Source organism: Setaria viridis, chromosome 5 (assembly GCF_005286985.2).
Source record: "Setaria viridis chromosome 5, Setaria_viridis_v4.0, whole genome shotgun sequence".
NCBI lineage: Eukaryota > Viridiplantae > Streptophyta > Magnoliopsida > Poales > Poaceae > Setaria > Setaria viridis.
Window position 1 is genome coordinate 46,113,389 of NC_048267.2, and position 131,634 is coordinate 46,245,022.

The following is a 131,634-nucleotide window of genomic DNA, read 5'->3' on the forward strand; positions in this document are numbered from 1 at the left end:
TACGATGTTTACAAACTGAAGCATCTCAGAAAAAGAATCGTAGCGTTGAGAAGGATTCAGTAAGATTTGGAGTCAAAGTGACGGTCGAATTAGGGTTTGAATTCAAATTTTTTTGTACAGGCAATAGAGAACATAGATTATTTCATGTGAAATTTTGGTGATTTTTTGGATCTATTTGATAATTTTAATTTATTAAGTGCTATTATAGAATTTGAATTAATATAAATTAAATTTGAGCTGTAACTGCATAAAATAATAGAGTAATATTCGCAGAAAAATCATATATATATATATATATATATATATATATTGTTGAGTCAATTTGATAGGGTATTTTCAAAGGACATCAAGAAAAAGAAGGAAAACACGGTATGGAAAAGAAGAAAATGGGAACCGAGTGCAGACACTCGGTAAAAATAACTTAATCGAGTGCTGTGATTTGACACTCGGTAAAGTAGCTTTGCCAAGTGTCCTAGATTCGACACTCGGCACCTTATAAAAGTCACCCGGCCACCGCCCCCTTCCTTTCACCCTCCCCTCCCTCTCCTGGCGCCACCCCCTCCCCTCCCTCCGTCTCCCGCCGGCGCCCCCTCCCTCTCCCACTAGCACCGCCCCCTCCCCTCCCTCCGTCTCCCGCCAGCATCCCCTCCCTCCCCTCCCTCTCCTAGCGCCGCCCCCTCCCTCCCTCTCCCCCATCTCCCTCCTTCTCCCTCTTTTTTTTTGCACAGGCGGTGGCGGCGGCGTTATGGTGGCGGTGGTGTTGTGGTGGCAACGACGGCGTCATGGTGGTTGCGGCGGGCGTGTTTTTATATTTTTTGAAATATTTTTTGCCAAGTGTCGGTTTAGCACTCGGCAATGTCTTTGCCGTTTGCTCGAAAAAAATACTCGGCAAAGGCAGCTTTGCCGAGTCTCTGTTTACTGAGTGCCGTTTACTGAGTGTTTTTTTTACTGAGTGCCGTTTACTGAGTGTTTTTTTTTACCTTCGCCGTGTGCCGTGGGTACAAGACAAACCTGAGCATTCCGGTAGTGAATGTTGGCCATGCATGCATCGTCCTAGCTAGGCTTAATGACACCTGCCCATTGAGATAAATGGTGTTGAATTTATTTTCTGCTATTGGACTCGCTATTGGACTCTAAACAGAAAAGATTAACACCTCTAATTTTGATGACCCAGGTATATAATAAGGATTAATTTGCGAGCATGATTGAGCTAATTTGTACTCTCTCAGTCCCAAAATAAGTGTTCGTTTAGAAAATTTTGGACACATTAGTAGTTGTGAGAAGTGACCATGCTATTCCTAATTACTCATATTAGTTGTGGTTGAAAGCTGTCCAATCTGTTTGATTTTTTAGATCTGAATACATGCACGTGCATTGGAACCAGAGAAAAAATATCAATTGATCATTTCATTGGATCTATGCACTTCTCAACACACTTGTTTTTATTGGTGCAAGTGTTGCTTTAATTAGATGAGTCTCACTCGAAGCTAAATGAACTTTCTTTGTGTGACAAAATTTGAAAGATAAACGAACACTTATTTTTGAATAGATTGGGACAGAGGGAGTAAGCCGATACTTAAAAAAAGGAAGATGGTTGGTGGCATGTCACGTTCCTCTGTCCTTTTACCATCAAACAAAGCATTATATTATTACATGGATCGATGAACTCTCACACCGGCTGCGGCAGCTCCTCGTCGGCTTGCAGTTTCCCCTCTATACTTCCGTAGACACAACCTTCGACGACGACCACAACCTTCGACGACGACGAAAACGCAGCAGCAGCCAGCAAGGAGGAATCCCGGCAGATAAAAATGTTGAATCCGGTTTTTCAAAATGTTGAAGTAGGCAGATAAAAATGTTGAATATAGTTTTTTTTCCTTATGAAATGTTGATCTAGAATGAAAATGTTGAATCTGTTCATTTTAGATGTTGATTAAACTGTTGAAAAATGTTGAAACTAGTTTGTTAGAATGTTGACTTAAACTTTTAAACGGGTCTAATGGGCTTTACAACTATGCTGCTTATCTAGCTTCCACTAGCTACATAGGAGGCCCCGCGGCACTACTAGCAGAAATTTCGCTCAATCAAAAAGAAAGCAGCAAGTAGAAGTTCCATTAAAGAATCATGACTTGCGCAATGGATGACTTTGTTTATTTATTCAAACAATCGAAACATGACGTTAAAACATACAACAACATATAAGAAAAGTAAACCACATGAACACAAAGAACCAGGAAGGCCAAATCCCTTCAGTTTCTTCCATTTCTTCACTCATGTGATTCAACCGGGTCTAGCTTCTCCTATCTTCAGTGATTGTCGGCAATCATGACATGTTTAAGAGAAAAGTACAACATGCAAATGTGACATGTTTATTCTTGCAAACATGCAAATATGATGGCAAATATAAAGCATACAAAGAAAATAAAAGTAAAAGGAGATGCACATTAAAGCACAAGGCTTCAGTTTCTCCTCCACAATGCAATCTAGCTTTCTCCCCATCTCTTGGCTCATGTGATTCACCCAATCCCCTACCTTCCCTTTCCTGAAGAACACTGACTTCTCAACAATTATGTTGCCAGGCCGGACCAGTTGACCTGTCTGGTTGGTGTCCAAGCTGCTAAGCTTATCAAAGCTGCACAACCTCACCACCTCCTCAGGTATCCCGTCTTCTTCTTCCTTGATACTGAAGGGGACACTGAGGAAGGTTGCAAGTTTGATGACATGCTTTACTGGTTCTGACATCATATCTTCGTACTTGAGAAAAAAAAATCCTGTTAGGGCATGCGATGCTCTCCTTCCAGTACTCGAGGCAATGCTCCCAAAAAGGTCCGTAGGGTGAGAAACCTTCGGAAAACATGTTGACAGCAGCCTCAAAGTCAATGCTACGTTCCCTATGAACCTTATTCTCGAAGTGCCACCGGGACACAAGGGCGTCCTTTGGATCTCGACAAACGTACACAATACGACAACCACAAGTAGCTAAGGAGTCTGGGAAAAACGAGAGGGGCATATGGGTGGCAAGAAGCCTTGGAGATGGGAGTGTCTCTACATAGGTCATGCCACCATCTTGAGGGATCTCGATTAATGGCACCACCTCCTGGGGATGACGGAAGAGAAGAGGGTGATTGCCAAACTCATACCGGGAGTGATTGGTGATTGCGAAGGCGAGGGCCTTGATCCACGTGGTGCCACACTTGGGGTTCGTTGTGAGAACGATGTCGTTGTGGAGAGGTTCGAAGGTGTTCTGGAGGCGCATGATGGTTGCAGCGAAACGTGGACGGAGCCAGTAGTTCTTGTAGAGCACCAATGGCTGCGCCCACCCCTCCCTCGTCGGAAGTTTGGATAGAGGATCATCAGTAGCGTGGCTATTTGTGGCGCTTCCCTCCATGGCTTGTGCCATAGCTCAGCTGCTTTGGAGTTCTTGCGCGCTCTACAGCTGGGACGATGGATTGGGCGGGTTGAGCAGCTCTGCTGGTGGCTAGCACATAATGCTTAAATACAGAGAGCTGAGTGGAGGCATCAGTCTGCCAATGGGCAATGGTGCGTAGGTTAGGCATCAGTCTGCCAATGGTGCGTAGGTTTGGCACGTCACATTCCACTGTCCTTTTGCCATAAAAAAGGCAGCCCCATGCGCGTGGTCTGCTCTGCTCCTCCATGCACGATGTCCGCATGGTCTGCTACGAGCACACGCAGGTTCTTCGCAGGCAGATCGATCAGGTCGATGCGCCGACGCAGCTCATCAGCTCCTCCACGTACGGTCGCCGCCGGCTTTGGTCCCGTTTGTTACATTTGCTTATTTTTAGCACCCGTTTGGTTACATTTGCTTATTTTTAGCACCCGTCACATCAAATGTTTAGATACTAATTAGTAGTATTAAACGTAGACTATTTACAAAACCCATTACATAAGTGGAGGCTAAACGGCGAGACGAATCTATTAAGCCTAATTAGTCAATGATTTGACAATGTGTTGCTACAGTAAATATTTGGTAATGATGGATTAATTAGGCTCAATAGATTTATCTTACCGTTTAGCCTCCACTTATGTGGTTTTGTAAATAGTCTACGTTTAATATTCCTTATTAGTATCTAAACATTCGATGTGACATGTGCTAAAAATAAGCAAAGGGAACCAAACGCCCCTTGTTCTTGCATCCTCTGGCAAACTTCCTTCCTAACCTGACATGGGGCGAAACGAAACACATCAAGCAAAAATGTTGCTCAAGCCGGCCTTACTGGTTGTGTTTCTCTAAAGCTCAAGGACAAGTAGGATCATATCATATCACCTTCCTTGCCTCTCCTGAAGCCTGATTTCTCGTAGACCACATTGAGTCATGGATGGGGTTCTCAATCACTACCGTAAACCGGGTGTTTGCCGAGTGCATTCTATTGGGCAGTCGACAAAGAAGCTCTTTGCTGAGTACTGTTATAAAAATCTCGGCAAAATAATTGCACTTGGCAAAAGAGCCAAAAAATACTTGGCAAAGCCCGGCACTCGACAACCTAGAAAAAAACACTCGGCAAAGATAGGCACTCGGCAAAGAAATATGTTCGCTGAGTGTAATTATTTGGCACTCGGCAAAGAATATGTTTGCCGAGTGTAATTATTTAGCAGTCGATAAATAATTTCACTTTATTTCTCTTCTAACCTTGAAACTTTTCTACTCTCCATATAGAACGTGTGGTATTCCATGTTAAAATTTGGTATATTTCTGGATCTGTTTTCTATATTTAATTAATTTATTGCATTTCTAGAATGTTTTTAGTATAAGTCAAATTTGAACTACAAGTGATTCAAATAATAGAATAAAATGAGTAGAAAAATGATATTCATGTTATTGAGTCCAGTGTGAGGCCTTACCCAGGAAATGAGGTTTTTAAATTCTAAAAAAAGCAAACAAAGTCTGAAAATCATGAGATTTGTCATGATGTGATGATATCATACGTGGAGGCTGTTGTCGGGCATGCACCCCAGGCCACGAGTAGACCTTGGACGACCCACTGAGGGACGTACTTGGATGTGATCAGGACAAAGGGATAGGCTTATCCCGCTCGGACTAGTCAAGTATGCATATGGAAAACTACTCGGGCCATACCGAGTAGAACTCTGTAATTGTACTCGACTAGGACTCGGACTTGTAACCCTGCCCTCCCGTGTATATAAGGGCGGGCAGGGACCCCCCTCAAACAGAACAACTCCAAGTGCATCTAAGATCAATACAAACAAACACACAGGACGTAGGGTATTACGCAATCTAGCGGTCCGAACCTGTCTAAATCGTGTTCCTTGCGTCACCATTGATTCCTTGATTCTCGACGGCCCTTACCGCATAAAAGACCACCTAGGGTACCCCTAGGTGGGTTGCCGGTCTAAAACACCGACAGCTAGCACGCCAGGTAGGGGAGCTCGTCGAGTTTCTCAGCGTGAACTCAATGGCAACGATCATCATCAAGCCTACCTTCGCCATCGAAGTGGGCGCAACCTTCATTTTTGGATCCCGGCTCTGCATCGCCGACGGCGCTGGATCGTTCCGGCGCCAGATCATCAACGCCCGGGAGAAGAAATTGGAGTATTTGGTCAGAAAAAACCAAGATTTCAAAGTCAACAACCTCGAATTCGACTATGCGTCGGACTCGACTTCAGTTCGGACTACTCGGTCCCAGCCACTTTCCAACCCGACTTCGACTCCAAAGAGGTTTCCACACGGACTCCACAACGCAGCCAAAGTATACCAAAGTTTTCTCACCCGAATTCAACTCGAACACGGGAAAGACGAAGACGATGATTTCGACTTGGACTATCTCCCAGATATTCTGTTGTCAGGTCCAACCAAAGGTCTGGTGATCACTTCAACATCTCAAGGCAGATTCGTTCACTTGCCAGGATTAAGACCATCCCTTGCCCGTGACTACGAGTCACGTCTTATCGCTCACATAGACAACCTCTCATACCAGAAAGGCGTCCCACTCACCTCAAGCCGTGAGGAAAGCTCCACCGAAATTGCAACATCAAGCTTCGGAAGCTACTACCCAGACAGGGAAGTCTTTGTTATTACTCAAAACAACAACCCGGGTACTAGCCAAAACAGAACCCCTAGGCGATTAGCACAACTCGACAACATCTCAGAAGACGAGTCAACAGCTAACGCCCCACATGACGAAACTTTCAATCAAAGGAACCAAAGAAGGATGCGCAATGCTACTCGGGTTGAGCGACGGCAGACGCTGGCTACAAACATTCCCATCATAAACCTCAAAAGAGCATTCGATGCAGTTCAGGCTCAAGAACATACCACTCCACTTGCGGCAATCGCCTCGATCAACCTTATATCAACACTCATCCCCCAAGACAGAGACAATGAAGCCACAGCTCAACTCGTACAGCGTGGCAACGGACTAATCTCTCAACTCGCAGAACAGGCTTACAAACTACTCGACAAAGAATCACCAATTCCATCTGTTCCTCGCATCACAGCTCATCAAGAAGGCAGTAGAGGTGCTACAGCCAACAACAACGATGCTCAGAGAAATAACAACGAAGTCGTGAATCAGCCAAGGCAACACAGCCAAGGTTCGAGTAAACAAAATGCCCCAATACGCCAGAAGGATGTCGGGGAAGTCAGCTGCACTAACTCCGTAAAAAGTATTCGACCTACTCGGAAGAACCACGAAGTGTCAAACTTCAGTGTTCTACGAGAAATATTCAACAGTCGGCGTGAGCGAGAAGTCGACAACTACAACCACTTTCCTGCTTTCACAAATAGGGTAATGAAGACAAGACTACCCGAGAAGTTCAAGCCAACAGGAATCACCAAGTATGATGGCAAGCAAGACCCAATTCAATGGCTACGATTCTACTTGCTAGCTGTCCAAGCAGCCGGGGGCAATAACGACACCAAAGTCATCCACTTTCCCATATGCATGGAACTCGCACCGCTGACATGGCTCGAGTCCCTCAAACCTAAATCAATCGACTCTTGGGCAGATCTGACAAAAGCTTTCACCAACAACTATGCCGGCTCCATGACTAGACCAGACAACAAGATCGACTTGAGTCAAATAAAGCGGAAAGAAGGTGAAAGCTTACGCGACTACTTGAGACGATTCTTCGAAAAAAAGGCAACTATAGTTGACATTTCAGAAACAGACATCATCGAGTGTTTCCAGAACGGACTCTACGATAGACGGACATACCAAGACTTCGGTCGACGGCGACCAGCTAATGTCAAAGACCTTAAAGTCATGGTACAACAGTGGGCAGATGAAGAAGACAAAGAGCGAGAATGGTTTGGCTCCCATCGCAACCGTGGACGCGACAACAACAACAATGACCAGGATAGAACTCGACACAATGATACTCGAAATAACTTTTCGAGTAATCAGAATCGCAAAAGGAAGCCCGACAACACCGTTGCTGCCATGACCAACTCCGAGAAAAAGGGATTCTGTAAAAATGATGAAGGGCCAACCTTCACCGAACTACTCAAAAAGCAGTGCCCATGGCACCCGACTAGCAAACACTCGGGGATAGACTGCTACAGCATGCGCCGAGTCATGCAAGACTTACCCACACCACCACCCCCTGAAGAATACAGCAAGAAAAAGGATAAGAGCAAGAACAAAGTCCACAACGGCGAAGAAGAAGAAGGCGACATTCAGAACGCCTCCAAGAAGGTTTCGCACAATTTATCACGTACGATGTTTACAAACCGAAGCATCTCAAAAAAAGAATCCTAGCGTTGAGAAGGATTCTGCAAGATGTGGAGTCAAAGTGACGGTCAAATTGGGGTTTGACTTCAAAACTTTTTGTATCAGTAATAGAGAACATAGATTATTTCATGTGAAATTTTGGTAATTTTTTGGATCCGTTTGATAATTTTAATTTATTAAGTGCAGTTATAGAATTTTAATTGATATAAATTAAATTTGAGCTGCATAAAATAATGGAGTAATATATTGTTGAGTCAATGTGATAAGGTATTTTCAAAGTACATCGGGAAAAAGAAGGAAAACACGATATGGAAAAGAAGGAAATGGGAAAAAAAAAGTTTGCCGAGTGACGTGATCGAACTCGGCAAACTTAGCTTTGCCAAGTGTCCTAGATTCTACACTCGGCACCTTATAAAAGTCACCCGGCCGCTGCCCCCTCCCTCCCATCCTCCCCTGCGTCTCCCGGCATCACCACCCCCTTCACTCCCTCCCTCTCCTGTCGGTGCCGCCCCTTCCCCTCCCTCCATATCCCGCCGGTGCCCCCTTCCTCTCCGGCCGGCGCCGCCTCCTCCCCTCCCTCCATCTCTTGCCGGTGCCCCCTCCCTCTCCCGCTGTCCCACCCCCTCCCCTCCCTACGTCTCCCGCTGGTGCCCCCTCCCTCTCCCGCCGGCACCGCTCCCTACCCTCCCTCTCCACCCATCTCCCTCCCTCTCCGTCTTTTTTTTTTGCACAGGTGGGGGTGGCATCGTGGTGGTGGCAGCAAGCGTGGTGGTGGCGGCGGCGGCGGCGTGGTGTTGGCGGTTAGGTTTTTTATTATATTTTTTGAAACTTTTTTTGCCAAGTGTCGATTTAGCACTCAGCAACGTCTTTGCCGAGTGCTCGACAAAAAACACTCGGCAAAGACAGCTTTGCCAAGTGGAACAGTCGGCAAAAATCTTTGCCAAGTGTTTTTTTTCCTTCGCCATGTGCCGTGGGCACACGACAAACCTGGGCATTCCGGTAGTGAATGTTGGCCATGCATGCATCGTCCTAGCTAGGCTTAATGACACCTACCCATCGAGATATAAATGGTGTCGAATTTATTTTCTGCTGATTAGAATCTAAATAGAAAAGATTAACACCTCTAATTTTGATGATCCAGGTATATAATAAGGATTAATTTGCGAGCACGATTGAGCTAATCTGTACTCCCTCCGTCCCAAAATAAGTGTTCGTTTAGAAAATTTTGGACACATTAGTAGTTGTAAGAAGTGATCATGCTATTTCTAATTACTCATATTAATCGTGGTTGAAAGCTGTGCAGTCTGTTTGATTTTCTGGATCCTGAATACATGTACGTGCATTAGAACCAGAGAAAAAACATCAATTGATCATTTTATTGGATCTATGCACTTCTCAGTACACTTGTTTTTATTGGTGCGAGTATTGCTTTAATTAGATGAGTCTCGTTAGGAGCTAAATGAACTTTCTTTGTGACCAAATTTGAAAGATAAACGAACACTTATTTTGGGACAGAGGGTGTAAGCCGATACTACTTAAAAAAGGAAGATGGTTGGTGGCATGTCACGTTCCTCTGTCCTTTTACCATCGCATGTTTGGCTCCCCCAACTTAACTTGTCACATCGGATGTTTAGATACTAATTAGGAGTATTAAACATAGTCTAATTACAAAACTCATTGCACATATGAAGCCTAATTCGCGAGACGAATCTATTAAGCCTAATTAGTTCATGACTTGACAATGTGGTGCTACAGTAACCATTTGCTAATGATGGAATAATTAGCCTTAATAGATTCATCTCACAAATTAGACTCCATCTGTGCAATTAGTTTTGTAATTAGCTTATATTTAATCCTCCTAATTAGCATCCGAACATCTGATGTATCCGAACATCTGATGTGACCCTGCTAAACTTTAGCACCTCGTATCGAAACGCTCATAAATCGACGAACTCTCGCACCGGCAGCGGCGGCTCCTCGTCGGCTTGCAGTTTCCCCTCTATATTCCGAAGGCACAACGTACCTTCGACGACGACGAAAACGCAGCAGCAAGCCAGCGAGGAGGAATCCCATGGGCCATGGCCCCCAGGATGAGCAGGACCACAGCCACCGCCCAGGCCGGCCGCCCGATGAGCGCGGTAGAAGAGCATCGAGAGGACGCAGAAGGCGATGAGCGCGCCAAGCATGCACAGCAGCGGCGCGCATCGACGGTCAGGATCCGGCCTCGCGTCAACGACGACGCCGCCACCGCCGCCGCCAGGGTTCTCGATGTCGGCCATAGCAGCTATCCTTTTGGTGTTCAGTACGACAACCACAAGTAGCTAAGGAATCTGGGAACAACAAGAGGGGCATATGGGTGGCAAGAAGCCTTGGAGATGGGAGTGTCTCTACGTAGGTCATGCCACCATCTAGAGGGATCTCGATTAATGGCACCACCTCCTGGGGATGACGGAAGAGAAGAGGGTGATTGCCAAACTCATACCGGGAGCGATTGGTGATTGCGAAGGCGAGGGCCTTGATCCACGTGGTGCCACACTTGGGGTTCGTTGCGAGAACGATGTCGTCGTGGTGAGGTTCGAAGGTGTTCTGGAGGCGCATGATGGTTGCAGCGAAACGTGGACGGAGCCCGTAGTTCTTGTAGAGCACCAATGGCGGCGCCCACCCCTCCCTCGTTGGAAGTTTGGATAGAGGATCATCAGTACCTTGGCTATTTGTGGCGCTTCCCTCCATGGCTTGTGCCATAGCTCTCAGCTGCTTTGGAGTTCTTGCGCGCTCTACAGCTGGGACCTGCGGATAGAGCGTGTAGAGCTGCGGATTGGGTGGGTGCGTGTAGACCTGCGGATTGAGCAGCTCTGCTGGTGGCTACCATATAGTAATTAAATATAGAGAGCAGCTCTGATGCTGGTGGCTACCAATGGTGTGCAAGTTACCATATACTGTATAGGATTAAAGTATAATCTCGTGATCAGCGAGTATGTTTTTATATTCCTAAAGAAAAGGGACAGATAAGATCATGTGGCGGGGACATAGCTCAAGTTCTTTAATTTGGATCCTGATAAGGGGTTGCGTGGATGAGAAAAGTATACGACAACATGCTTAGTGGGTGTTTGGACTTTTAGTCCGAACTAAAATTCATATCACATCGAATATTCGGAGGTTAATTAGGAGGTTCAAATATGAGCTAATTATAAAACTAATTACACAGATGGAGGGTAATTCCCGAGACGAATCTATTAAGCCTAATTAATCCATCATTAGCACATGTTTACTGTAGCACCACATTCTCAAATCATGGACTAATTATGCTTAATAGATTCGTCTCGCAAATTAGCCTCCATCTGTGCAATTGATTTTATAATTAGTCTATATTTAATACTCCTAATTAGTATCTAAATATCCGATGCGATATGAAAAAACTTCCTAGGTCGGGGTTCCTCTGCTCGGTTCCGCGTCCGCGAGCCACCCCGCGCCGTCTGCTTCGCCTCCCTCCAACCCGCACTTCCCGGTTTGCCCTCCGATCGATTCGGCGTCCGCGAGCCTCCCCCGCGTCATCCGCTTTGCCTCCCTCCATCCCGCGCTTCCCGGTTTGCCCTCCGATCTCCAGTGCCACCCGCCCTACTCCTCCGCGGTCTCCCTGCGCCGCCGCCGCCGCCCGCCCTACTCTCCGTAGTCTCCCTGCGCCACCGCTCGCCCTCCTCCTCTCCGCGGTCTCCCTGCGCCGCCGCCGCGGCCCTACTCCTCTCCTCGGTCTCCCTGCACCTCCTCCGCCGCTCGCCCTTCGCCGCCGTCACATGCCCTCCTCCTCTCCTCGCTCACCCCGCCCCGCGCTGCAGTCGCCTGCCCTCCTCGTTCTCCCTGCGCCGAAGTCGCCCGCCCTCCTCCACGCTCTCCCTACGCCGCAGTTGCCCGCCACTACTCCCAGTCGTCGCGCCGTTGTCGGGGACACGCTGCCAACGAGCCATGTTAGCTTCATACCTCTTCTCAGACGATCTACAACACCGGAGTTCGATTACATCCTGTATTGTTCAAACAGAAGTTTTCACCATAGTCTCTGTGATTGAAAGCATCTTTTTTGTGTGTGTTCTATACAATGTTAGTCACTCCTCTTTGAGAACAACAGAAGAGGGTGTTTTGTCATAGGGCAACATGCTATATGTCGTGCCCCAGATACATGCTGAATTGAAAATGTAATTTGTGTGCAGTTGCTTGGCTACCTATGTTTTGAGCAATATGAGGCGCAAAGGAAAAGTTCCTCATTTATCGTTTCTTTAGCTATTATTAGTAGTGTGGTAGAAGATCCCAATTTGTACTTATTAGCAGGAGAGTAGAATTACCTTGATCACCTCATAGAACTTCGGATCCAAGTGAACTGGCGTCCTACTATACAACCATGGCAGCTCTAATGTCCAAGTTGAGAAACAATGCTAATAGCACAAATACTGTTGGAGAGGCACGCCATTTCTGCAAAGAAAGAAATCAGATCAAGCTAAAACAACACTATTTGAATGAAAAATGAAATGTGCTGCATGCCTGAATCAATTTGAACTGCACCAGCCTACAAAGTGGTCGGCCAGTCGATTTAACTGTAATTTTCATTTCTGGACCAACAACAACTGATCTCGAACAATACAGGTTCCAGTTTCTAACAAAAACTGCATTTATCCAATCACTGTTACAAACTATTATTTGATGGGCCTAAAATATAAAATAAACAAGGATGGCGAATTTCATCCATTAGAAAGTGACAGCCCACTATCTATGCTTGAATTGCTCCTAGAACCTGTGGACTGTCACATATAATCTGCTACTGCCCTTCAGGTGATACAGTTGAATCATTTGCACTCAGCCAAACTGCATATTTCAGGACAGTTCACTGACAACTGATGGCCAAGATATCTGATAATTTGGCATAGATAGCGAGCATCCCCATCTGTAGCCGTCAACAGCAGAACGAAATTACCTTGAACATCTGACAGAGCTTCGTATCCCAAGTGAATTGGTGCCCAGCTTGTAGGGCGAGCGAGGAGGAGGGCGGGCGGCGGCGGCGCAGGGCAACACCGGAGTTCGATTCTGTCGTCTAGGGGGTGTTTGGATCCTTGAGCTAAAGTTTAGTCCGTGTCACATCGAATATTCGGAGGCTAATTAGGAGGACTAAATATGAGTTAATTATAAAACTAATTGCACAGATGGAGACTAAACGGCAAGACGAATCTATTAAGCCTAATTAATCCATCGTTATGAAATGATTACTGTAGCAGCACGTTGTCAAATCATGAACTAATTAGGTTTAATAGATTCATCTCGCCATTTAACCTCCATCTGTGCAATAAGTTTTGTAAATATTCGATGTGATAGGGGCTAAAGTTTAACCCTGGGAACCAAACGACCCCTTAGTTGGCTTCTCTGAATTTTGAATACTGAATAGCAATTGGTATGCTAACGTGCTTTGAAGCATTGTTCATCCAGTGCATGTCAAAGTCAAACTAAAGATCATTCTTTGGCTAGAGATATTTTGTGTTTGGCTAGATCATTCCTTGGATGGACTTTGAATAAATAAATTCATGATTAGCCTGTTTAGAAATTGCACAGATCCATTATGTCTGAGTGTTTTCTAAATGAAACTTCTGATCTAGGCCACACCACATTGATATAATCATATTCAGTATTCAGTACTCAATTAGGCATTAATCACGCAACAAGTTGTTGCCAGGGCAAATTACAGTGCTCATTTTAGCGATTCTTGTTGGTCTCTCTTTGTTGGGTATGGTCAGGTCTTGCTTAGTTCAATGTTTCATGATACTATGATGTGCAACAATTCAGTTTATTTTACATATTTCATTTAAATTATGTTCAGCTATCTTTCTAAATCCCCTGCAAGACTGGATAGGCATTCAGGCTGCAGAACTGTTGGATGCTTACTATAAATTAGGCTTTTACCATCTACTGACTGTCCTAGGCTGCTGTGAATCTCAGCAAATAAGAATTGTTGGATGCTTACTATAAATTAGGCATCAATCACGCAACAAGTTGTTGCCAGGGCAAATTACAATGCTCATTTCAGCAATTCTTGTTGATCTCTCTCTGTTTGGTATGGTCAGATCTTGCTTAGTTCAATGCTTTGATCTAGCATATTTTTGTAATTAACTGTGTTATTACTAATGTACAAATGTACAGGAGCGTATGGTAAAATTTAGAACTAAAATGCCAGCTACATTACCATCAACTATATTTAATGAATGGTTAGGGAAACCATTACTACGTAACGAGGATGAAAATATCGGAAGCCCGAGTGACGTTAGAGAAATAATGGAACCTAACGAGATTCAGCACATCAAACAAAAGAGGAAATCCACAAACGGCCATGAAAATGCCCTTAAACTGAAGAAAATCGATACAGAGATAGATTCAGATAAGCAAGATATTCTTCTATACTACGAGGGCTGGCCCTCGAAGAGAGATGAGTTAGCTGAGATTTTTTATGATTATGTTTTGACAATTGAGGATCCTGCAGAATTGAAGTAAGCTCAGTAGTTCATACTTCATCACTTTCGTTTACCACTAATAGTATTGCGGTTTATTATGATTTTTTATGCATCGTCCCTATCTATTGTTTTGCAGTATAGTTTGCGTAAGCAGTGATTTGCCCTATAAGAGTGTGTATAAACTCGGTGATCTCAAGGTGTTGTTGAAACGAGGTTCACCCATACCTGAACCATTTTTCAACTTAGATGTCCGGTTTCTTGCAAATCGAGAGGTTAAAGGGATGATAAGGTACAACAACAAGGTTGCAAAGCATCACGTAGGTCTGCGGTTTTGTGTAAGTTAGCTTGTTTATAATTACAATCATACTATGGAATATATTGCATTCATTGTCTGTCTATTTATATTTATTATACATAAAATTGATAAGTGGTATTGATCATGGCTATATATCATTCCGCTTCAGAAAATGTTGGAGTTAACACGTTATGAAAAATATCGTACACATCGCAATGGTAAAGAGTTGGGTGATGTGATTGGTGGATGGGAAATAGTAAAATATGACATACCAGGTTGTAGATATGTAAGTTCTTTTCATGTTGTTATTTGTTCATTACATATCCTTTGTGGTCTTAATACTGAGTGCTTTGCAGTTTCTCTTGCCATGGAAGCACGTCAATACCTACCTGCTTTATGTACTCGACATTAAGCGGAAGAAACTTATTGTGATTGACACTAAACTCATTCCAAAATATGCCACCAATGTGCCATATAAACATTATGCGATATAGATTGTAGGGTTTCGCCTAAAATTTTTGGTCGCATTTAGACAGCTTAAACCTGATTCATGGGAGGATGTTCACAAATAGGAATTTAAACGCGCGAAAGGGATTGCGGAAGACACTGATGGGTAAGACCAGCTCTGACACACCGGCATTTTAGAGTGTCAATATCCTTTATTTCTTAAAATATATGTTTCTATATTTATATAGCTGACGATTCATCGTACCATAGATTTTCAGATGGATGGCTTATTCTACAGTACATGGCATGGTGGGATAGTCCTCGAAACGTGCACATCGATACAGTGAGTAAATATACTTTATTGTACGTTCCTTTGTGATTTTACAATATACCATAAATCTAATCACACGAGAGCTAAACTTGAAGTAAGCACTCAACTTACGTACATGATGCTATTACGATGCGGCGCAACTTCTTCATCGATCTTTTGGTGCACAAAGCGAATGCCTGGAGGACACTACTACCAGGCATTGTGAAACATTATCTTTAGCGCATCACAGGCAAAGAAATAGGATAGATGGGGGTGGCCTTTGGATGACCTGTATTCGTATTTGTTCCACATGATTATTATCCTGCTGAATCCAATGTTGAAGGTTGTTTAAGTCGCCGTTAGAGCTTGCTAGAAATGAATACGATGTAAAGGTGATTAACTGCCATATATTATTTGGGAATTGGTCACATAATTATTCTTTTGCAAGTTGACATAAAGAGCATCCAAGCGTACTTATGCTTATGTTATTACTCATTACAAAGTCATTTTTTGTTTCACATTGGAGGCATTTGGAAGTAAATATTTCACACGATAATGTTGATGTTTATAGACGAAATTTATTTTGCCCGTAGCAACGCATGAACACGATCCTGTACTTAAAAACCAAAGCCGTAGCGGTGACGGTGGTCCAGCTCTTCTCTCCTCACCACTGACACATGCACCCACATGTTTTTCATAACACAAGGCCGGATCCCTTGAGCTTCTCTTCCATGATGTAATCCAACTTTCTCCCCATCTCTTCACTCATATAATTTACCCAATCACCTACCTTGCCTCTCCTGAAGAAGGCTGATTTCTCGTAGACCACATTGGGTCTTGGACGGAGCTTCAAGTTTCCGGCCCTATTAGCCTCCAAGCCACTAAGCATCTCAAAGCTGCACAACCTTACCACCTGCTCATGAACACCATCCTCTTCTTCCTCGCCGGTGAATGGGACACCGAGGAACAATGCAAGTTTCTTGGCATACCTCACAGGATCTGACATCATGTCTTCATATTTCAGGAAAAGAATCCTATCAGGGCTCGCGATGCTTTCTTTCCAGTACTCGAGACAATGGTTCCAAAAGGGCCCACTGGGCAAAGAACCCTCGCAAAACCTATTGAACATGGAGTCCAAGTCAGGAGCATGTCCTCCATGTATCCTTTTCAAGAAATGCCACAATGACACAAAGGCATCCTTGGGCTCTCGGCAAATATAAACAATACGACAACCATGGCTAGCTATGGATCCAGGAAGAAGTGACATGGGCATGTGGGTAGACACAAGCCTCGGGGAGGGAAGCGTCTCAACATAGCTTAGGTCCTCATTTGTAGGAATTTCCAGGAAAGGCACTACCTCCTGTGGATGATGGGTGAGGAGCGGGTGGTCATGGAAGTTGTAACGGTGGCGGGTGGTGATAGTGAAGGCAAGTGCCTTGAGCCATGTGGTGCCACACTTGGGGTTTGTGGCGAGGATGATATCGTCGTGGCGAGGCTTGAAGATGTCTTGGAGGAGCATGATGTTTTTGGCGGTCTGTGGCCACAGCCAATAGTTCTTGTAGAGCACCAAGCCTTCTTTTGGTGGAAGTTTGGACACAAGATCATCAATGTGGCTCTCGGCTGAGCTTCCCTCGTTGTTGGGATGAGCCATGGCTGGTTTTATATTTTGGGCCTTTTGGCAGGTGATGGATCCAACAAACAGGCAGCTAGCTAGCTAAAAGCTTCTGCTTCAACCCGCGGATTGAGCTAGCTGCTCTGCCTGGTGGAGCTGATACTATTATATAGTTGAATTGAATGTCGCTGATATTATTATTGAATTAGTTCACTAGTCACTATTGTATAGTGAGGTATGGGCATGGATGGTAACATCATATCTTCCTATCTGTGGTATGGGCATGGATGGTAACATCATATCTTCCTATTTGTGGTATGGGCATGCATGGTATGGGCATGGATGGTGTTTTTTTTTTGGAAGTTTGGATAGAGGATCATCAGTACCTTGGCTATTTGTGGCGCTTCCCTCCATGGCTTGTGCCATAGCTCTCAGCTGCTTTGGAGTTCTTGCGCGCTCTACAGCTGGGACGATGGATTGGGTGGGTGCGTGTAGACCTGCGGATTGAGCAGCTCTGCTGATTGGCTTGCGCATGCATCTCCGGCTGGTGGGATAATACTCCCTTCGTTCTAAATTGTAGGTTGTTTTGACTCTTTTAGGTTCATAGATATTATTGTACATCTATATATGTGTAGAAAAATTTTAAAACGGAGGAAGGAAGTATATAAGATGAACGTATGCTCTTGCAATTGTTGAGTTAGTTCACTGATTAATGTATACAGTTGAGGAGATGGATGTATACTGCCTAACAGAATAGCATGAATGCACGCTTGTTTCAGTGAGGCCGTCTTTCTAGCTAGGACACTGTAACCTCGAGCTGTACAGATGTTAATGTGCTGGTGACCCAATATAATTTGACTATAGTTTATCATTTTCCCTTCCTTTTGCCTTTCATTTGATCCGTATCGCTGTTTCAGAAAATTGGTCGTTTCTTGTATTTTGCTAGGTCGTCAGAGACCATTTCAGTAATCGTAAGTCAACGCAAGGTCCAAGATGTTCCTTTAGTTTTTTTTTAAAAAATAAGGCTTATTATAGTTGAAGGGCCTAAATTTGAGGCAGAATCTTGTTTGGGCCTGAAAGTGAAACTGTTGGGATTGGGCTGGTGGGCTTGATCGCGGGCTTATACGGGTTTGTTTCGTGAATACCGTACTGCCAGCCCGAGAGTGCACGTTCATGAATGGTAACCTCAAGTTCAGATGCACCTGTACATTGCTGGGGGCCTGAGGGATATGGGTATCCCATAGGTTCCCACCGATACGGATCTGATAAGTAGGCCCGCTCGTTCAGGACATGCGGGCTGAGGACATGAAGTTATCCAAATCTACCCGTATACTGTGGCACGCGTACTGTAATCCGATTTAGATTTGTTAGGATTGATCTCTTTCCAGATTTAGTCCAACGGCCAAATCCGAGAAGGATCCCCAATGGCGTCCTCGACGACTACTTCACTCAAGACCGACGGTCAGTGTCTCTTTCTCCAGGATGTCACCGTGTAGATCTAGTACTTCATGTTGTTTATCTAAATCAAGTAGAAGACCCACTAGATTAGCACCTAGAAGTTCCTGTTAATCCTATCAAGATTACCTTCCATGTAATACCGAGTATATTAGATTCAAACCGACATGTAACTCTTAGTCGTTCAACTATATAAGGCAGCCAAGAACGCCTCCAAAGGCAATGGAAAAATAGATCATCAGATCAATACTGGGCAATACAATCCAAAAAATACAGGACGTAGGGTATTATCCTCCGAAGGTCTAAAATTATCTAAATCCCTCGTGTTCCCTTTGTGTCCTCGCGATCACCTTCGAGTTCTGGGCCCTCGGATCCATCCTGCTCGACTCCCTCGGATCCATCCTGCTCGACTCCACGCCCACCCAGAGGAGCGAGCACTAGTAGAGAATTGGGCTTTAGTCCCGGTTGGTAGGGTGCAAATATCCCGAAAATCCATCCGGGATAAACCAACCGGGACAAAAGGGGGGTCTTTTATCCCGGGTCACTCAACCGGGACAAAAGACTCCCTTTTATCCCGGTTGGTAATACCAATCGGGATAAAACAGGTCACCATGGCCGGCGCTGCAAAAAAAAAATCCCGAGCTCCCAGGAGGCCCACACACGCACGTCGCAAGTCACAAGTCACGTAATTTTTCACGCGAAATATGCGCGTGCGCGGTTCGTGGGATTCGATCCCACAACCTCTTGAGGATGACGGAAGAGAAGAGGGTGATTGCCAAACTCATACCGGGAGCGATTGGTGATTGCGAAGGCGAGGGCCTTGATCCACGTGGTGCCACACTTGGGGTTCGTTGCGAGAACGATGTCGTCGTGGTGAGGTTCGAAGGTGTTCCGGAGGTGCATGGTGGTTGCAGCGAAACGTGGACGGAGCCGGTAGTTCTTGTAGAGCACCAATGGCTGCGCCCACCCCTCCCTCGTCGGAAGTTTGGATAGAGGATCATCAGTACCGTGGCTATTTGTGGCGCTTCCCTCCACGCGTTGTGCCATAGCTCAGCTGCTTTGGAGTGTTCTTGCGCGCTCTACAGCTGGGACGATGGATTGGGTGGCTACTTGTATAATTCATGCATGCTTCTTTGGGTACAGATTCGGTCAATAATGGTGTGTAGTATTAAAGTATAATCTCGCGATTAGCGAGTATGTTTTTTTATTCCTAATAAAGAAAAGGGACAGATAAGATCATATGGTGGGGACATAGCTCAAGTTCTTTAATTTGGATCTCCAGCAGGGATATGGCCCCGGCTGCGGCGGACGGAGCTCCGATCGATCCTCCCTAGAACAATGCAGAAACATGCATGCTTCGACGGCTAGAACATCCGCCGGAGACGAGGATGACAGCTACCACGCGACGGAGGATGCCGACGGCGATGAGAGCGCCGTCCATCGTGCTCCGGTACCGTCGGTGGGGTTCTCGATGTCCGCCGTGACATGTCACATTCATCTGTCCTTTTGCCATAAAAAAAGGCAGCCCCATGTGCGTGGTCTGCTCTGCTCCTCCATGCAGGATGTCCGCATGGTCTGCTACGAGCACACGCAGGTTCTTCGCAGGCAGATCGATCAGGTCGATGCGCCGACCCAGCTCATCAGCTCCTCCACGTACGGTCGCCGCCGGCTTTGTTCTTGCATCCTCTCGCAAACTTCCTTCCTAACCTGACATGGGACGAAACGAAACACATCAAGCAAAAATGTTGCTCAAGCCGGCCTTACTGGTTGTGTTTCTCTAAAGCTCAAGGACAAGTAGGATCGTATCACATCACCTACCTTGCCTCTCCTGAAGCCTGATTTCTCGTAGACCACATTGGGTCGTGGATGGGGTTCTCAATCACTACCGTAAACCGGGTGTTGGCCGAGTGCATTCTATCGGGCACTCGGCAAAGAAGCTCTTTGCCGAGTGCTGCTAAAAACACTCTGCAAAATAATTGCACTTGGCAAAAGAGCCAAAAAATACTTGGCAAAGCCTGGCACTCGACAACCTAGAAAAAAAACACTCGGCAAAGATAGGCACTCGGCAAAGAAATATGTTTGCAGAGTGTAATTATTTGGCACTCGGCAAATAATATGTTTGCCGAGTGTAATTATTTAGCAGTTGACAAATAATTTCACTTTATTTCTTTTCTAACCTTCAAACTTTTTCTACTCTCCACATAGAACATGTGGTATTCCATGTTAAAATTTGGTATATTTCTGGATTTGTTTTCTATATTTAATTAATTTATTGCATTTCTAGGATTTTTTTGGTATAAGTCAAATTTGAACCGCAAGTGATTCACGTAATAGAATAAAATGAGTAGAAAAATGATATTCATGTTATTGAGTCCAGTGTGAGGCCTTACCTCAAGAAATGAAATTTTTTTTGAATATCTTGTTCAGAAAACACGACCACGAACGCGTGGTCGAATGGTTTTTAAATTCTAAAAAAAGCAAATGAAGTATGAAAATCATGAGATTTGTCATGATGTGATGATATCATACATAGAGGCTGTGGTAAAAAATTGAGAAGGTTTCGCATAATTTGTCATGTTCGATATTTACAAACCGAAGCATCTCAAAAAAAAAGAATTGTAGCGTTGAGAAGGATTCGGCAAGATGTGGAGTCAAAGTGATAGTCGAATTGGGGTTTGACTTCAAAACTTTTTGTATAGGCAGTAGAGAACATAGATTATTTCATGTGAAATTTTGGTAATTTTTTGGATCCGTTTGATAATTTTAATTTATTAAGTGCAATTATAGAATTTTAATTGATATAAATTAAATTTGAGCTGTAGCTCCATAAATATTCATAGAAAAATCATATATATATATATATATATTGTTGAGTCAATTTGATAAGGTATTTTCAAAGTACATCGGGGGAAAAGAAGGAAAATACGGTATGGAAAAGAAGGAAAGGGGAAAAAAAGTTTGCCGAGTGCAGACACTTGGCAAAGATAAGTTTGCCGAGTGCCATGATCTGATACTCGGCAAACTTAGCTTTGTCGAGTGTCCTAGATTCGACACTCGGCACCTTATAAAAGTTACCCGACCACCGCCCCCTCCCTCCCACCCTCCCCTTCCTCTCCCGACATCGCTGCCCCCTCCCCTCCCTCCCTCTCCCGCCGGCGCCGCCTCTTCCCCTCCCTCCATCTCCCGCCGGTGCCTCCTCCCTCTCCCGCCGGTGCCGCCCCCTCCCCTCCCAACGTCTCCCGCCGGCGCCCCCTCCCTCTCCCGCCACCCCCACCCCCTCCCCTCCCAACGTCTCCCGCCGGCGCCCCCTCCCTCTCCCGCCACCCCCACCCCCTCCCCTCCCAACGTCTCCCGCCGACGCCCCCTCCCTCTCCCGCCGGCGCCACCCCCTCCACTCCCTCTTCCCCCATCTCCCTCCCTCTCCCTCTTTTTTTTTTGCACAGGCGGTGGCGGCAGGCGTGGTGGCGACGGCGGAGTGGTGGTGGCGGTTAGGTTTTTTATTATATTTTTCGAAATATTTTTTGCCGAGTGTCGATTTAGCACTCGGCAACATCATTGCCGAGTGCTCGATAAAAAACACTCAGCAAAGATAGTTTTGCCGAGTGGAACACTCGGAAAAATATTTGCTAAGTGTTTTTTTTGCCTTCGCCGTGTGTCATGAATGTTGGCCATGCATGCATCGTCCTAGCTAGGCTTAATGACACCTACCCATCGAGATATAAATGGTGTCGAATTTATTTTCTGCTGATTAGAATCTAAACAGAAAAGATTAACACCTCTAATTTTGATGATCCAGGTATATAATAAGGATTAATTTGCGAGCACGATTGAGCTAATCTGTACTCCCTCCGTCCCAAAATAAGTGTTCGTTTAGAAAATTTTGAACACATTAGTAGTTGTGAGAAGTGATCATGCTATTCCTAATTACTCATATTAATCGTGGTTGAAAGCTGTGTAGTCTGTTTGATTTTCTGGATCCTGAATACATGTACGATGCATTGGAACCAGAGAAAAAACATCAATTGATCATTTTATTGGATCTATGCACTTCTCAGTACACTTGTTTTTATTGGTGCGAGTATTGCTTTAATTAGATGAGTCTCGTTAGGAGCTAGATGAACTTTCTTTGTGACCAAATTTGAAAGATAAACGAACATTTATTGACAGAGGGTGTAAGCCGATACTACTTAAAAAAGGAAGATGGTTGGTGGCATGTCACGTTCCTCTGTCCTTTTACCATCGCATGTTTGGCTCCCCCGCTTAACTTCCGCACGTGTCACATCAGATGTTTGGATACTAATTAGGAGTATTAAACATAGTCTAATTACAAAACTAATTGCACATATGAAGCCTAATTCGCGAGATGAATCTATTAAGCCTAATTAGTTCATGACTTGACAATGTGGTGCTACAGTAACCATTTGCTAATGATGGATTAATTAGCCTTAATAGATTCGTCTCACGAATTAGACTCCATCTGTGTAATTAGTTTTGTAATTAGCTTATATTTAATCCTCCTAATTAGCATCCGAACATCTGATGTGATCCTGCTAAACTTTAACCCCTCGTAATCGAAACACTCATGAATCGATGAACTCTCGCACCGGCAGCGGCGGCTCCTCGTCAGCTTGCAGTTTCCCCTCTATATTTCCGAAGGCACAACGTACCTTCGACGACGACGAAAACGCAGCAGCAGCCAGCGAGGAGGAATCCCATGGGCCATGGCCCCTAGGATGAGCAGGACCACAGCCACCGCCCAGGCCGGCCGCCCGATGAGCGCGGTAGAAGAGCATCGAGAGGACGCAGAAGGCGATGAGCGCGCCAAGCATGCACAGCAGCGGCGCGCATCGACGGTCGGGATCCGGCCTCGCGTCAACGACGACGCCGCCACCGCCGCCGCCGGGGTTCTCGATGTCCGCCATAGCAGCTAGCCTTTGGTGTTCATTACTAGCTAGGGGGAAAAAGCCAGCGAGTCCAATGCAATCAACGTAGAGAGACCATGAACATAAAGAACAAGGAGGGCCAAATTCCTTCAGTTTCTTCCATTTCTTCACTCATATGATTCAACCGGGTCCAGCTTCTCCTTTCTTCTTCTGTGATTGTGGCAATCATGACGTGTTTAAGAGAAAAGTAGAACATGCAAATATGACATTTTTATTCTTGCAAACATACAAATATGAAGGCAAATATAAAGCATACAAAGAAAATAAAAGCAAAAGGAGATGCACATTAGAGCACAAGGTCAGTTCCCTTCAATTTCTCTTCCACAATGCAATCTAGCTTTCTCCCCATCTCTTGGCTCATGTGATTCACCCAATCCCCCACCTTTCCTTTTCTGAAGAACACTGACTTCTCAATAATTAGGTTACCAATCCGGACCTGGTCACCTGTCTGGTTGGTGTCCAAGCTGCTAAGCTTATCAAAGCTGCACAACCGCACCACCTCCTCAGGTATCCCGTCTTCTTCTTCCTTGATACTGAAGGGGACACCGAGGAATGTTGCAAGTCTAATGACATACTTTATTGGTTCTAACATCATATCTTCATACTTGAGAAAAAGAATCCTGTTAGGGCATGCGACGCTCTCCCTCCAGTACTCGAGGCAATGCTCCCAAAAAGGTCCGTAGTTTGAGAAACCTTCGGAAAACATGTTGACAGCAGCCTCAAAGTCAACACTACGTTCCCTAATGACCTTACTCTTGAAGTGCCACCAGGACACAAGAGCGTCCTTTGGATCTCGACAAACGTACACAGTACGACAACCACAACTAGCTAAGGAATCTGGGAACAACGAGAGGGGCATATGGGTAGCAAGAAGCCTTGGAGATGGGAGTGTCTCTACATAGGTCATGTCACCATCTCGAGGGATCTCGAGGAATGGCACCACCTCCTGGGGATGACGGAAGAGAAGAGGGTGATTGCCAAACTCATACCGGGAGCGATTGGTGATTGTGAAGGCGAGGGCCTTGATCCACGTGGTGCCACACTTGGGGTTCGTTGCGAGAACGATGTCGTCGTGGCGAGCTTCGAAGGTGTTCTGGAGGCGCATGATGGTTGCAGCGAAACGTGGACGGAGCCAGTAGTTCTTGTAGAGCACCAATGGCTCCGACCACCCCTCCCTCGTTGGAAGTTTGGATAGAGGATCATCAGTGCCGTGGCTATTTGTGGCGCTTCCCTCCATGACTTGTGCCATAGCTCAGCTGCTTTGGAGTTCTTGCGCGCTCTACATCTGGGAGACTGGGACGATGGATTGGATGGCTACTTGTATAAGTCATGCTTCGTTTTTTGGGTACAGATTCGGTCAATCTCGTGATTAGCGAGTATGTTTTTTATTCCTAATAAAGAAAAGGGACAGATAAGATCATATGGTGGGGATCGACATAGCTGAAGTTCTTTAATTTGGATCTCCAGCAGGGATATGGCCCCTGCTGCGGCGGACGGAGCTCCGATCCTCCCTAGAACAATGCAGAAACATGCATACTTCGACGGCGAGAACATCCGCCGGAGACGAGGATGCCAGCTACCACGCGACGGAGGATGCCGACGGCGATGAGAGCGCCTACAAGCAGCAGATGTCTCGTGACATGATTCCTCTGTCCTTTTGCCATAAAAAAAGGCAGCCCTCGATGGACGATGTCACCGGACGGCGTCACCGGCGCCCCATGTGCGTGGTCTCCTCCTCCATGCACGATGTCCGCATGGTCGGCTACGAGCACACGCAGGTTCGCAGGCAGATCGATCAGGTCGATGCGCCGACGCAGCTCATCAGCTCCTCCACGTACGTACGGTCGCCGCCGGCTTTGTTCTTCCATCCTCTCTTAAACTTCCTTCCTATCCTGACATGGGACAAAACGAAACACATGAAGCAAAAATGTTGCTCAAGCCTTACTGGTTGTGTTTCTCTAAAGCTCAAGGACAAATAGGATCGTATCATATCACCTACCTTGCCTCTCCTGAAGGAGGCTGATTTCTCGTAGACCACATTGGGTCATGGATGGGGTTCTCAATCACTACCGGAAACCGGGTGTTTGCCGAGTGCAAGGATCTTTGCCGAGTGCATTCTATCGGGCACTTGGCAAAAAAGCTCTTTGCCGAGTGCTGCCAAAAAACACTCGGCAAAAGAGCTAAAAAAAAACACTGGGCAAAGCCTGGCACTCGGCAACCTAGAAAAAAACAATCGGCAAAGATAGGCACTCGGCAAAGAAATATGTTTGTTGAGTCTAATTATTTAGCACCTGGCAAATAATTTCACTTTTTTTTCTATTCTGACCTTGAAACTTTTTCTACTCTCCACATAAAACATGTGGTATTCCATGTTAAAATTTGGTATATTTCTGGATCCGTTTGCTATATTTAATTAGTTTATTGCATTTCTAGGAATTTTTTGGTATAAGTCAAATTTGAACTGCAAGTGATTCAAATAATAGAATAAAATGAGTAGAAAAATTGATATTTATGTTATTGTGTCCAGTGTGAGGCCTTACCTAGGAAATGAAAAGAAATTTCAAACATCTTGTTCAGAAAACACGACCACGAACGTTTGGCCGAATGGTTTTTAAATTCTAAAAAAAGCAAACAAAGTCAGAAAATCATGAGATTTTTCATGTGTGATGATATCATACATGGAGGCTGTGGTAAAAAATTGAGAAGGTTTCGCACAATTTGTCACGAACGATATTTACAAACCGAAGCATCTCAGAAAAAGAATCGTAGCGTTGAGAAGGATTCAGTAAGATTTGGAGTCAAAGTGACGGTCGAATTGGGGTTTGACTTCAAAATCTTTTGTATAGGCAATAGAGAACATAGGTTATTTCATGTGAAATTTTGGTATTTTTTTGATTCGTTTGATAATTTTAATTTATTAAGTGTAATTATAAAATTTTAATTGATATAAATTAAATTTGAGCTATAACCGCATAAAATAATGGAGTAATATTCGTAGAAAAATCATATATGTATGTATATATATATATATATAGATATATATATATTGTCGAGTCAATTTGATAAGGTATTTTCAAAGGATATCAGGAAACACGGTATGGAAAAGAAGAAAATGGGAACCTAGTGCAGACACTCGGTAAAGATAACTTTACTCAGTGCCGTGATCTGACACTCAGTAAAGTAGCTTTGTTGAGTGTCCTAAATTCGACACTCGCCGCCTTATAAAACTCACCCGGCCACCGCCCCCTTCCTCCCCCCTCCCCTCCCTTTCCCGGCGCCACCCCCCCTCTCCTACCGACGCCGCCCCCTCCCCTCCCTCCGTCTCCCGCCGGCGACCCCTCCCTCTCCCGCTAGCACCACTCCCTCTCGCGATGCTGCCCCCTCCCCTCCCTCCATCTCCCGCCAGCGCCCCCTCCCTCTCCCGCCGGCACCACCCCCTCCCCTCCCTCCCTCTCCCCCCATCTCCCTCTTTTTTTTTCACAGGCGGTGGCGGCGGCGTTGTGGTGGCGGAGACGGCGTCATGGTGGTCGTGGCGGCGTGTTTTTATATTTTTCAAAATATTTTTTACCGAGTGCTCGAGAAAAAACACTCGGCAAAGACAGCTATGCCGAGTCTTTGTTTGCTGAGTGCCGTTTGCTGAGTGGAATACTTGGCAAAGGGTTTTCCGAATGTTTTTTTTTTGCCTTCGCCGTGTGCCGTGGGTACACGGCAAACCTGGGCATTCCGACAGTGAATGTTGGCCATGCATGCATCGTCCTAGCTAGGCTTAATGACACCTACCCATCGAGATAAATGGTGTCAAATTTATTTTCTGCTGATTGGACTCTAAACAGAAAAGATTAACACCTCTAATTTTGATGACCCAGGTATATAATAAGGATTAATTTGCGAGCACGATTGAGCTAATCTGTACTCCCTCAGTCCCAAAATAAGTGTTCATTTAGAAAATTTTGGACACATTAGTAATTGTGAGAAGTGATCATGCTATTCCTAATTACTCATATTAGTTGTGGTTGAAAGCTGTCCAATCTGTTTGATTTTCTGGATCCTGAATACACGCACATGCACGTGCATTGGAACTAGAGAAAAAACATCAATTGATCATTTCATTGGATCTATGCACTTCTCAACATACTTATTTTTATTGGTGCGAGTATTACTTTAATTAGATGAGCCTCACTTGAAGGTAAATGAACTTTCTTTGTGATAAATTTGAAAGAAAAACGAATCCTTATTTTGGGATAGATTGGGACAGGGAGTAAGCCGATACTTAAAAAAAGGAAGATGGTTGGTGGCATGTCACGTTCCTCTGTCCTTTTACCATCAAACAAAGCATTATATTATTACATGGATCGATGAACTCTCGCACCGGCAGCAGCGGCTCCTCGTCGGCTTGCAGTTTCCCCTCTATATTTCCGTAGACACAACGACGACGACGAAAACGCAGCAGCAGCCAGCGAGGAGGAATCCCATGGGCCATGGCCCCCAGGACCAGCAGGACCACAGCCACCACGCGAACGCCCAGGCCGGCCGCCCGATGAGCGCGGTAGAAGAGCATCGAGAGGACGCAGAAGGCGATGAGCGCGCCAACCATGCACAGCTGCGGCGCGCATCGACGGTCGGGATCCGGCCTCGCATCAACGACGCCGCCGCCGCCGCCGGGGTTCTCGATGTCCGCCATAGCAGCTAGCCTTTGGTGTTCGTTACTAGCTAGGGGGGAAAAGCAAGCGAGCTCAATGCAATCAACGTAGAGAGTATCAACCCACGAAAAGGGCCCCACAAGCGAACGCACCGCCTCCCGCCGGCCCGTGGGCGCTCGGTCCCCACGCGCGCCGGCGGCGCCAACCTCTCCCGCTGATGCTCCGGTCCCCCGCGCGCGCCGGCTCTACCGCCGCCTCCCGCGGGCACGCCGGCCTCACTGCCTCCGCGTTGCACACGCCGTGGTCTGAGAAGCTGACTGAGGTTGAAGAAGAAGAAAAATCCGAAAATGTCGGCTCTTCTTTGAAAAAAATGTTGAATCCGGTTTTCCAAAATGTTGAAGTAGGCACATAAAAATATTGAATGTAGTTTTTTTCCTTATGAAATGTTGATCTAGAATGAAAATGCTGAATCTGTTCATTTTAGATGTTGATTAAACTGTTGAAAAATGTTGAAACTAGTTTGTTAAAATGTTGACTTAAACTTCGCTTCCACTAGCTACATAGGAGGCCCTGCGGCACTACTAGCAGAAATTTCGCTCAATAAAAAAGAAAGCAGCAAGTAGAAATTCCATTAAAGAATCATGACTTGCGCAATGGATGACTTTGTTTATTAATTCAAACAATCGAGACATGAAGAACCAGGAAGGCCAAATCCCTTCAGTTTCTTCCATTTCTTCACTCATGTGATTCAACCGGGTCCAGTTTCTCCTTTCTTCAGTGATTGTCGGCAATCATGACGTGTTTAAGAGAGAGAAAAAGCAGAACATGCAAATATGACATGTTTATTCTTGCAAACATACAAATATGATGTCAAATATAAAGCATACAAAGAAAATAAAAGCAAAAGGAGATGCACATTAGAGCACAAGGCCAGTTCCCTTCAATTTCTCTTCCACAATGCAATCTAGCTTTCTCCCCATCTCTTGGCTCATGTGATTCACCCAATCCCCCACCTTCCCTTTCCTGAAGAACACTGACTTCTCAATAATTAGGTTGCCAGGCCGGACCAGTTCACCTGTCTTGTTGGTGTCCAAGCTGCTAAGCTTATCAAAGCTGCACAACCTCACCACCTCCTCAGGTATCCCATCTTCTTCTTCCTTGATACTGAAGGGGACACGGAGGAATGTTGCAAGTCTGATGACATGCTTCACTGGTTCTGACATCATATCTTCGTACTTGAGAAAAAGAATCCTGTTAGGGCATGCGATGCTCTCCCTCCAGTACTCGAGGCAATGCTCCCAAAAAGGTCCGTGGCCTGAGAAACCTTCGGAAAACATGTTGAAAGCAGCCTCAAAGTCAATGCTACGCTCCCTATGAACCTTATTCTCGAAGTGCCACCGGGACACAAGGGCATCCTTTGGATCTCGACAAACGTACACAATATGACAATCACAAGTAGCTAAGGAATTTGGGAACAACGAGAGGGGTATATGGGTGGCAAGAAGCCTTGGAGATGGGAGTGTCTCTACATAGGTCATGCCACCATCTCGAGGGATCTCGATTAATGGCACCACGTCCTGGGGATGACGGAAGAGAAGAGGGTGATTGCCAAACTCATACCGGGAGCGATTGGTGATTGCGAAGGCGAGGGCCTTGATCCACGTGGTGCCACACTTGGGGTTCGTTGCGAGAACGATGTCGTCGTGGCGAGCTTCGAAGGTGTTCTGGAGGCGCATGATGGTTGCAGCGAAACGTGGACGGAGCCAGTAGTTCTTGTAGAGCACCAATGGCTGCGCCCACCCCTCCCTCGTCGGAAGTTTGGATAGAGGATCATCAGTACCGTGGCTATTTGTGGCGCTTTCCTCCATGGCTTGTGCCATAGCTCAGCTGCTTTGTGAGTGTTCTTGCGCGCTCTGCAGCTGGGACGATGGATTGGGTGGGTGCGTGTAGACCTGCGGATTGAGCAGCTCTGCTGGTGGCTACGATATAGTAATTAAATACAGAGAGCAGCTCTGATGCTGGTGGCTACCAATGTTTTTATATTCCTAAAGAGAAGGGACAGATAAGATCATGTGGCGGGGACCATATATAGGATTAAAGTATAATCTCGTGATTAGCGACTATGTTTTTATATTCCTAAAGAAAAGTATAATGTCGTGATTAAAGTATAATCTCATGATTAGCGAGTATGTTTTTATATTCCTAAAGAAAAGGGACAGAGAAGATCATATGGCGGGGACATAGCTCAAGTTCTTTAATTTGGATCCTGAAAGGGGTTGCTTGGATGAGAAAAGTATACAACAACATACTTACTATCTGGACTCGAAAAAACCAAAAAAGGTGAAAAAAAACTTCCTAGGTCTGGGTTCCTCCACTCGGTTCCGCGTCCGCGAACCACCCCCCACCGTCAGCTTCGCCTCCCTCCAGCCTGCACTTCCTAGTTTACCCTCCGATCGATTCAGCGTCCGCGAGCCTCCCCCACGTCGTCCGCTTCGCCTCCCTCCATCCCGCGCTTCCCGGTTTGCCCTCCAATCTCCAGCGCCACCTGCCCTACTCCTCCGCGGTATCCCTGCGCCGCCGCCGCCGCCCGCTCTACTCCTCTCCGCGGTCTCCCTGCGTCGCTGCCGCCGCCCGCCCTACTCCTCTCCGCTGTCTCCCTGCGCCGCCGCCGCCGCTCGCCCTCCTCCTCTCCGCGGTCTTCCTGCGCCGGGCGCCACTGCCGCTGCCACCGCTCGCCCTGCGCCGCTGCCGCCACCCTACTCCTCTCCTCGGTCTCCCTGCGCCTCCTCCGCCGCTCGCCCTGCACCGCCGTCACCTGCCCTCCTCCTCTCCTCGCTCGCCCCGCGCCGCAGTCGCCTGCCCTCCTCGTTCTCCCTGCGCCGAAGTCGCCCACCCTCCTCCACACTCTCCCTGTGCCGCAGTTGCCTTCCCAGTTGTCGCGCCGTCGTCGGGGACACGCTGCCAACGAGCCATGTTAGTTTCGTACCTCTTCTCAGATGATCTACAATACCGGAGTTCAATTACATCCTGCATTGTTCAAACATAAGTTTTCACCATAATCTCTGTGATTGAAAACATCTTTTTTGTGTGTTCTATACAATGTTAGTCACTCCTCTATGAGAACAACAGAAGAGGGTATTTTGTCATAGGGCAACATGCTATATGTCGTGCCCCAGATACATGCTGAATTGAAAATGTAATTTGTGTGCAGTTGCTTGGCTACCTATGTTTTGAGCAATATGAGGCGCAAAGGAAAAGTTCCTCATTTATCGTTTCTTTAGCTATTATTAGTAGTGTGGTAGAAGATCCCAATTTGTACTTATTAGCAGGAGAGTAGAATTACCTTGATCACCTCATAGAACTTCGGATCCAAGTGAACTGGCGTCCTACTATACAACCATGGCAGCTCTAATGTCCAAGTTGAGAAACAATGCTAATAGCACAAATACTGTTGGAGAGGCACGCCATTTCTGCAAAGAAAGAAATCAGATCAAGCTAAAACAACACTATTTGAATGAAAAATGAAATGTGCTGCATGCCTGAATCAATTTGAACTGCACCAGCCTACAAAGTGGTCGGCCAGTCCGATTTAATTGTAATTTTCATTTCTGGACCAACAACAACTGATCTCGAACAATACAGGTTCCAGTTTCTAATAAAAACTGCATTTATCCAATCACTGTTACGAACTATTATTTGATGAGCCTAAAATATAAAATAAACAAGGATGGCGAATTTCACCCATTAGAAATTGACAGCCCACTATCTATGCTTGAATTGCTCCTAGAGCCTGTGGACTGTCACATATAATCTGCTACTACCCTTCAAGTGATACAGTTGAACCATTTGCACTCAGCTAAACTGCATATTTCAGGACAATTCACTGACAACTGATGGTCAAGATATCTGATAATTTGGCATAGATAGCGAGCATCCCTATCTGTAGTCGTCAACAGCATAACGAAATTACCTTGAACATCGGACAGAGCTTCGTATCCCAAGTGAATTGGTGCCCATCTTGTAGGGCGAGCGAGGAGGAGGGCGGGCGGCGGCGGCGCAGGGCAACACCGGAGTTCGATTCTGTCGTCTTAGTTGGCTTCTCTAAATTTTGAATACTGAATAGCAATTGGTATGCTAACGTGCTTTGAAGCATTGTTCATCCAGTGCATGTCAAAGTCAAACTAAAGATCATTCTTTGGCTAGAGATGTTTTGTGTTTGGCTAGATCATTCCTTGGATGGATTTTGAATAAATAAATTCATGGTTAGCTTGTTTAGATATTGCACAGATCCATTCTGTCTGAGTGTTTTCTAAATGAAACTTCTGATCTAGGCCACACCACATTGATATAATCATATTCAGTATTCAGTACTCAATTAGGCATTAATCACGCAACAAGTTGTTGCCAGGGCAAATTACAGTGCTCATTTCAGCGATTCTTGTTGATCTCTCTTTGTTTGGTATGGTCAGCTCTTGCTTAGTTCAATGTTTCATGATACTATGATCTGCAACAATTCAGTTTATTTTACATATTTCATTTAAATTATGTTCAGTTATCTTCCTAAATCTCCTGCAGGACTGGATAGGCATTCAGGCTGCAGAACTGTTGGATGCTTACTATAAATTAGGCTTTTACCATCTACTGACTGTCCTAGGCTGTTGTGAATCTCAGCAAGTAAGAATTGTTGGATGCTTACTATAAATTAGGCATCAATCACGTAACAAGTTGTTGCCAGGGCAAATTACAATACTCATTTCAGCGATTCTTGTTGATCTCTCTATTTGGTATGGTCAGATCTTGCTTAGTTCAATGCTTAGATCTAGCATATATCCACCTTACCGGATATATGCTTAGATCCCCAAGCTCCTCGACCCACGCCTTGCCGGAGCTCTCCCGGACCTCCCGTTCCCCGGCGTCGTTGAGCGCGGCCTATATCCACCGGAGAAACCGCCCCACCCGCTGAAGATCCGCGGCGGCGGTGGCGGTGGGCCACCCACCGCGCGGGGGAGGGGCCGGAGGGCACGAGGCCGCAGCCACCAGAGGGGCCCGGAGGAGATCGAGCAGCTTGCCCAGCGACGATAGGAGGGACGACACTGGGACCAGAGGAGAAGGGTACGGAAGACTTTTTTTTTCCCAAAGATCGTGATTACGAAAAAGTTGAGGAATTTTTTCTTAAATAATCACAATTTTTTTTAAATAATCACGAACGGTCGGAAGAAACAACTGCTCTAAAAATAGAAATAGATATAAAAAAACTGTAGAGACGAGGAATGTCATGTGATCGGCTAGGTTTATCATTTCGGTTGACCGACGACCTATGCGTGAGTGAGTAGCCAGAAAAGAAAGGAAGCCTGCCGTCCGAATTGGCAGAGCTTTTCCTTCCTCCTCTTGAAAAAAACAGAGCTTTTCCAGCAGACACGACATACACGACACACCGCGCCGCCCGCGGGAGGGAAAATGGGCGCCGCCGCCACGAGACTGCCCAACCCAACTGGGGCCCGTCGATCGTGTGCTTTACACGATCGCCACGCGGCTCGTGTCTCATGCCCGGATGCGCCACCTGTCAACCACGTGTCATCTCTCCTACTCCACTTGCTAGTAGTACTCGAGTGCTTGGCTTGGCTTGGGTATGATGACTATGATGCAGGACCGCAATGCATGGCCTCAGCCCCCTTGGGAGTTGAAATCTGCTGCTCTCGTGGCCGGGATGAAATTTCTGCTGCTAGTGGCAACAGCACAAAACAAGTTTAAACCTGCGCACACTAAGCTCCGGCTCGAAGAGCTTAGTTTGTGCAGCGACCAGACCACTTTAGCACATCTCACATGGCTAAAGATCTGTCCTGTAAAGCATGCAGCAAGGAACACTCCAGTGCCAGATCGGGAAGCGATAGGATGACATGCATGGCGTGGATGCGTTTACTCCAAGCAAATGCAAACACTGCTTCACTGACTCACCAGAACGCACGTACTGCTAGTGCTAGCTAGCTATGTCATCGAACGATCATCCTAGCAATGCAAGCAAGGCTAGCTTTGTCTGGATGCATGGAAGAGTCACTGGCCGGGGCACGTGGCAACCGTATGCATGGCACGTAGTAGGTCATCTGCTGGCACGGAGCTAGCTAGTTTGGCCAAGGGCACTCACTCCATCGACAAAGCTAGCTAAAAGCACAAAAACGGAGGCGCAAATAAGTTTGGTCCAAGCATATGTGCTGTCTGATCGATGACCATGGATGCATATGCATACTCTATGGAGCGCATAGTATAGCCACAACAAGGCTTTCCCGCTGGCCGCACAAAACAGCTTAAAGCCTAACCCTTGTGATCAGATCACTGCAGCGTTGCGCTCGATCTCGAGTAGGAGTAGTGGCAGCGGCAGGCAGAGCTAACGTGCCCGAGAAGCGAGCGATGGCTCGTGTTGCGTCTACGGTTGCTGCCGCGGTGGCGCTGCTAGCTGCCCTCCTCTGCGGCGCCTCTGCCGCGCCCAACGGCGGCGGCGACGTCGGCCAGCCGCCGGTGGCGCGTGGCCTGTCCTTCGACTTCTACAAGCGGAGCTGCCCCAGGGCGGAGGCCATCGTGCGGAGCTTCGTGCAGGACGCGGTGCGCTGGGACACCGGCCTCGCCGCGGGGCTCCTGCGACTCCACTTCCACGACTGCTTCGTCCAGGGCTGCGACGCCTCCGTGCTGCTGGACGGCTCCGCCACCGGCCCCGGCGAGAAGCAGGCGCCGCCCAACCTCACGCTCCGCCCCTCCGCCTTCAAGGCCATCAACGACATCCACGACCGCCTCACCAGGGAGTGCGGAGGACCCGTCGTCTCATGCTCCGACGTCCTCGCGCTCGCCGCCCGCGACTCCGTAGTCGTGGTACGGTACATGAACTACGCGTGCTCTGTTCTACTACCTCTGCTTAATTTTACCAACACCTGCTGATCGATGTGCATGCAGTCGGGAGGGCCGAGCTACCGGGTGCCCCTTGGCCGGCGCGACAGCACCAGCTTCGCGACGCAGCAGGACGTCCTCGGCGGCCTGCCGCCGCCGACCGCCACCGTCCCGGCGCTCCTCGGCGTGCTGTCCAAGATCAACCTGGACGCCACCGACCTGGTGGCTCTCTCCGGCGGCCACACCATCGGGCTCGGCCACTGCACCTCCTTCGAGGGCCGCCTCTTCCCGCGCCCGGACCCCACCCTCAACGCCACCTTCGCCGGCCACCTCAGGCAGACCTGCCCGGCCAAGGGCACCGACCGGAGGACGCCGCTGGACGTCCGCACCCCCAACACCTTCGACAACAAGTACTACGTCAACCTGGTGAACCGGGAGGGGCTCTTCACCTCCGACCAGGACCTCTTCACCAACCCGGCAACAAGGCCCGTTGTCGACAAGTTCGCGCAGAACCAGAAGGCCTTCTTCGACCAGTTCGGCTCCTCCATGATCAAGATGGGGCAGATCAAGGTGCTCACGGGGTCGCAGGGCCAGATCCGCAGGAACTGCTCCGCGCGCAACCCTGGCACCGCTGGCCTGCCATGGTCCATCCTCGAGGAAGCAGAGAGCCTCATCTTCTAGTCTGGCTGCTCGTGCCATGGACGGGGACTCGACTTGCCATGGGCAGTGCTGGGAGTAACTAGCTGCTAATAGGCTTAGCCGTGGTCGGTGTGTGTAAGTGGGTACTAATGTTGACAGGCCGGGCCGGGCCGGGCCGAGCCCCAAAAGCACGTAGCTTGGGGAAATAAAGTGACCATGGCAGGAATCAAAGTACGGTGTACAGCTACTACTATTTTCATCTTACTACTAAAGATCCAAGACATCCGACTACCTGTGTTTTGCGCATTCCAATCAACGTTATTAAGAGCACTAGCAACTGTATCCTAACATGTCGCTACTAAAAAAAATGAAAAAAATTACCCAAGTACCTGCTGCAAAAAACTCCGATCGTTGCTTTATATCTTTGTATATATCTCCATGTTAACACAAACCAAGTTAGAGAGAAAAGAGAAGGCATTGGAGACATGCCTCTAAACCAGGCCTTGCGATGTTTGCATTATGTTTGGAAAGACAGACAAAAAGACAGCGGGCCACCAAAGCAAGAGATGGTAACATAAGTTGCCTCTTTTACCAATTCCGGGACAACACCGCACCGGCAAAAACCCACTGTAGCATTCCATTCCAATGTGCCCATACGGTGGTTTTGCATGGATCATCTTTTTGGAAACCCATCATCGTGTTGGACGCACAAATCCTTTCACCAAAATTAGGATGCATTTCATTAATTATGGTGTGCAGTGCATAGCGGAAGAATTTCCTCCGACCTTCGGTTTTTAACTTTGAGCGGTCCAAACGTGATAGGATCCACATGTCGGTGACTCAAAGATAGAGATGGCCCCCCAACAACAGGCTACGCTACACGCCCTAACTAGACTCAGCTCTGTACATGAGTCACGGGAACATGTGATGGAATTGCATTGCACGTCTAGACACATCAACACACCAATACATGTACTTGAATACGAGAGGAGAGGAGAGGTTTTGAATGTACAGGTCCATTATATTCTACAAAAGATACATGAATAAGAGAAAGAGAGTAGGTACCTCCCTAGCTACATTGTGTGTACTTGCTTTTTACTTGCATCCATTGTGTGTTGATCGTCGTGAGAGACGGAGAGGGGGAAAACAAATCTGATAAGTGATTTGGTGGACTCGACAACGATAGGCATTGGATCCGACATCTTCTAAACTAGGCCTTGCAATTTTTGCATTATGTTAGACAAAAAGACAGCCGGCCAAAGCAAGAGATGGTCAGATAAGCTACCGCCTTTACCAATCCCGGGAGAACACTGCACCGGCAAAAGCCGCTGTAGCAGTTGGCTAAATCTGTATATCTGCATTACGTTCCAGTACTGTGCCCATACGATGGTTTTGCATGGATCGTGTTTGGAAATTGACAAGGAAAGAAAGCGATTCCAAGTCCATCTCAGCAAGTGAACCCATCGAGTTCGATGACGGTTTCTTTCACCCAAGTCCAAAGCACGGTGGGGATCGGATGAAATGCATTTACCGCCTCATTTTACCGAGTGATCCCAAGGAGTTTTAACCGAACCATTAGCTCCTTGAACTTGTTCTCGATCATTGTACTTATCCTTAATTGTTAGTTTGTTAAGCTCTACAGTAATATGATCTGTGCGTACCAATTAGTGTCATAGCTGAAAGCAGTGGCTGCAGCTCCAGTCGTCTTGGTGTTTTCTTAATCATCTTCTTCATATCTATACCAACATCTTGATACTTCGTGACCAACTTTCTTTCTTGCATATTTGGCAGACGGTTTTCTTGTGCTGATTACCACTGCTAGAATTGCAACAGTTATGTGGATCATGACCACCACTGTTGCGTCCATGATTATGGCCGCCACTACCACATCCTCCATTGCCACATCCTTGGAAGCCTCCACGATAAGCTGAGTTTAATGAGGATGTGTACTGGCCCCCTTCATTGTAAGCCTCAAGGCGCAACTCATAAGATATCAGATGAGAATATAGCTCGAAGGGAGAAAGGATTCGCATGACCAAGCATTGAGGAAACAAATGGATTATACTCAAAATCAAGGCCATTAAGTATATGAGATGCCATCTCACCATCATCAAGCTCGTCCTTGATGGCTACCATCTTTGTGAAGTAGGTTGATGAAGTCATGCTACCCTTCTTGGGAGTAGACAGCCGCATGCGTAGATTCGTCACGCGTGCTCTTGAGTAGGCTGCAAACATCGTCTGAGTGCCCTCCATGCTCCTGCTGAAGTTGTCTCCGCCGCCGCTTGCGCTAGCACTTCCTTGGTGATGGAGTTGAGCAACCCATAGATCATATTTAGGGTTGGCAACTATTTCTTTCCTGTCATCTGTCTTCACCAGTTCCATGATCTTAGTCAGCTCCTTGACAGATCCGTCTAGGATCCTCGTAAGCTGAATCCTAGGCTATGTACGTACATGTTTCATTGGGCACTCGCACAACTGAAGGGAATTGCGGCATTGCACGCCTAGAGATCGAGAAATGAACACACCAATAAAGCCATAGAGGTGCAGATTTTGTAGTAATGCAGTGTTCTTTTTCCCCCGGCCCATCGTGTCACATGCCACGCTCTGCATTCGTTGTGTACAAAGAAAAGAAAAAGGAAATAAAAAGGCCATTGGCGTGTATAAATAGGAGGCTAGAGTGTAGAGCAGCACTGCATCTGCATCGATCATCGCCACAAGGCACAAGCTTTAGCACCCACCGAACGAAGCGCGCACAAGCCATCCAGCAGTAGCAGAAGGCATGGCTCGTGCAGGTACTAGTAGGGCCGCCGCCGCAGTGGCTCTAGTGGTTGCCGTCCTCTGCGCCTCTGCCGCGGCGGAGGCCGGGATCACCAGGCCGCCGCCGGTGGCGCGTGGCCTGTCGTTCAACTTCTACAAGAAGACCTGCCCCAACGCGGAGGCCTTGGTGCGGGGGTTCGTGCACGACGCCATCCAGCGGGACGTGGGCCTCGCCGCGGGGCTCCTCCGCCTCCATTTCCACGACTGCTTCGTCCAGGTAGATGGAGCTTCATTCTTTGGATCACTCCAACAGCAGGGCGTAACCGTGTCGGATCGATGAACTCGACGTGCGTATGCATGCGCAGGGGTGCGACGCGTCCCTGCTGCTGGACGACGAGCACGGCGAACAGAAGGCCCTCCCCAACCTGACGCTCCGCCGGGAGGCGATCACGGCCATCAACGACATCCGTGACCGCCTCGACAAGGCCTGCGGCGGCCCCGTCGTGTCCTGCGCCGACATCCTCACGCTCGCTGCCCGCGACGCCGTCGTCGAGGTACGCGCTCCGATCCGATCCTTGGCGGGCACGTCGTCGTCCCTCTGCTCCGGTTGCCAGCAGCCAGAAGAACCTGAACTCACCATGCGCTGCTCCTTGTTACATATGCTGCAGAGGGGAGGGCCGAGGTACAAGGTGCCCCTGGGGCGTCGCGACAACGTCAACTTCGCGTCGCATGATGAAGTCAACAAGGGGCTCCCGAGCCCTGATGCCAACGTCGGCGCGATGCTGGAGGTGCTGCGCAAGGGCAACCTCGGCCTCGACGCCACCGACCTGGTGGCGCTCTCCGGCGCGCACACCATCGGCCTCAGCCACTGCACCTCCTTCGAGAACCGCCTCTTCCCGCGGCAGGACTCCACCATGGACGCCGCCTTCGCCGCCCAGCTGAAGCAGACCTGCCCGGCCAAGGGCGTCAGCAGGACGACGCCGCTCGACGTCCGCACGTCCGACGTCTTCGACAAGATGTATTTCGTCAACCTGGTCAACCGGCAGGGGCTCCTCACCTCCGACCAGGACCTCTTCACCGAGGCCAGGACCAGGCCCGCCGTCCAACGGTTCGCGCGGAGCCAGAATGCCTTCTTCCGCCAGTTCAGGGTCTCCATGGTCAAGATGGGGCAGATCAAGGTGCTCACCGGCGACCAGGGCCAGGTCCGACGCAACTGCTCGGCGACCAACAACCTGATGCGCACCACCAGTACCGCCGCCGGCCTGCCGTGGTGGTTCGTCGTCCCCGAGGCAGAGACGAGCCTCGTGTTCTAGCTACCTAGCTATTAGGCCACTTCTGCTCTGCCTCGTCTCCTCGTACAGAGTTCAGTTCGTTAACGTTCAATATTGGGATGGCACAATTGCAAGAGAAATTAAGATTTATAAAGGATGTCTGCTATAACGCTAATCCGGTTTCGTGGATAATTTTTACATCACGTTAATGGGTATTTTTTTTCATGGATTATCACACTCGATGGTTATCACATTCACAGACAGAACAGCGCAATTGCAAGAAAAATCAAGATTTGTAAATGATGGGTAACTCGTATATTTATGTTTCACAACACATGACAGAAAGCAGCAGATACGGCAAATGGGGGCAAACAGATGATGCCTCTGGTGCACCTGGCTATGTCAAGAACACCAAGACGAAGAGAATAATGAATAGAACAACCAGGAACGCGATCAACATGATCTGCCCCTTGATGCCAGCCTTCTTCATCACCATGGCCACTCTTTTCTGCACCACACAGGGGGGGCAACCAATCAAGTGTCTAAAAACATGTGGATATGCAAACTGGAACACATATAAAAGTACCCACTCAAGATGGCCAAAGAACAAACCTGCACGAAATCAAGTCGGTTGGAAGTAGTCTCCATCTCCAAGCTTAGGTCGTTTAAGATCCTTTCCTGTAAAACAGTCATGTGCAACCCGGTTACAGTTCCTGCACAACTCTACCAACTTTGCACTTTGTCGATACCAAGTACCTGTCCAGACAGCTCTTCATGTATGGTTAACCCTACACCGCCAATCCTTTGGACACTCGCACTGAGCTCATCAAGTTCTTCATCCTGCTGCCTGAAGGAAAAGCATGGGGGTACAGATATCAAACCAATGCAAAACATACAAACTTCACATAGCTACTGTAGAAACATATATGGCTAGACTTATCTTGGCTAGCACATTTGAGTTAACCAGCATACACAATTTTAATCTTTTAGCAACTGAAGGAAAAAGAAATATAAGGAATAACTTGATGCTTTAGTGCCAGGACAAGAAAACAAAAACAAAGCTAATGAATACCATTAAAACTACTTTATGGAAAAAAAAATCAATGTATCTTGCTGCCTGAAGGAAACGGTACAGATATAAACCAGCGCAAAACATGAACCTCATACCCACATGGTTACCATGGCAAAACGTGCAACTAAGAAATAATTTGCCTCAGAATTTCAAGTTTAATCAATATCTGTATTTCTTTTACATCTTTTGACAGCTCAACGAACTGATCGTGGACTCAGGGTTAACTTGATTAAAATTCATAGCACGTGCATGGCTTATATGCAGCAACAAGTAAGAGCAAAAAAAAAAGCTGTATATCTACTGACATAAAAATAAGAATGATGCTGGTGGAAAGACAAGAATCAGTGAAAAAGGATATGTTAATCGATGTAATATTCCAGGACAAGAGGCAAAGGCATCAACCAGAACAACTGAGCAAGAATACAAGGTTTATGTGGTACTAAGGTGATCACAGCTTCAAGCAAGTAGACTAACATTTTATAATAGCGTGCTTAAGATGGCTACAAGCACTGGCATTCAGCAGAGGCTTCATGCGTGTGATGACTAGGAAAACAGGAATTTTATGAATTATACACTACCTACGTATGGAAAGACAGAATTCTGAGTTAACTGTTAAGTCATAAAATTGAATGGACAACGCATTTCTAACAAAGATATTCGCAAAATACATTAAATATAAAAAATCAAACTCACCTCATAAGTAGCTGCTGTCTATCTGATTCTGAGGAAATAAAGTCATCATTGTCTTGGGCAGAATAGAGGTTGGTCCTGCTTGTGTCCTGGTATCTTGAAGTTGCTGAATTGCTCTTCCCCTTTTCGATAGCTCTCCTGACTGTACCAACCTGAATATGTCCATGCGTAAGTGGGGATCCAGAATAAACAAACAGTAAATTGTCAACTACAGAATTCGGGACATAGTAGTAACATAATATCCCTAACAGTTGTCTTTCCTTTTCTTCATATTACAGGATGCCATGCAAGCTGCAATTCTGTAACTTATGCATGCTTAAAATACACCTCCTTATTAATCCAAAATATCAAAGAGTTCAATCATCAAAGCATTGAAGAGTTGCTGTTTTATGGGGGCAAAAACAAGTATGGAATGAAGGATGGAATATCAAATGTACCTGATTACGGGCAGAACCAGTCCAGTTTCTTCGTCTAGAAAGCTCGACCTCATCAAGTCCATAGTATGCTGGATCCCTTGATGCAACTGAGATAGTCTTTTCCAGCTCATCTACCTTTCAAAGTTTCAATACAAGAGAGCCATTTAGACCAGAATAATTACATCGAGAAAGTAGATATCACATCCCAAATCCCATCATCAAAGTAAACTGACATATTAGATGCATAGCCCGACCCTGATACATAGGAATAAATATGGCAGTGACTAGCAAAAAAAGGAAAAACCTAGCATATCTACATTTCTGCTTAGAAGTCTTCTAAATGTACCAACCACAGGGTAACAACAACATCAAAGACTTGGTTTATACCTGCCATTCAATGCTTTCACAGCTGGTCAGAAGATCCTTCGTCAGATGAACATATTCTCCTGTGTTTGAAGCGGTTTGCTCCCAACGGTGGAAGGTACTTTGCAGTTTATCAATCTGGACCAGAATAACTTCATACTCAGAACTTAAAGAATAACATATAAACATGAATTTGGATGAGGCAAGCTAAGCAACAGAAATGCAAAACAGGTCGTCTTCAGGAATAACAGGAAATAAACCTGATGTAATTGCATGGTGGTGTGATATGTTTCTGAAACTATTAGGTTACCTAATAGGAACAAAAAGCAGGCAAACTATTTGGCCTCAAATTACAAGATCAAGTTAAAGCCTGAGTCTCTACCATAAGAGCTTAGGCCAGCTAAGCAACAGGAATGCGAAATAGGATTCATCTTCAGGAATAACAAGAAATAAACTTGATGTAATTGCTTGGTGGTGGGATATGTGTCTGAAACTATGAGTTAGTACCTAATATATAGGAAGAAAAGGCAGGCAAACTATTCGGCCTTTGAATTACTAGATCAAGTTAAGGCCCGAGTCTCCACCATAAGAGTTTAGTGCTGCAGGTGTGTATCATTCAAGTAGCCTACTTATGCCCATTCACATATGTACCCGTACACAAAAAAAAAAATGACCTCACGGCCGCAAATTGGAACTTTTCAAGTGTAACAAGTTGACATCTTTCTCGGCCGATGGGCATCCGATTTGCAATCTGTATGGGTGCAGAACGACGGCTCGACGATGATAGGAAGTTGGAAATCACTGGAACGGACAAAGGCGAGGGAAGTAAGGATTACCGAGTCCTGGATCTCCTCCCGGACGATGTAGAATGGATCTTGCGCCGAGCTCATGGCGCCTCCGCCGAACGGACTCCACGGATTGGTGGGTCTGGGCGCCTGAATTTCTCTTCCCCCCAAAGCCCTAGCAAAAATTTTGGGGAGAGGGGATTTGGTGCGGAGCGAGATCCCACGGGTTCGTCGTCTCCCTCCTGCCTCCCGTGAGATGAGGTGCCTGTCTGTTGCGGAGCGCCCCCTGGACTCGGTGCACGGTGCACCTCTTGCCCACGTGGCTAACGGGCCCACCGTCCAGAGGCTGAGTCACCCCTCCATTCTTCCTCCGCGGCATCGGGAAGGGGGGGCGTGTCGGTGTCGCCTCGGAGCGAGAGGCAAAGCAGATAAGGCTCGACGACCCCCCATGGCGGCCTTCAACACCGCCACCGCGGCCGCGGTGCTGGCCTCGCCGACACCGTGCCGCCCCTCCGCCCTCGCCGCGCGCCTGCCGGCGGCGCGGTGGGCGCCGCTCCGCTGCTCGCCGCCGACCCTTGGCCTCAGGCGTGGGACCACCGGGCCTTCTAGGCGGGGTTCAGCCGCGCTCCGGGTGAGGACTTGTGGCATTCCCATACTCTATGAATCTCGTTGACTTCCCGACCAAGTAATTTGGCTACTGTGTCAGTTAGCGAACGGAATCGTTGCTTGTAGATGTATCATAGGAGAAACCCCAGTCCAGATTACAGGTAGAATATCAAAAAAGCTAGGTCCAGCCGTTTCTTCCTAAATACCTGAACTCTGTCCTCATACTTTTTGAGTTGGAACTAAGCTATCAGATTATGTTTCTTCAACAAAGTTAGGTCTAGTTGGAACTATGAGCTATCCAATTTGTTTCTTATTATATACTGTATCGAAGTTCCAATTCTGTGTCAGGCATCTGTGCGCTATGACGATAAATTAGTACCTTGATATATTTGTGCAGTGTCCAACTTTTTCAGAGCATATTTGTTAAGGTTGACCTGATCTAGATGAAACTTTGTGCCATATGATAATATGATGCTTTGCCCCTTTACTACTCATCAGATTATTCTCAGAACATTACTGGAGGAATTATCTGAAATTGTCATGTCATACCTTTGTTCTCATTTGTTTTGTAACTGTGCAAATGAACAAGTTCCTACTGATACTGTTAGCAATATTTTTTTTTGTTGGTATGTGAGCTTATAGTTCTAGAACTGTTGTCATATATGTATCTATTTGTTTTTGCTGCATAATTCTCTGTCTTAGTCCCCCCAAAAAACCTGTTGATTTCTCTGATATTTAAAATATTTGGATTTTGGATAGGTGGAAGCTAAGAAGCAAACATTTTCTTCATTTGATGAGTTGCTGGAGAAGTCTGAGAAGCCTTTACTAGTTGACTTCTATGCAACTTGGTAAGCTACTGGAAGTTGGAAACCTGGTGGTGCCAAATATCCTAATGGGTTATATCAGCGCTCTCTACTAGATATAAGTTCCCTCCATCATCATTGTGTTTCTAGAAAGTTTGGTGTATGTCATGTTCCTGCCAAAATGACAACTGACATTGTGACTAGTCAGTTTACTCTTTATTGCTCTCTGCCTTTACATGGCTTGATTTAGGAAGGTTGATTAATACTTTAATGGCATACATTTGTATTTAATTTTTTTTTCTTTTGGTCAGGTGTGGTCCATGCCAATACATGGTTCCCATACTTCAAGAAGTGAGTGAAAAGTTAAGCGACAAGATTCAAGTTGTGAAAATTGATACTGAGAAGTACACAAGCATTGCAAATCGTTACAGAATTGAAGCATTGCCAACTTTTATCATCTTCAAGAACGGGAAACCTTGCCATCGTTTTGTAAGTATTCAATAAACAAGTTTTTGGTCAATTTTCTTGAGTATATTAACTTGTGCTAATGATGCTATGCTTTCTGTCCCTTTGGGGTCTGTTTTGCTACCTGGCATTCAGGAGGGAGCATTGCCTGCTAACCAGCTGATTGAACAGATTGAGAATGTTTTGGCGGTCACTGAGTAGCACACATGGTGAGCAGAGCAGAAAAGTTTTCCCGAAAATATGTGCTGCTACCTCATAACATGTGCTTTTGCCTGTTAATTCTTGATTATTGTTCAAAAGATTCTACTTGGATTACGTATGAATCGGCATTTTTTTTCTATATCGTTACAGTCTGAAACTATGATATTGAAAATCCTGTGATGATTTACTACTTTATCTTTCTCTGCGTTGGGCCAACAGAAATAACAATTTTGAGTCCAAGAAAGTTGGGGTAGGCTGAAATAAATCCCAACGAGAGCCACCAACAATAGGGACTAAAGTATATTTTGTAGAGAATTGTTCCTTTTTTTCAGATCTAATGCAATGAACATTATTGGACACATAATAATTTCACATTAGTATTACTGCAGAAGGAATGTATACTTGTTTCCCCATCTGCTTTTGAAATTAGTGAAGTTATGTGAAAGTAAAATAGGAAGGCCATGCCGATTGCTACGCTGTCTTCACCATGATTTTTCCCAAACTAGCAATCTGGATCCATTCGCCCTTCTCCAACTTCAGTTTTCTATGCTACAAAATGCGAGTCTTCTTTAGCCAAATATCCCTTCTGTTACCACCTACTCTTATCAGCTTTTCTTTTCTGATTCTTTCTTTAATCTCTATTAAGTTTAAGGAGCAAAAAGCTCAAATAGGACCCCTTTGGCATTGAAATGGTCGGTTCAGATTCAGGTGCTCTTTCGCTGGGATTTCTAGATCAAACCAATCAAGCAACTAAGCCAACATAATTTTATTCGACGACTCTTTCTCTTTCAAGATTAGCAGGCATGTGGCCCTGTTTGTTCTTTTGTTCTTTATACACCAACTAGTATATATGGTTCCTGTCAGGGTAAAGAAAAAAAAAAGAATTGGTTAGATTGCTGCCCTCCAGTCCCTATTGACTTCCATAAACTGGGTCCTGAGATTTATTGAAAGGTTGTGAATTGTTCAGTCACCTTGAATCAGTGCTCAAAGGCATCGCCTTAGGCGTCCGAGGGGACCCAGTTCACTTTGGGGAACAGTTACTCCTTGTCGCCTAGGTGCCACCTAGGAGATAGGCGTACACAGCTAGCTTTGGGTCACCTTGTCGCCTTTGAAACACTTCCTTGAATTGTTGGTGATTGGTGCAAAGTAGGATTAGACTGAACTTAATGGGAGTTATTTAGTATTATCTCAGATTCTCAGTGTCAAATGTCATGTGGAAACAATACTACTGACCGAGGTGCCGGTGTGCGTGCAGTGCTTGCCAAGATCCCCAGCTGTCCACAGCTGGCCATCCAGAGCTGCAAGGCTCTATGTTTTATCCGATCAACAAGTTAGGATTTGTCATGGTTGTTAGGGGTTAGTTCAGATTTGCTAGTTTGTTGAGAGGAATTTTTAGGAGTCTTGTTAGTAAGCTCTTTTATGACTTAGGAGGGGTTCCTCATCCACACTCATCGCATGACCACTTCTTGTGTTCGCTGCTCTCTTCCATTACTATTGACACAAAACAATTGGCTATTTCATATGCCACTCCAGGCTGGTTTGGCCAGAAACGAGTTGGTTCCTGTAATTTTTCTGAAATTTGCAGCCTGGTTCAAATCGTATCGTTGCCATCTGCACACAGCGATGAACTCATGTTAGCTTGATTAAGGACAGATTGGACAGCATATAGTTGTAAAAACTAAAAAGCAAATAAAATTAGGAGGTTGTTAAGATAGTGAATCAGTTCCAAGTTCGAAACCTTCAATTCTCACCTAAGTTTCTGTTTATTTTGAAGAAACATATTCTTTATTGTGGTGAAAGTATAAATATTAACCAGTTCTGTATTACTTGTAAAGATTTGGTGGAAGAACATCTTGTTGGGATGCTTGGATCTGCAATCCAGCTATTTTCTATGTTGACTTTCATGATGCAGTTATTCTTACAAGCTGAAACTACCTTTTCTTTTGGCAAATTACGCATGTGAACGAATTTTCCTCTTTTTTTTCTTTCATACGTTCGGCTTTCCCATTTGTAATTTCTCATATTGTATCCTTTGTCCTAACTTGAGCGGTTTGAAAGCAAAGGGAGGATGAATTATTCGTTTGTCCTTGCTGCATTGCTCCCTTGGGGTGTGAGCAATTGTGGATTCCAGCATCTATCTTCCTTAGAATATCAGCTTGTGTGGCGAATAAGCAAGTGCTATAAATATCCCCTTAAGATTATTTTTTCCATTCATGAAACCTTAAAAAAATGCCTGATCTTTTCTGGGGTAAATATTAGTATGGTGCTCTGCTCAACCTCAGAGGAAATTTTTTTGTTGTTGTGAATCATGCAGATGAGACTTGGTTAAATCCAAACTTGCGTTGTATAAAATAAACGCAATTGGCTGAGGACACACTTCTAAGTGGCGCTGCTGGATATCTTCTAGTTATAGTATAACTATTTGTATGATCTTGTGATTTTTGGTATATGCTCTTGGTCAGTATTTGGTCGTTGCTTATGCATGATCTCAGTCTCTCATCAGTCATCACCTAAAGGCATAAGCTGAGTACTGCATGTGAAGGATCGTTGTGTTCATTACGAGTGTCCTATTTGTTCTGCAGTACTGTGGCGATGGTAATGACGAGTGATATGATTTGAGGGCCACTCGTCTCGTCCTGGTGGAAAGAAGCTATCGTTCTGATCATGAAGAATCTGAAATGAGGATAAGAGTAACGGCGCATTTTCTTTTCAGTTTTCACACAAGATGCACATTTTTTTTGTTTAAAGAAACAAATGGGATGTACATTATTCTTTGACACTGAATGAAGAAGGAATGGAATTGATGTCGTCATTTCTTGATAGCAAGACTTGCATGAAAGAAGAATAACTTTACAGTGTGCTTGGGGGGAAGAATGCTCCCAGTTGGCAAATTATCGCATGCTCTTTTCAGAAAGAGAGAAAACAACGCGCATTGGAATCTTCGTACCATCGGTTATCACCTCTATAATCTGCATCTATCTCAGAGGCAAATGTAGCTAGCTGCATCAATTATTTTAGTGTCAAGTAGTTTTTCTTTGTGAAAAAATTGTGTGACCATGGAAAAAAAAACTTGGGATCATCTGGATAATATATGTTTTGTAGCATTTAAGATTTCTTATATACTTTTCGACGATACTATTTGAGTTCAAATTCCACCAAACAGCACTTACGTTTTGTAAACCCAGCGGAGTTGTTAGCTTTTGCTACGATCGGAATTTCAGGGTCTTCTCCTTGTTTTTAGAATTCGCTGCTGTATAAGTATGTGATGGATATAATAGAAGGAAAATAACTGGAGCTTTATTTGCTGGAAGCATCAGGTTCGGGCGGTTGTCAAGCCAATTCTTTCTTCCATTTCCAACAACAGCTTTTTTTGAAACGAATCGGGCAAAAGAGCTGCCGATTATATTGAAAAAAAGAGTTCAGACTAAATCGGGCAAAAGAGCTGCCAATTATATTAAAAAGAAGACTAAATCGGGCAAAAGAGCTGCCAATTATATTAAAAACAAGAGTTCAGATAAAACAGCACCGAGGAGCGGGCGGTCAAGAAGTTGTTCTTGTCCGCCAATCCCCACCGTCCATCATCGCCTGTCATCAGTGTCCCTCATCGCCCTATAAATAGGCTCACCCCTGCAACACATTTGCTGCAACCGAACCAAAGCAACTCAAAGCAACTCGTGCCCAAACAGCAAGCAAATCCCTTGTGACCCAGCCCAACAACCCCGGTCGAGATGGCTGACTACTACCACGGCGGCAGGAGCATGTACTCGAGCACCGACGAGTGCTACGACGCCGGCAGGCACGGCAGCCGGAGGATGTACTCGCACACCGACGAGTGCTACGACGACGTCGACCGCAGGAGGCCGGGCGCGTACGCCGACGACTGCTACAACGGCGCCGGCGGCTACGGCGGCGGCAGACAGGCCGCCGTCTACTCCGACGAGTACTCCCGCGGCGGCTACGGCTACGGCGGCGGGCAGGAGCACTTCAAGAGGGAGGAGAGGGAGCACAAGCACAAGGAGCGCCTCGGCGAGATGGGCGCCCTCGCCGGCGGAGCCTTCGCACTGGTATATTTGTGCAATTATTGGTTAATAATCATCAAATTAAAGCTGATGATGGATTGAATTGATTAATTATTAATCGCATGCATACCATGGTTGCAGTACGAGGGGCACCGCGCGAAGAAGGACCCGGAGCACGCGCAGAGGCACAAGATCGAGGCCGGCGTGGCGACGGCGGCGGCGCTGGGCGCCGGCGGCTACGCTTACCACGAGCACCGCGAGCAGAAGGAGGCCCACTACGAGGGCCAGCAGGAGCACAGGGTGCCGCACGGCTACTACTGCAACTGATCATCATCCAACTGACCTGAACGATCCAGATCGATGGTATTGGGTATTGACGACGACGATATGCCCATGCACGCCACGCTCGTCGCCGCGACTGCATGACGAGCGTGTAAGTAAATAAGAGCAGATGTCTGTCATCACCTGTGTGTGTTGCTCACTACTACTGTTACTACCGATCGATTGCGATAATAATGTAATCACTCTGCTGCCTCGGCAGGTAGCGTCATTACTAATGCGATTAAGTTATGTACAGCAGTGTGTATCATCTCAGCTAATAAGTTGTAGCTCTTTGTTTTTGATCGATCAGTGCTCTCACTAACATTCACAGTGGATTTTCTTTCACTGTTTATGTGATCCGGCACGCCAACTAATGGCCAGCAAATTGATCGAGCACGTTTAAGTATTGTCTTGGGTCAAACTTCTTCAACTTTAATCAAATTTATAGGAAAAAATTGCTCCAATGCAACATCTTCAACATAAAATTAGTTTCAATAGAACCCATCATAGACTATATTTTAATAGTGTATTTAGTTGGTATTATAGATGGTAATATATATTTCTGTAGGATTGGCTAAAATTATAAAAAAAAAAGACATGTGACAAAAATTAAAATATCTTACATTTTGACATGGATGAAGTAACGGATAGGTAGGCTACACTAGAGCCGTAGCTTGTCTTATGAGACAAATACTATAGTACCAGCACTATCGTGTCATCCCAAGATTCCTAGCAAACAAAAAGAAAGGGGAACTAAACGATTTATGGATTAAACTTTGAACTTCATTCACAGTTCGACCATGTGAATCGAGGTAATCGAGAGCATCAAACTAGCTCAGTATACGGTATACGTGCATCTTGGCTTGTAGAGCCTTGTTTTTTCTCCCTGTTTTTTTCCCTTGCAAAAAAGAAATTAATCCCTGTTTAGCACGTTCCTTCAAAAATCCCTGTTTAACACCGGTGATAGCATCCGCATATATGGCGAAGGAAAAAGAATTGTTGAGGTCGAAAATAAAATGAAAAAGTTCATTTTACTTCGCTTACCTGTTCACTTTGTTCAATTTGTCCGATTAACCCACTAAGCATAATTTAGACTCAATTTACTCCCCAAACTATCTCAGCTGGCCCAATCTACTCACTAATGAGTTTTTCTTTTTTGTTTCTCCGTGTATATGAGTTGAATTTTAAGTTTAAATTTTGTTAGAAGATACAGAACATCAGGCCTTACCTTACGTTAAAAAGTATACTAAGAATTTTTCATGATTATTTTCATAGGTTAGGAACATTTAACATGAAATTGATCTTAGATATAGAAAACTGTATGAAAAGTAATCATGAAAAATTTTAATGTATTTTTCTGACAAAATTTGAAATTTACACGAAGAAAAAAAAAGAAATTTAATTAGAGGGTAGATTAGAGGTAGTACTGGTCGGAGTGCATGGCAGTACTAGCACAGTGATGCCGCGGCGGTGATGGGTACCACTACGCCAGAAATAATTTTCGCTGGCGGTCAAAACCAGTTTCTGCTGGTGGGTTCTGCACCCGCTAGCAACTCCCTGTCAGCACAAATGGTCTTTGTGTTGGCGGGTGCCCACCCGACAGTACAGTTCCAATTTGCGTTGGCGGGTGCTTAGGTAGCCTGCCGGCACAAATACTTTTAGGATAATAAAAAAAGCTTGCCGTATCCACTCCTGCGGCCGTGCCGCCGCTCGTTTTGCACCGCCGTCTCGCAACCCTGCACTACTTCTCCGTCATCGCCTGCGCCAGCTGCAGCTTGGCTGGGGCTGCCCCCGACGGTCCCACGCCAACCTTGGTGCCAGCCGCCAGAGCTCGCCCTTGACGCCCGCCCTTGGGCGCGCCGTCGGAGCTTGGACTTGGCGCCCGCCACCGGAGCTCTCCCTCGGCACCCGCCCTTGGGCGCCGCTGGAGCTCGCCCTCCCACGGAGAGGAAAGGAACAAGTAAGGTAGAGAGAGGGAGAGGATGAGAGAAAGGAATAAATAAGGGAGAGAGAGAGAGCACCTGACGCTGCTCGCGCTCGGTCACCTGTCGCTCGATCCCACCAGCGCCCACCGCCCGCCCACACCGGTCTTCGCGCTCGTCGGCCGCTGCTGCATCCAACCAGGCACGCTGGTCCCCGCGCTCGCGGGCCCGCCCCACCGACCGCCCGCCGCCCGTCCACGCTGGTGCCTGCTCTTGGAGATAACAGGAGATAAGGGAGAGGTACGGGGCTAATGCCCGCCCCGCCGGTGCCTACTCCTGAAGAGATAAGAGGAGATAAGGGAGATGTAGGGGACATTTGTGCTGGCAGGTACTAGCCCGGTAGCCCCAGTCACCTTTGTGCTGGCGGGTGCCAATTCCGCCCGCCAGCAACTAATTTTGACGTGTCAGGCTAAATCGTTTCTGGCGTAGTATACAGTGCCAGCAAGCAGAAGGCTGCCGCCGTCTACTCCAACGATGAGTACTACCGCGGTGGCAGTGGCGGCGGGTACTCCCGCGAGCACCATGAATACTACAGGAGGGCGGAGAGCAGGGAGCGCCGCCGCAGCGAGGCCGCCGGCGAGCTCGCTATGGTAACCATCCAAGAATTTAATTAATTGTTCGATGGACGGGTGTTTTCACATGATGAGTTTTTGCAGTACGACGGCGGGCGCCGGTCGAACAAGGACGCGCAGAGGCAGGCGGCGATGTGCTGCGGCGGCGGCGGCGGCGGTGGCTACGCCTACTACGAGCACCACGGCTACTTCTGCAACTGAGATGCACCATGCCAAGGACACGGCACCTCGCTCAACTGCATGCGAGATATGCGTGTGGTGATGACGACGATGTACTAGTAAGTAAATAAGGGCAAGGTGTGATCGATCGATGTGTGCTACCTGCTGCTAATAATCTTATCGTTAATATGGTGATTCGAATTTGCCCTTTCATCAAATATACATAGTACATGTTTTTTTAATTCCTTATTAATCCAACAAGCGCCTATAGTTGTTGCTGGCTCCATGCCAGTTAATCTTCCTGCAATTTATATCTGACTGTTTTTTTTTCTATTCATTCTGAGGGACGCATGCTGAATTTAACCCTGAAAATACATGCATATAGAACAATTAAATTCAGATTATGTCAAAAGTGGTAGAACTTCAAATATATATATGCACGAGTAAAATTAACATGCATGCACATGCAGGGATGAAACAATTAAGGATCCAAACCTAGCTAGTTAGGGGTTGATTTTATGATTCCTATATATAGAGGTTGTTTGGATACGAGGTGTTAAACTTTAACAGTGTCACATCGGATGTTCGGATGCTAATTAGGAGAACTAAACATGAGTTAATTATAAAACTAATTGCAGAACCCTATGTTAATTCGCGAGACGAATCTATTAAGCCTAATTAATCCATCATTAGCAAATGGTTACTGTAGCACCACATTGTCAAATCATGGACTAATTAGGCTTAATAGATTCGTCTCGCGAATTATACTCCATCTGTGCAATTAGTTTTGTAATTAGTCTATGTTTAATACTTCTAATTAGCATCCAAACATCCGATGTGACGGGTGTTAAACTTTAACAGCTGGTTGCCAAACAGGCCCTAAGTACAGATCGATCGAGAACCGAATTGAAGCAAATTTGAAAAATAAACAGTAGCATGAACAAATAAACCATCAATGAACGCAATGTGAATAAGTAGTACAGCATGCATGTACACAAAGTAGTAGGACGAATGACGATACATATACTACTCTACGTCCCATTATTATTATTTCTTGTACTATATAGTATACTATGTAACGGCGGCGAGTCGTCGGCAATCGATGGGGAATAATAACAGCCGCGCCGGACTAATGCCCGTGGCGGCGGTGCTTCTTGGCGTCCTTCTTCTCGTGGTGCTCGTGGAAGGCGAAGCCGGCGCTGCCGATGGCGACGGCGGCGGCGACGCCTTCCTTGATCTTGTGCGAGTGCGCGTGCTCGGGGTCCTTCTTGGCCTTGTGCTTCTCGTGCACGGCGTACGCTCCCGCTGCGACGGCGCCGAGCTGGGCGAGCTGCTCCCTGTGCTTGTGGTGCTTCTCCTCCTTGCGCCAGTCGGTGACCTTGGGAGGCTGCGGCTCGGCCTCGCCGGCGGCGGCCTTGTGGTGCTTGCCCAGGAAGTGGTGCGCCATTTGAATTCGGTGGTGGTCTCTCAGCTGCGTGTGCTAGCTGCTGCTTGTGGATTCGATCAGCTAGCGGTGGTGATCAGAGACGACAGCAAGCAAGCAAGCTATGCGTTGATCGTCGAGATATATGGATGGGTGATGGATTTGATGATGTGGTGCACATCTGCCCATGTTTATATAGGATGATGGAGGTCGATGGAAAGCGCGTACGTAGGTGGAGTGGATACAAATCACACTTGGATCCGATGGAAAGCCTGTGTACGCGCGTAAGTGATCGATTTTTGTCAAAGGATGTCGGTTTAGTTGGTTGCTTCGGAATGAATCCTAGCCAGAGATATCGATAGGCTCGGACAGGAAAGTTGGAGGAAGCTAGCTAGGGCTATCTAGGCGTGGATGCATGGCCCTGCAGTGTCTGTGTTACATGGGTTGGCAAGAAAACTAAACAACCCTGGGTAGAACAAGTCATCGACCCTGACTTGATGATGCCGACCGCTTGATGATTTTCCGATCGCTCGATCAACGCGGCTAAGCAACTCTTCCCTCTAACAGGTGGCCGCGGCCGACTGGTACATACAGCTTGCCTAGAAACTGGGGTGCCATGCATGAAGAAAAGTCAAAAGCAAATTAGTTTTTAGACTTAGGATTTTTTGTATGGCACAAGTGCACATATTCCTCAGGTAAGTTCTCCATCGGGAAAAAAAAATCATGTTGCATCTTGGTTCGGTTTTTAAGCCATGCATCTCAAGTTGTTACGAGGTTGGACCAAGTGGAGAGTGGACCCACATGTCAGCCACTTATAGTATAGCTGCAGAATAGTAGGTCGGCTTCCGGTTGGGTTCGTCGAAGCAGCTCGGATCGACGTGTACGCTATTTCACCGCGGCGCACGTAACTTGTGCAGCAAAGCAAAGCAAAAAAAAATAGCAGAGATACGTACGGAAAGTACCCTGAGAGAGCTACGTATACGCGTGCAATGAAAATTATACGCGTTAATTCTTGCTTCAGCCAAAAACACTATATAAGTGGATGCCCAGCAGCATATCATCATCCTATCACAAAACCGATCTAGCAATTCTCGTCGTCTAATCCTAGCTACTCATCACTCAACACAAGACACAATTCATCGCACCCGGCCGGCCGACCCCTAGCTAACTAGTAGCCAGTATAATAATGGGTCACCACCACCACGACAAGAACAAGAACAAGGCGGAGGCGGGCGCCGGCGTCGACGACTGGCGCAAGAAGGAGAAGCACCACAAGCACATGGAGCAGCTCGCCCAGGTCGGTGCCGTCGCAGCGGGAGCGTACGCCATGCACGAGAAGCACAAGGCCAAGAAGGACCCCGAGCACGCCCGCTCGCACCGGATCAAGGAGGAGATCGCCGCCACCATCGCCGCCGGCAGCGCGGGCTTCGCCATCCACGAGCACCACAAGAAGAAAGAAGCCAAGAAGCACGCCCGGCACCAGCACCACCATTAATTAGCTGCGTAGGCGCCTAGCCTCCGCCATACCTGCCTACTATACGTAGCTACGACTTGCATTTCATTCGTTTGTGTATAGCTTGTCCTACATTCATTTCTCGATTATTGTATGCATGCTCCTAGTTGTATACCAATTTTATTGACTGTATTGTGATATAATACTTTGTTTTCGTATTAATTCCGCGTGGTCCTTATAGTGTGTGTGCTGGGTGGAGGTTCGTGAGCCTTCACTCTTTTTTCATGGTAAATTGCAAAAAAAAAAAACACCAATAGTAAACCACTTGAAGTTTGACATCCTCCTCCTCAACTAGAAATCATCTTCTCAGAATAATTGGTCCGTCATAAAAACAAAGAAAATCAGTCTACACTTTCATACCTGGGCCTGCTAAAAGAAAATCAGCTAGGCTTTCCTTTCATTCCTTGTTGTTTTTTTTAAAAAAATGACGTCTACTCTTTCCCTAAAAGACTAAATGGAAACAAAGAACTGCACCTGATTGCGTTGCAGTCGCTGTTCATTACTGAAACTGCACCTGATCGGATACAATTCAATCAAAGTGTTGATAGCAGCAGAAACAGAGGACAGAAGAGGTGCAGAGGCAGGCGCCATCTCCCTACCTAATAAGAAAAAGATGATGACGTAACGGCCACAGCACGCCGCTGCCGAGTAAAGAGGACGACGTCGTGATTAGCATCTCATTACCCTGCTGCAATCAGCACGTCTTTATACGCGTAATTTTTTTTATTAAGCACGCTTTGCTTTGCTTTCATCACGAATGGCGGGACGGCCAAAGAGCTAACGCAGCCAGCTTCCGGAAAAGAGCAAAGCAAGCATACATCAGCAGGTCAAAGATGCAAAAGAAAGCAGGTTCTTGTTTCAGGATAGCATATATAGAAGCAGGTTCTTGCTTCTAGGTGCCCTGCTTAATTTGATGGTGTTGTGTAAAGATTTTAATGGAAACCTGTAGCGATAGGCAGACAATTCAGGATGTGTTTGAAAGTTGAAACATCCTGTGTGGCATGCATGGCATCCTATGCAGACACAGACAGTCCTGCAGATAAACATAAACTTGTTCTTGTTGTAAACTACCCCCAAAGGTGAAAGGCCAAAGCAAAGCAAAGCAAGCATCCGAGCATGGAGGACAGGAGGAGGAGACATGCACAGCGATTCCGATGCCTCGTTACTGCCGCAGCGCACCACAGAAAACAGTGAGCTTTTGCTTTCGATCTCGGCGGTCTCGGCTCATCTACTCATCCACTGTCACTGTGGACTGTCCGTGCTCCCTCTGGTGGGCTAGCCACAGTAGTAGCGTCATCATCACCGCTGGTCCGCTGCGTGCTGCGAAGAAAGAAACAGGCCCTGCGCTTTCTTTAATGTTCAGTGCAGCACAAAGCGCAGGCTACTGAGCTGCTGCTGCTGCTGCTGCTGCCATTGTTGTGCCCAGAGGAGAGCAAGAGTTAAAGAAAGCACGCAGAGCCATTGCTCTCGCGCAGCCACAGGCAGTAGGGTCAGGTGATTTGCTTGCTACAAGAAGAAGAGGGAGAGGTCGACGGGCCAGTTGGAGGTGGAGATGGAGAAGCGGCGCCGCGGCGATTTCGGTGTGCTGTGCCTCCTCCTCTGCGCCGGCGTCGTGGCGTGTCCCGCCGATGCCAAGGTAAAGTAATCTCTCCACTCCACCTCAAAATGTGGTTGCATCTAGCGAAGTTCAAGGCCGGATTCCAAGTCCAACTCCCTTCAGTCTTTGATACTTGAGCTGCCTTTCTCCCTGCTCTGCTGAAATTCCTGCATGGTCATGGCTTGGTGCTGCCTGCTCAAGCACATGAATTTCTTGCATTGCACATTGCAAATACACTAGTACGCCTCACTCCAACTCTGCACAAACTGTGTCGCAGTGGCATGCCAATCCCGGGCGGCACGACGGCAAGGCCTCATCGCCCGGCCTCCCGCCGCTCCCAGCGCCGCCTCCCACCGCGGGGGCCGACCTGCCGCCGACCCAACCAGCCCCGCACTTCGGCTTCCCGCTGCAGCCCACGCTCGGGTCCGCGGCGCCTCCCACCGCCGGCGCCGGAGGCGAGGGGTACCCGTTCATCGGCAGCAACCCGACGGTGCCGCTGCCCACCGGCATGACGGACACGGCCACCGTGCTCCCACTGCCCGACACCGGGGACGCAACGGCTACCAACACCAAGGTGGGGTTGCTGTTTTGGTTGCCTGAGATCTACCTCTCTTTGGGTTACTGAGCTCATGATTTGCTTTGCTCCTCCGGCAGGTGGTGGGGCTCGCAGCGACCGTTCATGTTCAGCTCTCCATGATTGGCCTTGGGGTTGTCTCGGCCATCGTCTTCCTTTCCACTACCTGCCAATTGGTCTAGCTAGATCTACTGCTGTCTGCTGTTGAAATGACATGGATTCAACCTAGAGAAATTTAGTTTTCGCCTTCCTGTAAATTTGATCGCATTATGTTTTACTATGTCTTTGCTAATGGTCATAGTGTCCCTTCTAGATTTTTCATTCAAATTCCAATGAAATATTTCCAACCCCTGACAAAACAAGCATGCCTGCTACATAAATAGCTTGCGCCTCTTCACCATGTACTAAAACCATCAATAGCTCTGCAACAAAAGGCAAGCACAGCTATCTGAGAGACTGAGATAGCCCATCTCCCATCACAATAACAACCTGGCAACGTTTATGTTACTTACAAAGAATCACAAATGTGTGCAAACTTGTGGAATAAGTTAGCTTTTAACTTGTTTTGACACTCTGGCCAAGAACGACAATGCTTATGCCACTGTAAGATATGAGAGCAAAACAAATGGCATAGTATATCGTCTGGCACCACTAAACACAATACCACTGCCTTCCAATGCACAACTTCCTTACAGGATGGTACAACAAGAGTTGGTTTTCTTCGCCTGCTTGTAGAACATCTGCATACAAGCCAAGCAAGTGTCAGCATAGCATATCATAAACAAGCCGCCAATTGGTTAGTCAGCATAGGCAGCCGTAGGCCTAATGTCGCTGGACACTGCTACTAGTACCTTGTTTCAGAAAGTTCTCTAAACAAAGTAAGGATTGTTACTGTTAATGCCCTAGGAAGTGTCAACATTATTACCTTCATATTCATCTATTTCCAAGCCAAGTCAAGCCAATCAAGTTACTATAAATGCCCTAAGAAGTCCAACGATTTTTCAGTCCCTTGGTCACATTTAGAATGGCGAAGATTCGTACACAATTCCAGATTATATTAATATGGTGCCATTAAACAAGATACTACGCTTTTGAGATGTCTTGCAAGCAGTATTTAACTCAAAGGGGTCGTAACTGGATGAAGGGCTCATGTTGGGCAATAACATATGTATTCGGACAGCATAAAACACTATAAGAACATCAGTACCTGTGAGGCAGCGCTTAGATCTGAACTCTTCTCCACTAGGCTATCCAACCTTTCACCTCTGGCAAGCACACTATCAATGGTCTTATGCTGCAATATCAAAATCATGAACATACATTACAAATATACAAAATCAGAAAATAGCCATGACTAGCCTCAACAGTTATTCATGACATCCTCATTAGCTATATGAATCGCAAAGAAGCAAACAGGCAGATAATTGAAAAGGAGACTTGGGAGCACCAGCCACCAGGTTTCAAAGTGCCAGCAAACAAGAAATAATACATAGATTGCATTATTTAAGTACCACAATAATTAGTCATACAACTATGGGAAATACAGAGTTGATGTGGCACAGTGAACCCACACCTTTCTATCAGATAGTTTCAAACAGAAAGCAGGAGTACAGTACGGTAATAACAAACTCTATAATACTTTGGCTCTCCTTTAATATGCATTCCTACATACAATATGTTTCTTATAGATGACAGCGAATAAAAAAACAGAGACTAAGAAGATGGGAATAACATCCTAAACACATTGTACATCCCTGCCCCTTCATTCTGAACCTTAGCAGTGTAAAACTTTCCCTTGATGCCCTTTTCGCCTAGCCCAACATATATGGACTCATACATGAAAGTAAGTCCTTTTACATTTTTGACAAACTATTTAGTTATGTATCTGAGGGGTGAGGGGTCAGAAAATATACTATTACTTACCAGAATAATCTTGGTTTCATCCAAGTCCCTCTGAATTTTCAATAACTTGTCAGCCTCTGCAGGATCCTGCATAATCATTGACAAAATAAGCTCAAGTTAGTCAGTGAAACAATGTTGTACTAAGCCAGGAAAAAAAAAGAACAATCATAAAGTAACAAAAAATTAGAGAGATGCCTAATATAACCACAACAACTATTTCATCACATACAAACAAGAATCTGATTCTTGGATAAGCTGTACTGCAAGCTATGATATAAGTCTTGGAGATCATAAGCATGAACATGGCAGGTGATATATGTGAACTAGAGGTAGAGTATGTTCATAACTTGTTGCAACTATTTACTGCCAAATAAATCATGAGTACAGAGTTACAAAGAATGAAAAGGCAAGTACTCGGAGGGCATAGCTACATGTTTATCACTTGTAAATCTATAGCTAGAAATCAGCGCCTCGGATAACTACTTGCTCATATGTGGAAAGTAAGTGAACCAAACCTGGTATTTTGTTAGGGCATCATTCAGAAACTGCCAAGGTTGGGTGGAATCATCTTTGGTTGTCCTCCATGATTCTCCAAAAGTCTTCTGGTACTCTTCCAGCACCTGGAAAGAATCGGAGAGGGGCAATATTCATATGGCAATAACAGGAGAGATCATGAACAATCACAGCCATTGTAGCAAGCATGTAGTCTGCAGTGGAATACACACCAAAAAGGGTGACATTACAACCCAAAGTATGATCACAGCAGCATAACAAGATGGTAAAGGCAATGACAGGCAAAGCATGGAGGGAAAGTAGATTGGCGGCTAAGTACTTGGTTAATTTAATGAGGCCATCATGATAAGGGACTAAAGTGGCAGGAGGAAACATGGCAATTGCAAACAGTCTAGGTTTATCAGTTTATGGCTCATGAAGCCATCAGATATAAGTTTACAAAAGCAAAAGCACAACATGAGGACAATCAGATTGAGTCGAAATTGTGAATTCATCAGAGAAATAGGATGGTAGAAGAGTGGAGAAGTGGTAGCACACCATGTTGAGGAGGGAGAAGGCGCTCCTGACGGGGTAGTGGTCGTCGGTGAAGGCGATGGCGCAGAGGCCATTCTGGTTGTAGCAATGCACCTTGTACTCTGCAGGGTCGGTCAGCGATCGAGGTCGGGTTAGTTAGCAACCGATAGGGTTTGGGGGGGGGGGGGGGGGGGGGGGGGGGGGGAAGGAAATGAAGGAGGAAGGGGCAGACGTGCCTTCGTGCTGGACGGACTGGCGGCGGCCGGCGGGGGTGCGGAGGGCGACGGTGCGGGCGACGAAGAGGATGAACTCGCGGGCGGCGGGGCGCTGGAAGTAGCCGAAGTGGCTGACGTCGGAGGCGTTGGCCAGCACGACGGCCTGCTGCTCCCCACCTCCGGAGGCGGAAGAGGAGGAGGCGGAGGAATCGCCGGGGGATTTGAGCACCAGCAGCGCCGTGATCTTCATCGCGAGCGGGATCCGGCCGGGAGGGGGGGGGGGGAGGCGGGAAAGAGGGAGGTGCCCTGGACCTGGATGGGGTGGGGATCGGATGCCGGCGACGGGCGGTGGCGTGTCGGGGAGTTGAGAATTGGGCACGGTGGTGCGCTGGGAATCGCGGACGCGAATACGATGCGCTTCCTTCCTTCCTCTTGGTTTGGTTGGGTTCGTTCGGGGAACGAAGACGACAGCAGGCGGCAGTCCGCGCGGCGCACGCGGATGCTGCCGACGTGTACCCGTTTCTAGAGATTTGGCTTTCTTTTTTTTTCTTTTTTCTTTTTATTTTAGTCCGTTTCGTTTTATTTTTTTTTAATTCATAGGTCTTCATACGCACCTGTGCGGTATGTCAGGATGTATACAAATATCTATGGCACTAGATGCGTACAAATATCTATAAACCTAAGAAGTCAAAATGACATACAATTTGGGACGGAGATGCCTATTGTACCGTGGAGAACTTGTTGACTTATAGTAACATATATTTTTTAGTCTAAATGGATTCATGCCATTACAATTTTCAAGAATTGAAAACTTACCATCGGTTGGCACTGGTAATGGCATTTTTCAAATTATTGATAATTGTAACGACGTGTATGAAATTATTCCTATCTCTTTAATCACCTTGTGCAATGTGTAATACCTGCCCATCAGATCTCTAGTTGCATTTGATTTTCCTTGCTTATTTTTAGGCTCCTTTAGTCCAGTTTAGCCCTCCCGTTTATTTATGAGGACTAAAGAGCATTAAATGACTTAACAATGACCTCAATACCCCTAATCAATGCTGCCCTACCCTTTTCCCTCCTCCAGTTACTGCTCCTTCCTCCCGAGCGCCGCCGCATCCTTTTCCCTGTTCCTTTGTTCTCCCGCATGAGCAGGCCCTAGCCTCCCTGCACCGCGCGAGTCTCTGCGCCGCCGCGCACCCGTTCGCCCGTCGCCTGGCCCCCTCTTGCGTCACACCCTGCCTCCTACCTGCGCCGCTCGCCACTGGCCCGTTCTCCCACTGCGGCTTGCCTCCTACGCCACCGTCGGCCCACCTGCGCCGCGACCTACTTGCGCCCGCCGCCGCACTGCACGCCCCTGCGCCGCGCTCGCCTCGCTCCCGCTCCTGGCCTGCTCCTGGCCGCGCTCGCCTCCGCCACCGCGGTCTGCAGCACTGGCAAGAAAGAAGAAGAGGGAGGGAGCAGAGGGGAGATGGAACCGGGGAAAGAGGACGACGCCGAACCGAAGCTGCTGCCGCGAACGACGACGCCGACAACCGCGAGACGAATCCGGGGGGAGGAGCGGGGGCGCGGCGGCGGTGGGGAGGAGTGGGGACGCTGGCTGGAGCAGTGGGGACGCTGGCTGGAGCAGTGGTGCGGCAGCGGCGGGAAGGGCAGAGGGTGCGGCCGCGGCGGGGATGGAACGGGAGGCAGAAACATCCGGATGGGTGGGTGCAGAGGGGTGCGGGGGGAGGGTCACGGACAGATCATAAATGAGGGCAAGGGATGTCTAGGTACACTTTAGTCCTCGTAAGCAACCCTTTAGTGACTTATGAACTAAAATTTAGGGACTAAAGTTAATTTCAAGTTTAGGGACTAAAGTTTAATTTCCATACGCAAGTTTGTTTAAAGTTTAATTTCCTAAAGTTTAATTTCCATACGCAAGTTTGTTTAAAGTTTAATTTCCATACGCAAGTTTGTTTGGCATTTTAGGGACAAGGTTGAAACCAAACAGGCCTACTCGCTCATGCTGCAATGTGCAGCAGCCCAACATTTGTAACAATAGAACAGGGGAAAGATAAAGGTCCATTCAGAACTTTATGCCCGTCTCTGGCAGCACATAATCTGTCAAATTGATCTAAAAAGGGTCATATTCGTCGTTCTGAATGCACACACGTTGGCCAGCAAGTGCATAGTTAAAAGTTAAACCCTGAAGGAATCCAACGACAGCCATGAACAGTTAGCAACTCGGCAACCACCACGAATGATACTTGCAGTTGCAGCATATAATGTCACCACGAATTGATGATCATCACCACAGTTGCACTTCCAAATGATTCTCGGAGAACAACAGAGCTGCTACTTTAGCACCATAGATTTGAACTGAGCCAACAACCACCCAAGGCATCGTAGGCACAGGCACACAAAAATAATAAATTTTAAAAATCCACATAATCCTCTACCCACAAAAAAACTTATAGAACTATCAGCTATAACAGTTTCAACCGATCAAGCCAACCATAAGTTCCACGAGGTGACCTCACTGTCACAGGGCGACGAAATAGTAGGAGTACAAAGGTAACTGGGGCAACCACAGATACAAGTGGCCGAAATAAGGACCGTCTGCAGAACACAAACATAACCTGCAATCTTCTCTCCCCCCATGAAAAAACCCACACATAGGAGACTACACGAAAACGGCAGCTGAACTCAGAAGCACTTCCTGTGGACGATTGCTGGGCCGGACTCATCGTACTCGTCCTTCGATATCCACATCTGTTTTACCAATCACAAGGAAGACAATCAGATGACAAGAACTGGTGTAATGTTAAGACAAGCAATATGGCTTGATGCCGGATAAGTTAAATTCAACAAATGTGAACCCAACTGCAACAAAGCAAGCAGTACCTGTTGGAAGGTGCTGAGAGAAGCTAGGATAGACCCTCCGATCCAGACACTGTACTTGCGCTCAGGTGGAGCAACCACCTTGATCTTCATGCTGCTCGGAGCAAGGGCGGTGATCTCCTTGCTCATACGGTCAGCGATGCCTGGGAACATTGTTGAGCCTCCACTGAGCACAATGTTGCCGTACAGGTCCTTCCTGATATCCACATCACACTTCATGATGGAGTTGTAGGTAGTCTCATGGATTCCAGGAGATTCCATGCCAATCATAGATGGCTGGAAGAGGACCTCAGGGCACCTAAACCTCTCCGCGCCGATGGTAATCACCTGGCCATCAGGCAGCTCGTAGCTCTTCTCAACCGAGGAGCTGTTCTTGGCAGTCTCCAGCTCCTGCTCATAGTCAAGGGCCACGTATGCAAGCTTCTCCTTGATGTCCCTCACAATTTCCCGCTCAGCAGAGGTGGTGAAAGAGTATCCTCTCTCAGTGAGGATCTTCATGAGAGAATCCGTGAGGTCACGGCCAGCAAGATCCAGACGAAGGATAGCATGAGGAAGTGCATATCCTTCATAGATGGGCACAGTGTGGCTCACACCATCACCAGAGTCAAGAACAATACCTGCCAAGTTATGAACAGGGTTAGCTAGATACTACTAGAACTGATAATTGGTTCACTACTGGTAATCACATTTTTCATCTACCTAACTCTACTGTATACTAACCTATGTATAGAAGACAAAAATTACACAAGCATGCAATGACAAATTGGATGCAAACAAGTACTTGATAATCACCCAGGTTTATATGTTAACATATCAGTTGCTTCAATGAGGTACGACGCAGCTCAACAATATTATGAATATAATTAATGCAAAACTGGGAAGAGAACGACAAGCGGAATGGAATACTTCATACCTGTGGTACGACCACTAGCATAGAGTGAAAGCACAGCTTGAATTGCAACATACATGGCAGGGACATTGAAGGTCTCAAACATGATCTGTGTCATCTTCTCCCTGTTAGCTTTGGGGTTCAAAGGAGCTTCAGTGAGCAACACTGGGTGCTCCTCAGGTGCAACACGGAGCTCATTGTAGAAAGTGTGATGCCAGATCTTCTCCATGTCATCCCAGTTGCTGACAATACCGTGCTCGATTGGGTACTTCAACGTGAGAATACCTCTCTTGGACTGTGCCTCGTCTCCGACATATGCATCCTTCTGCCCCATTCCTACCATCACACCAGTGTGGCGAGGACGACCAACAATGCTAGGGAAAACAGCCCTTGGTGCATCGTCACCAGCAAACCCAGCCTGCAAAATTAAATACAATTCAAATTGGTGTAGTTGCAGTGGGAGATGAAATATGTAACCCTGATTATTAAGGGATGAAGTTCCTAACCTTGACCATTCCAGTTCCATTGTCACAGACAAGAGGCTGGATATCCTCACCGTCAGCCATTTCCTACAGGTACTCTGCAAGAGGTAGCAAAAAAGGGGTATCAGTTAACAGCAAGTGTATCCTGCTAGATAGTAGCTGTACAAGGGAACCAGTAAGCATCGTAAACGTAAAAGTTTTGAAGGCATATCAACTGAACCTTTATATTTGTGCATCTATAAGTCAATAAAAACAACATATGTACAGAGCTTACTGCCAGGCAAAAGTGGGATTCATTTCACCGACTAGGCTAATGGTGTACTCCCTCCGTTCCAAATTGTAGGTCGTTTTGACTTTTGTAGGTTCATAGATATTATTATGCATCTAGATATAGTGTATGTCTAGGTGCATAATAATATCTATGAATCTAGAAAAGTCAAAACGACCTACAATTTGGAATGGAGAGAGTAAGAAATAATCTGATAACTTGCGGACTGTTGTTTCCAACATTTATAAAAATGTGTAAAGTACCATAACCAAACATTCGTATAACTAAACATGATAGGAAAAGACTAGCATTGCTTTGAAAAAGTAGTGTACATGTACTGGCCAATCTAACAAGCTTTTTTGTTGTCTAAAATGTGACCTGCAGAGCAACAAAAATCGCATGCTGAACTTTTCAGCCTAACATTTGGTGCCATGAAACATCACTAAGTTGTCACTAATTTTGGGTGGTATGTGCTCAATAGCTATTCATGGCAAGGAAACATCCTAACATGCAGATATGCTTTCCGAATAGCTCTCTCCGAATGAACCACACACGGATTTTTACACTCTGGTAGTTTAATCACACCAAATTAACTATCCACGACTTTCATCCAACCATGTTACCAGTTACCGCAACTATCTGGACTTGCTAGACAGAGCATCACGAAGCTCTCCCAGACTCCCAGTCAAGCAGGAAACTAGAACGTCGGAGCTGGGAAGTAGTCAAGCAGTCACACCCCAAGGGCTCGTACATCGCCAGCAACACATAAGCGCATTCAGGCACATCACAGTCACCATTCCTAGGTACGTAGCTCAGAGAGCCTCCTCGCACGGCAGTCCCGCAAAGACACATCAGGCGTGCGCACAAAATCAGATGCATCGGCACGCAGAAACGCTACAGATCAGGAACAGGACGGAGTTCATCAAGCACAGACGTCAGACGAACACCCTAGCACCAACCACGAAGCGCGATCCGCTGGCGGATCGCGCGGTACCCGCCCCGGATCTGGCGGGAGCACCGGAGGCAAGTGACCAGAACGCATGAGCAAACCGCAGATCTCGAGCCAGGCCGCTCAGATCTGAGCGCCAAACACTCGAAAAATGCTGGAGCAGGAGCTAGTGCGTGGGGAGATCGCGAGTAGAGGGGCTCCAGGGAGCGGAGGGGAGGGGGAGGAGGAGATTACCGGGGACGGAGCCGAATCAAGGAGGAGGAGGAGCGACGGCCTTGAAGCTTCGGAGGGAGTGGGGGAGTAGTTGTGAAGCTTGGAGAGGGGTGGCTTCGGAGGAGAGAGGCTCCCCTATATTTGTGGCTCCCGGTTCGGTCGGGTCCTCGTCATCACAGGAACAGCACAGCCAGGACCAGTTGGCCTCTTGCATCTCTTTCTACTTGCTAATTCCCTTTCCAGCATCCTTCTGGACACTTCCAATTATTGAGCGCTAGTTTCCTTTTTCCCAGCTGCTCTATGAGAAAATAAGCATTTTTTTCAGAAAGAAAATATATCTAGCATTGAGTTTTTTTTCTGAAGATGCTCTCTAACAAAAAAAAAACTTTTTAAAAAATATATTGTTAGTATTGAGTTTTATAACTCAATTTGGTGCGACATTTTGCTTGGTATATGGCATACTCAATGGTGGTATTGGAACGCTATGCCTTTTATTTTTATTTGTCGGTGATATTAATTCATATGTCGTCAACGTGATCAAGCGAGGCAATACGAACGATTTCAAAGAAATACAACGCCAAACATTGTACATGTTATTATTATAGGAACGTGATCCGATTGTTGTTGTTGTTTGTTAATGACCTGCCATTGCAATGTATTGTAGAAATATGTGTACTCGGTACACAACAATGCCGAGTGTTTCTGGATCTCATTGTTAGCAGCGAGTGGTTTTTCGGTCTTCAAAGCCTTGTGTGGCAACTGGTTTCCTTTGTTGCCTTTTTAGTGCATTTTTCAAACTTAAGTGGATAACGAATAATCGAAGAAAGAAGACGACCAGAAAGCTCTTCGGTGTAATTTTATTTTTTAGATGTTGTTTTGTGTCAAGTTATCCTTCATTTATACCACATATTGTTTTCCTTCATATAAATCAGATATGAGGCATTTTTTTGTCTTTCTCAGAAAAAAAATCAATGCCAGCAGCGGGCAACACTTCTCTAGCTAAAATCAATGCCAGTAGCGGGCAACACTTCTCTAGCCATCCCAAGTGCTGCCGCCTGGCATCACCGGTTCAACCTCCGCCACTTTCCTCTAAGTATGTGTTTGGTTACTGGGTTGACGTGGGTCGGAATGGGTTCGACCCACGTCGTCCCGCATTTGGTTCAGGATGTGGGTTGGGGTCTGACCTACATGGGAATATTCCTCGTAGATGTGGTTTGAGTGCGTCCCTCCAAAACGAGCGGACGCACTCGACCCGCTCGTTTCCTGTCCGTGACGTCTCCAGTCCGTCGTCTGTGGGGGGTGCGGAGCAGGGCCCCGACGGGATGGGAGTGTCGGCGGCGCTGGGCCGAGGGAAGGCAGCGGAGCAGGAACCCGCAGAGGAGGAGGCCAGCGGTGGGGTGGAGCAGGAGGCCGGCGGCGGGGGAGGAGGAGGCCAGCGCGAGCGCGATGGGGAGGAGGCTGCCGCGGGGACGGGAGGGAGGAGGAGGCCGGCGGCGGGGAGGTAGCCGCCGTGGGGCGGGAGGTGGCGGCTGGCGCGCTGGGGGCAGCAGGCAGGAGGTGGCTGGGGTGCGGGGGCCGGGTGAAGAGGAGGGATGAAGAAGATAAGGTGGCTGACGTGTGGGGTCAACAACTGGCAGGTGGGATCCAATGCTAACGGTGTTAAAATGGCATCTATTTCATCTCTCTCAACCCCTCCAACCAAATAAAAGATCGGAACGAACCCGTCCCTCTCCATCTCTCTCATCCAAATATGAGATGGGTTGACTCTAACCTAGAAAAGGGGGTCGGCTCCGACTCAACCCATGTCGTCCTAAAACCAAACACATGCTAAATAAACTTGCTTGAGGGCGTTGTGACAAGTAGAAGCCAATGAGAAAAGAAGATGAGATCTTGGCCGTTGCATCACGATCCAGTGTATTGCATGAAATACCAAAGGTGATAGAAATGAGGCTAAAAATGGGATGGCTAGCTAGCTGAAAAATAGGATTATCTTTATGATTTGGCACTCATATCACAATAATAGTATGTGATATCACTTTGGGTCAGGATGTCAAATCCTAAAAAGCTCGCAACCCAAACTGATTTTTTGCCACAATTTGTAAGCATCTATATATCCGGCCCAGCACTATTGTCTGCTTGTTGCATGCTAAACATAGCTGATGAGACAAGTTGTGGCGCTGCATGCTAAACATAGCTAATGAGACAAGTTGTTGGAAGTAGAGAGATCCGAAGCGGCCGGGTGCAGCAGCTGCATGCTAAACATAGATAGCGCTGGAAAAGGATTTAAAACTCCCTCGGACGACGAACATGCTATTGCCACCACACATAGCCCGTGAAGCTCGCACGTCCTCACCCTGTTGTCCGCATCCCTGCTATATATACGCACGCATGCGCGTCTCAGTTCCAACACCACCATCACGAACAACTAATCAACCGCGCAACAAGTTAAGGAAGAAGAAGATAGCAGCAGCTGCTGCTGCTATGGCCGGCCAGCAAAGCACGAGGATGGTGGCAATGCTCCTTGCCGCCCTCGTGGTGGCAGCGGCGTCCCTGCCCGCGGCCACCGCCTACGGCTGCTATGACGACTGCTACGAGCGGTGCGCCAACGGCAAGGACGACCCTGTCTGCACCAAGATGTGCAACCAGGCGTGCGGCCCCGACGACCAGGGTGGCGCCGCCGCCGCGCCCACGGCTTGATCATCATCGTATCTGTTGCCGCCTGCATGCGTCCACACCATCTGTTTAGGATATGATTCGTCATCGCCCGACAATGCCCTGTTATTATTACTAGTTTCCTTATTCATGGATCCTGTCGCCGTTCCTTTCTCGATCCCACTGTTGATTTCCTGTTTTTCTTCTTAGGGGGTGTTTGGATCCTGGAGCTAACGTTTAGTTCGTGTCACATCAAATATTCGGAGGCTAATTAGGAGGACTAAATATGAGTTAATTATAAAACTAATTACACAGATGGAGGCTAAACGGCGAGACGAATCTATTAAGCCTAATTAATCCATCATTACCAAATGGTTACTGCAGCAGCACATTATCAAATCATGGACTAATTAGGCTTAATAGATTCGTCTCGCCGTTTAGCCTCCATCTATGCAATGGATTTTGTAAATAATATATGTTTAATACTCCTAATTAGTATCTAAACATTCGATATGACAAGGACTAAAGTTTAACCTGTGGATCCAAACACCCCTTATATTTCTTTCTTTGTTCATTCATGTGTTCCCATCCATCCATCAGCTGTTTTGTAACTCGTGCAATTTGCCAGTGAATACATACTTTCTACATGACAAAATGGGCCAAGAAACTAATTGGGCCTAGCTGGAGTTAATATTTTTAGCCCAGCCCAGTTCCCACACAGGCTCTCTCACTGTTTGCTCTCCTCCTCCCTCCAACTCTCTTCTCCCTTCCACAATTTCGAATCAGCCACAAGCAGGAACTGCATCTCGATCCATTCCCCCACCCATCCGTGCAGTCTTCCATGGCCGCATGTGGCTGGGCCTGCCATGGCCGGACCCATGGTGAGGGTCAAGTCCACCGATTGTGGTGCCCAGCGACAGTGGGCCTTCATCCCTACTCTTCGAGGCGGCAGTGCCCACGACACCATGGTTGACGGCGGTGGCGTCGGCCGGCAGGGGTTCAACACGGGCGCGGCTAGCAGTGGGTGACCGGCTACCCCAGCAAGCTTTGCCTACCGTGCAAGGCCAGCTGCAGGCAGAGTGTTGCTGTGGCGTGCCCAGGCACAGGTCAGCTGCTTTGCGGCCAACTCCAGTCGGGCACGGTACCTGTGGCATCATGTGGTCCTGTTTGAGTTTCGTCCATATACCATGGTCGGTCTTCCTTGGCAATCCCGGGGTTCTGCTCAGGAATGGGTGGTGCGGGCAGATTTGGCAAAAGCCATTCCCAACTCCATGTTGGTGTGGATGATGGCGACGCTCTTGGGTACCGCGGACTTCCTTGGAGGCGTTGTCAATGTGATCTCCCTCGCAATCTAGAGTGACCTTTAGGTGAAAACCTTCTGATTCTATCGGACGGACAGTAGTGGCATCTCTGATATCACACCCTACTTGTAGGCGTCGTCTATGGAGGTCTCTGCTGCTGCCTGCTGATCGTGTATGCTTTGTGGCTTCTTCCACCTCTTTACTCTTCTTGAGTGTGGCCAGCACTAGCTGTTGGCTTTGTCGTGGTTCAGCGAGTGTCCTCATACGGCACCTCTACTTCGTCGACGCTCTCTTTGTTGGCGGTGACAGAAAATCAAATGTCGGGTGGTGTTTCCACCGCTTCCACCATTCCCCTTCAAGGATTCCTCCCCTTGGACGTTCTTGGAGCTCGGATGTGCTATCAGTGTCGCCACCATCTTCAAGGGAGGTCGCCGTATCTGGTGAGCCATGGCTTGTGGGTCTTTTGCCTCCTTTAGTCCCCATTCCGTTGGGTGGTTCCTCAGATGGAGGGAGCAGCTGAACGGCGTAGCTACAAGAGGTGTTGGTGCAGGGTGCAATGGCTATGGTATAATCAGCAAGCACGTTGTTCGGTGGTGGCACTAATCGACAATCGGTTGTGTCGTGTCTCCTCTTAGAATTGTTTGCGAGCCATGTTTTTCTCTTTCTTAGTTGTACCCTCTGGTTTTGTACTCCATTCTTCTCTAGAGTTGTGCTCATCTGACCGTGGTCAAACGCTTGTAAGGTGCTCCGCACCAAAATCATTACCGGGCTAGCCGGCATGTGTGGTTTAATGAAATTCAGGTGGGGATTTTTTGTTCCCAGTGACATCTCAAAAAAATGATTAGAAAAGTATTCCATCCATTTTTTGAATGTATACAGTTTTGGACAAGCTAATTACTAGTTCATTATTTTAACGGCCGGACTATGTAGCAAAATAAAAGTTGTTTACTTAATCTGTCGAATCAACACTATTAGAGGCAACTTTCAATCATCTTCGATCTCATTGTACGTTCAACGACCAAACTGCTACTTGTATCCAAGTGTATCCATCAGCATGCACGCCATGAAAATTATTAGCTCCAAGTTGCAGCACCGAGCCAATCCACGACGATTGACTGGTTCATGTTTCTTGCAAACCAAATCTTGTCATCAGCCACCGATCACTACCTACTACATATATATACTAGTAGGTCAACAAGTTAATCTACCTGGTCGGTTGTGATATGATGTTGGCAAAACCAATTATACTACTCATATATATCCTCTCCAGCGTCACCTTCTTCGATCGGTACTAACAAACACAAATAGCTAGATTATATTAAAACAAAAATAAATACAAATAAATGTACCACCTAACTAGTAGAGCTAATTGCAACTTCTGTATATATCATTTCGCTAAATTTGTTGGTACAAAGCTTTGCGCACGATGGCCATCCTGATCGATATGATTTATATATGCTGGTTTGTACAACCAACTCTAGCTCGATCGCTCAAGGACTTAGAGTAACTTCAAGAGTTTTCAAAAAATTCTTCCTCAAAATGATGTATTTCATCATTGAGGATTATGCTAAAATTTTCTTTCCCAAAAACATATCAACCCATAGCAAAACGCTAATAACTGCCCCCAATATTTGCCACGTCATCGTAATTGGACCTACATAGCCCCCCTCTACCTCCACAACAGAGCTCCGTCGCTCCTTTGAGCAGAACTCACCGCCAACCAAATCCGCCGTATCCTGGCCACCTCCGTTCGATTCCTCGCACCAGCAGCTTCCCCTCGTCGTTCCGCATCCATTTCACCCATATGAAAACACAGACGGGGAAGACCCTCGCCACCTGCTCCGCTGCGCGCCTGTGCCCGGGATTCCAGGAGGTAGAGGCGTAGGGCGGCGAGCGTGTGCACGGTGACCGCGAGGCGAGGGGCGCCCAGCCCGACGCAGGCGCGAAGCACCTGCGGGAGGAGGAACCTGTCTGGCACGGCCCCCACGGCGCGCATGGACGCGAACGCCTCGCCCACCGCGTCCCACCGCCGCGCGCGGACGCAGGCGTCGATGTCCCACTCATCGTAGGGCGCGGCGAGGTCCCCCTCCCGCTCCTGCGTTGGCTGCGCGTGCGCGTGGCGCGGCGACACATGCCCCTAGCTCCACAGTGCACCGTCGAGTAGGTAGCGCTACTGCACGTTGGTGGATGGGCGGCGGGAAGATGGAAAGAAGAGAAAAAAACAATGGATTGGGGGAGGAACGCTAACGCTAAAATATACGCGGTGTATGCTGTTTTTTAGCGTCGCGAAAAAATTGAGGAAGGTTTAGGTGGACTGTTGGAGTTCGTTTTTTCTCTTTTTTTTAAAAAAAATATTGGAAGTAAGATTAGCGACCTCTCGAAGTTGCTCTTAGAGGCTTTCGGTTTTAAGTTTCCTTTTCCACAAATGTGTTCAAGTTGTGGGTAGTACAACCTGTAGCATGATGCAAATATATACTACAATATGTTAAATCTAATCTTGGAGAATGACTTATTGGGTGCCCAAGCTGCTGCAGTAGATTTTTTTTAATCCCCCTTTACTATTACAACATTATGGTATGATAAGAGAAGTGGATGGATTAATTACTGGTACTCTTTTTTTTTCCCCTCATGTGACTTTGTGAACTATTTAAAATGAAGAAACCTTACATTGACATAACATGGAACACACGTCCATTCCTACTAGTTAAATCCTAAAGCTTAAGTTGATGGCAAAATGTGGACAATTCACTCTGTATTTCAACGCACGAAAACTGTTTTTTTTCCCTTTCAATCTCGGGAGTGAAATACATGCATGGTACATTCGTGGAAATTTAAAGACGAAACGGCATCATCGATGTGAAATTCACAGGTTGAAATTGACACAAATTCTTACAATGTTATTCTTTTTTTAAAGAAAACAACTCCGATACAATCTACTAGTAATTACATGTAAAGGGCGGAAAACATGCGACGGATTGCTGGGATAAAGGGTAACACAACCCACAGGCGTGCGGTGCACACCAATACCCAAGCAGGTAGGAGTACGTAGCAACAGCCAACAAACTGAAAAGATGGCCGGTACATGGGAGACATATGTGTAACACGATGCCATTAAATTATTCCTTTTCAGTTTCAACCCCTTGGTTGTCGATATTGTCTTCCTAATAGATGTTTCAAGCAGTTTTGGGGTGTTTAGTTCCTGACCACACTTTGGGGCCGTTTTGGATGGTAGCGTCTAAACTTTAGTTCTGTCACATCACACGTTCGGATGCTAATTAGGAGGATTAAATATGAGCTAATTATAAAACTAATAGAAGATTCCCTAGGCTAAATCGCGAGATGAATCTATTAAGCCTAATTAATCCATCATTAGCGAATGGGTACTGTAGCACTACATTGTCAAATCATGGACTAATTAGGTAATAGATTCGTCTCGCGATTTAATCTAGGGGTTGTGCAATTAGTTTTATAATTAGACTATGTTTAATACTCCTAATTAGTGTCAAACAACCGATGTGACAGGGGCTGAAATTTAACTCCTCCCCGCCAAACACCCCCTTTCCCCGCATCTAACCTCAGACAAGTACGATGTCCCTAGCTTGGTCTGTATTGTGATGAGTCATCAGACGGTCAGTCTGTCCTCCTGGATCAGGCCTCCCTGATTCGGTCCATCTTGTCAGTTCATGGGTCCCTGTAAACTGTGGAGGCAAGAAAAGAAAAGGCCATGGATGCACATGCTGACCGGACCAGCTGACGGTCCACGATCCTGCCACCTCGAGCCAAGCGTGCGTTCACCAACAAGCCAACGAGAATCCTTTTTTTTAAAAAAACCAACGAGAAAAAAAAAATTCAACTTGAGTATTTTTTTTCTAACCTCGCTAACTAGAGGTGTTTGATCCTTGGCCTAAAGCTTAGTTTCGGTGACATCAAATATTTGGAGGCTAATTAGAAGTATTGAACATAGGTTAATGACAAAAATAATTGTATGAATGAGGGCTAATTTAAGAGATGAATCAATTGAGCCTAATTAATTCATGATTAGCAAATATTTACTGTAGCATCACATGTGATAATCATGGACTAATTAAGCTTAATTGATTCGTCTCGCCAATTAACCCTCATTTATGCAATTATTTTATTATTAGCCTACGTTAATACTCTAATTAGCATCAAACATCCAATATGATCTGAGCTAAGCTTTAGTCAAGGATCCACACATCCCTAAAATTCATTCAAAATTCCCCGCTAGCATATGGATGGACTAGGGATCACGGGACTCGCACCTCCGATCCAATCAAATCACACAATGCAAGTATGTAGCATATCAACTAGCTAGCACGCGTAGTCACGGAGTGCCAGTATGATTTTAACCTAAGTACCAATGCCAATGGACACATGGACCCGTGATTTAGCATATCAACTAGTTAATTCTGAAAGCTTTTCAAATGATTGATTCATCAAGCTAGTTATAAGATGTGCAGGACCTCTCTCCATCCTAAATTACAGGTTATTTTAGCTTTCTTAGTCTAAAGGGGTGTTTGGATAGCAGGGGCTAAAGTTTAGCCCTGTCACATCGGATGTTCGGATGCTAATTAGGAGGACTAAGCCTAATTAATCCATCATTAGCGAATGGTTACTGTAGCACCGTATTGTCAAATCATGGACTAATTAGGCTTAATAGATTCATCTCGCGATTTAGCCTAGGGGTTGTGCAATTAGTTTTGTAATTAATCTATGTTTAATACTCCTAATTAGTATTCAAACATCCGATGTGACAGGGGCTAAAATTTAACACATACCTTCCAAACACCCCCTAAGCGCATATATTTTACTATGCACATATGCATGATAATATCTATGTACTATAAATAAAAAAATTAAAACGGTTTATAATTTGAAACGGAGTAAGTAGCTATTAGGCTCTCCGTTGTTGTAATTGCACGACTACAGGTTGAACATGGAAGAAATGTTCATGTTATTTCCGAGGACTATTTATAAACAAAACCTTATAAACAAACTATTTATTGAGGAAATCTGGAGATATTTTTGAATTGAAACTAAATCTGGACTGATTAGCATGCTGTTGAAGGAGATGTACAGTGTTTCCCCCCTAACCACGGCCGCAGAAAAATAGGCAAAAGTGAGAAGCAGCAGAGCAGGCAAGGTTGCGAGGACCAAAGCAAAGACTCGCGAGAGAAGCAGCGGGCAGCAGCAGCCGAGCTCGACTCCCCCTCCCACTCCACCACCGCCGCTTCAGATTCCAGCGGCGAGAGGCCGAAATCGAGGCGAGGCCACCGCTCGGCGCGCCCTCCCGCCTGCTTTCCTCCCGGCTCCAGCAGGCAGGCCAGCCTGCCAACCGAGCGGCGCACCAGCCAGCCGCCGTCTTCTTCTAGGCTGCAGCGGAGCGGAGATCCACCCGGAGTCCCCACCGCTTCCTCCTTCTCCTGGTAAGGAAGCCCTAGCTTTGCTCGTGGATGGATTGTCCTAGGACCGGGTCTTGTCCCGCGGGATCTTCCCCTTTTTTTCTCCCTTTTCCTGCGTGACCAATCGAACCCGAATCTTACTAACTGAGATTGATTCCTGCTCCAATCCGTTCAGTTTGCGGCGGAATTCGTTTACTGCGCTACCTAGGGGAAGCTTGCTTGTTTTCCCCAACATTTTTGGGGGACTCAGCTGAAATGACACCCCCCCCGCGCCCCCCCCCCCCCCCCCCCCCCCCCCCCCCCCCCCCCCCCCATTTTAGTCATGCCTCACTCTGATCCCCACAATGCATGTTGGTTTCAACAAGTACCATACATGTTCACTAGATGGCCAGTGCTTCGACAAATAGCTATATTCCACCGCTCCACATGACTATGCATATCAGAATCGTCACAAACAATCTATTATATTGCAAGGTCTGTTGTGTGTGATTCCTGTCTAGGCTTGTACCTTGCAACTGCTGATGTCAACCCAGTGTGCTTATTTCTAAACCCTGCCCTCAACACACCAGTTTACTAATATTCCTGAGCGTTTTTGGTTCACAGTAGAGCGCTCACATTTTATCTCTAACCATTTTCAGAATCACAGCACCCAACATTGCTCCATGTTTCCTTGTTCCCTGCAATTTAATTCAATTTCAATTTGCCTTACCATACCAATTGATGTGCTACGGTGGATTTTACTTCATTTTTGTTACATACATAATATGTGCAGGTTCTACGATATTCAATCAGAGCTGTTGGTACTGTCAGTTGCCCCTATGTATTGCCACCGTTCTTAAAACTCCATAGTAGTTACTTGGAGATCAGATGCGACAAATATGCACACCAAAGGGGCTTCTTCAGATGCCATCAGAGTTAGCACATCTAGTGCCCCTAGTACATCAAGTCATGGTTCTGCACAAGATGACTATGATTCCTCAGGTGACGTGTACGTGTGGGGTGAAGTCATTTGTGACAACACCGTAAGAGTTGGTTCTGACACGGTAATCAGGTCAACTGGGAAGACCGATGTTCTTCTGCCTAAGCCCTTGGAGTCCAAGTTAGTTCTTGACGTGTATCATGTGGATTGTGGAGTCAAGCACGCTGCTCTGGTCACAAAAAATGGGGAAGTGTTTACATGGGGTGAAGAATCTGGGGGCCGTCTTGGCCATGGATCAAGGGAAGACTCTGTTCATCCTCGTCTAGTCGAGTCGTTAGCAATTAGCAATGTGGACATCGTTGCCTGTGGGGAGTTCCACACTTGTGCGGTCACAACGGCTGGGGAACTGTACACCTGGGGCGATGGAACACATAATATTGGACTTCTAGGCAATGGTACTGATGTAAGCCATTGGATTCCTAAAAGGATTTTAGGAGCGCTGGATGGTCTTCAAGTTGCCTATGTTTCTTGTGGGACCTGGCATACAGCCTTGATTACATCAAGAGGCCAGCTATTTACCTTCGGTGATGGTACATTTGGAGTCTTAGGACATGGAAACCGTGAAAGTATTTCGTGTCCAAGGGAGATAGAGTCTTTATCTGGGTTAAAAACAATTGCTGTTGCATGTGGTGTATGGCACACTGCAGCGGTTGTAGAAGTTATAGTGACCCAATCCAGTTCAAGTATATCTTCTGGAAAACTCTTCACGTGGGGAGATGGTGACAAACATCGGCTTGGTCATGGTGACAAGGAACCAAGACTTAAGCCTACGTGTGTGGCTTCACTTATTGATTACGATTTCTACAGGATAGCATGTGGTCATAGTCTCACTGTAGGCCTGACAACATCTGGACAGGTTCTGAGCATGGGTAATACTGTTTATGGTCAACTTGGGAATCCCCGCTCAGATGGCAAACTTCCATGCTTAGTTGAAGATATTATGAGTGAACATGTTGTCCAAGTTGCCTGTGGTTCCTACCATGTTGCAGTCTTAACAAATAAGAGTGAGGTCTTTACATGGGGGAAAGGGGCCAATGGAAGATTGGGCCATGGAGATATAGAGGATAGGAAAATACCTACACTGGTCGAGGCGTTGAGAGACAGGGCTGTTAGGCACATAGCTTGTGGCTCAAACTTCACTGCAGCTATATGCCAGCATAAGTGGGTCTCAGGAGCTGAGCAGTCGCAGTGTGCTTCATGCCGGCAGCCGTTTGGATTCACCCGAAAGAGGCATAACTGCCATAATTGTGGACTTGTCCATTGTAATGCATGCACCTCGCGTAAAGCTCTGAGAGCTGCATTGGCTCCTAATCCTGCGAAACCATACCGTGTTTGTGATTCCTGTTTCATGAAATTGAACAGTGCGGCATACTCCAGTGCAATTAATCAAAATAAGAGGAAAGAGGCTGTTCCTCGCCACTCTGGTGAAAGCAACCCTGATACTAAATTGGCTAAAGCAATTGTACCCAGCAATTTGGATATGATTAGAAGTTTGGATAGCAAGGCAGCAAAACAAGGGAAGAAAACTGATGCACTGTCATTTCTTCGGAATCCTCAAATGACTTCACTTCTTCAGCTAAGAGATATTGCTTTATCTGGTGGAATTGATCTGAACAAATCAGTTCCAAGAGCAGTTCGCACATCAGCAGTTCGATCTTTGAACTCATCTAGGGCCGTTTCCCCTTTCTCTCGCAAGCCTAGTCCACCACGTTCAACCACACCAGTCCCAACAACTCATGGCCTTTCTATTGCTAAAACTGCTGCTGACAGTCTTGCAAAAACTAACGAGATGTTAAATCAAGAGGTTGAAAGACTCCGTGCACAGGTATTGAGGTTGATTTATATGCAAGTACGTACCTTTGTGTTGTTACGCGGACAAACAATAAAATTTGTGCACCTTTTTAGGTTGATAATCTGAGGCACCGCTGTGAACTTCAAGAACTTGAGTTGCAGAAATCAGCAAAGAAAGTACAAGAGGCCATGACACTGGTTTCAGAGGAATCTGCAAAGTCTAAAGCTGCTAAGGAAGTCATAAAGTCCCTAACAGCACAGGTAATACCGACTGGCGTAGTACATTTATGCCTTCCTAGCGATAATGTTGCTTTCCCGTCGTATTCATTGCAAATAAATATAATTAGCTATTAAGATTCCCAAGACACTTTCTTCATGCAAACGGTATTCTGGTGCTGGTTTGATTCTGTCAACAATCATATTAACAGAAGGCGTATATTTCCTATTGCAAGAACAGCAATGGCTTCATGTCAGCAAATTACACATTCAGAAAAATGCAGTACTTATATATCTGACCCAAAATAAATTTGTGTACTCTGTACCTAGCTTGTCAAAATATCGATGCGAGCTTATTTTATCCTGGCAAAGTGCCAACTTTCTTTGGTTGTTTAACTGAGATTGCTTTCTCTGGTGATTGTTGCATGTACCTTTTGCTGTGGCTTGTTTAGCTCAAGGATATGGCTGAAAGACTACCTCCAGATCAGGGAGCCTATGATGGCAGTGAAGCCAAACAAGTGCACGTTCCCAATGGCATCGAGATGTATGCTTCTATTTACACTAGCATGAATGGTATTCATCAGCCACGAAATGAGTCTGTCAGTGCTGTCAGCACACCGAGCCTGAATATGGGACGAGCGTTGCATCCAAATGGAATCTCAAGTCAACATAAATCACCAGGAAGTATTAGTGAAAATAGCGAAGTGAGTGCTCACAGCCATAGGGTTTCAGGCCCTCCCGACGCTGAAAAGTTGAATAGAAGGGGACATATCAGTAGTGATGAGATGCTGAGTGCAAGCAGTAGAGCAGATGATAGCAGCAGCCAGGATGGTAGGTCCCTTTTTAATGGTGAGGATGGCTACAAATCTCGAAGCGTGGTATCAATTCCCAGCAACCAAGTCCAGGCTGAGTGGATTGAGCAGTATGAGCCAGGTGTATACATAACACTGACAACTCTTCGTGATGGGACCCGAGATCTAAAGCGCGTACGTTTCAGGTAAACAATTGTCTTCCGCCTTCTTTCTTAGTGCTGCCAAGGTTATTTCTTTTTGTTTATTTCATTTATAATTAGATGCATTACTAGTCGACTAAATTAGTAAAAATTGGATTTGACAAATCACCTTATAGCTGGAATGTAGCGCTGCAGATCACCTCTGTTAGCATAGAGCAGGCACAGTATGTAGAACACAATATAGAAGTCTGTTTCCCCATAAAGAGTATCAAATGGCACAAAAACTTAACCAATCAATTGACCCAGCGGTATGAAATGGCACAAAATATAGTGGATCTTGTCATGAACCATGAAAGGGTTTCTTGCTTCTGTGCACACCTGTTTGCACTTAGCAGCGACTAATTTGCCACTGTCTTTCTTCCTCGTGTCATAAATTTTCTGTGCAGTCGAAGGCGGTTTGGGGAGCATCAAGCAGAGAGCTGGTGGAATGAGAACCGCGACAAGGTGTACGAGAAGTACAACGTAAGGAGCTCCGAGCGAGTCTCGTCGGCATCCTCAATCCGGTCAGCTCGATGACCTGCTACTTCCTGGCAGTTGCCGGAGGGGGAGGGTACGAAGCGCCAAAGCCCGTCGTGGCAAGGCCTTGAGAAATTCTTTTTGGCCGTGTAATGTCGATAATTCTTGTTACTACTTATTGTTTTGAGATTTGAGTCATATAATTATCCGTCCAAGGGCTGGTTAGCTAGCCCTGTTCCGATGTAATGTACATAGAGCTGTGGTGCAGACTAGCAGAGGGAGGAACAGCCCATTGGTCTTTGTTGTAGCCAATGCAGGTGTAAAGAAGTTGCAACTCTTTTTTCTATCTTAATCCATGTGTTTAGTTGTTTACATGCCTTACATCTTCGATGGAACAACTTTATTTGCGAGCATGTTATCTACTCTCTTTGCATAACGTCGTTGAATTACTGATCATCTTTTCTACAAATTTTTTTACAAATCGATAAACCTACAAGTACAAATGTTTTGCAAATAGATAAACCTACAAATATTTTGCAAATAGATAAACCTACAAGTTAAATTTAAAGTACATTTGACAATAGATATAATGATACATATTTTATCTTAGTTAACTAACTCGTTCAATAGATATTGGTGGTCAAAGTTGAAGTAGAAAGATATTGGTGGTTAAAGTTGAAGAGGGGGGGGGGGCGTTTGGATACCACGGGCTAAACTTTAGTCCTGTCACATCAGATGTTCGGATATTAATTAGGAGGACTAAACATAAGCTAATTACAAAACTAATTGTAGAACCCCTAGGCTAAATCGCGAGACGAATCTATTAAACCTAATTAATCCATCATTAGCGAATGGTTATTGTAGCACCACATTGTTAAATCAGTGACTAATTAGGTTTAATAGATCTGTCTCGCAATTTAGCCTAGAGGTTATGTAATTAGTTTTGTGTCCAAATATTCGATATGATGGGAGCTAAAATTTAATCCCCTCCTCCCAAACACCCCAAAGAAAAAGAACGGAGGGAGTATGTGATAGACATTTGCAAGAACGCTGTCTGGTTTCAAGCTGATGAGAGTCCGGATGGCCGCAGGTTGCCGTGGCGCTCGTGTTTCTCGTGGGGCCCGGCGGGACAAGTCAGAGCTGATTCAGGAGGATCCTCCTCCCCCACACCCCCCAAATCCACTCGCCGAGATGCCGCCGCCGCCGCCTCCCAACTCCAATCCCCGCCTGGCGCTGCCCGCCATGACCCGGTCCCAGGCGGATCCCGACCTCCCGTCCCTCATCTCCGACCTCACCTCCCTGCTCCTCCACTCCCCCGCCGCGTCCTCCGGCGCCGCCGGCCCCGTCTTCTCATCCTCCTCCCTCTCCATCCCCACCCCCAAGCACAAGCCCGCCACTCCCACGACAGCCGCCCCCACCCCGCTCGCGCGCGCCGCCGTCGGGGCCTGCGCGGGCGCCGCCGCGGGGGCCTTCACCTACGCCGCGCTGCTCCCCATCGACGCCGTCAAGACCCGCCTCCAGGCCTCCGCCGCGCCCTCCGCCACCGCCTGGCAGGTCTTCCTCGACATCCTCCGCACCGACGGGCCCCTCGGCCTCTACCGCGGCCTCTCCGCCGTCATCTTCGGCTCCGCCTCCTCCTCCGCCATCTACTTCGGCACCTGCGAGCTCGCCAAGTCCCTGCTCCGCCCCCACCTCCCGCCCTTCCTCGTGCCCCCGCTCGCCGGCGCCAGCGGCAACGTCTCCTCCTCCGCCATCATGGTCCCCAAGGAGCTCATCACCCAGCGCCTCCAGTCCGGCGCCGCCACAGGCCGCTCCTGGCAGGTCCTCCTGCAGATCATCCAGGCCGACGGCTTCTTCGGCCTCTACGCGGGCTACGCCGCCACGCTCCTCCGCAACCTCCCCGCCGGGGTGCTCAGTTACTCCTCCTTCGAGTACCTCAAGGCGTTCACCCTCAGGACTCGCGGCAAGGACAGACTCACGCCCGGGGAGAGCGTGCTCTGCGGGGCTCTGGCCGGGGCCATATCCGCCGCGCTCACCACCCCGCTGGACGTCGTCAAGACGCGCCTCATGACAAGGGTCGGCACCGAGGGCAGCCGCACCGTGCTGGGCACCATGAGGGGGGTCGTCGCCGAGGAGGGGCTCGTGGGCCTGTACCGTGGCATTGGCCCCAGGGTGCTGCACAGCGCCTGCTTTGCGGCCATAGGCTACTGCGCCTTCGAGACCGCAAGGCTTGCCATTCTGCAGCTCTACCTTGAAGGCTGCCAGAGGAAGGCTGCAGCACAGCACAGCACAGCTCTACCGTGACATGCTGCTGCCACTTGATGAGTATGCCCTGTTTTCCTTCATTCCTTCCTTGAGGGAAGTTATCATTATAACTGTTGCTGGTTCTCAGCCTGCTAGATTGCTAGTTTTGGGGGTGTCAAGTTTTGTTTCCCTTGCTTGAAGTAGATGATCAGGCGTATGCTGCATTTCCCTTGCTTGAAGGCATTTCCCTTAGCATCATCAAGAGTTGGTTGTAGAGTTGAATGAACAATATCGGGCCATAAGTTAAGAGCTATAATACCAGGCAGGCAATTGACCATTTCGTTACTCTATTGCTCCTACATGTCTTTTACCGTGCAGCTGGTGGAATGATTTTACCAACTTTTAAGTCTGTTTAATAATATCACTCAACTTTTGTAAACTTGTTTTTTGTATCATGGGACTATGGTTCATGCTATATGATGTTGGCTGGACTGGCTCAGTTGCATGAACTATGGTTTCGCTATCTCTATGAGTGTAGTCAAAATGGGACAATTGGTTATATGAGTAGGATCTTATAATTTAGTGTTTACATTAGTATATAAACCTTTCAAAAGTGGCAGGAGTAGTGAATACAGATGAAATTCTCTAGGCACTTGTTGTAGGAGAAATCTGAACTCGATCTATCTCAAGACGCAACTTACAAGCACCCTCTCGAACTTCATCCTCTAGAATCTTGTCAACATCATACAAGCATGAACTATGTGTCTTGTGTTGAGCAGCTCCTTCCTGCTGCCCTTCAAGTATTTCATTGCTTTACAGACTGTGAGAGACCAAAATAAGTTCAGAACAGTGGGAACAGATTGCAATAAGAATATATCACTGCATGATTACCCCACGAGCAGGTTGACACCACACTAGCCAGCTGATCAGAGTCGACCTTCCGAAAGCATTGCATTTGCCTCTGCAGCATATTTTTTCATTTTATATTATGGCTGGCATTATGCACTGGTGCACTGAAACAGGGAACTCAAAATAAAAAATGGATGGCCTGAATCTTCAGGGGCCGGAATGTGGCCTTGTAACCTGATCTTTTTTTATATATAATATTTTTTTTCGAAATATTTTTTTTATATATAATAGTACCCTGATCTATTGAAGCATGCAACAAACAGGTCATGCTGCTTGCCATCTTCGTCAGGTGCTCTGTGAGGATCTGATTTTGTAACCATTCCAACAGCCTCGGAAAGGGGCTGAATGGATGATCTGAGAGGAGAGCAGAACATGAGAAATCTTTCAATATAACCTGTAGTTGAAAAGAACTGAATCATCAGAAAGGGGAAAGAAAAGAAGTGACCTGCGTGACTCGATCGAAGGCACAGGAAATGCCAAACACTTGGTGGACTTGTTGGATATTGTAAGGCGTAGACCTGGTGGTGTCGATTAGATCCATGACAGGGACACATGGACTCAACATGTTAGGTCTTAATGTTAAAAAAAATTGTTAGTTCTGGTTCAACCCATATTAGCTTAGCCTCCTGAACTCATTTGGAACCTCCGGACTAAAAATTAGTCTGATGTTTGGATGCCAATTAGGATGGTTAAACATGAGCTAATTATAAAACTAATTGCGTAAGTCGTAGCTAAGTCATGAGTAGAATCCATTGATTGACCTTGAAAAGAGCTGCTTCGTTGCATCTACTCTGAACACCCTTGTGTTCCTCTTCTTGAATATTTGTGCCTATTCTTGAATATTTGTGCCAATATGTACTTTGTAGCAGGTGATACGAATATGTGCATGTACCAACATGGTGGATTTATATATTCATTTTGCCCGTAGCAATGTACGGACATTGAACCTATCTTGAAAAGACTAAATATAAATTTAATATTTGTTCTTTTTTTCATATTAATTATTGTCTTGTTGAATGCTATGTGTATTGCAATACAAATATTTTGTTGCCCGTAGTAACGTACGGGCATGATCCTATTGACTTGTAACGTGATGCCCTATGTTAGAAAAATATGTTAGAAATTTTTGATGAACATGATTACTTTCACACATCTTTTTATATCTAAAATCAATTCCGCATTAAAATGTTCCAAATCTATGATATGAAAATGACCATGAAAATTTCTTAATATAGTTTTTTTAACGTAATGCATTATGTTCTGTATTTGGCCATAAAATTTAAATTTAAAATTCAACCCATACATGCAGAAATAGAAAAGGAGGTAGATTAAGCCAACTGAAATAGTTCGTGTGAGTAAATCGATCCTAAATTTTGCTTAGGGGTTAAACGGACAAAGTGAATAGATGAGAGGAGTAATCCTTGAGCTAAAATTTAGTCCGTGATTATATATGCTGCTATATTCTTTGTTTTCCACAAAAATATTTGAACATCACCAGCTATAAATGATTTAATTTGTGATCTGTTATAGATAGGTAATACAGTGGTATTTTCATGCTCCGGCATAGCGATAGAACGCAAGGGGTATATTACAAAGTTTGTGACTTCCGCAAGATTGGTTAGAGCTTTCAATGATCCAAAACTTACCAAAAAAGGCGATGATAACTTCGGTGCTGGTGCTCTCAATCACGATTTACTAATTTTGTGAGTGGAAATCCTTTACTATTATGTTTACTTCATATAAATGTGATACTATGTACTCTTTTCTTGCTTTTCACAATTATAGATTCAAGTGCGCCATGAAGTCCACCAAGGTTTTTTGGCACTAAACTATATCTCAGAGCCAATAAAAATGATGTTCTACCTATGTATCTATGCTTCGTTTTAATTAAATTAATCCACGTTGTCTGTCACCATTTGTTTGTGTTAGGCTTGGGAAGGTGGGCCACTTTTTAGTTTTGATGGGAAATTTTGTTGGCATGAACCATTTTTTGGACATGAAGAAAGCCTTTTTCCTACCATGGGGCACAATTCTCGAGCGTATGGAGCAATTTTGGACTTCCATGCTAAAGAAAAAGAGGTCTTCCACAGCTGAGAAGTTTGGAAAGAGTCAGGTATGTCCAATTGATTTTTATCCTCCATTGGTTACTCTATCATATCCCACTTTTCCTTTCCATTCATAATATGACTAGGTAAATGACTAGGTAAATAGTTTGGTATGCCAAACAATATATGAAGTTTATTTGCAGTCTTGTATGCAATAATTTGGATCATTAGCTGTTGTTAGTTTTCTCTTTTACATGTGTAGTTGCTTTGCATTTTTCAATGTTAACTTGCTTCTTGACACATCTACCAAGATATTTGCTGTTGTCATATTTTTTTTGTTTCAATGTTGAGACTGTATGCTTGTCCTTGTTAAAAGGAAATGTGCACACTAGAAGACATCATCGTGTTTCCCAATTCTTGTAATTCTTTGTGACTTTGCTCAAGTATCTTCTGCTCTCATGAATTATTTGTATCCAGATCCTCTTTTAGATTTCGTTCCTTGCCTACGATTCTACCCATGCAAGGGCTGAACAAGTGGCTGCCAGACCTGGAAGAAGAGTATGAAGATCAAGAAGGCAACATCTACAACAAGAAGACCTACACTGACCTGCAGCGGCAAGGCTTGATCTAAAATTATAGTTCAAGGGGCTCCTGCTACTGAAATGTTCAGGCTGTTTGGAGCAATATTTACCAGGATAGTTGCTGTCTACAGGTGTATTGGCCGTTGGTTACAAAGATGATGACATGTCGCGTATGTTCAGTTCTACAAAGATGAGGCCATGTCGCTAATCTCAAGTTGCTCAAGCAGCAGCCTTCTTGTGAAAATCAGCCCCCGGCTGTCGCTCTAAAGAAAGGCAAGCCTTTACCAACTCAGGGAATCAGTTCCGTACAATGACAAACCATGTAAATGGTCGGCAGGTCAAAAATAGTCAGAAATATCTTCTGCACTGCTGTCTACACTTTCCAATTTTAAAATAAAAAGGTCCTAGAGACCATACGGCTACTCCTGCTTCATCTTCGATTCCGATTGGCGGCATGGGTGCAGCAACACATGGATGCAGAGCAGCCAGCAGGGGAGATGGACAAGAAACAGGTACAGATACGTCGCGCTGCTCCATTCCCACAAGAACTCCATCCACACCCAGAACTCTCCAATGTCTACTGTCCAGGACCCCTTGGACAGCCCTTTCATTATCAACAATGCAGCTGGAGGAAAACCTAACACGGCAAGAGTTATGTTTGAAGCCAACAGTGCTGCACGAGGAAGGAAATTTATCCCAGAGCGAGCCTTCAGAGGCCGAGAAAACAGACACATCGGGATCACTATCAGAGCCCCAAGCTGCGCTGTGGCAAAATTTATGATTGACATAAGCCCAAGTCCTATGGAGATGGAAGTGATCATTGTAGCTTTCAGAAGTTTCCACTCAACACCAGCTGAGTATGGTGAGCCGAACATGACATAAAGGGCAACCAGTATGACGATGGAAAGCATAGCCCAGATCACTGCACTTTGCATCGGTGTGGCATCAGGGATCTGAGTAATGTAGTATGGAAGTAGAGAAACGACAACTGCCCAAAGTTGGATAACAAGCAATACTTTTGCAGCTTGAAGCCATTTCCATGATCCACCCTTATTACTCTGCAGAAAATGAGCACTGCCATTTGCTTTACTGTCATCAATTGACTTCTCTGCCAATTTTTCCATGGTTTTACTGCCATCAGCAAGAGCAGCAGCAACTATTGGGAGGGGTGCCAAAAGCAGTGCAAACGGAATCATATACACACCAACAGAAATGAACTTGCTTGGAGCTGTAAGGAAGTAGAGGAAAAAGGACTGATGGAACTTTTCAAGCAGATTATTTACTGAACGCACCACTCCTTCCACTAACCTGAATCAAAGGAATTTCCAAACACATTAAAAACTTCTGCTGTGGCCATGATAGAATGTAGATCGAACAAATTTTGCAGAAAATGAAAGCAAAGCTGTTAACATGCCAAGATTTTCAGGCAGTGGCAACATAAAGGTTAAGACCATGTTCCAGTGCTCGGTTCGGTGCAAGAAACTCATCCATCCGTGCACCCATTTTCCATTGGGTTTAGTCACGAAAAAATTGTAGGCAAAACCAATCTGTTATGGTGTTCCTCTAAGTATTACCAGTTCATGCTAACACTTTCATTCCTCCAACTTATTCTTGATATACATAACTTATATGTACTATTATCGATAAGGCCGCATATGCTACCATTCTTACAAAATATTGCAGCTATCAAATGCTCCGGAGGCGCGTATAAGATCCAATATAAGTAATTGTAATTTTGCCTGCTATGTGGTTCAATCTACTAACATGCAATCATCCTGTAAGAATTTGCAAGCTCATGTTGGAACTTGGAAGCGAAACAATTTTCTGTTATGCTCTATGTTCCTCGGAGATTATACAACTTCTGAAGTTGCTGTACACACTAACAACAAACTTGTGCAAATAATACTCATTGCTGTGAAGTTCTGATAGAAACAGTTGCATGCCTGAATGCACGGCAGAGTTCAATAGCCTTAGTTATCCGATAAGAAGAATACAGTAACAAGAATGGCAGGCCTAGAGTAGTTATAACCTGTCAACCTTCACAAAATGTTTTGTTATGTTTTATGAGACTAGCAAACACACAGAGCGACACTTGTGCAAAGTTGTCTAGTCAACTATTCATTGCAAGTCAATAATCACAAGACACCTCTTATTTCTAACAATAATGCAGCCTGAAACAATACAACAAGAACATACCTTCCCCCCCTTAGAAGAAATAAAGATTTAGCATTCTCATTTCTGACATTAAATGTTGGTGAAAATTCTAAAGAAACTGCATCAACTTGATAATCACGGAAAGCGCCATGGGATCCTGTAGGCACTCCAAGAGCCTGCATCAGAGAAACCACATTAAGAAGGGATTGTAGAGTTACAAAGGAAAGTGTTGTTCAAGTTGAAATAGGAATGATTAATTCCAATTACCTGGTTGTATATAGAGTTAGCAAGGTTTGCAGTCCCCTCCACATAATCAGGGACTGTGATATCAAGCTTCCAGTCTGGATTTATTTTTCTTAACACAGTCCCAATGGTATGAAAAAATTCAGCAATAACCCTAAGCCATGCAGAGCTCAGCAAAGAACTAAATGCCGCGATGTTCACACGAAAACCTTGTCTGTGAACAGCTAAATAGTGTACGACATTCAGAAGGTCCAAGTTTGGCATTTGTCCATTAGATGCCTCTGCATACATCATAACACTATCTCTGTCACCATATCTCCGGGTTTCACCAACTTTAAATATGAGAGCAGCAGCCATTGTTCCAGCACGTTTGAAAGACTCAAATTCTGCCTTTTCTGTATTGCCATCATATATATGATCTGCACCATATATCTTGGTATCTAATATCACGGAATGACTCAGGAACACTGGATTATGGTACTGGTTTAACCATGCAGAGACTGCAGTATACTCTCCAAATTGTGAGTCTGCGGATAGCCACACAATATCCTTCGACAGCCATGCTGCTCGGCTTAAGAGGGAGAAGACAGAGAAACCAAGGGCCAGGGATAATAATTCATTTGAGTGAACTCTCTGAGAATTATAAGGAGTAACTAGCACTATCGCTTCTTTTCCATCGCCTCGAGGAGCTCGTATAATGCCAATAGTGTTTATCCCAAAATTGATGTCAGTGCCGTTAGGTTGTATTGCCATGTGATTCGACGTGGAGGTGAAGAACTTCAGAGGATGAAAATGCTTGCTATGAGGGAGGAACTTATGGTAACATACTTCTGCACCCAGATCTTCTATTTGTTGTGCAATGAATTTTGCCATATTTCTGTACATAGAACGAAAAATGTGCGTTGAAGCAAAATCAGATAAAGCCATTTACTCTTTGAGATCCTAGGATTGAAGCAATTTACTCCTTGACTTACTGTCACTTATTTCAAGTGTAGACTTTCATTTACATGTAACTTTCTTTAATTAATCAACTTAGCTCAGAACAAACTTGTACTCATGTTTCTTATGAAACTGAAAATCAGCTCTTTGGCTATTAAGACAGTAAACTCTAAATTTTGAGTTACATATGTGGATTCTACATGCATGCTTACAAGTACAACTAGAATGCAGCAGCAAGCATGTATTTCATCATATAAAGCCCCTCAGCAGCAGGCTTGAAATTTTGGACTAATAAAAATAGAACTACATGACTTCTGTATACAAACATTGATGCAGATGAATGTTAAAGATGAAGGAAGCTACACATGAAGCAAGATAATTCTATACAGAGTAACATACATGCCACCCATTGAATCCCCAGCCGCAGCTTCAATTCCTTTCATAAATCTGTTTGCTTCAATGGCATCTTCAGTAGAAAATAATGGATTTGCAGAGCCTACATACAAAGTTTTATTTTTAGAGATCATTTATAAATAGAAGAAGTTCCAAAGGGGAGTCTCAAATGAAAATCATGCCATCATTATTTATCTTTTTTTAAAAAAAAAACTCAACCACAGAACAAGTTCCAAGCAAGTTGGGGTAGCCTACAGATGAAACCCACCCAGAGCCACCGGAAAGAGCATAAAAAAGAGGTAGCAGTGGTAGCAGCAGATTTGCATTCATAGGATCACACTTACAAAAATAGAGAAGAGGGTGAGTTACCAGGTATAAGAGCATTCTCCGAGAGGTATGTGTTTTTGGCAAGTGAAGGGAGGAGGAGGAGCGCAATAATGCCCGCAAAGCAACAAATAACACTGATCCCAAATGGTGAAGAATGCATTAGGGAATAAGAAAGGACCGAAGGAAGGATTTAGACTGCAACATGAGGCAAGGTGAACCTGAAGAGGATGTGGTGAGAGGCAAGAAATACACCAAGGCGAACAATGAGCCGTGGCTTCGGTTGTGTCTCTTGCTTGGCTGACGACTCCATGACTGCAATTTAGTTCTTATATAAGAATTATCTTTAAATCAGATCAACTATGCACTCCCCTGCAAAATGAAATAAGCACAAAAACATCAGCAGTTTGAAAAGAAATTTAAGGTCAATTCTAAAATATAATCAAGCTTCCTTGTTGTCATTCTAGAGTCCCCACTTTTTTATAAATGAAACCCCACACTCCTCTCTAGAAAACAGGCACATGCCACAATGAAATAAATTACTATGTTCGGATCAGTCTTTTGTCCTGAACCATATAATTTGAAACAGATGGAAGGTTTAGTAATATTTTCACAGCTAAACAACTTTTGAATCTGGACTGACAATAAAGCAAGAGCAAAACGCGATATGCATTAACTTATCAACATCAAACTCATCCATGGAGAATGTGATAATTAATGGTCAACACTCTTCAAATATCAACGAAGGATCAATTGAAACCAAAACAAAAGAACCGATAGCTAGTTTGTTGGATCCTGATGCAAGAAGAATGTGTAGCTGCAGTCATAGAACCCCCCATCATTAACTCTACAAGCTAATGGTTGGAATATCCATTGCATAAAGAAACATCTAATTTTTTTTTATCCTTTTACATGAGACGGGTTCACCTCAGCTTTCACTTAGAGCATACTGTTCAACACAACTACAAAAAGATCTGATTTTTTTTAATCATAACTGGAATTAAGAATGCCAGGTGCGAGCATTTACCACAAAAGAAACGCATCCCGCCGATGGCACGTGGGTTGCGTTGCCCTCGGTGCCGAGTCCTCTCGAGATCCTTGCTGCCCTCCCGTGCGCGTCCTGTGGGCTGTTGAGAAGAGAAGCAGTAAGTGGTGAGCGCGCTGCTCTGATTGGTGGAGGGTTTGGATTTGGAGGAACACGTGCTAGTGCTGGTAGATTGAAGGCGGCTGGAGAATGGAGATGCTTGTATAGTAGGAAATCCCGTAGGGAGAGAAGTGGCGTGTGGGAGATGAGCCCCTGCCTGTTATTTTTGCGTATTTGGACAAGGTAGGAGCTGTATCATTGGAGTTGCTGCTTGGTGATTTGCTCTAGGGAGAGAGATTGAGAGGGAGTGCAGAGGAGGGAGCTGCTGCTTGCTAAACTCAGATCCATGGCATTCTTGGCGTACCTGGAGGAGGTTGGCGTCTTGGGGATGGTCTCGACGGTCGCCGTCCTTGTACGAGAGCCCGTCCTCTAGGAGGCTCCCCAGCCGCAGCCGCTCGGCGAGGCAAGGCCGCGCGCCGCCCCCTTCCGCCTTGGCCGCCTCCGCAGCCGCCTCGAGCGCGGGCGGCCGGCTGCGCTCGCCGCTCGCCGGCGAGGGGCGCGGGCGGCCGGCGCCCGGCGGCGCTAGCGGGCGACTGGGCGAGGGGCGAGGGCGGCCGGCGCCCGGCGGGGCTCAGGGGCGAGGGCGGCCGGCGCCCGGCGGGGCTCAGGGGCGAGGGCGGCCGGCGCCCGGCGGGGCTCGCGGGCGGGGCGACAGGGCGAGGGCGAGGCCGCGAGGGGGCGATGCGCCGATGCCGCGACGGGGAATTGGGGGTGGCGGGGTGCGGCGCACAGGCGGACTGGCCGGGATGGGAGAGTTATTGGGCTGGGCCGGGGCCCCGTCGGGTCTAAAACCGGAGGGAGCGGCGGTTTGCTCGCTCTATTCGCGCTCCCACTCCAACCATGGCCGGCGGCTTCCTTCCTCCTGCGCCTTCCCCCCACACCGTCCCTGTATTCTCTTCTCCCCTCACCGGCTTCCTCTCCCAGACCGAGAGCCCTTCGCAGCGCCACTCCACTCTCCCTCTCCGCCTGCGCCGTCGGCGGCGGCGGCGGCCCCGACTCCTCCACCAACTTGAGGTACGCAATCTCACAGCCATCCAAAAATCCTCCATTGTCTTCCATTCCGATGCCGTCACTCGCTCAGTGTAATGCTTACGTTGCTGGTGCTCGCATTCGTGATGATTTTGTTGGGTCATTTGGACGGGGGCGGCCGGGCAGGGGTGAGATGTTCGACCAAGTGCTTCTTTAATTCTCATGGTGTTTGTTTTCCTCAAGCACGAGATTGTTAGATGCTAATTGCACAGATGAAGGGCTACAGATCAATTTGGATTGGGTCTCTCACCCCTACAGACTCGTGATTTGGTACAAGGCATCCGGCCAAAGACACAGGAGGCTAGCAGCATTTATACATAGCAAGAGCAGCTATCTCTATAACGATTCTTGTGTCATTTAAAGAGCCTGTACTATACATGGCAGAGGTCCTCACTCCTCAATTGCAGAATTTTTGTTATCGGCAGCTTGCTTATCAGTTGCATCATATCTGCTCTTCCTGCAGCCAATTTTGTAGCACGTCCTTTTGACATTGAAGAATTGAGTAATTTGTGGATTACCTTTTTAAATGCATCTCATGCCTCATTCATTTGTCAGAAATCAAACATCACAGATGCCGCCGTTCAGCTTTACACTCGACGAAGGTTCTTCTAGGCTGAAAAAACCATGTAAATGGCAAAGGGTGCTGCTTAAAGTAAGTGGGGAAGCTCTTGCTGGGGATCACAGAGAAAACATTGACCCAAAGGTGAGCGAGCCTTCTTCAGTGGAGCTGGAACATCTTTGAATGAGCATAATCAATGTGTGTGTTCTGTAATTTAATGTAACTATGTGGTTTGATGCAGATTACAATGGCAATTGCGAGAGAGGTTGCTTCTGTCACCAAGCTAGGTGTAGAGGTGCAAATTGTGTTCCGTATGTCAGAGGTTGCAGAACCATACATCCGCCGGAGAGCTCTCAGGCATTTAGAGAAAGGAAGGGTTGTTATATTTGCTGCTGGGACAGGGAACCCATTCTTTACAACTGATACCGCTGCTGCTCTTCGATGTTCAGAAAGTGAGTTTATCTTATATTCTTCACTAATGAACTATTTTGATTAAAAAAAATCTAGAGAAACATGCTTGCAGAGATGTGGATTTATTTCACTTCTAAAAATAGGTTTTAAAGCATTAGTCGTCATTGCTGTAGTTAGTTGCCGGTAATTCGACCCACTAAGGCTCTCACAACAACATGCTTGCAGAGATGTGTATTTATTTCACTTAGTTTGTCTGATGGATGTGGATGCAACTGTTAGGTTAGACGAATAATATTGCCCCAATCTTTTGCTGGTTTCCTGCCAATGGGGACTCGTTGAAAATTTGTGTTGGCATGCATTTTCAATAACTCTGTTACATATTTAGACAATCAATCATGAATCTCAAGGTACAATGTGCCTGTGGAAACATGTTGTCATTGTGTGAGCTTGAACTTACCTTTCACTCTTGTTTAACCAAACTGACATTTTTCCTCCCTGCTGTTATGCTCACAGTCAATGCAGAGGTAGTGCTTAAAGTGACAAATGTTGATGGCATGTACGATGCGGACCCCAAGCACAACCCAAATGCCAGCCTTCTTGAGACTGTGAGCTATCATGAAGTAACAACAAGAGATCTCTCAGTAATGGACATGACTGCCATTACACTATGCCAAGAAAACCAACATTCCTTGTATGGATGCTATCACTTTTGATACTTAGTGTTGCATTTAATTGCCTATTTTAATTTTTTAATCTTGCACTTCATTTTCCAGTTGTCGTCTTTAACTTGCAAAAGCCGGGAAACCTTGCAAAGGCTATTGTTGGTGAGAAGGTTGGTACCTTTATCGGCTGCACAAGAAATCAGGAACAAAATGGAAACGCATTAGGCGAAGAAAGAAGATTGGTTAATGAGGTGTGAGTTCAACAGTTGCACGTCTTGGGACTCTCCCTTTTCTTATTTATTAGTTGCCTAGGAAGTTTTACGGGGTTGGGTTGGGTTGGGTTGGGGGCTAGTGCTGGAATGAGGCTTGATTAATGATCAAAATTCTGATAGTTGTAACCTTGGAAGAAGACAGGTTCAAAATTTTCCAACCGAGTGCTCCTAGACACAAGGAGATTATTAATTATTACCTAATAAAACTAAATCTATAGTATAATATAAGGATTGCCTCTAGATGTTCCTAAAGAAAATTTCACAGCTCCCTGTGTTATATCGCAGATGACATTTTTAGTAAATTTCCCCAACAACACTTGTTAAAAGAATTGATGATTCTGTTGAGTCCTTTCTCCAACATGTTGAAGCATGAAAGATTATCTTACAATGAAATGCATCAAATTAAAAGCTGCTGGTGTCAACCAATCGCGCATTCATCTGGTTGTTTGCGGTTGATTTTGAGATTGTCTGATTAGTGTCATGGTGCTACTTCCTAGCATCTCCTGATATCTCTCTGCTTTTTGGGAGCAATGTAACTAGACATGCGTTCTTTATAATCCTATTGGTTTTATTCACTACATGATTTTCTATGGTTGAGAAGAAGCGAGGGTTCTAGGCAATACAGTCTGGAATTTGAGGGGTGGCCTGTGCTCTCACTCGTTGTAAGCTGGGTCCGCCCCTGCCTCGGGATGAAGTAAAGACTGAGGGGGGGAGGGGTTTGGAGCCAAAGAAAAAAATCCATATGAAGCAGTTTGGATTGAGAGTTGATCGAAGTTATGAAATAATGTTCTAGGCATTTTTTGGTCGTTTAAAAAAGTGTTCTAGTCATTTTCCGGTTGTAAAAAAAAAGTATTGTAGGCACATTTTTTAAGATTCACGCATCGTATGGAAGTGACTAATTTTGTTTGTTATAATCTCCATTCAAAATTACTTGATGCTTTGCACAGCCAAACTAATTTGTAGGCTCGAAAACGTTAATAGTGTTTACCGGAGGATAATATTCATAGGATATATCTGTTACTATTGTGCATTGCCCTGCTGTGCAAGTGCAACACTAAGCCAAACAAAATCCTTAAACAAGCAATAAGCGAAACAAGACGGAATTTTGGAAAATGTGCCATAGAAAAGACAAGAAATTTGTTGGAAACAAGAAGAAATTGAACAATTTTCAAAAAAAAAGAAATTCAACAAGAAGAAGACGTTATAAACAGGCGTGAAAAAGAAAAACGGTGTGCGCTCCGGCGGCGGCGGTGAGCCGCAGCAACGGTCTCCTCACCTGAGCAACAAGAAGACCTGCAGGTGGAGTGACTGGCCGTCGCTGACGACGCAGGCCTCTGACTGGAGACTCCCCGGACACAGCTCCCGAAGCGAGAGCCCTCGCCACGTCATCACTCTCCGACGCGTCAGAGGAAGGAGGACCGAGCCCGCGCCTCCCCCCACCTCCCGTTGCCCGCCCCCCACCCCCGTGCATCCGCCGCCATGGGCCGCCGCGCGCCCTCGTCGACGAGCTCGCCTGAGCTGCGGCGCAAGCGCACGGCGGCGCCGGCCCCGGAGCCCCCCACGCCGCGCCGCTTCCGCTCCATGGCCGACGTCATGCGCCGCTCGCGCCCCGTCGGCGCGCCGCCCCCCGTCGCCCGCGCGCGCGAGGAGGCCGCCTACGACGCCCTCCTCTGCGACACCTGCGGCTCCGGCGACCGCGACGACGAGCTGCTCATCTGCGACCGCTGCGACCGCGGCCGCCACACATTCTGCCTCCGACCCATCGCCGCCAAGGTCCCCATCGGCCCATGGTTCTGCCCCGACTGCGCCCCGCCCGCCAAGCCCGTCAAAGGTGAGTCTTGGGGCCCCACCTCGCGACCTCGATCTCCACATTTCGCCTCTTCTTCCCTCTTTCTTCAGATTTTTAAGGGGCTCTTTCTTCCCATTGATTATTGCATTCTTTCTTGTGCTATCTCATCTTCTCACTGTTTTTTCCTGCTTCCTTCTTCTGTTTTGGGGATCTCGTAGGGTTTCCGATGAAGCAGACCAAGATCGTCGATTTCTTCCGGATTCAGAAGGATGACCAGGATGGCGTGCCCGCGAAATGTAGGCTCTCCCAAGGTAATTCCTTCCACCTACGTGCACCATGGCACAGTGCCGTGTGATATGCGAGACATTTTGTTTTTATTGCTTGTGTCGATGATCCATGGAGTAGCGTCTTGGCTATTGATGAATTCGATGCGGTCCTAGTATAGTGTTTTTTATTTAAGCCTCCACGCTTGTTGATTATCTTGCATTGTACTGTAATTTCATTGTCCAAAATGTCATCAGCACAGGTTAGATGCACCTGCAAAGAGCTAGCGGCAGCGAAAAATTACTCTTAACATGCCATCCATGTCTCTTTGGCATTGTATGTTATACTATGCACTTGTGTGCATGGCTAGCTGATCGATGCAGCATTGTCCACAAATATCCCCTGTGAATCGGAAATTCTAGACAACAAACACTATGGCTATGTCAAAATGTGGCATACACTTACATTATGACTGGAAATAGGCGGGAAAGTATTACTGGAAATATATCATTTGTTTATCATTCAAGGCTGTATGGATTGACTGACTTCTGTTGCGGGTATATGTTTGATGTGTACCCTCTTATCTTGGCTGCATTCATTTAATTTAACCATAGATAGTTCCCGCCTTTGCCCTTCCATAATGCACTTGTCTTCTTTCTATAGTCACTGGTACAGTCTCCAATAAGCTGTTTTTTAATCTATGTGCAGTTCAACTTCATTTACCCAACCCTCAAATAAATGAGCCTCTAATGAACAAACATTTCCTTCATCTTGATGGTGCATTCTTTGCAGTAGTAATGGCAATGTGTGATTGGAAAAAATAAAGAATGTGCGACTCATTATGCAGATTCTTTTGGTGATTAGTTTTGTTGTATGTTAAGTGTATGTTCCATATACTTCATAGATGCATTTACTATGGTACCATAGATGCATTTACTATGGTACTAACTCGAGTAATTTACTTCATCTTTTTTAGATGTCAGAAGGCGAAGGAAGCGTTCTCTCGTTATGCACAAGAAAAGGAGGAGGATACTGCCATTTGTCCCAACTGAAGACAGAGCTAGAAGACTGAAACAAATGGCTTCTCTGGCCACTGCTTTGACATCTTCAAAAACGGAGTTCAGTAATGAGTTGACTTACATGCCCAATATGGCTCCTAGATCTTCCAATCAGGCAAGATTGGAGGACGGTGGTATGCAGGTTAGCAAATGTTTCACCTGAAATAATGTTATAGCCATATGGTGTTTTTTTGTTCTAATTTTGCACTCCTCATCTTTAAAGGTTCTTCCCAAAGAGGACAAAGAAACCATAGAGCTGTGCAGAACCATGCAACAAAGAGGCGAATGCCCTCCACTCCTTGTGGTCTTTGATTCGCATGAAGGGTACTTTCTTGAACTCATGGCACTCAGTTATTTAGTTTTGGAAAGTTTGCCCCCAAAGTTAGCGTTTGCGCTTTTGTGCCCCAAATTGGCTATTTGTGTGGATGAAACTGGTATTTGTGTGTGCGTCACTGCCCACCCACCCACACACACACAAATTTCAGTGGCGAACACACAAATTCTGTTGCGTGTGAGCAAAACAGCGGAATCTATGGAATACACACACATTTTTCTTTACATTTTCAGTACAAAGTAATACTGATGCGTAGCTATTTTCAGTTTCACTGTGCAGGCTGATGCCGATATTAAGGATATGACCTTCATCGCTGAATATGTTGGGGATGTTGATTATTTGGAGAACAGGGCAAACGATGATTGTGACTGTATTATGACACTCCTTTTGACAGCAGATCCTTCCCAGAGGCTGGTCATTTGCCCCGACAAACGTGGAAACATTTCTCGCTTTATTAGCGGCATCAATAACCACACACCGTGAGTAGTTGTTTTTCTGATTGTGCTGTGCTCTCAGCTCAAAGAAAGGTTGTGCACTGTATTCTAAGGTTGGAACTATTAAATTGTTGCAGGGATGGCAAGAAGAAGCAGAATGTCAAATGTGTGCGGTATGACATTGATGCGGAGAGCCATGTCTTGCTGGTGGCCTGCCGTGATATAGCTTGTGGTGAAAAGCTATATTACGATTACAATGGATATGAGCATGCGTATCCCACTCATCATTTCCTCTAACCACCCCTAAAATTTTGACCCACCCAGCAGTAAGGAGGCTGGGCAAAATAGTGCTTATTGGCAATATTTCCAGCATTGCCACCAAAAAATCCAATAACTTATTATACTGCTCATTGGTACAAATGACAGGTTTGATCCAATTTTCGGAAGAGATCCTAATGACGGAAATTGATAGGTGCTGGTGACTGGTAGAAGTAACTCCCTAATTCAGTTATGGAGCCAAGAGGAATCTTCATTGTTCCTGCTCTCAAGATGCATCTTCTCATTCTTTTTATTTTATTCAGGGGTTCTGATTTCCAATCCCTTTCGTGAGAGTAAATAGTTGTCTGTGTGTCTCCAATTGTGAGAATGCCTGTAGTGAAGCTAACTGTTGCTGATTAAAGGGTCATTTCGAGTGGATAGAATTGTTTTCCCTTCTAGTACCTCTGTCACCATGCTGACGATCGATCAATAACGGAAGAAAACACTTTTCACTTTTCATTACGGTGGTGGACTTGTGGTTTCACCACCTCAACCACCAGAGTCAAATATCTAGTTGGTGCAGCAAAACGCCACAACAAATGCTTGATTTTCTAGGAGAGTGTTATTGTTTTTTGTTTGTTTTTTCTCTCCTAATAAAAGTTCAGCAAGACTCTTGCCGTCTGTTAAAAAAAATGATTTTCTTAGGTATGCCCAATTTCCTCACTTTTTTTATAACGGAATTTCCGTATTACTTTACTCGAGAAGCTGACAAATCGGTTGTTAGGCGCTAGTAGGGCCACACAAGGCCTAAATGGGAAGACAACCCGAGCCCGATACAGTTTAATCCTTAGGGTCCCAAGGTGTCAGTTTGTAAAAGTATTGCTTGAAATACTGTGCTTTGCATTTCAATTCAGGAAAATCCCATCCAGGTCTACTAGTACTGCAAGACCAGTACCCATCACCATTCAAATTTCCAATACAACATCGCGCGATGCGAACTGGTTACATGTTCGTGGCTTCATGCCACTCTTGCTAGCATCAGATCTCGGATCTCTCACAATCAATCAACATAAAACCAGGCGTCTTAAACAAGAGTACAAGCATCTAAAACAGCCATGCAACAAACTCCAGGTTGTGGTGAACATGACCAGCAATCACAATATCCTCTTGATCAATCTGAACCCCAAGCCTCATCACGCATGGCTTGTCGAGCAGCAATCCTGTTCTTTCTCTCTTCCTCCTGCTTCTTCAGCTCATCTGACCCGAAGTTTGTAAACTGCTTCAGCCCCATACCATGAGCAATTAGCCTTTGTGCTGTTCTTGCAGATGTCTTTGGTCTTGGCTTGGGTGGTTCTAGGTCTGCACCAAGATACATTCTCAGTAAGGCCATACAACCAAGAGAGGCGAGCAAGTAGAACAGAAACGTCACAAGACAAAAGCTGTTACCTCTACCATCTATTTTTGTCAATAAATCATCATTCTCCTTCATTGACCGCACTTTGTATCTTGGAGGTATGCAAGATTGAGCCTCAGTAGCTACAAGTTAATTGGAAAGAATAAAGGGATCAGAACACATGCAACCAAAGCTACAAGAACAATGGCAGTGGATGGCTGGACAGCTCATATCATCCGCATCAGGTTCTAGCCTTAACAGAATAGAACAACAGTGAACCAGCAAAAAATTGAACAATCAACCCATGAAACATAGCAAAATGTGCATCCTGTTGCCTACTTTGGACTTGACCAAAATATAACATACATTCCGAGCATTCCATTCACACAAGGGAATTGTGTTTTATCTCTCATCAGATTGTGCCATAAGAACAACCACGCAGAAATAGTGTTAGAAAGAGCTGTAAGAATCAAAGTACCAGCTGATGGAGTCCGGAAAACAGCAAGTGCAGAAGTATCATTAACCCAGCGAATGGCAACTCCATGATCCCCAAACTTCTCAAAAATCCTTTCCAGATCTATTGTGCGCGTGCTTGGTGAAAAGTCATATAGGACAAGGACATGCCTTGTTCCAAGCTGTGCAGCAGCTACAAAAACCAAGCCAAAGAATAAGCCCTTCATCTCTCAGCATAAGCAAGCTAACTGTAGAGACAGAAATGAATACCCTGAATACCTGTCACAGCACTGTTCTCCTGCTCATTTACATGGTCTTTTGATCCACTCTGAGGACTAGACTCTTTGTCATCCAAATCCCGTTCTGAACCACACTGGTCACTGTACAGAACACTCTTATCATAGAGAAATGAACCCCTCCCTCTCCTTTTTGGTCCTGAAGACGTGCTGCTACTTTTCTCTGAAGAGCTACAAGAAGGCACCCTAGCTTCTTGCTCCAGGGAGTGCACTAGTGTGCCATCAAGTGCGCCGCTATCTGCAATAGCCTCCCAATCTGCAAGCATCAAAGAAGGAATGTAAGATCTCAGTTTTCTGTGTGCTATGTTCACAAGATAAATAGGTTGGGCATGCCATATAAACAATACCATCCTCTTCGGCTTCATTGTTCTGTTCAGTATTAGCAGAGACTTCAGAGTCCTTTGAACCCATGGCACCCTCTTGTGATGAACATTTCTCTGTTGGCTCCTGATCCCTTCAGAAACATTGTTTTGACAGAAAACAAACAGAAGTAAGAAGATAGGAAAGGGGCGCCCAAATAGGAGGTTACAGATCAAGCCACCTAAACCGAGAAAGTCAAACTAGTACATAGCCACTTAACTTCCTGATACTGCTATTTCAGACACATCACACATCGTATTTTGCCACTGAATCTTGAGTTTTACAAAGAATCTACTAGCAGCCAAGACCCAACGTAATCACGCAGAGAAATGGAGTGGCAATATAGTCAAGTAATCCAGATGCTAAAAGTAGCAGCCAATAGACTAGTGGAATTTTTCAGATGACAAAAGTAGGAGTAATCCACCAGAACACAAGTGACCAATCCCTCCTGATCCTACATCACATTATTAGGATCCTATGTATAAACCCAGTGGCCAAACCGAGGAATAAGCAGCAAAAATGAGTTGGCCGAAGCAAGGCCCAACCAAGAAGTGCGAGAGCATGCGTGTAGATTCTGGTGTTAAAGGCAACGAGGACGAGAAGAGGAACAAACCCTAGGGCCCCAGGGGCTGCGGCGCGGGATCGGAGGGCGATGGCGCGGGCGCGGAGCTCGTCGGCGCGGAGGGTGTCGCCGCGGGAGGCGTGCAGGCCCGCGAGGTCGCCGAGCGCCGTGGCGAGGCGGAGGTCGGCGGCCGAGGGAGCGGCGGCGGAGGTGGAGAGGTTGGAGACGACGGACTCGAGGAGGGCGACGGCGCCGTCGACGTCGCCGGCGTCGACCAGGTCGTCCACCTCCTCCGTCCAACGGGGCCCGTCCATCGGCGAGCTTGGAGAAGAGGGAGCACAGCGGCGCTCGCCCCCCACTTGCTTGTTTTGTTCCCTCGCCGGTTTTGGAGTTCGGACCGAGGGAGGGTAACGTGTGGCAAATGCATTTTTTCATGATGACTGGCGTATGTACGGGTGCAACAGTATACTATTCAGTTTTACGATTCATTTCTTGCTTATCCATCGATCCTTCGAAATTATACTAGAAATTGAATTGGGAATGAGATTTTGAGGTTAAGTTTTGACGGTTTCGTGATTGAAGTTACCAACAGCATACTAGCATTTGTGTCTCAAGAAGTTTGGGAGCGGCTCACCAGCCGACGGTGGAGATGGAAGAGGCGACGGCGGAGCGAAGATGGGGACGAGGCTATCAGAGCCGAGCAGTAGGAGATCCTTAGTGGTTGGTGGAGGCGGCGGAGGCGTATGGTCCAAATAGGTTAGCAACAGCCGGTGGCGGAAAGGAGGCGGTGGATCCGCCAGAGTCGGGAGGAGGCGGTGGCGGCGAGGGCATCGCGACGCGCGAAGAAGATAGGGAGAAGAAATGAGAGAAAGGGAGAATATGTACCGTCGGATCTGGATCTAAAGGTTATAAATGGTGATTGAATCTGTATTGTGCCCTCTCCCCTTCGCCCTCCGTACTAGGTCACGCCGCCGCATCTCTCCACCTCTCCCATTCCTCTTTGGTGCGAGCCGCTCGCCGCTCCCCTGGGGCACGCCGCTCCTCCGCCTCCTCCCTCCGCTTGTGCAGATCATGTCACTCCATCCCTCTGCTGACGATCTGGGCGCCGCTCCATCGCAACCCTGTTTCACCTTCCTTCACCATTGCCCTCCTCCTCCTCTACCTCCATATTAAGTCTCACCCCCATCTCTCCACCTTTCTCGCACCTCCCCCCTTCTCTTCGGTACGAGCTCATCGCTTCCCTAAGCCACCCTGTGCCCTCCGCCGGTGAGTTGGACGCTACTCCATTGCGATCCTTCTTCGCCTTCCTCCACCACGGCCTTCCTCTCCCCTCCATATTAGGTCACACCCCCACATCTCTCCGCTTCTCCTCCTTCAGTGCAAGCCCCTCGCCGCTCCGTCGCGGCCCTTCTTCACCTTCCTCCACCGCGACCCTCCTCCTCCTCCTTCTGCTAGTGCAGATCCCGTCAGCCCCGAGCCTCCCGGCGTGAAAAAGGGAGATGGTGGCCTATAGACCTCTTGCGCGAAGTGGAAGAGCAGTGGAGAGCAGAAGATGAATATGAACCGATTCTCATTTTAATGGTATGCGCATCTAAACCCGAATCAGTATCTAGCAATTTCATCCGCATCCAAACGAGCGTTATGGTATTGTAACCTATTTCCAAATTAGCCTGATTTGATCACCATTGCAAGACTTTAGGTGCCATGGCAGCGTTAAGTGTGGTTCTCTAGCATGTGCAAGTGTACGAACCATTTCTGCATTCAATGTCGCCGGGAAGGACCGTGCACGTCATACTTTTTTTTTTTCGAGTGGCTGTGCACGTCACACTTAATACCATCATTAGTCTTCTTCCTGATTGAGCTTTTGTCCAGCCAGAGCTGCAAAATGACAGTAAATGGTATCCCCATAAATGGTTAATTTCACGAGTCAATGCTGACGAGAGACAGGATATTTCACTCGTATACTGTAGTGTTACTACGTACGTAGTTACTTATCGACTAGCTGCCAAGTTAATTTTCTTCTATATATTTGATGCGCTTTCTTAGGGTCAATTTGGTAGAACTCTAGCTTCGGCTTCTCCTACGGTTCCAGCTGAAGTCCTACCAAATAATTTGGTCAAAAACAGCTGGAGCCATTTTATATGGAGAACCCAAAGAAAAAAAATGACTCCTCTCGCTCCTTCTCATTTTAGAAGCAGTTGGAGTCCTACCAGACTTCTTGTCCAGCTGCAAAATGACTGCAGAAGCTATTAATTCAGTTTTCTCATCCTTGTCTGCATGCCATCATGTTCATAATGGATTGCTGTGTTGGTGCGATGCTGGATTACGATTTACAGCCATTATTCGTCTCAGGCGTTTTAGTCTCTTCCTGTTTTAGATTCTTATCTGAGTAAGCAGCTGTTCATTTCGATGTAATCCTGCGTCCTGACAAATTGTTTGTCGTCCAGCGGGGAACTTGGCAGCATGCCGTCGTCGTCGTCGTCGGTGCCGGTGAGGCCGGAGAACGCCGCCGCTGCGACGCCTGCGACCGCGAGCAACACATTCCACGTGCTTAACTCTGGCAGCGGCGCCGGGGGACACGCGAGCACCGGCGGCGTGTGTGCGCGGCCTTCCCAAGCCGCCGCGCTGCGTTCGCCACCGGTGCGCGCCGCCATCGCTGGCTACGGCGGCTATCCAGCCACCGGCGCCGTCGCCTTCCCGGCGCGCACTCCCAGTGGAGCACTAGGCCCGCAGATGCTGCAACAGCTTATGATCTTGGCTGGCTGGGGTACTACCCGCCCGCCATGGCTCCAGAACTACGCGTACATGTCCCCGCGGGGCGGCCAGTCGCTGCTCCCCTCTCCCTCTCCATCCGCGAGACCCATCCGGCCGCCGTCGTTCGCGCCGGGAGCCAGTGGCAGCAGCGTTGGCGCCCGTGGCGCCGTCGCCGTCCAGAGCAGTTCCGCCGCCGGTGGTAGCAGCCGCAAACCGCCAAACTTGGCGCCACTGCAGATTACCGCCGCCGCTGCCACCGGCACCGGACCAGCTAGAAAGAAGAAGGCGCCGCCCGCGGGCGGCAACGCAGATGGTGCGGTGCAACCCCTGCCCCCAGTGCTCGCCATGCCGACGACTGCCGGTGCCCAAGGGAAGGTTGCCGCCGCGGCAAATGGTCGCGTCCGGAAGCGCGCGTCCAAGGACAAGAACATCAATCAGCCGGCGTCGTCCAAGAAACCGAGGCAGAGGGCCGCCGGCAAGCAGAGGGCGGCTGGCAATGACGCGGTCGCGGTCGCGCCTGGCGCCGGCGACAACCAGCCGAACACGGAGGCGCAAAGCAACGATCTTCAGATAGTTCCTGTTTCGCCGACGCCGCCAAGCAACAGCAGGAAGAGGAAGCAGAGCGCGGCGGCGGCCTCGGCGAGCGGCGGCAGATGCAACGTGGTCGCCAGGAGGGGCTGCGCGGTGGCGGCGCCGCCGGTGAAGAAGCACACCGTGCTGACCTGGCTGATCGACGCCGGCTTCCTGTCCGACAGAGAGAAGGTGTTCTACGTCCCAGGGGACGGCGGCGCCGAGAAGGTGGTCTCGGGCGCGGTGACCCGGACGGGCGTGCACTGCAGCTGCTGCGACGCCGCCGTGCCGCTGCCGGTGTTCGCGGCCCACGCCGGGCGTGATCCCGGGCAGCGGCCGTGGGAGAAGCTCCTGCTCATCTCCGGCAACTCCCTGCTGCGGTGCATGCAGGAGGCGTGGGAGAAGGAGAGGGTCAAGACCTTCCAGTGGCAGGAGAAGCTGAGAGCCGCGATGGAGCAGGAGAAGGAGAAGAGCTCGCAGCAGGCCAAGAGGAGGCTGCTGACGAAGCAGAAGAAGGGGGTCCTGGAGAGGATCGTGTCTCCGTGGATGAAGGTGAGGTCAGGGGAGAAGAAGGACTCGAGCGATGACGCCTGCGGCGTCTGCGCTGACGGCGGGGAGCTCCTGTGCTGCGACAGCTGCCCCTCCACGTTCCATCCAGAGTGCCTCGCCATCAAGGTAATATGATTCTGCTTTTGGGTTTTTGGCCGGGGCTTTCTGGAAGCTGCTTTTTGTTACCTTTTGCTATTGCTTTTTTAGTAAATTTTTATCGTCTCAGTACACCAAAAATTAAGAAAAGCTCGTCTCAGCTAGCTTTTCAGCTTTCAATTCATTTCCTCAGAAGCTAGCTTTCCAACTTTTCGAAAGCCAGCCAACAGCTGGACTGTTTGTTTCAGCTTTCCAGTTTCTGGCTGCCAGAAGCCGGAAAATTGACCCGAGAAGCTGAAACAAACATGGCCTAAGAGCAATTGATCTACTGCTTTCTTTGTTTTTCTGAATAACAATAATGTTGGCTGCATCTTTCTTTTCAGAAAACAATTTAGCTAATGCTGCTGCTGTTCGATTTCAGGTTCCGGAGGGCTCGTGGGCGTGCCACTACTGCCGATGCATGCTCTGCATGGCCAACGATGATCAGGGCCTGTCCACATGCCAACGATGCAGTGGCAAGTGTAAGCATCTCTCCTTCGCTGCCTCTGAAATTTCTGACTTTTCGCTGAAGAGTAACTGATGGCAACTCCTCCGCAGATCATCAGCACTGCCGTCCGTTGCTGAACAATGGGCACCACAACGGGGCGTACTGCAGCGAAACCTGCAAGAAGGTGAGCCATTGCTGTTATAACAGCTACCGCATTTCCGTCTGTCTATAGTACCTGTTATAGCTTCCAATGGGAATAGTAAGAATATTCAGACTTTGTCCCTCTGAAATTCTAGCAAGTTTTATTCTTGTGGAGCCGAATGTTGAGCAATCTGTTTTACATTTTCTTTTTCAGCTGTCCGCCCAGCTGTCAGATATGATAGGAGTAACGAACCCGACTGAAGATGGCTTCTCATGGGCCCTCTTGAAGATTCAGAAAGATGAACCGGTCAGTTCCCAGGACATGCCTGTTGTCCTTGAGTGCAATCTGAAGCTTGCAGTGGCGCTTGGCGTGCTGAATGAGTGCTTTAACCCCGTGAGAGATCGAAGAACTAAGATTGATATGCTCCATCAGGCTGTTTATAGCCTAGGGTAAGTTGACTCAGAGTGAGGCTCAACAATTTTGAGTACTACAGCTACAATAGGACCCAATCTGTGCTAACCTTGATGCATCATATCCAGAACTACTTAGTTTAACTTAATACACTCCTACATATTGAATTGAAACTGGATTTTCTGTGTCACTGAGAATTTTGTCCTTCAACAGGTCAGAGTTTAAACGTCTAAGCTATGAAGGATTCTACACCATGATTCTAGAGAAGGATGGAGAAATCATTTCAGCAGCCTTGCTGAGGTCTGGATTCAGACTCTCCCTCTTTTTTTTTATCCCCTTGGTAAATTCTAATAGGTTTGTTAAACTGCATGATTGGCTCCATTTTGTTGCATCCTTAAATTGTTTGTTACCCATCTATTGACCCAGTTGCCCTTAAAAAATCTGTTCATCCAGTTTTCTATTATCGATACATGGCACTGCACCATGAAGTAAAGGTTTGAGATGGGCCTCAGTTGGGCCACTTTTCTGTTCACCTTTGAGCCTAGTTAGCCTTCTTGCTATGGTTTCCCTTTTTTGAGCGTTTTTTTTGGATACTATGGTTGGTGGTGTACTGAAAAGGGCTAGGAACCTTTGCTGCCTCATGAACTCGAAAAGAGACAGTAGTCTGATTCATCCTAAGCTTCAGGGCATCACTTGTGCAAGGGCTGAATTAGGGATGATAAATGCCTATGCGACAGGTATCAATTGCCAAGCATATGTGCAATGACAACGATATCCTGAAGTCTTTTAACTTACGAGAGAGAGAGATCTACAAAACTCTCACATGAAAAGAGTAAACTCTAATGTTTGCTGAATCAATGAGAGCTAGCCATTTATGCAACAAAACCCATATAACTGAATGATTAGAGAACAGTGCTCTGATGCTTAATTGGTCGTGATATCTTTTCTTCGTCAGCAGCAGCAATCTAGCTGCTAAAAGGAAAATGCTGGTGCCACCTGGTTTGTTCTTGCATTTTGCAGGCAATTTTCTTTCTGCTGGAAAGATACATACATGATTAGTATGGCTGCCTTGTGTCTTTTCAGGTTCCATGGCAGAAAACTGGCGGAGATGCCTTTTGCAGCCACGCTGCCGACTTACCGGAAACAGGGAATGATGCGTCGCCTTGTCAATGCCGTCGAGCAGGTGCACAACACCATCACTAGTCATGTGCCAGCCTTGTGGTTAAAACTTGGCAGAAACACATGAGAAACTCTGTTTGTTTCACTGATCAATCAAATTGTCCAGCTGAAGTTTTGGTTTGGTCATCAGGTGTTGGCGTCAGTGCAAGTGGAGAGGCTGGTGATACCAGCTATCGCTACTTTAGTGGACACATGGAAGAGATCCTTCTCCTTCAGGCCTATAGAGCCACAGTTCAGGGAGGAAATCAAGAGGCTGAACCTGGTGGTGATCACCGGCACCACCCTGCTCTGCAAACCCATAGCCCTGCAGCAGCAACCATCACCCCCAAAAGGTACTGGAACCTCACAGCAATTCATCAGTTTCTGACTCTGTGCGTGCTGCTAACACATACGTTGTGCTGAACCTGAACCCAGCAGCAGGAAGTTCAGAGCCATGGTGGCGCAAGTACACGGAGCAGGCGGCGCCACTGACCGACGACGAGCTGGCGTTCCTGGAGATGAAGTCGTTCTGCAGCTTCACCGACCTGCTCACCGGCAACGTGTCCCTGCACAAGCTGGTCGCTGGCCACTCGTCGTCGGTTCCCTCCGCGTCTCCTGGGAGCAGCAGCGCTGCCGCCCCACCGCCGCCACCGGCCGGCGGCTGGCGTTCTTGCGGCGAGGCGAGTGCGATGGCGCTCCAGCCCACCTTCGCGCACGGCAGCGCCAGTAATCTTCTCCATGGCATGAAGTGATGCAGATGCCTAGCTGTGCCGGAGCTCAAAAGATCGTGCACACAATCTGGTGTACTTGTTTGCACCTGGCGATTCCGTAGGCTGTGGGGAGATTGCATCCCTGTGAATCTGTGATTGGTTGGAGTTGATGATTCCATCGAACGATTCGACATGTTGCGCACTGTACTAGAGTGGATTGGACCCTGAAATTGTGGCGCAGGAAGCAGGTGGCCGCCCTCCCTGGTCAGCCACCGGTTGCTGGCGGAGAGGAGGGCCGCGGCCATGGTGATCTAGGGTCGCAGAGACGGTGTCTCGGCCACGGATCGCGCAGTGCCGGAGGCGGCGGGGCGCTCGGGGCTCACTCCCGCCGCCGGCGCTGGATTCGTTCGGCTGACAGATGGGCAGCGCGCGCTTCCCGGCCCGGCCGTCTATATTTACACAAAACCCCCTAATTTGGATCACGATTATCGATCGCGATCCAATATTTTACATAAAACCCCCTAATTTGGATCGCGACTATTAATCGCGATCTGATTATTTTCAAAAAGAACCCTAAAAAATTACAAATAAGGCCTCCGTCTTCTGATGGCAACTTATCCGGCTTCTCCTCCCCTCCCCCGACCATCCGCCGCCGCCGATGGCCGCCACACGTCCCGCCCAGTTTGAGCGCAATGTCCGGTCCAATATCAAACCCTACTTTACTTTTCCGATCCAGAGGATTCGCCGGGCAATGTCCGGACGCGCGCAATGATTCGCCGGCTCCGATGTACGCGGCGTCGCCGATCCGCCGGCCTCCTTCGGTCGAGGTGGGGTCCCTCCGGTTGCATCGTGCTTCCGGTGAGGTACGGCGGCCGGTTATGGTGCGGGTTCTTGCTCACTACTATGTGTAAGACTTAGTTATTCATGAGTTTTTCAAAAAAGATTTGTGTTCGTGCGTCAACATGTTTGTTTCGTTTCCTTGTACTACCACACAAATTTGCCTCTGACGTGTTGCTTCAGTATTATAGTATGTTGTTCGAGTTAATAATGGATAGGCGTAGCATTGTTGTTCATGTGATTTTTTAGATAACTGAATAAGAAAAAATATTCCAGCATATGAGGAGTTGGATTTACACATCCAGCATATATTTTGTTTGCTTTTTAGCTGATTGCAAATGTAATGCAGGCCACAGGAGATATGGCAAAATCAACTCCTTGGCACCTGTATCCTGTCTTTAACTATTTATTAGGCTGATGAAAATAATTATAAATGTAGAACACAGAGCTCTAGTGAAAAGACAAGGGACACAAGAATTTACTTGATTCCAGATTTGAATTAGGAACTTCTTCAGTCTTCTGTCATTTTATTTGTATTGTTTTTTAGTATTCACTCCTCAGGAAGTAATCAACAACTGATTCAATTACGGGTGGATTTGAACCACCTACAGTGATCAATTATGGATGGATTTATTGCATAAATGCTTGATCAATCTCTGAAGGGAGCTGTTCAACTTCTTTTACAGGTTCAGATTACCACTCCGTTGTGCTGTAGTGTGCTACTCACATGACTAACTTCTTTTACAGTTTCTCTTTTTCACTAGCAAAGGCCAATTCGCATTACCAGGCACTGCTATGGAATGCTGATGACCAGCAGACACAATAGGATGGAACTACTGCGTCTCTTCAAGCAGCGGCTCGGAACTAACGTTTACAAGAAGACCAGGCACTTACTGACCATGTCATGGTGATCCAAGCTGATCAGCAGGTGATGTGATTCGAAGTGCTACGAGCCCTACGAGGAATATGAATGGAGATCCGAGTCCAGGACTCCTAGTTCTTTAATTAATTTGTCTGTCTGTTCTGTCGCAAGTCTCGGCTCAAGTGCTTACCGGTGGGAAAAAATTCTCGGCTTAGGTGGAGCTATAGTGGTAGTTTCTGGCTGGTAGCCCTGGGTGCTGCGATGAACTCTTCTTTGTTCCAGTTTAGGTTCTGCTCTAAAGGTAGTGACAAACCGGGTGATAACACAAAACAATGTGATTTCATTACTTTGATGATGGAATCAAGGGATCTCCCTTTCTGAAAAGTATCTGCACTGCCAGCTGATAATTTGAAGCCGTCTAGATAGCTTACAAAGAAACACAAGTATAAAAGAGCAACAATCGCCTGAAAGGGTGGAGTCCAATGTTCTTGCTTAGTCATCTGGAGCATTTAGAATGAATTGTGCAACAAAGTTGAGATACTTGAATGATTGGAGAGCAGGTGATGCTTAACTGGTGGTGACTGCGTACGCTACTGGTACTTTTCTTCTGGAAAGATACATACATGATATTTATGCTACGCAGGCACGCCTTGTATCTCTACAGATTGGCCTTGAGACGACCCTAAGGTAGGTACTGAAACTGCAGAGCAGTTGATTAAGTGCAAGGTAGTTAATTTGCAATTTCAGTAAGGTTAATATAAGGTAATTGCTATCACTATCACTATCAGTATCAGTGCAATACCAATGATATAAGCTCAAGTCGTCTAGCTTAGTCCTCTATACACATTTAGTTTAGTTTACAAAGGAGCGACAACCAGATGAATAGTTTGCTTAGTCCCCTATATAGATGAAGTAGTATTATATTGATGTAAATCAAGTTGAGATACTCGAATGATTAGAAAAGATGAAGCTTTGATGCTTAATTAATTTGATTTTTAGGTATGGAAAGATACAAATATTATACACATGATTAGTTGTCATGCATGCCTTGTTCCGTTCCATGGCACACCAAACTGGCAGTAAAAAGAATGCCTGCCGCCAGTTTTGCCAGGAACAAGGAATGATGCGGCTGCTTCTGTGGTTGGTGTTGCAACCTGACTCGGTCGTGGATTTGGTCCATGGCCTGAGGCTGAGGGAGGGGCTTCCTGTTACAATTATGGTTCAGGAGACACAGCTCCATCCCAAGTGGAGAAGATTACCTGACCTGACCGGCTGATCCCCTGGATGTGGATGCCGGTCAAGAAAGACGTACTGGGTCTAAAGTAGTAAAGACTCGCTAGACGGCATGTCATGCATCCCATTCCCAGATGAGAATGAGATGAGGACTTGGCTTTTACAATGAAAGTTGACAGACGGCATGGGAAAAGCAAAGCCCATCGAGTTACAGAGCAGCAGCAGCTGCAGGTGCAAATGAAATTTCGCAGCCTAAGTTAATGAAAATTAGATTAGGTACCGTGCCGTGTGGTGAAAAAAAAAAAGAAGCTATCTCGATCTCCAAATGGAGCAATTTTCACGCTACAACAGTAATCTAAGGAACAACCAACCCACTGCTAGACTGCTAGTGCTTGATTGGAATAATCCCACAAGATGGATCGGGCGCTGGCATCAGCAGGCCGATGCGTCCGAGTGGCAGCTCACATCGATCACCAGCCGGGCCGGGCCGGCGACGCCACCGGCGTGTAGAACGGCGTGTCGGGCGGCTCTGCCTGCTCCTGCTCCTCTTGCTGTTCCTCGCTGTCGCCATCCTCGCCGTCCTCCTCGTCGATGGTGTAGAGCGCCCGCGAGGCGGGTCCGAACCACCGCTCCGTCCACGACGCCACGCCCTCCGCTGCCGCGGCTGCCGGAGAAGAGTCCGCCTGGGAATCCGACGCGGCTGCCGGCTCGATGCGCGCGCGCTGGCGTCGCCATGGGCAGAGCATTATCATTAGCAGGACGACGAGGTGGCTGCTCCGGCTGGTCTTCGCGGGGACGGCGGTGGGCACTTGTTGGGAGAGCGGCAGCTCCGGCGCAGGCGGCCGCCGCTTCCTGCTCTCTCGGCGGTTGTGGACGCAGAAGAGGATGAGCGCGGCGGCTAAGGCGGAGGCCGCGGCGGCGAGGAGGACGAGCTCGGCCACCTCCAGGCGTCTCATGGCCGCATGGTTTTTTTTTTTTTTTTTTTGGGGGGGGGGGGGGGGGGGGGGGGGGCGTTGTTCTTGGAGCGTGGAGTTGGGCGCTTTGCTCGCAACGGGCGGTTAAAAGCAAACGGATAGTGTGATGAATGGAATCGCGTGGATTTCATTTGGAGCTGCTTGGAGGGAGAAGAGGATACAAGAGATGCCCAGCACAGCTTTTGCTGCCACACCACACCACACCAGCGAGGTGATGGAGCAGAGATGAAGAGGGCGTTTCCTCTGTCCATTCTTGCTGCATGCAGTGCTTTTAACCACCGTATGTACGGACGAAATCCACAGCGCAAGCAAAGTGAAAGGAAGGAGGATAAAGCCACTGGCGTAGTAATAATTAATGAAGAAGAGGAAGGATAAAAATTAAAGGCACTACCAGTAGGACAAGACAACAAGTAGAGTGGTAGATTATTTGATCACTACGCCACTGGTGTCGCAGTAGCAGCAATCATCATCAGCACGAGCAGATCAAGAGGAGGAGGATGCCGGCGGACGGCGGTGGGTGAGCAGGACGGTCCTTGCCGAATCCCATGAGTTGCCGTCCTGGAGTTGGAGCCTGATGATCGTGGTCAGCTCCACCGCCTGCCCAAGTACCTTGTAGTGCTGCCTGTTGTCGATCAGAATCTGCCGGCGGCGGAGACGTCTTCTTGTCTTGCGAAGAAACGCCGTCGTCCATGGCCGTGGAGAATAATAATCCTAGCTTGTGCTTGCGCACCAACACTGAGAGCGCGAGGGCGGCGGCGGAGGAGGCCGTCAAGCAACGCAGCAGCGGCAGGTGTGGTTGCATGCGATGCGACGACGGCCGGGAGGGGAGGAGAGATGGATCGAGCCTGACGGAGATTATTGAAGATGAGCAGTAGCTAAGAGAGACAGCTGACGCCTGCAGTCATCGACGGAGGGCGCTACGTCGGCCGGGTAACCTCGTGGCGGTCTCCGGCCTACACGACAACAAACATCAAGCCAACCTGGGCTGGGCTGGGCCCACCAACTAACCAGCCCGTGCAACGTGCTTCCTTGAGATTTCCACCCAACAATCAGGCCACAATCAGGTGGAGCAAATGTCACATCTGATGTGGATCGGTCCTCACAATTGTTTCTCTTAGCAGTGCAAAGGTAGAACAAGAGTGTGTTTGGTTGAGCTGTGGTTTTTGGAAAAGTAGTTACGAGCTGTCGGTTTTTGGAAAAGTGGCTGTGGGTTGTGGGAAAGACGTTTGGTGGAACAGCTCTGGCTTTTGGAAAACACTTACAAGTGGACTCCACGTGTCATTCGTAGTCCACCCCACTCAACCCTTTCCCTCTCTCACTGACGAGCGAACCTAGCCCCTTTTCTTCCAGCTGCCATAACCGGCGACCAGCAGCTCAGCAGCTCCGCCGCCACTCCTGCTACCCACGGCTTCCTCTCGTTGACGACTCGCAGCTCCGCCGCCACTCAGCCGCCGCTCTCCCTCGCCATGCCCAACTCCTGACGACCGCCTCCGCCCGCCTCTGCAGCCGACCCAAACTCGTCGCCAGCCCAAATCCACCACCTTCCCGTCCCCGCCACCATGGCTCCCCCACCAACCCCTCGCCGCATCGTCGTGCTCCTCCTCAGCATCCTTTGCTCCGCCGCCATCGTCGCCGCCGCATGGTACGCCCCGGCGGACAACCACCTCCTCGCGTGCGGCGCGGAGGCCCCGGCCCTCCTCCCTGACGGTTGCTGCTTCGTCCTGGACTCCGGCTGCACTTCCACCCACCTCCGCTCCCCCGCCGCGAACCTCGCCTCCGCCGCTCCGCCCGGCTCCCCGCCGCCACCTTCCCCTCTCCATGCCTCCGCGCGGGCTTTCTCCTGCCGTGTGTCCTATGACCTCGCCGTCCGCTCCACCTCCACTTCTACCCCTTTGGCCCCGCCCTCTCCGCGTCTCGCTTCCACGTCGGTGCTAGAGGAGGAGGAGGGCTGCCGCCAAAGGCTGGGAGAGAAGGAGGGGTGTTGCCGCCGCTAGCCCGCCGCCACCCGGGAAAGGAGGAGGGGTTCGGGCGCCGTGTCAGGGAAGACCGAGGAAAAGAAAACGAACTCGTTCCACAGCTGGAGGAAGCTGGGCCGAGTGGCTGTAGATTTTGTACTGAGGAGGAAGCTACTTTTGCTCAAAGCACCTATGAGTTGGGTAGCCCTTTTGTTGGCTTTTGAGAAGCAAAAGCAGCTCCCAAAAGCCCAACCAAAAACACCCTAAGCACCACTGCAACAACAAGGGGCATGTTATGTCATCGCATGCTGCACATGATTTGTACACATCTTCATAGAAAACACAATAGTTTGTATTGGTTGGGTTTGTTTTTATAGGGCACATGATCGAGGATGCACTACGTAGAAAGGAAGATGAATAACCTTTGGAATTAATGGCCGCAATCATCTCCTGTCACGCCTGTTCGCTTGAGATTTTCAGACAGGCTGCAGCTGTTGCTGAGCCGTTTGGCTGCGGCCCAAACAACAACAGCCCAGCCAAACAGCTGCGCTTATCTCCGGTTCAACTCCCGCCTCCACCAGGCCCCTCCCCCACCGCCGGCGAGCCCCGCCCCCGCCGCCCTCCACCCCGCCTGACTTACAATTTGGAATGTACGACATCGGATATCTCCAACTCATCTTGCGACGGGTAGAACTGTGTATTGAAAAGGCGTCTGAAGCATCAGTAAGAACTGTGTATTGCTATCCCAAAATCTCTGGAATTTGCTTCAATTGGAAAACAAGACTGGGAACATTACATGCTGGATTTTTGGATTGTTCAACAACGCATCCCAAGGATTTCAACAAGTGCAGTGCAAATGAGATACGATGGTTGCAAGGGGGAAATCAGCTTCTACTGGGTCCTTCTGATCTTCGAAAATGTGCCAGTCTCAGAAAAGTAGGTACTTTGAGTTCCACCTCCAAGCGGGTTCCCTTGGGCCTGTGGATTTGACAACTCTATTCCCTGTACAAGGGAAAATTAAAATCAGACGGGGAATGATGGCAGGGATTTTATGTGCTTAATCTTCAAAGTTTCTTTTTTAAAAAAGTGAGCTCCCAAATCTGGAAGATGTTAAATGCATAAGATCCTAGTGTGCGCCTAGCAGTAAACATCAGTACAAGGTGCTCTAACACAATCATTGTAACTATGGGTCCGTTAGAGACAAGGATCTGAACATAGGAGCTATCCAGCAGGTAGCGAAGATGGAACATGAAAATCGTTTCATTGCCCCAAAACATATGAGTCAAACAGACCCAGAACACAACTCAAGAAACAAGATCTCACCTGAACTGGTGTAAATGCCAAACTAGATGTCAATCCTGAAGTTGCACCGCTGCTACCATAGCTCTTCTCCTTGAATCTGATATCAGAAGGCAATATACAATAAAATTGAGTTTGCAGTACAGGATATTGTGAAAGAAGTAAAACATTTCAGATACAAGCAGATATTGTGCAGTAACGTAACACATGTAGATACAAAATTATGTACTAATAGAATAATTGTTGGCCAAAGGCTTTTCCTAACGAAACAAAATACACCTTGTCAGTTCAAACAGGAGTAGTAGTCCCTAATGGAATGGTGCTTGTTACACAGGATGCATGCAGTTTCCAACTTCCTAGGATTTGTGTAAAGAGCCACTTGACAATGAGGATAGGATGGGGCAATGCATTCAAGCATCAAGAAAGCCTTGTGAATCAGAAAGAAAACCATACCAAGTAGAAATCTACAAAAGCTATACTTCTTATTGTGTGCCTTTATACCATTTTTTAGGAAAATACAGTAGGGAGGCCCCTCACACACCTTCATATCTTACAATGGAGGATACCAAAATCCAGTGTTTTTTGTAAATTTTCTCCATATGGGCTTTTAACAGAAAATCAGAAAATCCAGTGTTTTAGCATTAGATACCATCTCATGTAGGTGTTGTAGAGAAGTGACACGTTTATTGCTACAATACAATACTATAAATTGAGAAAATAAAAAATAGATGCAAAATATCATAAGAAGAAAGGTAACATACTTTTTCGCCACTTTAGCAGCAAGCTTGTTTTGTGCAGCTGAAACACGCAGCTTGCCACTTCCTGCCTGTCCGAGCATGCCATAACCTTCCCCCAAGCCATCACCTGTTATAACAGCAAAATGGGATGTCAAACAGGTAGCGGTGCTCCAGTGTAAGAAATGCTGAGACTATACAATACAGTGACAGAAATACCATTGTGTAAATGCTAACTAACCTAATGAGCTCTCCTCTGGAATCCCAAATTGCATCCGGTTGGCAAGCTTCATCATATCAGTTTGCGCATATCTGCACAATTAAGTTTTGTAAGATTGTGTATAATGCGTGGGTTGTATTGCTTGAGCCCCTTGGGCTGATTATATAGGAGTACATGGCTTGGAGGGCAAGTAGCCTCTCCTAGAGATAAGGAAGGTTATCCTGGGATTACAGTCAATCCTAAACTAACCATATCCGGAGTTGCCTAATATACTCTAACATCCCCCCATAGTCACAACGGGAGCCCGCAGATGATGAGACTGGAGAATAAGCCAAAGAGAGGACATCCCCCCGCAGTCACAACCGTCGATGCGTCGCAGATGTTGTGGCTGGATTGGGAGCCGAAGAGGCTTGTCAAGCAGATGGTAGCCCCTTAGTGCCAAAGTAGCCGAGGTTGAGGTGGACGTGGTCGAAGCCGTGGAGAAGGGCACGGGTCCGAAGCGTCAGCGAAGGCGCCCGAATACACAAAATCAGCAGCTTCTTGCCAACAGGTTCAGCAGGACGATGAGCCGACTGCAATGGTAGATGGTGCAGCTAAAGATCGCAAATGCATCTTCCTTCAGCAACATCGGCGGCAGTGTCCGTGAGCGTGCGGCAATAGGCGCGGACGCGGATCGAGAGCCAGCGTGACGAGGACCAACAGCATAGGTGGCGCCACCGCCTGGAAGGGCAACAACACCGGCAATGATGGCTTGACCACGAGCGTTGCCACTGTAGCCTGAAGGGCGCAACGACAACCTTGTCCTCAGGAGTGTCGAGGATGAAGCGACGAGAACGGTAGGGCGACGCAACCCGATCTACTTGTGTATAATGCGTGGGTTATATTGCTTGAGCCCCTTGGGCTGATTATATAGGAGTACATGGCTTGGAGGGCAAGTAGCCTCTCCTAGAGATAAGGAAGGTTATCCTGGGATTACAGTCAATCCTAAACTAACCATATCCAGAGTTGCCTAATATACTCTTAACAAGTTTCACATATGAGAAAGAAACAATTAATTATATTAAAAGGTATGCACGCTATTTCCACATGGAAGCTTAGAACAGTTTACCTTTCTTTCATTTTTCGAAGCCGACGACCTCCTCTCTTCTTTTTAGGCTCAGAGTCAGGAACAGGAAGGGGCTTTGGAAGCTTTGCAGGAGGCGGTTCTTGCCACTTCTCGATCTTCTTACGAATTTCTTCTAACAAGTTCCGCCCAGCTTTTCCAGTTGGATCACCTCTAATTGAATCAATCCTTGCCGCTAGAGTTGACTTTCCAGCAATAAGCCTGCACGCCCTAGTCCTCAGAGCTGGAGGTGTGCTCTGAAATACTTCAGTTTGTTCAAGATAGCCAACACGAAACTGAGATGTGGCAGTAGAAAATCCAGCAAGATTTTTCCTCTTTGCACCAAGTAACTGAACATTACAGGCAGGCATTTTTGCAAGCGCTCCCAGACCACCAGCAGTACCCATCAGTTTCGAGGCAACAGCACTACCAACAATAGCAGAAAGGTTTGGTGCAATGTAACCCATTCTGCTCTCTACAAAATCAAGCACTTTCTTCTTTGCAGTATCGAGGGTAAGGGCTCTGTCACATGCTTCAACAGTTTTTTCCAAATTCTCCTCGGAAAGAGGCTTCCCACTTGTTGTTGATGCTGTCACTGAGACAACCATTATAATTGCAGAAGGTAAAAGCCCTTCCAGATCTACAAGTGTTAAGTCCATCTCATTTCCAATCTTTTTGACAACACGGGCATAATCAATCGGATGATGAACGAGGGACTCCAGTTCAGGAAACTTCAACCTATACTTGTCACGTATGAAATTATGGATTATGATGATTTCATTCTCAATATCTACGGACAAAGCATTGCAATCAACAATTAGCTGGTACTCTGGATCCTCCTCCAGGATGGAACCTTGATTGGAGAAGTCAGTGCCTTTCTGAAGTGCAACTTCAACTTTCTACAGATAAAAAATGAAGATGTCTAATGTCACACAGTGGGATAATAATATTCCTACCACATACGTACTCAGACATTGTGGGATCATATTATATTTTTTTGGACAAACCATTGCACCATTAACCAAAGCTATTTATTAATACTCCAGACACACACATAAATGCTTGGACATGATACATGTTAAACAAGTATGCTCTGGTGTTACATTGTGCAGCCAAATATATCGTCCATTTTTCATCCAATCAAACTAATGCAGTATTTATGTTTGCATGCAAATAAATCACAAGCAAGGTATACATAAAAGAGAGGCATGCTCGAGAAACTGGGGGTGACTTTGCTTACATACTTGCATTATGTCATTATAGCGTTGTGTCTTCTGCAACTTTGAGACACTATCTAGATCATCATAATTAAGAGACTCAAGGTCAGGCATATCATCATCACCATCCTCCTCCATACCAGCTGCCTCAGCATTGTCTGCTTCCTGAAAGATTTTTACAATAGGTCAGCAAAACCTCCAAAATACACAATTGAAAATTCAGTTACATCAAATACAAATCAATTTGTATTCGAGAAAAATAGAAATCAACTTACAGGATAGCCTTCATTGTCTGACAGTTCATCAAGATCCGCTAGAAAAGAATCGGCAAGGCTTGCCTGTGAAGTGGCACCATATATGAGATAAATAAAATTAATGACAATAATATAGAAGTTTGGAATTAAAAAGGCATGAATATTACAGAAGATGCTCAACAGGAGATCAAATGAACTCACCATGATCCTGGTGTAAGTATTTCTAGCAGCAGCAAGAGCTCACCTAGCCTTTCGCCCTTCTTTATTGATTGAATCAGAGCAGCTCAACCTAATTTGTAAATAGCAGGTGAAGGAGTGTCAGGTATTGTAGTGAGGTACAATGCTACTAAAGTAGAGAGTACTGTATTATGAACATGGGCTAAGGCTAGAACAAACAATAATCGCAGGTGAATTCTAATATATACAGCAATTTAATCCAAACTTCAAACTAAAGCTTATCAAAACCCTCTGCTTCTGCTTTTAATAAAGTTGAGGGCAAAAGGCTAGCCCTAATTATGGCAAACCTAAAACTGAGGACATCCAGAAGCAGACTAAACATGGCCCTGTTTGTTTCCGCTTCTCTGGACCTCGCTTATCTGGGTAGCAAGTTTATCTCATAAGCTGCTGTCTGGAGAATCTGATGTCCGAATATAAGCTGGGTGAGTGTTAAAATGACCTGAACGCCCCTGAGGCTGAGCATAGCTCATGTTTGTTCTGAATACAAGGAGCCAATAATTCTAATATATTTTGTGTTTGCTAAATAGAAATTATATTACAATACTACCAAATGCATATAAATATAAAGATAATAAATTAACCAAAGGATAGATCGGTCCAGTCCGAAACATCGGTGATGGGTACAAGTGCAACTAGGCTATATCTGACAAGGGCAGGCACAAGGACTGTCATGGAACATTACATTTCTGTAGATGATCAACAATGTATATGACGTACACGTTCATGGTATGTGTACTATCTCTGGTTACTAGGTTTGGTTGATTCATTCCAATGGGATGATCTGATGAGTTTGGCATGCCGCAGCTACTTCATCTACATGTACAATGCAAAAATAAATCACACAACATCTTCAGAATATGGCCATATATCACCAAATCACGAGCATACAAATTGAGAAATCAAATTGACATTTGTGATAAACCAAAATTCAAAACAAAACTAGGTTCCCGATTCTTGTTTGTGTACGTATTCTTTAGTATCCATACTCTGATTTAGCATAGTATCGTAGTAAACAATAATCTCATCATAGTAGACTCTGTGGACGAGTGGTATCCTCGGTGGCTGCCAAAAGAACGCAAGTATGAATGAATCACAATTAGAGGGCCACACCACATGACCTTGAAGCGAGGAGAGATGTGAAAACAGTGGGGCGATCAGACGCGTCCTCCTACTCCTCTTGTGGCGTTGGCGATGGACAGTCGCGGCCGCCTGTGGGGATGGATGGGAGCCGGCGGCCGGGATCTGGGCAGAGGGACGACGGCGGACGGGCGGGGATAGACAGGAGCTGGCGGAGGGCAGGGACGCGGTCTGTGGAGGCGGCGGCCGCAGAAGGAGGCGCGGGTGGCGGCGTCTGCAGGAGGGAGGCGGCGGAAGGATGCGGCGTCCGCGGAGGGAGGCGCGGAGGGGTATCTGGGGGAAAATTGGCCCGCTTGCACAGAGACCTTGAGAATCAAATCCAATTGTATCTACTGAGATTGAACTTGCCGTTGAGAAGAACCTAACAGAATATGTGTTCAGATGCACGAAATCTAGCAGCATACAAACGTGCAGATCGAGAATGGAGAGATTGGAGATTGGAGGGATACTCACGTTGGCGGGAGGAGATGTGGCAGTGCGTCGACGCCGGCTCCGGCGAGATCCCGTCGCTGGTGAGGCGGGGCGGAGCGGCGGGGCGGAGGGCGGCGGGGGCGGGGCTCGTGGCGGGGGAGGGGCCTGGCGGAGGCGGAGTGGGCGGCGGGGCCTGCGGAGTGCGGGGCGGCGGTTCGGTCTTCGGTGGGAGGCGACGGGAGACGGGAGTTGAACCGGAGATAAGCGCAGCTGTTTGGCTGGGCTGCTGGGCTGTTGTTGTTTGGGCCGCAGCCGAACGGCTCAGCAACAGCTGCAGCCCGCCCGAAAATCTCAAGCGAACAGTTCATCACTAGGATATATAGGCAACAAGAAAAGGAAAGACGTGAGAGAGAGTTGAGTTGTCCGGGCCGGGCTACCTTGGCTGGGCTGGGCTGGCGGCCTGACGAACCCAACCACACAAACACACGTGGAAAAATCTGTGGCGCAGCAAGTTGGTTTGCGCCGAGGTCCCGACAAACTTGTACGCATCTGGCTGCGCAGCGGGCTGAAACTGGAAAGCAATTTCAGGACACTTCCACTTAACAAGACCTCTTGACCAGGCAGCAGGGACGAAGTTAGGGTGAAAATATTAGAATTAGAGGGACCAGCCAAGAGGGTATTTGATACTAGTGATAAAGTTAACTTTAACAGTCACATCAATCCATGCTAATTAAGAGAATTAAATATAAGTTAATTATGATTATATGCTAATCTAGGAGTATTATGGATGGATAAGAATACGCCATCGGCTTTTTTCTAAAAATTAAATCGGGTCCAGCAGGGCAAGGACAGGTAAAAAAGGGACGCAGGAGAGAGGTGCTGGATCCTTTTCGAACCGTTGATCATGTCGCTAATGCTGTCCCTTAGACAAGCATCACATGGTTCACATCGATACTCATCACAAGAAAAATAAAATAAAAAAGAAAACACAGCAGAGCAGTTTACACGTGAGCACGACCTGACGAGAGACGACGACTGCCCGCTGTGTTCACACACGTCGTAGAGGAATCAAATCCATCTCTTTGCTTGCTTCCTCCTCCCCGTCTCTCTCTCGCTTTTTCTGTCTTGTTTATATTTATATATATCCGCCCCTCCGATTTCTTCGTTTCTCTCTCGACCTCTGCTCGACAGACCCCCCTCCTCCCGTTCTGCGGCGGCCGCCGGCGATCCCCGATCGGCGACACTCAGGTACCCACCCGCCCCCGCCGCTCTTCCACCTCGAGGTCGATTCCTGCCGCTCGAATTCGATAGCCTTCCGTCCGCGCGCCTTCCCTTCCTTTCCTGTCCATGGCGCTGATTTGGATTGGGTTTACGCCATCCAGAATTGCTTTGCGGGTAGCCTCCTCCCTCCCCTCAGTTGGGTTGATCACCTCTTCGTGCTGTAACAACTGGACTGGGGCTGTCCGTGCTCCGACTCGACTCGACTCACCCGTGCGTTTGCTGTAGCTCAATTGCCTCCTAGTATGATTTCTTCTCACTGATGAGTGGGGGCAGGAGGACCCCTGTTGCAGACTGGTTGGTTGGGTGGGCGCAAGTCGCTTAGATCGAATTCCCTTGTCCGTTTTGCTGCTGCTCTGGCCCCCATGTTCCGTACTAGCACTCCGTAGCGGCTGTGCTACTGCTGTCGGATGTTCCAATGCTGCTCATGCAGTTGGTAGGTGGTAGGCCAAGCGCCTGCTCCTCCATGTGATTGCTGCTTCTCGCCTTCTCTGCTCTCTCCTACTAGTATATATAGACTACTAATGTGTCAAACGTGATCCCGTTTCAGTCCTCATTGCTTCCTTAATCAAGCACTTTATAGTTAGCTAGTAGTTGTTCATTCTAGCATCCTAGTGTCCATTTATGAGGAGCAAGGACGCTTCAAAGCTGCTCCTCAATTAATGTAGCTGATCCTCCATTGTTATCCTCCTGCCCAACTTTGTCCATCATCAAGATATGAACCCCATATCCTTTTATTCCTTTTTTTTCTTCTTATGAACAGTGTCTTCGCACAGTATATTGGAGTGTTATGTAACAGTCGGTCTTTTCCATCTTCACAGGTTCAAATTCTGTCCATCAATGTTGCACTGTAGCAGTAGACAATCTTGCCTATTTGTGTCTACTTGATCATTCGAGTGCCCTTACAGCTAACTTTTCTAGTTTAGCTGTACATATCTGACCAAAGAGGCCAACCTAGCAACAATGTCATCGCTTCAGTTACTGCAGCTAACAGAACGCGGGCGCAACCTTTTGTCTTCAAGAAGGTACGCTGATCCAACAATACTTCCTTTTATTTTGACTGGCGAGTAGATTGTCACCGTCAATGTTAACTTGTGTTTCCCTTTCATCCACCCAATTTTGTACAGGAGAACACTTGCAGTTGTTTCTGGTGCACTACTTGCTGGCGGAACTTTAGCATATACCCAGTCAGGCCGATGGAATAAACAACAGAAAGAAAATGCTTGCAGCGATGGAAATGCACATACCGGGACTAAAGACAGAAATGGTCAAAATGGTATTGATGGTAAATTGGTTAAACCAAGGAAAAAGAAAAGTGGATTGAAGTCCTTACATTTTCTGGCCGCCATCTTACTTAAGAAGATTGGTCCGAATGGATCAAATTACCTTCTTGGCTTGATAATAACAGCAGTAAGTTATACAGTTTCCGTTATTTGCTCATTTCATTTATTTGTCATATTGGTATTCATTCTCGGGTGAGTATCAAAACATGCATGTAATCTAGGTGCTAGTTTCAAATTTTGCATTGCCTTGTGTTTTTAATCATATTTGCATTTTCTAATGTTTGCCATTGTTTTGCGCACAACGTCGTATTTTGTAGTATGTTACTGTGTTGCATTCGTGAATTCTGATTAGCTATGGTTAGTTGTATCTCGAGTCTTCTTATTAATCGTTATGGGCTTTTCTGAGCATGTATTTTCTGTTTTATTGCCTTAACGCCGGACATTTCCTTACCGGTCATGTGTACAATGTGACTTTATATCTGCTCCTCTAGCTGCAAGTAAACCGCAGAACTTTGTTATGCATACTCACGTAGTTTGTAGTTATTATTCTAAAGCAGTAGGATGATGCATCCAATCTTTCTGCAGGTCTTGCGTACAGCTGTTGGCCACAGATTAGCAAAAGTACAAGGGTATTTGTTCAGAGCTGCATTCCTTCGGCGAGTTCCAACCTTTACACATCTGATTATTGAAAATCTTCTTCTATGCTTTCTCCAATCCACAATATATCAGACGTCAAAGTACTTGACAGGGTCATTAGGCTTGCGCTTCAAGAAAATTTTGACGGATCTTGTCCATGCTGATTATTTTGAGGTATGTTGGGTTATAAAGTTGGAATCTCCCAATCATCTGCACTCTTTGTCAATTATGATTCCGAGTTGTCCTCTTTTGTCACTTTGCCCAGAACAATGAACTAACTCACTTTTTCCCTGGAGTTCAGTTACTTATATAGAAGCAATGCTCTGGAAAAAACTATGTGATGTTCTCTTTGAGGGATCACATCATTATAGGATTGACTGGTCCATCCTATAGGATTGAATCATCCCACCATTCCTAAATTTCCTACTAGGCTTATTATTATGAGGTATAAAATAATGGACCAACCCATTTTGTTCCCCCAACAAACAAGTGAGGTAGATTTGTATCTACGATTGTGTGAACTATTTAATAGACCGCCAAGTTCCATAAACCGATGACATGTTAATGGTTGTTTTATCCTCCTGTAGTTTTCATTCTTTGCATTTGAATATCAAACCCTATCACCCCCCCCCCCCCCCCTCCCCTTGCAACATTGCAGTGAATCTGTTATGTCCAGCTGGATTGATTTTTTTTGCCACTTTATGTCCAGAACATGGTGTACTACAAGATCTCGCATGTTGATCATCGGATCTCAAACCCAGAGCAAAGAATTGCAAGTGATATACCAAAGTTCTGCTCGGAACTAAGTGACCTTGTACAAGATGATCTGGCAGCAATTGCAGAAGCGTTAATATATATCTGGCGCCTCTGCTCTTATGCAAGTCCGAAATATGTATTGTGGATTCTGGTAATTCTTCTATGGATCGACTGCTACCCTTTATGAATTGCAAATGATGTAGTGATACTTTTAGAAAATAAAGTTGCTCTAGTAGAGTGTTTGTTCCTTATTTAATGAAAGTCTGTTTCTTATATTTAGTTAAATTGTTAATAAGTATGCGCTTGCAGGCATATGTTATAGGTGCTGGTGGTACAATTAGAAAATTTTCTCCTGCTTTTGGTAAGCTGAAGTCTATGGAACAACAGCTAGAGGGGGAATATCGCCAGGTCCATTCACGATTGAGAACACATGCCGAGAGTGTGGCATTTTATGGTGGTGAAAACAGAGAAGCATCGCATATTATGCAGCGGTTTGGGGCACTTGTTAAGCACTTGAATGTTGTTCTCCATGAAAACTGGTGGTTTGGCATGATTCAAGATTTTCTTCTGAAGTATCTTGGTGCCACTGTGGGAGTTATCCTAATTATCGAACCTTTCTTTGCGGGGAATCTTAGACCTGAATCATCCACCTTAGGACGGGCAGAGATGTTGAGCAATCTCCGATACCACACCAGTGTGATAATATCACTATTTCAGTCTCTTGGGACCCTTTCTATCAGTTCAAGGCGCTTAAATATTCTCAGGTAACTGCTGAGTCCGTTGTGTCAAATACAACCACCTGTAAGCTAACAAGCTAAGTATACACTAATAAAGTAATATAACCTGTATAATGTCAAATCACATCCTTAAGTGTATCCAAAAAGTTAAGCTGTAAATGAAATATGTCGCTTGTAAATTCGAGCAATTTTCCCTTAACTATTCAGTTCCAGTTTCTGAGAACTGTATTGGAATTAGGTGCCTTTGTAAATAAGAAGAAATACACACCCAAATTTGAGTCAAAAGAGGACTTAACCTAGGGGTGTACGTGCAACCTCCAATCAACTGAGCTGTAAATTCATGTTTTATATTCTCAATGTATTTGGCAACAGAGCAATTTATGATATTGCATATGCTGTGAGGAATTTTAATGCCTTTCTAGTATATATGAGCTTGAAATTGCAAGTAGTATTTGATGCTGATTGACCATATTCTTTTATTTTTTTTCTTTTTTGCAGTGGCTATGCTAATCGTATTCATGAGTTACTGGAGGTCTCCCGTGAGCTATCTGGTGTTCGTGATAGATTGATGACTCAAAATTCTTCTGCTGCAAATTATATCAGCGAGGCAAATTATATAGAGTTTTCAGGTGTTAAGGTAATAATATATACCATACTGATTTTAATATCTACTCTGTATGGAGATTCTTAGAAATAATTTTTTACAGGTGGTGACACCCTCTGGGAATGTTTTGGTTGATGATTTGACGCTCCGATTGGAGTCAGGCTCTAACCTGTTGATCACAGGTAATCCTCTATTTTCTCCCATTAATCTTTATATTGATGGGCGAGGTTGATGTGTCAAGTAGCTATTTCTTTCTCAACATTTTATGTAATGCTTTCACTTTATGGAAGTTACAGCCATGTGAGATTAATTTTGTGATGCACATTAACTTTATATTTCAGGCCCCAATGGTAGTGGAAAAAGCTCCCTATTCCGTGTTCTTGGTGGTCTGTGGCCGCTGGTATCTGGTCATATTGTCAAACCTGGTGTTGGTTCTAATCTCAACAAGGAAATATTTTATGTGCCCCAGAGACCATATACAGCTGTTGGAACACTTCGTGACCAGTTGATCTATCCGCTTACAGCAGACCAGGAAACTGAACCACTCAACTATAGTGGCATGGTGGATCTTCTAAAGAATGTAATAACAAACATGTCTGCATAGTTCATAATTAAGCTCCAAGTAGTAACTATGTTGGTAATCCTTAATGTTGCCTTTTGTTTGCAGGTTGATCTAGAATACTTGCTAGAACGCTATCCTCTTGATAAGGAAGTTAACTGGGGTGATGAATTGTCTCTTGGCGAGCAGCAAAGATTAGGAATGGCTAGACTGTTCTATCATAAACCCAAGTTTGCTATCCTGGATGAATGCACTAGTGCTGTGACAATTGATATGGAAGAACGTTTCTGCAAAAGGGTTCGAGCAATGGGCACATCATGCATAACAATATCTCACCGTCCAGCATTAGTTGCATTTCATGAAATTGTTTTATCCTTGGATGGTGAAGGAGGGTGGAATGTGCAGGACAACAGGTTACAATTATGAAAATACGCTGTTGTTTTCTTTTTAACTTTTGAGCACTGAAAAATTAAGGCTGAAGTTGATTTTATTATTGTAGAAATGGTTCATCCTTCTCCCCTGAAGTAGAGGTTGATGTGTTGAAGTCATCAGAAACTGATCGCAAATCTGATGCACTTACTGTTCAAAGGGCTTTTGTCACCAGCACAAAGGTACTTATGTTTTCGGAATGTCACTTCTATGTGTTACTATTTGGCCCATCCTCAATCTTTAACTGAATTTTATCTATACCAGGGCAATGCATCATCAAAGCTCAAGAAGCAGTCCTATTCAACAGAGGTGATAGCATCTTCCCCTAGTATGGAGATAGAACATACAGTACAAGCACCTATCGTAACACAATTGAAATGCTCTCCAAGACCTTTGCCTGTCAGAGTTGCTGCAATGTCTCAAATACTGGTACGTACATAATCAATTCTAGTGTTAGGTTCAGCTCCTTACTATCAGAGACTTCTTTCCTCTTGAACCTGATTTAACATGTGATGATTTGAAGACACCAGAACATCAAATCTTGAATTGGATTAATATAAACATACCACAAATCTGGAAAGTTGTAAACTCTTCAGTACTAATATTGTTGCTAATTATTTGATTGCCAGGTTCCAAAGCTGTTTGATAAACAAGGAGGGCAGCTACTTGCAGTGGCAGTACTAGTATTTTCCCGTACTTGGATTTCGGATCGTATAGCTTCACTGAATGGTATGCTGTTTGATGTTATTCTCTTTGCTAACTATATGAACTAGAACTGATAGTGTGCATGCATTCATTTTGATAGGAACAAGTGTCAAGTATGTCTTGGAGCAGGACAAAGCTGCCTTCATTCGTTTGACTGGCATAAGTGTGCTGCAAAGTGCCGCAAATTCTATCGTGTCACCCTCACTAAGGTAATTTTTTGTTCCACTCATTTGGAGTATTTGCTAGATACTAAATTTGGTTCCTCATGGAATCTTAACTACATGAATCCAATTATTGTTTTCCCAGGCATACACATTAGCTTCTTGTGCACTTAACTGTTTTACATAATTGGTTTCATGGTTTACTTAACTGATTTCTTTGCAGAAATCTTACTTCAAGAATTGCCCTTGGATGGCGGATTCGCATGACCAACCATCTACTTCAATATTATTTGAAAAGAAATGCTTTTTACAAGGTGAGCTATTCTCCAATGGAATACTCACCAAGCCTTATGTACTCGATACTTTTTTTCTTGTATGGCATGCATACCATCATTTGGATGAGCATGTACTCGATACTGTCAGAGAATTTTGGATATTGAATCTTCAACTCATGTTTGATTATTCATGTGGTTTGGGTATATCACAAGTGGGCCTATGTGCAACCTCTTGTACTATCTTGTTCTTTTCCCATTTGTATATCTGGAGTAATTGGATAGATAAAGTTCGAGAATGTGACAAAATGACCTGTTGTATTTTTGCTCCGCACTTGGCATTAGTACTACCAGGTACGGTACTAAGTTTTGTATATCAACCAGATCGTTTTGTAAACAAGTTGACTGCAGATTGGATAGCTAAAATTAATATTGGTCCTCATAATTTGGTAGATCTTCGGTTTCAGAATGGGCTTGCGTTCTGTGCTGATTGTAATATCTATGCTTGCACAAAAAAATGAGCAATTTGAGTTTATTTTGCAGGTATTCAACATTTCGGGCATGAATATGGATGCAGACCAAAGAATAACACATGATGTAGAGAAGTTGACCAATGATCTTGCTGGCTTGGTTACTGGAATGGTGAAGCCACTAGTTGACATTCTTTGGTGAGTCTCATGATCTCTGAGTTTTTGCTGTGTGCCTTAATACCGAGGTTTCGACTGTAACCCTATTGGAACTCACCAGGTTTACATGGAGAATGAAGCTTTTGTCTGGGCGAAGAGGAGTTGCTATACTATATGCTTACATGTTCCTAGGTCTTGGTTTTCTAAGAGCTGTGTCCCCTGACTTCGGTGATCTTGCAAACCAAGAACAAGAACTTGAAGGCACATTCAGGTTAGTAATACATACTTCATCGAGCATTGGCAAAGTTCACTTCCTTACCATTTGAAAAACTTTAAAGTGTTAAACTTGTAATTTTTTTCAAGATTCATGCACTCAAGATTGCGGACACATGCTGAGTCAATAGCTTTCTTTGGTGGTGGATCAAGGGAAAAAGCTGTAAGTTTCTTCATACTACAATGCAGCTCAAAATTAGACCTGTCTATACTGTGATGCTTCTGAACAGTTTGTTATCTGGTGCTTTCTTTTAATCATTCCTGAGGTTCAATCAAAATAGTAATTACCAAGTGTTGTATATGTAGTCCAATCACAAATTTGCCTGTAGCAAAATGCTAAAAATTTGAATTTGTAGATTCTTTTATCATCTGGTACATGATCTATTCTTGGTAAAATTTATGCTCTCACGCTCTGCTTTTTTCCCTTAAAAAAACAGATGATTGATGCTAAATTCACAACATGGCTCAACCACTCAAAGGTTCTATTGAGAAAAAAGTGGCTTTACGGTATTTTTGATGATTTCGTGACGAAACAACTACCTCATAATGTGACATGGGGGCTTAGTTTGTTATATGCTTTGGAGCACAAGGGAGACCGAGCTTTGACTTCAACCCAAGGTTAATATTGATCCTGAAAGATCCATTATTGAAAAAAATCTGAAGTCCTTCTGTTTTCTATGTGGTGTTCCTTTTGCTGTAGAGTTTTCAGTATGCACTTGTTTTTTTGGAAATTACAGGAGAGCTGGCACATGCCCTGCGGTTCTTGGCGTCTGTGGTGTCACAAAGCTTCATAGCATTTGGTGATATTCTTGAATTGCACAAGAAGTTCCTTGAACTTTCTGGTGGTATTAACAGAATATTTGAGCTTGAGGAGCTTCTTCAGGCAGCACAAAGCAGTAAGTGTCAATTCATACTGAAACTTAGTGCTAGTAGGTAGTGTATGGCAGATTGATTGTTCACTGAAAATCTGTAGTTCACAAAATGATAAATTTGAACTTATCTGTCTCTCTCTTTTGTGTGCTTGATTTGTCACTCTCTTGCACCTGAATATGGTATTGCTGTTCATCTAGATCCTGCTGTGCCTTCTGATGCTATTAAGGCCGCCTCCGAAGAAATCATCTCCTTCCGTAATGTGGATATTGTAACACCATCACAGAAGCTATTGGCTAGCCAATTGTCTTGTGATGTATCTCAAGGAAAAAGCCTTCTTGTGACCGGTATGCCATGTTTCTGCTTCTGTTTATCATAGACTTAGCACTGTGACAGCATTGTTTCTCTAATCTCGATTATTGTTTTTGTTCTTTGAAGGTCCAAATGGTAGTGGAAAGAGTTCCATTTTTAGGGTGCTCCGAGGTTTGTGGCCCATTGCTTCTGGTAGACTTACCAAGCCATCCGAAGGAATTTTTAATGTCCCTCAACGTCCATATACTTGTCTTGGAACCTTGAGGGATCAGATCATATACCCTCTCTCACGGGAGGAGGCAGAGTTGAAGATGCTTTCACACGAAACAAGTGAGTGCCACCATCTCTGCCAGTATATTGCTGTTCCTAGGAAATGTGTAATATTTAACCCTATATATTTATGTTGGTGATGTAGGTGACAAGTCTGCAGCTTCCAAGATGTTGGATGATCACCTGAAGATGATTCTAGAGAATGTTCGCTTGGTGTATCTTCTAGAAAGAGAAGGTTGGGATGCTACTCCTAACTGGGAAGATATCCTATCCTTGGGGGAACAGCAGAGGCTGGGGATGGTCAGTGATTAAGACCTATGTTTTTGAATCAGCACTATTGTCTTAACAAATTTCCGTCTGTTTAAATAGTTGCTTTCTTTTCAGGCTCGTTTATTCTTTCACTGTCCTAAATACGGCATCCTTGACGAGTGCACTAAGTATGTCTCAAATCTCAATGCTTTTCATATTTTCGTTTCATTGTTGACCAAATACCGTGCGGTGCTTACAAAGCATACTCTTTACAGTGCCACAAGTGTGGATGTTGAGGAGCATTTGTACAGGTTAGCAACCAACATGGGCATAACAGTCATCACATCCTCACAAGTAAGTATGCATTACACTCTGTGTTTCTAGTTGACAGTTCCCTTGTAGCCCCTCGCAGTTTATATCTTTCTAGTTCATATCTGAGATATGTGTGCTCTCTCTTGTTTATTTATTTGCAGAGGCCTGCTCTGATTCCCTTCCATTCTTTGGAACTGAAACTCATCGATGGCGAAGGGAAGTGGAAGCTATGTGCCATCCACCAATAACCATGCTGTCAGCTGACCTTTATCGTTAGTTACCTGTCATCAGTTGTATAAAGAGCTGTTGTCGTCCCTTGTTGCTTCATCGGTGGCTGTCTTTAGAAGCCAGGAAGGAAATTGGAATGATGCACGCAGAATGTGTGGTTTCGGTTTAAGATTTCTTTTTTGGTTTTCAGAAATTTTGAAATACGGAAGGGAAGAAATATACGGCAGTGTTAGGAGGGAAAGGTTTTAGATGGGTTTCTGGAGCTGCAGCCTCCAATGGGATAGCATGTATAGTACATAGTCCGGCCTGATTGATTTTTATACGAAATACAGAATAAGTTGGCGGTGCCATGCCGTGTAGAAATGATTATTTGTATCAAAGTGGATGGATACGGGCACGAAGTGCCTTGTAAATGGCAACTGATTTACAGAAAATTCATCTCTCCTTTTTTTTTGCATTGATGAATTGCCATACACAGCAAATAGCCTGCTTTTTTAGCTGCAACTTCTGTTGCCTCCCTAGTCGGTTCCTTCAGATCAGAAGCTAGACCTGCTGGGAGAGCAGGATGAGCAGTCCCTGCGGGCCGACGAGGATCTCGTTGAGGAAGCTGACGAGTCCGAACCAGACGACGGGCGTGACGTCGACGCCGCCGAGCGGTGGGATGACCCTGCGGGTGACGGCGAGGAATGGCTCGGTGGGCGCGTAGGCCAGCACGTAGGGGAACTCCGTGACGGGGAGCCTCGGGTACCACGACATGACGATCCGCAGGATGAAGAGGAAGCCGAACGCCGACAGCGCCGGCCCCGCCACGCCCGCCACCGTCTTCGCCGTCGCCGGGTCCAGCTCGCCCAGCACCGCCAACGCCGCCGAAGACGAAGCATGGCATGGCAGCACTGCTAGTGTGCTGCTCATCGTCGTCGCCGCTGCGGCGACGGCACCCAATAGGCCACCGCGTGCTCGC

The 131,634-nt window shown here is 46.4% G+C and overlaps 23 protein-coding genes, 1 long non-coding RNA gene, 1 other non-coding gene and 1 pseudogene across 33 annotated transcripts in view; 12 read left to right on the forward strand and 14 right to left on the reverse strand.

Annotated features, from left to right (window-relative positions):
- Positions 1-2,129: 2,129 nt before the first annotated feature.
- On the reverse strand, positions 2,130-4,158 carry LOC117856966 (cytosolic sulfotransferase 5-like; annotated as a pseudogene).
- On the reverse strand, positions 2,130-10,415 carry LOC140222934 (uncharacterized). Its single transcript, XR_011898286.1, has 2 exons — positions 10,192-10,415; positions 2,130-2,304 (listed from the first exon to the last, which is right to left on the reverse strand). It is a non-coding gene; the product is annotated as an uncharacterized lncRNA (long non-coding RNA).
- A 5,276-nt stretch (positions 10,416-15,691) lies between these two features.
- LOC117856968 (cytosolic sulfotransferase 18) lies at positions 15,692-17,003 on the reverse strand. Its single transcript, XM_034739427.2, has one exon. It carries the CDS (start codon positions 16,892-16,894, stop codon positions 15,938-15,940), a length of 957 nt encoding a protein of 318 aa, XP_034595318.1. The 5' UTR covers positions 16,895-17,003; the 3' UTR covers positions 15,692-15,937.
- A 6,440-nt stretch (positions 17,004-23,443) lies between these two features.
- LOC117856606 (uncharacterized) lies at positions 23,444-29,898 on the reverse strand. The gene is made up of 3 exons (XM_034738938.2): positions 28,820-29,898; positions 27,601-27,985; positions 23,444-24,504 (listed from the first exon to the last, which is right to left on the reverse strand). The coding sequence occupies exons 1-3, from the start codon at positions 29,771-29,773 to the stop codon at positions 23,540-23,542; spliced, it is 2,304 nt and encodes a 767-aa protein (XP_034594829.1). The 5' UTR covers positions 29,774-29,898; the 3' UTR covers positions 23,444-23,539.
- Positions 29,899-34,075: 4,177 nt separating this feature from the next.
- LOC117858226 (cationic peroxidase SPC4) lies at positions 34,076-35,693 on the forward strand. The gene is made up of 2 exons (XM_034741256.2): positions 34,076-34,754; positions 34,836-35,693. The coding sequence occupies exons 1-2, from the start codon at positions 34,299-34,301 to the stop codon at positions 35,448-35,450; spliced, it is 1,071 nt and encodes a 356-aa protein (XP_034597147.1). The 5' UTR covers positions 34,076-34,298; the 3' UTR covers positions 35,451-35,693.
- A 1,696-nt stretch (positions 35,694-37,389) lies between these two features.
- Positions 37,390-37,526, reverse strand: LOC117859385 (small nucleolar RNA Z247). The gene has a single exon (XR_004641183.1). It is a non-coding gene; the product is annotated as a small nucleolar RNA Z247 (small nucleolar RNA).
- A 456-nt stretch (positions 37,527-37,982) lies between these two features.
- LOC117855950 (cationic peroxidase SPC4) lies at positions 37,983-39,575 on the forward strand. The gene has a single exon (XM_072294082.1). The coding sequence runs from the start codon at positions 38,519-38,521 to the stop codon at positions 39,476-39,478; it is 960 nt and encodes a 319-aa protein (XP_072150183.1). The 5' UTR covers positions 37,983-38,518; the 3' UTR covers positions 39,479-39,575.
- A 135-nt stretch (positions 39,576-39,710) lies between these two features.
- Positions 39,711-43,012, reverse strand: LOC117855952 (syntaxin-61). Its single transcript, XM_034738353.2, has 7 exons — positions 42,814-43,012; positions 42,002-42,115; positions 41,636-41,749; positions 41,202-41,350; positions 40,193-40,283; positions 40,049-40,114; positions 39,711-39,944 (listed from the first exon to the last, which is right to left on the reverse strand). Exons 1-7 carry the CDS (start codon positions 42,865-42,867, stop codon positions 39,834-39,836), a joined length of 699 nt encoding a protein of 232 aa, XP_034594244.1. The 5' UTR covers positions 42,868-43,012; the 3' UTR covers positions 39,711-39,833.
- A 117-nt stretch (positions 43,013-43,129) lies between these two features.
- LOC117855951 (thioredoxin Y, chloroplastic) lies at positions 43,130-47,659 on the forward strand. Of its 2 annotated transcripts, none has more exons than XM_034738352.2 (5): positions 43,130-43,393; positions 44,128-44,216; positions 44,483-44,660; positions 44,772-44,845; positions 47,152-47,396. In XM_034738352.2, exons 1-4 carry the CDS (start codon positions 43,211-43,213, stop codon positions 44,835-44,837), a joined length of 516 nt encoding a protein of 171 aa, XP_034594243.1. In that variant the 5' UTR covers positions 43,130-43,210; the 3' UTR covers positions 44,838-44,845; positions 47,152-47,396. The 2 variants fall into 2 exon arrangements, with proteins under 2 accessions (XP_034594243.1, XP_034594242.1); XM_034738351.2 differs by lacking the exon at positions 47,152-47,396 and adding an exon at positions 47,420-47,659 and having other exon boundaries at positions 43,132-43,393.
- Positions 47,660-48,461: 802 nt separating this feature from the next.
- LOC117855953 (uncharacterized) lies at positions 48,462-49,432 on the forward strand. The gene is made up of 2 exons (XM_034738354.2): positions 48,462-48,901; positions 48,998-49,432. The coding sequence occupies exons 1-2, from the start codon at positions 48,566-48,568 to the stop codon at positions 49,181-49,183; spliced, it is 522 nt and encodes a 173-aa protein (XP_034594245.1). The 5' UTR covers positions 48,462-48,565; the 3' UTR covers positions 49,184-49,432.
- Positions 49,433-52,822: 3,390 nt separating this feature from the next.
- LOC117859125 (abscisic stress-ripening protein 1) lies at positions 52,823-53,525 on the reverse strand. The gene has a single exon (XM_034742324.2). The coding sequence runs from the start codon at positions 53,335-53,337 to the stop codon at positions 53,020-53,022; it is 318 nt and encodes a 105-aa protein (XP_034598215.1). The 5' UTR covers positions 53,338-53,525; the 3' UTR covers positions 52,823-53,019.
- An 839-nt stretch (positions 53,526-54,364) lies between these two features.
- LOC117859126 (uncharacterized) lies at positions 54,365-54,988 on the forward strand. Its single transcript, XM_034742325.2, has one exon. The coding sequence runs from the start codon at positions 54,500-54,502 to the stop codon at positions 54,806-54,808; it is 309 nt and encodes a 102-aa protein (XP_034598216.1). The 5' UTR covers positions 54,365-54,499; the 3' UTR covers positions 54,809-54,988.
- Positions 54,989-55,910: 922 nt separating this feature from the next.
- Positions 55,911-57,318, forward strand: LOC117859124 (uncharacterized). The gene is made up of 3 exons (XM_034742323.2): positions 55,911-56,462; positions 56,701-56,997; positions 57,078-57,318. The coding sequence occupies exons 1-3, from the start codon at positions 56,379-56,381 to the stop codon at positions 57,177-57,179; spliced, it is 483 nt and encodes a 160-aa protein (XP_034598214.1). The 5' UTR covers positions 55,911-56,378; the 3' UTR covers positions 57,180-57,318.
- Positions 57,319-57,369: 51 nt separating this feature from the next.
- On the reverse strand, positions 57,370-61,803 carry LOC117859123 (VAMP-like protein YKT61). The gene is made up of 6 exons (XM_034742322.2): positions 60,162-61,803; positions 59,950-60,047; positions 59,415-59,519; positions 58,921-58,986; positions 58,205-58,291; positions 57,370-57,737 (listed from the first exon to the last, which is right to left on the reverse strand). Exons 1-6 carry the CDS (start codon positions 60,388-60,390, stop codon positions 57,687-57,689), a joined length of 636 nt encoding a protein of 211 aa, XP_034598213.1. The 5' UTR covers positions 60,391-61,803; the 3' UTR covers positions 57,370-57,686.
- Positions 61,804-62,528: 725 nt separating this feature from the next.
- LOC117859122 (actin-7) lies at positions 62,529-66,005 on the reverse strand. The gene is made up of 5 exons (XM_034742320.2): positions 65,846-66,005; positions 64,419-64,492; positions 63,937-64,330; positions 63,027-63,640; positions 62,529-62,894 (listed from the first exon to the last, which is right to left on the reverse strand). Exons 2-5 carry the CDS (start codon positions 64,476-64,478, stop codon positions 62,829-62,831), a joined length of 1,134 nt encoding a protein of 377 aa, XP_034598211.1. The 5' UTR covers positions 64,479-64,492; positions 65,846-66,005; the 3' UTR covers positions 62,529-62,828.
- An 8,909-nt stretch (positions 66,006-74,914) lies between these two features.
- On the forward strand, positions 74,915-80,026 carry LOC117854500 (PH, RCC1 and FYVE domains-containing protein 1). Its single transcript, XM_034736712.2, has 5 exons — positions 74,915-75,224; positions 75,973-78,004; positions 78,085-78,231; positions 78,639-79,183; positions 79,585-80,026. Exons 2-5 carry the CDS (start codon positions 76,079-76,081, stop codon positions 79,712-79,714), a joined length of 2,748 nt encoding a protein of 915 aa, XP_034592603.2. The 5' UTR covers positions 74,915-75,224; positions 75,973-76,078; the 3' UTR covers positions 79,715-80,026.
- A 712-nt stretch (positions 80,027-80,738) lies between these two features.
- LOC140220070 (protein MITOFERRINLIKE 1, chloroplastic) lies at positions 80,739-89,859 on the forward strand. Of its 2 annotated transcripts, XM_072294083.1 has the most exons (4): positions 80,741-81,979; positions 83,071-84,510; positions 84,737-84,920; positions 85,330-89,859. In XM_072294083.1, exon 1 carries the CDS (start codon positions 80,846-80,848, stop codon positions 81,956-81,958), a length of 1,113 nt encoding a protein of 370 aa, XP_072150184.1. In that variant the 5' UTR covers positions 80,741-80,845; the 3' UTR covers positions 81,959-81,979; positions 83,071-84,510; positions 84,737-84,920; positions 85,330-89,859. The 2 variants fall into 2 exon arrangements, with proteins under 2 accessions (XP_072150185.1, XP_072150184.1); XM_072294084.1 differs by lacking the exon at positions 83,071-84,510 and having other exon boundaries at positions 80,739-81,979.
- LOC117854499 (uncharacterized) lies at positions 85,698-89,849 on the reverse strand. 2 transcript variants are annotated; one of them, XM_034736709.2, is made up of 6 exons: positions 89,708-89,849; positions 89,532-89,623; positions 89,169-89,265; positions 87,855-88,707; positions 87,630-87,763; positions 85,698-86,741 (listed from the first exon to the last, which is right to left on the reverse strand). In XM_034736709.2, exons 1-6 carry the CDS (start codon positions 89,797-89,799, stop codon positions 85,853-85,855), a joined length of 2,157 nt encoding a protein of 718 aa, XP_034592600.1. In that variant the 5' UTR covers positions 89,800-89,849; the 3' UTR covers positions 85,698-85,852. The 2 variants fall into 2 exon arrangements, with proteins under 2 accessions (XP_034592600.1, XP_034592601.1); XM_034736710.2 differs by lacking the exon at positions 89,532-89,623 and having other exon boundaries at positions 89,708-89,823.
- A 1,287-nt stretch (positions 89,860-91,146) lies between the features above and the next one.
- Positions 91,147-93,908, forward strand: LOC117854503 (uridylate kinase PUMPKIN, chloroplastic). Its single transcript, XM_034736715.2, has 5 exons — positions 91,147-91,644; positions 92,231-92,362; positions 92,460-92,670; positions 93,143-93,320; positions 93,403-93,908. The coding sequence occupies exons 1-5, from the start codon at positions 91,471-91,473 to the stop codon at positions 93,413-93,415; spliced, it is 708 nt and encodes a 235-aa protein (XP_034592606.1). The 5' UTR covers positions 91,147-91,470; the 3' UTR covers positions 93,416-93,908.
- Positions 93,909-94,041: 133 nt separating this feature from the next.
- On the forward strand, positions 94,042-98,219 carry LOC117854501 (histone-lysine N-methyltransferase ATXR5). Its single transcript, XM_034736713.2, has 6 exons — positions 94,042-95,394; positions 95,571-95,663; positions 96,593-96,816; positions 96,898-96,998; positions 97,275-97,487; positions 97,580-98,219. The coding sequence occupies exons 1-6, from the start codon at positions 95,043-95,045 to the stop codon at positions 97,737-97,739; spliced, it is 1,143 nt and encodes a 380-aa protein (XP_034592604.1). The 5' UTR covers positions 94,042-95,042; the 3' UTR covers positions 97,740-98,219.
- A 360-nt stretch (positions 98,220-98,579) lies between these two features.
- On the reverse strand, positions 98,580-101,163 carry LOC117854502 (uncharacterized). The gene is made up of 6 exons (XM_034736714.2): positions 100,816-101,163; positions 100,190-100,296; positions 99,826-100,098; positions 99,572-99,739; positions 99,147-99,236; positions 98,580-99,059 (listed from the first exon to the last, which is right to left on the reverse strand). Exons 1-6 carry the CDS (start codon positions 101,076-101,078, stop codon positions 98,872-98,874), a joined length of 1,089 nt encoding a protein of 362 aa, XP_034592605.1. The 5' UTR covers positions 101,079-101,163; the 3' UTR covers positions 98,580-98,871.
- A 2,064-nt stretch (positions 101,164-103,227) lies between these two features.
- Positions 103,228-109,724, forward strand: LOC117856608 (uncharacterized). Its single transcript, XM_072294058.1, has 9 exons — positions 103,228-104,069; positions 104,190-104,763; positions 105,155-105,254; positions 105,331-105,404; positions 105,576-105,811; positions 105,987-106,073; positions 106,857-106,956; positions 107,083-107,253; positions 107,411-109,724. The coding sequence occupies exons 1-9, from the start codon at positions 103,228-103,230 to the stop codon at positions 107,681-107,683; spliced, it is 2,457 nt and encodes an 818-aa protein (XP_072150159.1). The 3' UTR covers positions 107,684-109,724.
- A 616-nt stretch (positions 109,725-110,340) lies between these two features.
- On the reverse strand, positions 110,341-111,550 carry LOC117857236 (uncharacterized). The gene has a single exon (XM_034739759.2). The coding sequence runs from the start codon at positions 111,527-111,529 to the stop codon at positions 111,044-111,046; it is 486 nt and encodes a 161-aa protein (XP_034595650.1). The 5' UTR covers positions 111,530-111,550; the 3' UTR covers positions 110,341-111,043.
- A 2,286-nt stretch (positions 111,551-113,836) lies between these two features.
- Positions 113,837-120,303, reverse strand: LOC117857237 (U4/U6 small nuclear ribonucleoprotein Prp31 homolog). 4 transcript variants are annotated; one of them, XR_004640741.2, is made up of 10 exons: positions 120,156-120,303; positions 118,530-118,617; positions 118,350-118,412; positions 118,102-118,239; positions 116,864-117,756; positions 115,777-115,847; positions 115,563-115,665; positions 114,826-114,901; positions 114,299-114,504; positions 113,837-114,195 (listed from the first exon to the last, which is right to left on the reverse strand). XR_004640741.2 is itself a non-coding variant. In XM_034739761.2 (10 exons), exons 3-10 carry the CDS (start codon positions 118,530-118,532, stop codon positions 114,394-114,396), a joined length of 1,458 nt encoding a protein of 485 aa, XP_034595652.1. In that variant the 5' UTR covers positions 118,533-118,617; positions 119,684-120,063; positions 120,156-120,271; the 3' UTR covers positions 114,216-114,393. The 4 variants fall into 4 exon arrangements, 3 of the variants coding, with proteins under 3 accessions (XP_034595652.1, XP_034595651.1, XP_034595653.1); XM_034739761.2 differs by lacking the exon at positions 113,837-114,195 and adding an exon at positions 119,684-120,063 and having other exon boundaries at positions 114,216-114,504; positions 120,156-120,271; XM_034739760.2 differs by lacking the exon at positions 113,837-114,195 and having other exon boundaries at positions 114,216-114,504.
- Positions 120,304-121,204: 901 nt separating this feature from the next.
- On the forward strand, positions 121,205-131,130 carry LOC117856840 (ABC transporter D family member 1). Of its 3 annotated transcripts, none has more exons than XM_072294085.1 (26): positions 121,205-121,361; positions 122,213-122,416; positions 122,519-122,801; positions 123,260-123,484; positions 124,020-124,217; positions 124,376-124,830; positions 125,302-125,440; positions 125,511-125,589; positions 125,749-125,987; positions 126,075-126,379; positions 126,466-126,577; positions 126,660-126,824; positions 127,025-127,124; positions 127,201-127,309; positions 127,485-127,575; positions 128,077-128,201; positions 128,281-128,430; positions 128,523-128,595; positions 128,870-129,050; positions 129,170-129,328; positions 129,503-129,649; positions 129,741-129,944; positions 130,030-130,184; positions 130,269-130,321; positions 130,409-130,487; positions 130,607-131,130. In XM_072294085.1, exons 2-26 carry the CDS (start codon positions 122,355-122,357, stop codon positions 130,691-130,693), a joined length of 3,975 nt encoding a protein of 1,324 aa, XP_072150186.1. In that variant the 5' UTR covers positions 121,205-121,361; positions 122,213-122,354; the 3' UTR covers positions 130,694-131,130. The 3 variants fall into 3 exon arrangements, with proteins under 3 accessions (XP_072150186.1, XP_072150187.1, XP_072150188.1); XM_072294086.1 differs by having other exon boundaries at positions 121,211-121,361; positions 122,318-122,416; XM_072294087.1 differs by having other exon boundaries at positions 121,227-121,361; positions 122,313-122,416.
- LOC117856838 (protein COFACTOR ASSEMBLY OF COMPLEX C SUBUNIT B CCB3, chloroplastic) overlaps positions 131,001-131,634 on the reverse strand; it is a 959-nt gene continuing 325 nt past the window's right edge. Inside the window, exon 2 of the mRNA XM_034739265.1 lies at positions 131,001-131,634. This exon is cut by the window's right edge and continues 59 nt beyond it. Coding sequence (XP_034595156.1) covers positions 131,217-131,634 — 418 coding nt within the window. The 3' untranslated portion in view covers positions 131,001-131,216.

Bases quoted from the DNA above. Each gene is read 5' to 3' on its own strand.
- LOC117856968 (XM_034739427.2), bottom strand. From the start codon at position 16,894: ATGGCTCATCCCAACAACGAGGGAAGCTCAGCCGAGAGCCACATTGAT.
- LOC117856606 (XM_034738938.2), bottom strand. From the start codon at position 29,773: ATGGCACAAGCCATGGAGGAAAGCGCCACAAATAGCCACGGTACTGAT. The intron at 27,986-28,819 runs GTGCTCTAATGT...GATTGCATTGAG, and splicing joins AATTGAAGGGAACTGGCCTT to CTCGCTTGCTTTTCCCCCCT. The intron at 24,505-27,600 runs GTAATAATATAA...AAAGCAGCTGAG, and splicing joins GCGAGAGTTCATCGATCCAT to CTATGGCACAAGTCATGGAG.
- LOC117858226 (XM_034741256.2), top strand. From the start codon at position 34,299: ATGGCTCGTGTTGCGTCTACGGTTGCTGCCGCGGTGGCGCTGCTAGCT. The intron at 34,755-34,835 runs GTACGGTACATG...ATGTGCATGCAG, and splicing joins CCCGCGACTCCGTAGTCGTG to TCGGGAGGGCCGAGCTACCG.
- LOC117855950 (XM_072294082.1), top strand. From the start codon at position 38,519: ATGCATGCGCAGGGGTGCGACGCGTCCCTGCTGCTGGACGACGAGCAC.
- LOC117855952 (XM_034738353.2), bottom strand. From the start codon at position 42,867: ATGAGCTCGGCGCAAGATCCATTCTACATCGTCCGGGAGGAGATCCAG. The intron at 40,115-40,192 runs GTACTTGGTATC...ACTGTTTTACAG, and splicing joins ATGAAGAGCTGTCTGGACAG to GAAAGGATCTTAAACGACCT. The intron at 39,945-40,048 runs GTTTGTTCTTTG...TGTGTGGTGCAG, and splicing joins ACCGACTTGATTTCGTGCAG to AAAAGAGTGGCCATGGTGAT.
- LOC117855951 (XM_034738352.2), top strand. From the start codon at position 43,211: ATGGCGGCCTTCAACACCGCCACCGCGGCCGCGGTGCTGGCCTCGCCG. The intron at 44,217-44,482 runs GTAAGCTACTGG...TCTTTTGGTCAG, and splicing joins GTTGACTTCTATGCAACTTG to GTGTGGTCCATGCCAATACA. The intron at 44,661-44,771 runs GTAAGTATTCAA...CCTGGCATTCAG, and splicing joins GGAAACCTTGCCATCGTTTT to GAGGGAGCATTGCCTGCTAA.
- LOC117855953 (XM_034738354.2), top strand. From the start codon at position 48,566: ATGGCTGACTACTACCACGGCGGCAGGAGCATGTACTCGAGCACCGAC. The intron at 48,902-48,997 runs GTATATTTGTGC...CCATGGTTGCAG, and splicing joins CCGGCGGAGCCTTCGCACTG to TACGAGGGGCACCGCGCGAA.
- LOC117859125 (XM_034742324.2), bottom strand. From the start codon at position 53,337: ATGGCGCACCACTTCCTGGGCAAGCACCACAAGGCCGCCGCCGGCGAG.
- LOC117859126 (XM_034742325.2), top strand. From the start codon at position 54,500: ATGGGTCACCACCACCACGACAAGAACAAGAACAAGGCGGAGGCGGGC.
- LOC117859124 (XM_034742323.2), top strand. From the start codon at position 56,379: ATGGAGAAGCGGCGCCGCGGCGATTTCGGTGTGCTGTGCCTCCTCCTC. The intron at 56,463-56,700 runs GTAAAGTAATCT...ACTGTGTCGCAG, and splicing joins CGTGTCCCGCCGATGCCAAG to TGGCATGCCAATCCCGGGCG. The intron at 56,998-57,077 runs GTGGGGTTGCTG...CTCCTCCGGCAG, and splicing joins CAACGGCTACCAACACCAAG to GTGGTGGGGCTCGCAGCGAC.
- LOC117859123 (XM_034742322.2), bottom strand. From the start codon at position 60,390: ATGAAGATCACGGCGCTGCTGGTGCTCAAATCCCCCGGCGATTCCTCC. The intron at 58,987-59,414 runs GTTTGGTTCACT...ATGATTATGCAG, and splicing joins ATGCCCTAACAAAATACCAG to GATCCTGCAGAGGCTGACAA. The intron at 57,738-58,204 runs GTACTGATGTTC...GCTTGTATGCAG, and splicing joins ATCTAAGCGCTGCCTCACAG to ATGTTCTACAAGCAGGCGAA.
- LOC117859122 (XM_034742320.2), bottom strand. From the start codon at position 64,478: ATGGCTGACGGTGAGGATATCCAGCCTCTTGTCTGTGACAATGGAACT. The intron at 64,331-64,418 runs GTTAGGAACTTC...TTAATTTTGCAG, and splicing joins ATGGAACTGGAATGGTCAAG to GCTGGGTTTGCTGGTGACGA. The intron at 63,641-63,936 runs GTATGAAGTATT...ATAACTTGGCAG, and splicing joins TGCTAGTGGTCGTACCACAG to GTATTGTTCTTGACTCTGGT.
- LOC117854500 (XM_034736712.2), top strand. From the start codon at position 76,079: ATGCACACCAAAGGGGCTTCTTCAGATGCCATCAGAGTTAGCACATCT. The intron at 78,005-78,084 runs GTATTGAGGTTG...GCACCTTTTTAG, and splicing joins TTGAAAGACTCCGTGCACAG to GTTGATAATCTGAGGCACCG. The intron at 78,232-78,638 runs GTAATACCGACT...TGGCTTGTTTAG, and splicing joins TAAAGTCCCTAACAGCACAG to CTCAAGGATATGGCTGAAAG.
- LOC140220070 (XM_072294084.1), top strand. From the start codon at position 80,846: ATGCCGCCGCCGCCGCCTCCCAACTCCAATCCCCGCCTGGCGCTGCCC.
- LOC117854499 (XM_034736709.2), bottom strand. From the start codon at position 89,799: ATGGAGTCGTCAGCCAAGCAAGAGACACAACCGAAGCCACGGCTCATT. The intron at 89,266-89,531 runs GTAACTCACCCT...CTTTGTATGTAG, and splicing joins GGAGAATGCTCTTATACCTG to GCTCTGCAAATCCATTATTT. The intron at 87,764-87,854 runs GTAATTGGAATT...TCTCTGATGCAG, and splicing joins CTAACTCTATATACAACCAG to GCTCTTGGAGTGCCTACAGG.
- LOC117854503 (XM_034736715.2), top strand. From the start codon at position 91,471: ATGGCCGGCGGCTTCCTTCCTCCTGCGCCTTCCCCCCACACCGTCCCT. The intron at 91,645-92,230 runs GTACGCAATCTC...CAAACATCACAG, and splicing joins GACTCCTCCACCAACTTGAG to ATGCCGCCGTTCAGCTTTAC. The intron at 92,363-92,459 runs GTGAGCGAGCCT...GGTTTGATGCAG, and splicing joins GAGAAAACATTGACCCAAAG to ATTACAATGGCAATTGCGAG.
- LOC117854501 (XM_034736713.2), top strand. From the start codon at position 95,043: ATGGGCCGCCGCGCGCCCTCGTCGACGAGCTCGCCTGAGCTGCGGCGC. The intron at 95,664-96,592 runs GTAATTCCTTCC...CATCTTTTTTAG, and splicing joins GAAATGTAGGCTCTCCCAAG to ATGTCAGAAGGCGAAGGAAG. The intron at 96,817-96,897 runs GTTAGCAAATGT...TCATCTTTAAAG, and splicing joins TGGAGGACGGTGGTATGCAG to GTTCTTCCCAAAGAGGACAA.
- LOC117854502 (XM_034736714.2), bottom strand. From the start codon at position 101,078: ATGGACGGGCCCCGTTGGACGGAGGAGGTGGACGACCTGGTCGACGCC. The intron at 99,740-99,825 runs GTATTCAGGGTA...TGGTTTTTGTAG, and splicing joins GGAGAACAGTGCTGTGACAG to CTGCTGCACAGCTTGGAACA. The intron at 99,060-99,146 runs GTAACAGCTTTT...ATCTTGGTGCAG, and splicing joins GACAAAAATAGATGGTAGAG to ACCTAGAACCACCCAAGCCA.
- LOC117856608 (XM_072294058.1), top strand. From the start codon at position 103,228: ATGCCGTCGTCGTCGTCGTCGGTGCCGGTGAGGCCGGAGAACGCCGCC. The intron at 104,764-105,154 runs GTAATATGATTC...GTTCGATTTCAG, and splicing joins CAGAGTGCCTCGCCATCAAG to GTTCCGGAGGGCTCGTGGGC. The intron at 107,254-107,410 runs GCCCTGCAGCAG...TACACGGAGCAG, and splicing joins CCCTGCTCTGCAAACCCATA to GCGGCGCCACTGACCGACGA.
- LOC117857236 (XM_034739759.2), bottom strand. From the start codon at position 111,529: ATGAGACGCCTGGAGGTGGCCGAGCTCGTCCTCCTCGCCGCCGCGGCC.
- LOC117857237 (XM_034739760.2), bottom strand. The intron at 118,240-118,349 runs GTAAGTTGATTT...AAAATCTTTCAG, and splicing joins CAGACAATGAAGGCTATCCT to GAAGCAGACAATGCTGAGGC. The intron at 115,848-116,863 runs GTAAACTGTTCT...TTAATTGTGCAG, and splicing joins CTTCGAAAAATGAAAGAAAG to ATATGCGCAAACTGATATGA.
- LOC117856840 (XM_072294085.1), top strand. From the start codon at position 122,355: ATGTCATCGCTTCAGTTACTGCAGCTAACAGAACGCGGGCGCAACCTT. The intron at 122,417-122,518 runs GTACGCTGATCC...AATTTTGTACAG, and splicing joins AACCTTTTGTCTTCAAGAAG to GAGAACACTTGCAGTTGTTT. The intron at 128,202-128,280 runs GTGAGTCTCATG...GGAACTCACCAG, and splicing joins CCACTAGTTGACATTCTTTG to GTTTACATGGAGAATGAAGC.